The sequence below is a fragment of the Diorhabda carinulata genome, chromosome 1, assembly GCF_026250575.1.
Source record: "Diorhabda carinulata isolate Delta chromosome 1, icDioCari1.1, whole genome shotgun sequence".
NCBI classification, from domain to species: Eukaryota; Metazoa; Arthropoda; class Insecta; order Coleoptera; family Chrysomelidae; genus Diorhabda; species Diorhabda carinulata.
The window spans coordinates 22721977-22846019 of NC_079460.1; the positions used below are offsets into that span (position 1 = coordinate 22721977).

At 33.2% G+C, this 124043-nt stretch overlaps 11 protein-coding genes across 14 annotated transcripts; 6 read left to right on the forward strand and 5 right to left on the reverse strand.

Moving 5' to 3' along the window:
- Positions 1-4466: 4466 nt before the first annotated feature.
- Positions 4467-26282, reverse strand: LOC130894827 (short stature homeobox protein-like). The gene is made up of 5 exons (XM_057801834.1): positions 25796-26282; positions 15434-15666; positions 9426-9483; positions 5746-5960; positions 4467-4664 (listed from the first exon to the last, which is right to left on the reverse strand). Exons 1-5 carry the CDS (start codon positions 26280-26282, stop codon positions 4467-4469), a joined length of 1191 nt encoding a protein of 396 aa, XP_057657817.1.
- A 4390-nt stretch (positions 26283-30672) lies between these two features.
- On the forward strand, positions 30673-35607 carry LOC130903842 (cyclin-I-like). Its single transcript, XM_057816188.1, has 5 exons — positions 30673-30839; positions 30903-31289; positions 32411-32664; positions 33421-33637; positions 34365-35607. Exons 2-5 carry the CDS (start codon positions 31005-31007, stop codon positions 34587-34589), a joined length of 981 nt encoding a protein of 326 aa, XP_057672171.1. The 5' UTR covers positions 30673-30839; positions 30903-31004; the 3' UTR covers positions 34590-35607.
- A 2034-nt stretch (positions 35608-37641) lies between these two features.
- LOC130903775 (SEC23-interacting protein) lies at positions 37642-63151 on the reverse strand. 3 transcript variants are annotated; one of them, XM_057816087.1, is made up of 10 exons: positions 62757-63151; positions 45124-45546; positions 44580-45070; positions 44394-44523; positions 43983-44317; positions 42984-43548; positions 42756-42929; positions 40030-40224; positions 39621-39973; positions 37642-39568 (listed from the first exon to the last, which is right to left on the reverse strand). In XM_057816087.1, exons 1-10 carry the CDS (start codon positions 62896-62898, stop codon positions 39344-39346), a joined length of 3033 nt encoding a protein of 1010 aa, XP_057672070.1. In that variant the 5' UTR covers positions 62899-63151; the 3' UTR covers positions 37642-39343. The 3 variants fall into 3 exon arrangements, with proteins under 3 accessions (XP_057672070.1, XP_057672080.1, XP_057672059.1); XM_057816097.1 differs by having other exon boundaries at positions 43983-44308; positions 62757-63028; XM_057816076.1 differs by having other exon boundaries at positions 43983-44329; positions 62757-63028.
- Positions 52124-62608, forward strand: LOC130903794 (uncharacterized). The gene is made up of 9 exons (XM_057816127.1): positions 52124-52467; positions 54686-54936; positions 56145-56312; positions 56367-56496; positions 58440-58664; positions 60500-60742; positions 60801-61023; positions 61784-62229; positions 62332-62608. Exons 1-9 carry the CDS (start codon positions 52143-52145, stop codon positions 62481-62483), a joined length of 2163 nt encoding a protein of 720 aa, XP_057672110.1. The 5' UTR covers positions 52124-52142; the 3' UTR covers positions 62484-62608.
- A 95-nt stretch (positions 63152-63246) lies between the features above and the next one.
- Positions 63247-65318, forward strand: LOC130903815 (dual specificity mitogen-activated protein kinase kinase dSOR1). Its single transcript, XM_057816155.1, has 5 exons — positions 63247-63758; positions 63870-64324; positions 64407-64600; positions 64658-64987; positions 65037-65318. Exons 1-5 carry the CDS (start codon positions 63664-63666, stop codon positions 65127-65129), a joined length of 1167 nt encoding a protein of 388 aa, XP_057672138.1. The 5' UTR covers positions 63247-63663; the 3' UTR covers positions 65130-65318.
- A 2045-nt stretch (positions 65319-67363) lies between these two features.
- On the reverse strand, positions 67364-74176 carry LOC130903781 (cullin-4B). The gene is made up of 5 exons (XM_057816110.1): positions 73805-74176; positions 71313-72392; positions 70437-71242; positions 69626-69778; positions 67364-67979 (listed from the first exon to the last, which is right to left on the reverse strand). The coding sequence occupies exons 1-5, from the start codon at positions 73932-73934 to the stop codon at positions 67884-67886; spliced, it is 2265 nt and encodes a 754-aa protein (XP_057672093.1). The 5' UTR covers positions 73935-74176; the 3' UTR covers positions 67364-67883.
- A 1413-nt stretch (positions 74177-75589) lies between these two features.
- Positions 75590-79344, reverse strand: LOC130903857 (60S ribosomal protein L17). Its single transcript, XM_057816208.1, has 4 exons — positions 79241-79344; positions 78959-79049; positions 78619-78891; positions 75590-75815 (listed from the first exon to the last, which is right to left on the reverse strand). Exons 2-4 carry the CDS (start codon positions 79037-79039, stop codon positions 75615-75617), a joined length of 555 nt encoding a protein of 184 aa, XP_057672191.1. The 5' UTR covers positions 79040-79049; positions 79241-79344; the 3' UTR covers positions 75590-75614.
- Positions 79345-79581: 237 nt separating this feature from the next.
- LOC130903789 (tyrosine-protein kinase Shark) lies at positions 79582-84855 on the forward strand. The gene is made up of 11 exons (XM_057816116.1): positions 79582-79858; positions 79911-80048; positions 80149-80501; positions 80566-80812; positions 80875-81077; positions 81137-81277; positions 81349-81601; positions 82219-82503; positions 82985-83123; positions 83186-83345; positions 83655-84855. Exons 1-11 carry the CDS (start codon positions 79771-79773, stop codon positions 83850-83852), a joined length of 2205 nt encoding a protein of 734 aa, XP_057672099.1. The 5' UTR covers positions 79582-79770; the 3' UTR covers positions 83853-84855.
- A 2973-nt stretch (positions 84856-87828) lies between these two features.
- On the forward strand, positions 87829-92604 carry LOC130903801 (protein-serine O-palmitoleoyltransferase porcupine). Of its 2 annotated transcripts, XM_057816140.1 has the most exons (7): positions 87829-88035; positions 88099-88250; positions 88326-88575; positions 88631-88856; positions 88906-89242; positions 90962-91364; positions 91485-92604. In XM_057816140.1, exons 1-7 carry the CDS (start codon positions 88004-88006, stop codon positions 91546-91548), a joined length of 1464 nt encoding a protein of 487 aa, XP_057672123.1. In that variant the 5' UTR covers positions 87829-88003; the 3' UTR covers positions 91549-92604. The 2 variants fall into 2 exon arrangements, with proteins under 2 accessions (XP_057672123.1, XP_057672128.1); XM_057816145.1 differs by having other exon boundaries at positions 90962-92604.
- Positions 92605-93822: 1218 nt separating this feature from the next.
- LOC130903833 (testicular acid phosphatase homolog) lies at positions 93823-103239 on the forward strand. The gene is made up of 6 exons (XM_057816176.1): positions 93823-94116; positions 94169-94264; positions 97395-97634; positions 97705-98014; positions 102759-102952; positions 103074-103239. Exons 1-6 carry the CDS (start codon positions 94036-94038, stop codon positions 103218-103220), a joined length of 1068 nt encoding a protein of 355 aa, XP_057672159.1. The 5' UTR covers positions 93823-94035; the 3' UTR covers positions 103221-103239.
- Positions 103240-105684: 2445 nt separating this feature from the next.
- On the reverse strand, positions 105685-117860 carry LOC130890956 (IDLSRF-like peptide). Its single transcript, XM_057795420.1, has 3 exons — positions 117562-117860; positions 108210-108494; positions 105685-107428 (listed from the first exon to the last, which is right to left on the reverse strand). Exons 1-3 carry the CDS (start codon positions 117692-117694, stop codon positions 107235-107237), a joined length of 612 nt encoding a protein of 203 aa, XP_057651403.1. The 5' UTR covers positions 117695-117860; the 3' UTR covers positions 105685-107234.
- Positions 117861-124043: the final 6183 nt, after the last annotated feature.

Below are 124043 nucleotides of genomic sequence, written 5' to 3' on the forward strand. Positions count from 1 at the left end.
TTCCAGGTTACTGCAACTTTGTGATATAATTTAGATTCAACCATTTTCACTCCATTTATAATCGAAAATATTTAGAAATTGATAAAAATTGATACGAGGTCTGGCTATTAAATAACGAGACTGATTTCGAAAAAGGATTTTATTATAAAAATTATTCTACATTCGAATGCTCCTCCTCACCGCACATCTTTCCATACGTTTTTACCATTGAACGCAGCAGTGCTGGAAATCTTTTTTGGTGAGGGCCTTTAGGAGCTCTGCCGCTTCCATCGACTCAAATCGGGTCCCTTTCAAAGGAAATATTTTTCTAACCTTTCAAGAAAATCTGAGCAGACCCGTTGATGCAAGAGCTTTTGGTCAGGAGTCAGATTTATTGGTACCAGCTTTTTCATGTGTAATTCCTCGTGTAAAATTTTTCTAATCGTTTCTACAGCGTCGGCAATCATCCGAGGATCTGCACACACAATTTGGTTGATTTTGGTGACCGTTTCCGGAGTTGAAACAGTCACAGGACGACCTGGGCGTTGGTCATCTTCAGTGCTTTCTCGACCCTCACTAAAACGCTTACACCACTCAAAAACCCGCGCACGAAATAGAGAATTGTCCCCATAGGCCTCTTACAACAATTTATAGCACTCAGTAGGAGTTTTGCTCAATGTAACGAGAAATTTGAGATTGATACGTTTTCGGCACGAGAAAAAAACACATTCGCTTCAAACCGCTACTGCACAAATACTATAATAGGGAGGGAAACGTGTTTTGGAACGTGCATAGACAAGATATCTAGATACCCAACGCACTACTCGTTTTTTACCCCATCCGTCTAGGGCGCCCTCTAGGCGCCTCTAGGCGTATATCTTTATAAATAATTTATAATAAAATTACTTCCATCCCAATTCATCCACATGACGAAAGGTGCTTGTTTTTTATTTGGAATGCTATAGTTTATTTTGATTAATACTAAATAACAACGCATAAGCGTCATTAAGATTTACAAATATGTTATACATAAATAAATTTAAATCTATATGAATCTCAGAACATCGATAGGTTGTAAAAACTCTTTTAAATTATGCACATAACTTGAGGATCCTTTTGTTTCGTTGTTGGTTGCGGAAACTAAGTAAGTGCTTCACAGAAAGTATTTCATTACAGTAGTTGCATTTTGGTTAAGGATCCTTGCTGAGATAGCCTTGAGTTGCCTAGACGTAGTCGAATTAGCAGTACTTGGTCTTGGTGGTTTCTAGGTAACTAAACCTTTTCACTTCGTTTAATTTAATTGTCGTACTTTTTCACTGGTTTTCCCACGCACATTTTATTTGGAATTTTATATTCGCCCTCACTAATTATGTAAAGTTTCCATTATGTCTTTTTCTACGGTTTTTGTGGCGGTTTTTCTCTACCATGAGTACCTATATGGGATGGTATCCAAACTAGATAATGTTGTAGCTTTGTTCGGCAAATTAAGTTCTGATCTGATTTTAGAAATAATGGAATGGTCAGGGTAGGTGATTTGTATGGATTTTAGGGTATCGAGGAAATCCGAAAGAAGGATTAAGGCTTGATATAGTGCATACAGTTCTGCTGAATAAATAGAGCTTGAACAGTGTCGAGGTTGTTGTCACTAAAGTTATAGAACAAAGACTGCAATTTGTTCCTTGACGATTTTCGTAAAACAAACAATAATTTGAAGTTTAATATGCAATTAATTGACAATTAAATTTTTTGTTATACATTTAGAGACGAATGTATTTTTAATAATTCAGTTGTCTAAGATCGATATTGCACCTACTTTTTATAGTATTTGAAATGACAATGTTGTGTATTATTGGTTTACGATATATTAAATTATCGGACCCTCACTGCGTCACTACTAATTACGACTTGTACGTTCGCTGATTGGACGTAATTCGATTAGTGGCTTTGTTGCGGCAATGTAAACAAGGGTCAGGATCACTCATTCTTATGATTTAAATCTTTTTTATCGAATTTCATTTCATACCCATTGTTTTCGAGTGCTAGGCTGTTTTGTCGCGTTCATATCGGCTCGATGGCTTTATATTTCTAATCCGATTATACGATTTTAATTAATTTAGAACCCTGCATTGCTTTTTTTAGTTTAAATCGCATCCAGTCGATAAATGTGTTAAATGGGGTTTCTCTATATGTAATTTCTACGTCTTTAGTCATTAATCTTCATGTTTTTTTCTATTTAATATTAAATACTATGTATTTCTAATAATATATGAAAATAAAGTAAAAATACACATATGTATTTATTTTATCGGTTTATTTCAAATACGAACTTATGACTATTTCTTCCAATTCTAAACGTTTTTATTCTAATAAAAATAAAAAATGTATGCACAAAAACATAAATAACGAATTTTTACATATCACTGACAATTAAAAAAATATTCCAAAACTAACAAAGATGCAGGATACAAATATGTATGTAAAACACGAAAAAAAGTTTGCTAACAAATATTTTTAACTTTAATAAACTGAACTGAATGAATTTATGTATTCTCTGAGAAATTCTCTCATATCATTTGACTTAATAGAATAATAACAATAACTCATTTCATATTTAACAAAAGTACAGTTTATTATTTTTAAATTTCATTCTTCCCTCGTATCTTTGTTAGTTTGTGTACTGTACTTGTAACAAAAATTTTTATTCAAATGCAACATTCATTTTTCGTTTTTCTTGTAACACAGATCAACGGAGATAAGTAAACAAAGTTAATGTTAATTTATAAGTATCCCGTAAAGCATTCTATCAAATTGTGCAACTAGCAAATAGAACAAATAAATCCTATAAAAAATCTTGATTGAACTCGATAAAAGAAATATTTCATGCGGGATTAATTGAGCTACACAGCATTAATTTCTAGAAGAACACAGCATGAAGCTAAACGAACAAGTATTTACCTGCAAATATCTTGGTTCAATTTAAAAGACGGAATTTTGGATGCTAAAATCATTGGACTACACAATACTAATTTTTGATAGAGCCCAGCATCAAATTGAGCAAGCAGCCTCCTTCGAATATCATATCTCAACTCTATCGAAATATAGAAAATTTGGTGGTGGAATCGTGGGACTGATAGCTGTCACAACAAGTAGATACCACTCTTTAACAGAGGAATCGTTAACAAAAGATAACTCCCCAAGTACACAAAGAAGTGTTTTCAAAACCATTTAGCTTGACGCTGAATATCCTGCCGGCTGTGGTGAAATCCACTTTAGAAATGAAAGTATCAGTATCTCCATCAACGTTGAACACCTCGTATTCACCATTCAAAGCCCTTAACTTCGATTGTATGAGATTCGCAGACCAAAAATTCTCAAAATTCGCAGATAAAGCTAGATCTGATGGTAGAAGACTCTGAAAGAGGCAAAAAAACATGTGGATAGACATCATGAAGGCAGGCAAGGAAAGAAGAGTCTCTTTGATTAATGTTGTTGGTAGAAATAAATGACGAGCACTACGGCAGAGGGGGATGGATGAAGTATTTATTTTGATTTCATATTTTTTAAATAACAATGACAAATATAACCTGACAAGATAATGTTGCCAGTCTTTTAAACATCAATAGTGGTCCACGATATTTGAAACACGTTTAGAAGCGAATATCCATATTTGCATTTTAACGTTTAAGAGCAATTTTTGGGATATCTATAAACTTTTTTGAATAATAGAAAGCATGGGTTTAGTTTCGATCTATTTTGATGGCTGTTCACTGCCTTCAGGGAAACAATCTTCCGGTGTCATGGAAGCTGTAAATGTTGTTTTCGTGAGAAAAACTTCCAAATTAGTTCATTCAAGTCGTTAAATTTTATTTTTATTGTTTATAATTTTCACAAAAAAGTCTTTATTACTAGCTCGCTATTTTTATTTGATCGTTTATTCTGAACACACTACCACTACACCAACACTCACAATTACACTGTGTGACGCGCGTTTCGATTACCAAATTATCTTCTTCGGTTAAACAGTGTTCCTTCAGTCTCTGAAGATGATAACTTGGTTATCGAAACGCACGTCAATCAGTGTAATTGAGAGTGTTGGTGATAATCATTGACGTGCGTTTCAATAAGCAAGTTATCTTCTTTCAGAGACTGAAGGAACACTGTTTAACTGAAGAAAATAATTTGGTAATCGAAACGCGCGTCAGACAGTGTCATTGTGAGCGTTAGTGTATTCAGAGCGAATGTCACAACGGTTCCAGAAATTCCAGCTTAGTTGATCGGCTATAACTAAAAACTATGGAACAAACGTCTTTCTAACTAATTTTCTACAAAAATTTTTACAGTGAATATCGCAGAATATTTTTCTTTACATCTTTACAGCTTCTTTACAGTTTCATTTACAACGATATTTGAAGTTACATTTGAATTTTTATTTACCGAAAGTGAGATGGCAACAAAGTTAAATATTTATAAATAATTTAATAAAAAAATTAAAGAGGTTTTTCCCGCGATGACAATCCTAAGGCTTCCGTATGTTTTTTCGCTTTAAGCCTCAAATCGGCAATACTAGAGTTTTTGTGCGCCACTGCCAAGGCAGCGAATTCTAGAGGATATTGAGGATGACATAGTATACTCGCTGCTGCAGCTGCTGCTGAGCCACCTCCTACAGCTACAGCTGCGGCTGCGTACTAAAAATACAGTTTCATTAATAATAGTGTTTATTTGCCAGAAAAATAATCAACATTCGTTCATTTTTATTTTATTATAATTTGAATTTTATTGAATTTGAACAATCAAAAGGAGAGAAAACTTTGTTAGCCCATTTACATTTAAGAATATTTTAACTGTGATATAACTTTTCAATACTCAATAATACAAAATCTAATCACATAAAAACTAAATGTTGCGCATGGAATTATCTTTTGTTCTTATGTTTGGAATAAATCCAATTTTTAAATTATTATGTACTATATGAAAAAAAAAACTGAAATAGAGCGATTTATTTTTAAATGGACATTTTATAGTATGAAAATATTATCCCCCTAGCACCTCCTCTGAATTATAAGGGCCCCTTCGAAAATTTTGAATAAGAAAGGGGGTCGGGTGGTACTTTGTTGGAAAGGGATTTTAGTCATCTGATTAGCAATATAAAGTTTTTTTCAATTTGGTGCAATCATAACTGAGAAAAATCAATTAATAAGATGTGAAATTTTGATGTCTCTATCGCAAAACTTTACGTAGAATGAAGATAATAATGTCGCATAACATTTAGAATGTATTTTTCAATACAATTGAATTCAGCTTCAAAATGACCAACAGGCGATTTTGGAAGTCTTTAAGAAAGCTGTGGATTTCCCTTGACTGTGTTGACTCGCCAAATGACAGTTCTAACCGAGGACCCCTGCTTCAACTGGTGAGAGAAATTTCCGGCTGTGGTAAAGTAAACGACTCAGACATTGATGAGTGGATGGCACAAGACCCCGACACCCACGAGGAGCTTGTCTACGAGGACATAGCAGCGCTACGCAGGGCAGAGATCTATGTCTACACCTGCTGGCCTATTGTTTTTACATGACGAACCGTTCGCAAATTTAGTGGTATACTACAATGTTGTAAAATCTCAATAAATCGTATTTCTGTTCAAAAGGATGTTTTAGCACAAAAAACTGTACAAAATACGACATTTTCAAGGTCATCGTAACTGTGAGGGTTAAACGATACAATTATTACCCAATGATTTATTAATTGTATTTGAAAAAGTAGACTTACCTGCTGTGCTGCTGATATAAAAGCTGAATTGATCGCAGAGAAAGCAGTGCCTTGTTGGGAAAAAGGTGTTGTCGACAGCCTGTCGTAATTTGTTAATGCTACAGAATTCGATGTCAAGGAAATACCTCTTAGAGCAGGTACATTCATATAAGGTACCACTCTGCATGGTTCTAGTGGTGTACTTGAAGGTGGACTGTGGCTGTTTAATATTACACCTACAACAATTGATTATACCGCATTTAAAGACGTGATAGAAATTTAAATATATGTATTTATATGTGTAGTTCTTGGCCTCACATAGTATATAGAGTACGTTTGCGAAAATCTTTATGGACGCGTATGTGACAAATCTCAACAAGATTTACACAAAGTTTCAACCTTCTACTTCGACCCTTTTTATGATAGTAGAGCTCGGACAACCACTCAGTTAAGTTGTTTTGAAAACTCTCTCAAATTGAATTACGCGCTGTTAAAAAAAATTGACCAAAACCAACACAAATCATAAAACAGAATGGACCGTGTTTGCAATGACTTGTGTACATCATTTTCAACAATTAAAAATTGGTTTAAGTTGATTCGCTAGGGATGAGATTTTGAAAGTCCTAGAACATTTAAGAAGCCAATTTTTTGCACCATCAGAGGGCCTCGCGAAATGTACCTTGCCCACATTAAGTTAGGACTTGCGCCGCCACTGTTTCTTTTATTTGGTTGACGAAATGTGCAATATTTGAACATGGTATTCCTTGTCAACGTCCATTTATTGTTTTGTTGTGAATAGTCGAATTTGCTATCTAACTTGAACGCCATAACTTCTAATTTGACGTATGAAACCTGAAACGTTATAAAATCTGTGTTTTCTACGGCAAATAGATTCGTTGTTATTTAGAATTAAGTTGAAGGCGACGAATTTTTTCCTCAAACTTTCGTTACATACGTAAGCGCGTAATTCCATATATAACTCGTTACCTAGTCTGGTATAATCACACTGTAGATGGTAGAATCAATTAAATTGCAACCGTCTCCCATAACGTACATAAATCACTTTGACTAGTGGAAGCGGTAACTCGCATAAGCCCGTTAAAATATTTAGAAGATGAAATTTGTAACTGAAATTATACTTAACATCGCAAGAATCGACCCTCATAATTTCCAGGGCGACTATGAATATGTCATGACTTCATGCCCCACAACAAATCTGCGGTACATAATCGAATTTATATACAAGAGCACGCCAAAAAACTGCTAAGAGAAAGTTTTCAATCAAATAAAATAATTCCCCTAGGGAACAATTTTCCGGAGCTCAGTCATCCAAATACCGGGTCCGGGCGGAAGATGACTGGTCTGGGTACAAGTCCGGCGAGGGCCGGACCCCAGGGACCGGTAAATTACACTTACTGCCTACTGCTTTGCGCGTACATCAACACAACGCCGCAGTTCCTCTTCCTGTCTCTCTTTTTTGACTATTTGATTACCGACCGGATTTTTTATTCCAAAAATACCCAACATTTTATACAATTCATACTAATAATTCGATTTTTTCTCAATCAAAAATAAATTATAGGTTAAAAAACTCGCTTTTAGCAATAAACAAACTTTGAGAGTAGTAAGAAAATTATTGTCGCGTGAGATGCTTTCTATGACATTTTTTTAAATACTTTTCCGTTTCGTAACCAATAGATGTGAGTCCGATTCCCAGACCAGGGACTGTACAAATGATTTTTACGATTACTGGTAGGACTTCCCTTTTCACTATTTCTCTCTTTTCCCATTATCTTAATAAGCTCTCTTCTGTAAAATAGTCGGTAGTGTTTCTTGATGGGTCTCTTATGTAGGTGACCGAAATATACGTGAGCCATTTTTTTTCAACCTCCGATCGCTCCGTGCAGACGCTACGCTACGCGGGCGGACATTCAGGCGTCAGTCGGCGTTGTGCTACAGCCATTATTGATGGTCCCGCAAAGTGTGATTCTTTTTCTACTGGCTGAAGGCCATAGTGCTGCAGAAATTCATCGGAGAATGAGTCGTGTGTATAGGGAAAGTTTAAAGATGTGCATGAAGAAGGGGGCCAAGGAGTTGACAGAATGGTTAAAGAAAACCACAGATTCACCATCACTGCTTTGTCTACGGATTTTTCAAAAGTTTCGAGGTCTGTTCATTGGAGGCGAATTTCTTTGAAGATTGTATTGAAATACGTGTCCACAGATATGACAAATGACTCAATCTTTTCGGTGATTGTGTCGAAAAGTAAACGTGAGTGTACCAATCTTTTGGTAATAAAAAAAAACGGCCCTCGTAAATGCAGTACGTAACTATAGGATGGCTTAACTGCGCGTAACCAATAGATTTGGTTTCGATTCTTATTCCCAACCGAATTATTTAGAAAGTATCAACATTTAGGACTTCATGTCATTCGTTAGAATTTTTTACTAGTTTCACTTTAAAAACACAAAGTTAGTTTTAAAATATGAAATGTCACTCATATGTCAACTTCAATGTTGACGTCCGTCATGTCTTCCCTGTTTGAAAACACTAACGCACTCGCAAAAGTGTAAATGGCATCCAAGTGTTTGTTGATACATTATCATACATTATATTCGCTTATATTTTAGTCGATTTTCGTCATCCTTAGGTGCCCCTCAAACGATCAATATTGACAACGTCGATATTTTCGAATAAGCTGTATATATGTTTTTGTTACTGTTACTACGACACATGCTTCTGAGGGTTAACCAACAAAAAATCCTCAAAAACTTTTGACAGGTGTCAAACTATTAGTGAAGCCTGCATGAACAGCGACCAAATATTTATATAAAACTCTTAAAAAACGAAGAGAGTGAAACGTTTGATAGAGAAGTAGATAAACCGTATATTGGTAAGAGGTGAGAGCTCGTGATTGACACTGAGACACTGAGCACTTACCACAAACTTCCTTTGATCCGTGCTCAACATATTTTTAAATATATGAATTCCAAAAGCAAATGTAATGATAATAAATCAAATATTGCCAAATTCAGTCACGTAATTCGAAAGAATTTACTAGGTAATAATGAGGTAAGAAAAATCTCAGTTTGCAGTCACATAAGTAATAAATTAAATTTAAATTTAACTTAAGACGAATAATTAGGTTCTAAGAAATTCAGTTTAAATGTTATGTCTTAAACACGTCATTATTAATACACTGACATCTGCGATACAGACCGTCCCTGTCCACCAACCCCTCATCCGTAGATATACTGGCTTCGTCGAGCTTAGATTTGATAAAATTACATTTACAAATAGGGGTTAAGTTCCCGTTTATTCATTTCAAATATGGAATAAGCATGTTGACTGTTTATTCATGAGCTGTATGCCACGCAACTTTGCTCGTAGTATGATTGAATGGATTTGGTTAATGCCTCAGTTTTAAGTTTATCATTACCTAATTAATTGAAACAGCAAACTGTTCAAGAAAACTTGTAGCGATGATAATGTTGATTTATTTAGCGTTTATAATACAAAAGGTATAAATACTCGATTTTCGCGTGAGTTATGTTTGTACTTATTTGATGATTGCTTAGTAAAAGTATGTAAAACGCCCTCGTAAGTTCGATAGGGATCATGGAAATGGCAAATCCGATCTAAACATAAATTTTGTTTCTATTAAATCGGATAATGAGTAAAAAACAAAAACAATTACGTACCTTTCTGCATTTGATTCTCATGTTTTCTACATTTGGCTCTTCTATTTTGGAACCAAACCTGCAAGAAAAACAAATATTTCCTCACTGCTTATGACAGATAGTTAACAATCCATAATAATAGATAATGAAGAAGTAGGTACGGATTTTGGAATCGTTTATCGAGTTGTCAAGAAGGTAAGCGATGACCTTGAAAAAATGTATATACTTGCACACAGATATCACTCAGAATATACTGATATAGCCATAAAAAATTGAATCCGGAGTACCCCAAGGTACCATATTGAAAACTATACTGTATCTTAGCCAACCGCAAATCAAATTGCAATCCCCATCTTCGCAGACGACACAGCAATATCAGCGTATCTGCAGGTGTGCTTCCATACGGCTATAGAATATTCATGCTTCCCAAACCTTCCAAGAACTTCGTGGTTACATAATATAGCTGACATACCCACTTTTAAAGACTTCACAACAAAAATCTAATCAAATTCTACAATTATTGTCTGCCAAAGGTCAAAGCCGCCAATCGCGCAGGAGATATCCATGGCAGGGAGCAGGCTTCTACATGGTTCGTTAATCACATAATTTGGTTGTAAAATTTCAGATCCAATACCCCAACATCTCATTTATAACTGCCACACACAAATATGAAATATAATCAACGTCAGCCATGTTGCCTTCTTGAAAACTACAACACTGATCGATTTTTGAAACCATGTTCTTCAGCTGGTTTTCAGGGATAACTCAGCTGAAAGATTCTAGGGGCCACATCATCCAAAGATCGCTAGAGCACCAGCAAACAATAATTTTAGCCATATCTTTAGATGATTTGTAATTAGGTAACCAAAAACAGTAAATAGAGACATTTTTAATAATAATATTAGCGTCTCACAACAACCCAGAAAACTGCAAAGTGTTTAAGCAAAATAGAAGCACGTCTGAAGAAATGGAAAATAGAAGCCAACGAATTAAACTCTCCAAATATTACTTGACTCTATTTCTTTGAAAAACTTGATATAATGAATCAAGAAACAAATAAAACTCTTATCAATGCAAAAGCGAAGATATTTTGATTACCTTTTTGAATTGAATATTCTATCTGCGGATTTGAATAAAAAATTTCTGATTTAAGACAAATTGATTTATCAACATGGGTAAAGAAGGCAATGTCAGTGGGTTTGTCAGAAATATCAGTTAAAACTTCATTTAATATAAACTGAGGAATGATATTTAACAAAATGTGCAATAAAACTATGGCTAGCGTTTACGTCTTCATGTGCACCCAAATGTGTATTTAGTGCTGTAAATAAATTACTGGTGAAATAAAAGAAATGTAACACAACGTGAAGACTTGAGACTGAATAAATTGATGTTCGCAAAATGGTTCCCTAGGCCGGCCCTGTCCAACTACTATGTTTTTTTAAATTTTTAAATTTTAACCATTCGGCGAATTCGCGCGTCGCTTTTCGGGCTGCGTTTTTCACATTTTTGATAAATGGTTTGATGTTTATGTGTATATAATTTTTTTAGAAGAAGGCGGTTTATCTACAGTATTTCTTCTAAATAATTTCTAGGAAAGTCTATTCATTTATTTCTTTTTGTTCTAGAACTTTATTTGGGTATATAAATGATTTCTGTAAACGCAGTAATTTAAGTTTTATATAAATAGTCGTAGTGAAAATAAGGAATAAGTAAAAGTAAATTATTATAATTTAGTGTAGTGTATAGTGTTAAAATAAATTAAGAATGCAAGAGACAGTGTTTAATAACTCACCCCACAAATATAAAAGTATAAATAAACCCGAAAAACGTTACATTAATATAGAAAAATTTTTATTATAATTATTTGGAATTTGAATTCCAGTTTTTCATTTTATGTTTTGAAAATTTACTTACAACTAACTGCGTTTCTTTAACAATTACCTAATTATTTCTTCCTAAAACTTATTTTAATTTAAGTTTCTTTAGTAAGTAATTAATTTTTTTTTGTTTATTCCATAGAATTTTCGAAAGATTAAAGTGGGGCACGGCACAAAAATAAACACTTGTTAGACCTTTTGACTAGGTTTAATTGAATATTTATCCATCTAGTCAGAAACATAACATTACAGAGGAGATATTCATCCTACATGTCATAATGTCTCCAGTCATAGTACAGAGGGTGTCTCATAGGTAATGTCGGTTTTCATATGCGAAAAAACATTTATTAAGTTAAGTTAAACTTTTAAAAACTGTACGTTATTTGTCTTAGCCCCCCTTTTTGTATCTCGAGGGAAGAACCCAAAAAAGTGTATTTGTGTATCATTAATTTTCAGGAACATTGATTTTTTACTATCCTGTTGTACTGAAATGGCTCTGAAGCGAAATGGCACTAGTTCTCAGGATCAATATCATTAGAACAATCAATCTATAAAGTGTTTGTTGTACTGCAGAGTGACCGATTCATCGGATTCGAATCCGCAAGCGATCGAGAAGGATATCAATCACCCTTAATATACCCTTAGCGTCGTTAATCTAGTACTTAATTGATGGGTTTCCAGTAGCGGACCATAATATTCTAATATTCTAAGGTTAAATTAATTAGTTATAATCATTTCCAATTAAATATTTTCCATTACTCCACAATTAGTTTCTTTCAGATGAAATCTAGGAAAGACATTTTTCTTCAGAAAAAATGAGGAAGCTTATGGGCGTGGAACAAAAAAAACAATTACTCTAAGTTACTAAAGACGGTGAAGACCACCAGAAACCTTAGGTGAATGGAAAAATTCAAACTTAACCTATATACCCTACGGATGCTTAGCCTCTTGGAGGACTATTTATTCCACTGGGGTTCGTATAAGTAAGAAATAAGACAAGGAGTCATAAACAATGTGGAAGGTAGAGGGATGTAGGTATGCTGGTTTTTCCTGAAATCGTAAATAAAGAATATGTCGGATGGCGGAAAAATATTGTTTTGTTGAGGAAATTAATCGGAAAAGAAGAAAGAGGTCGTGTACTTATATTTTCAAGTGCGTCGTGGTTGCCACATAACCCGTCTTCCAGTGACGAAGTCGTGTTCGTCTATATGTGCGTGCGTGCATATATGTGAGTATGTGGGTTCACGTCAACCAGGTTTGATAAAGTATGAACCGAAACCGTTTCTCTGAATGCCGAAATTCTTGCTGCTGCTGTTGATATGGTTGGACATCACTGTAAATCACTGTACTCTTGTTTTTCCCACTATAGTCCTGAACGTTTTCGTTTCGGCAACCCGAAGCATGCTTTTCGTTTTATTTCTATTCCGTATGTCATGATTGGCCTGATACAAGTCTTATAGATCCTAACCTTGCTATCCATGTATTCGTTCGTGCATATTATCTGTCTTAAGCAGCCCGATATGGCAGTCGCTTTATTGATCTGGCTTCTTAGGTCCTTCACTGGATCATGATAACTCGGCAGGTCTATACCCAGGTATTAAAATTGTGAGACTTGTTTTGTCCTGAACTACCAGCTTACATCGTAAGGACTCTGTAGGTTATGCTTTTCGTTTTTTCTGTGGAAACAGTCATGTTCATCGCTTGGCTGACGTAGCAAAATTTGTGTAGTTGTCCCATTCGGTATCTCATATTAAGTGATAATACTTCCTTTATAATTCTGTTCATTAAGAGATTGAACAGTAATGGGCCGAGGCTGTAGCCTTGGCTGATGCCTCCTGGTGTTAGAATCTCTTCCGTATAAGTGTCTCCTGTCTCAATTTTGGTCGTGTTGTTCGTATTGAAACTGAGGATTGCTCTTACGATGGTGTCTGGCGTTTCTTTCAATATTAGTATATTTATGATGACGGAGAGGCGGCCTTGGTCTTGTCAAGCTTTGCCTAATAAATTATTACTGTTATTTTTTGTGAATTCTTCTTTTAAATTATTCCCTTATAGATCTGTGTTTATTATAGTATTGTTCATGACAACTATTTTATAAAACTGTCATTTTGTCAGCTAGAGTCGCCACTGTATGAATCCCCTTTCCTACACATCATACGTATTCATTAGGAAATTATCTGCTAATAGTTGAATTACTTGAGCTAAATCGTTTGGAAACTGGTAATATAAGAAAAACACTAATCCCACACCGATCAATGGCTAATGGTATACGCCGATTTCCGACCCTAAACTGACCATTTTACTTTATTAGTATTTATGTTACAACTTCGCAGGATTTATTGGAAAAAAATTTTGAATTGATTTTATGGCCAGATACGTTTTTACATTATCGGACTTTACTGGGGTTCGAGCAAATATCTCGTAATGGTAAATACTGGGAATTAACAATCATGAGACTGTTATGGCTGTCATAAATTTGAAACATCATATTCAGTGCTGGATTTACTAGCTCATAACAAATATGAAGATCTAGTTGATTCCAATTTGCTCTGTTGTTCTAAATTAAGATCACAGCAACCTTACCCTTTCAGTCACGTTGTGCTCTCTTACTGTCTTATTTGTACACTATAGTGGTTCATCCCTTATTCTAGCACGGTAAACACCCAACTTCTTTATTCTACATTTACAAAATTTGCATCAACCTTTTTATCGACTCAATTTTTTTAACAGTACAAGTTAAATATTAGTATCTTATCTACAGATATTTGTTTATGAATAATTTTAGCGTTAATATTGACAAGGATTAGTAGGCGTGAAATCAAATTTTTTCCGACACTTAACAGCTGTCATTAGCTGTCATTCGATGTATTAAAGTACTACTTTGATGAAAAATGTGCCTTTGCCCTAATTGAACATTCACTTTTACAGGTAAGGATGACGTTGATTGCGATCATAGAATGTGTTACTTATGATTGACCCTTGAGGTATACCATTTTGAAAATATGCTTAACAGTTGTTTTTGTTTGCTCTTGATTTCATTCTCTATGAGCGAATCCTGGGTCTTTTGAAGTTTTTATACAGTTTAGCTAGTTTGTTGTTTGTTTATAGAGTTGATAGAGACAGATAGATTTTTTTTTTATGCCAATGATTGAAGTTTGCTTATAATTATTAAATCGTGCCATCTGGAGGAGACTTTTCTTTAATAAAAAAGATTTCTTGTATCATAAAAGGATGGGTGTTTAATTTAGCACATTACGAGATGTTATAAAAGTCATATATTTCATATTTTACATTTTATTAATATAACTAAAGTAGGATGACATATTTACACTTGATATAGGTATTGACATCGTGAAAAAGGTTCCAAAATTCCTCTCCTTTTCCATTCCTACCTCCCTACTTCGCAGGATCTGCTCCTTTTGTTTTAGCCTCGGCTGCTGAACGATGTTGTCTTAGCTTTGTCATGATCAGAGGTTTACAAATAGGAGAGGTGAGACAATGAGTTTTTTGTTGATTTTATTATGTTGCTTATGTTGGCAACCTCTTTCAAATTGAGCTGAACTGCACGGTATTATGTAGCTTAGAAGCTCGTACAATTCACCATGTAACCGTCTATTGTTGTCATTCAGAACCTTCGTCGCTAGTCAAGCCATTATGACCACGTTTGAATTAAGTTGCCCAAAAAGTTTGATGCAGATTTAGTGTCTTAGTCCTCTTCAATTTATGTATTGCATTTGAGTGAAAATACTTAATTTTTTTGTTTTCAAAAAAATCGATTCACATATACGATTGTTAAATAGAAATTAAGCGTCCAAAATGGTAAAATTTTAGTGAGAATCTCTCAAAGAATGCGCACTACTTAGATTGATAAGTGTTGTTAACTTTCCAGACAACCCTTGTATATAAAAGAAATGATTTCATGCATTATAATACATATATAAGTTGATCCAATACTTTCATTCGGGATGGAAATAGTCTCCAATGATTACATAGATAGACAAATAATTACAGTTGAAGCTACAAAACTTGTCAATATCAATAATACCAATCCAAACTAATAAAGGAAACTTCTGTTCCAGCAGTGCTCAGTTACATTTATTTATCTGCTAGAAAGACCCAGATGTAAGGTTAAGTTCAAATATTACTTACTTGAACTCTAGCTTCGCTCAAACCAAGTCTTTGACTCAATTCTTCTCTCATGAAGGCATCAGGGTAATGAGTCTCATCAAACAACCTTTCTAATTCATTTAGCTGTTCTAACGTGAAGTTAGTCCGGGATCTTCGCTGTTTTGTAGTCGATTTTACGGAAGCGGAATGGTTGATGTTGGTATTTTCACGGGATAATAGTTCATCTATATTCTCGTCAGATTCATTCATAACAACTGAAAATATATAAACGGTTTTCAATATTATTAGCACAGAATAAAAAACAACAATAAATCTATTCCCGTTGGTAAACAATAATAAATGCGCAGTGTTTGCTATGGAAACGGAGGGTAAATGTTAGTTTACCTTCAGTCTCTGAAGACGATTATTCGGTTATCGAAACGCGCCTACTGTAGTGTCTATTGTGCCCACTTTCTTGCTGCGATACTGGAGAATCCTGTATTTACAGCTGATCTGTTTATCCCTCTCCTCTTAGAAAATTGAGAATATGGGATTAATGTAGCTGGCAGAGATCTTCGTCTTCTATTTCATACATCCCCAAATTCATTGTTCCGTAGTGACTCACACTTCGAGAGAATGTGGATAGAGGTATCGTCTTCTGTGCGATAAAATTTGCAGACTGCATTATCTGCTGTCTAGGTATCCATTGAGACAGGACTACTGTTAATATTCATAGGTCGATACACTCTCAGAAAAGTCTTTGCCTGTCTCAGGCCCTGTAGGTTGTCCCAGTAATTGGGTTCACCCCTATCTATATTGAACTGGTCACATCATTCCATTACACAAATTTTGAAAACATTTGGTGTGTTGCTTAGACTCTAAGAGTGTTTTGAAGCCCTATATTTGGGTACATGCTATAGAGTAGGTACATTTTTTTATTTGGAAATTCCATATTGGACAATTTTTATTTTTATTAAAAAAGAAGAAAATTTTGTGTACTAGTATTAATATATTTAGTTTGTATTTCTTACTTGACCCGTAGGTATTTGTAGTGAGTTTAATTTTTTGGATACCCTGTGCAAATAATTGTAAAGTAAATAATTTCGAGATTGTATTTATTTTTGTCTTTAGAAATCGTCGGAGTGAAATCAAGGCACGATAAATGAGCATTCCTATTTCTTTAAAGCGTAAACATGGAATGGGGACTGGAGAGTTAACAGGGAGATTGGAAAATAGGGAGGAGCAACCCGACATGATTTAAATTGCTAAAATGGGCGTTTTATGTTTTATATTCAATCAAATCTAACTAAACAAAGGGAAATTCAATTTATACTTTGTTTTCAATTTTTGCTGGAAAAAGTTTATTGCATTAAAGTGAGAATCATTGAGGGAACAATTTAACTTGTCAAAACAACGAGCAGTCATTGTTACGAACGTTATCAGATTATCATTGATTTCTGTCAAATTGATTTTCTCGTTCCAGATTTTGTTTTATTCGCAGTAGCATGTGATATCCCTTACAATTTAGTCTCTATGCCATATCTATCATTTCTAATTTTTCTTGAAATATTAGGGTGCTTTCTCGATAGACTGGGTCAAATTTTTACCTCATATACTCAACTATTTTTGCAGAATTAACGACTTTGTACCACACTTCCACATTTGCAATATGGAAAATTATAAAAAATCCTTTCAGGGGGTCACTTTAAATAAATGCTTAAAACCCCATTTAAGTTGTCTTCCCTAAACGGTGTAAATATTACTCTGTAAATGATTTTGGCGTTCTCAACTCTCAAAAACGTGCATTTTCGGACTTATATATAATATTTCTTTCTTATTGTCATCATTACGTTGTCCTCGTTTTGGTTATTCATTGATAATGATAACAATTCTGTTTTTATAATAAAATAGAGCTGACACAACATTACCACATAAATCAAAGGAAATATGTAACAATCGATAACTAGGTTAACAAATAATTTCAAAATTATTTTATTTATTAAATAAATTTATTCACAATCTGTTTTCACGTGGAAAAATAAGTAAATCGTAGGTCAATAAGAAAACTTGTGGAGTAGAACCCCCATAATTGTCTAGTATATGAAACCCACAAAATATGTATTAAAACTAGGTTAAAAATAGGTATATTAAACTTAACTAAAACTTCTAATCCTTATAAAATATGTTAATAACTGCTAGCGATATCATACGGGATGAATCTATTGAGTCTACGTCGTACAATAGGTTCTGACCCTGGCCAGTTGATTAAGATGATTGGGAAATCTTTCATTGTACTTTTCACTGGTCACTGGTCAATGATGTTTGACATTTTTAATGGTGAACGTACGTTGTTTACAGATACCTACTTGAAACATTCGTCTTGGTCAAAAATCGCAAACATTTTTGTACGATGATTCTCTATAACTTTCGACGTGGATTAAACCAACAGCAGTGTGCCGATCAACTCGCTTGGACTTTTGGTGATGAAGTACTCGAATTCAATCGTGGTCTCACTTCGCTGCAGGATGAATTTCGTGGGAGATCGTCCAAAATCGGCTGTTGTATCCGAAAACATCGATCTGATATTGCGAGATCGTCATTCAATATTGGTTGTCAAAAAGATTCGTTCGCGTTGGATACTGTTTAATTTGCAAAGAAATATTGAAAAAATTCAATCGCGGTGCTCCAAAAGACGTTTATAAGATCGTGACAGGCGACGAACTATGAATCGAAGCATATGGGACTTGAAAATGAAAAACAATCAACTGTATCAAATTTCTTTCTGTCTTTCAAATTCAAATAAAAATGTTCTCGCACTAAGCATTTCGAAGCAAAAGCCTGTTTTTTCGAAATAATAAATTACGTTTTTCTACACCGACAAATGGTTCAAACGTATACAAAAGTGTATTGATCTTGATGAAGAATATTTTGAAAAACAATAAAGCCTTATCCGATTAAAAATATTTGTTTTTATTTGCCTATTTGAAAACTTAAGTAGCAACTCTCGTATCTTTATTTGATTCAGATGCTGAGCCCCACAGCTGGATTCCATATGTCCAAATAGGTTTAAGAATTGTCTTATATACCAATAACTTATTCTCAATTGATAGTTGTGATTTTCCGCTGTTCTCCTTCCATTAAGAGATGGTCCCTACAAGAAAGTCTATCCAATTGGATTCAAAGATATTTGGCTTCCTTACTTTATGGAATTTTATGCTCGTTTATTGTAAAGAAGACACAGTTTTCTCGTCTGCTTGTGAAGGTCACGTGGATGGATTTAGTGTCGTTAACTTGAATTCGCCATATTCCTAACCATTGCTGTAGCCTGTCGAGATTTGCTTGAAGGATTTGTGAAGCAGTTTGAGGATATCAGTATGAAGTAGTGCCATCGGCATACATTGCACAAAGAATGATATCTGATGTGGGTATGTATATAGAAGATATAGTACCAGTAAAATTGACTTCATCAAAGGTCTGATTTACATCGAGGAATATCCCGGAGCAATACTTTTTGTCTTCCAGACCTTGTATGATTTTATTTGTTATTCTTTGTAGTTGCAAATGGTAGCATAGAATCCAATACTTAAGAATATATTTTTATTAAGAATGGATATTATTTTGGCTTTCAATAGCCTCTCCAACAGCTTGGCAAGTATTGAAAGTAAACTGATTGGTCAATAGAGAATAACTTATTCAGCTGGTTTTCTACTTTTAGATATGAGGAATATTTTAGCTTATTTCCACTGAAATGGATGGCTTGGTTAGGTAATTGTTGCAGAAATTTGGTAGTAAAAATTTTGTTTTTATAATAAAATATAGCTGACACAATATTACTACATGAATCAAAGAAAATAAATAACAATCAATAACTAGGTTATGATCTCGAATCAGAAGAAGACCAATACACTTTTCTTTAGGTAGTTACCAACAATAGTATTCTCGAGAGAATCAGTTCAAATGTGTTTATAGGTGTTGTGTACGAATTTTGAGTCACTCTAATAGCAAAATTTTTCCCATTAACGTTGCTATTTAAAAAAACATCCCACTTAAAGTAATATAGAAGAGGTAGCAGTATAAATCATTTAATTCAATCTTGTAGAAAGCATACAAAGATTCAAGATGCGTAAAAATCAGAATGACATACGACATCTATCAATATGGAAGTGCTCTACAATCTGAAACGCCGTTTCTGTCTGCCAAATTTGTATCCTCATTAAAGTAATAGAATTAAATTAATCTAGGTCTATTTCACTATAGCTTTATTACCCCAGGGAGAAAAGGCATTAAATTCCACTGTTGTCTGAGATAATTCCTCTCAAGGGAGGTTTTACCCACACCCCTTCTCACCCCCTACCTTTTTCCAGCGTTAATCCACACCTTCAGACACCCCAGATAAATCTTACAGTCAACAACATTATTTTGAATCGATTTAAGTATCTTAATATCATCACGATCTTTTTTATACATCGAAAAAAAAAATATTTATCAATTTTGTTCAAAATAATTCTATTGCAAGCGATCTATGACTTTCACAAGTCAAAAACATTTTTTGCTAATGTTCTATGATAAAAACAAGCAGAAAATACAAAATCAGTTAATTGAAAAATTCTCCAGTGTAGTTTAAAGCAGATTTGAGCAAAATCTTAAAAGGAATAATAATATGACACTGCCCATGTTATAAAGTGTGTAGAAACGTTTAATTACAGCGATTATTTCAATTGGTATGTTCCATATCTTCATATGTTGATAGTAACAAGTTCCATCTTGTTCTGGCTGCTTTAGGCCCTCCGTAATTTGAGCAGAGTCCGTGTACATCCCACACGTGGACAATTTCGTGAAACGTAGTTTACACTCCAGCAAGGCTCAACCTGTTTCGTATCGGTCGTTGTTTCTAAACACTTAAATTGTTTCAAGAGCAAATGGCAAAATTCATTTCTAAACTTAACCAAACCATTTTAAGTTTGACCAAAACCCTACAGCTGGTTTTGGTGAGATCTTTTGTAATTTGGATCTTAGAACACGATTAATATTAGATGTTGTTCAATAATAATGTAATAAATTTAAAAACATGCGTAAACATGTTAAAAGAGATTGGAAACTAACTTCGAGTTGACTAATGACAGATGAAAATATGCCAAACATGGATAAACCTGTTTGTCCATACAGGTGATTGATTATTGTACAGTACAGTTCCGTACTAATGAATTATTTGCAAAGAACAAGTTAAATTTTTAATAATGAACGAAAAAAAATAGGTTACAATTTGTATGTACTAATATGGTTACAAGTTTGATCTGTGGCTCTAAACTTGAAATAAGAATCAGAGTTTCTCAATCTCAACTTGATTAATAGGAACAACTGTAAACTTACAATGAGGTGAAGAAAGTTTATGAAGAAAGAAATTTCATCTTCATCATGATAAAGCAGTAGTCGCTTTTGATTTGCGATGTTTTAGGTTAAGTTGAAATTTCTTGAACCGTTGGTGACACTGTTTACTATCTCTACGCCAACACAGACAAGTATTTTTCTAATTCGCGTTTAAATAACCAAATTATGGTATTCAGAGACCGAAGACTTAATAGATTGGAAAATCTGTCTTAGAATTAATGTTCAAAGCTTCCTCAAATTTTTTATACCACAGTTTCTAGCGTGACATTAAGATATATTTCGAAAATCATTTTCAAATATGCCAATTGCTAGTCTTAGAAATTACAGTGTGAATAATAATATAACCTGTATATTGACAAAAGGTTAAGTAACTTTTTGTCAGTATAAATAAGATCCCAAAGAGAAGCCACTCGTAAAGAAAAGTGATTAATGGTAGGGTGTTAAGGAGAAAATAAATCCGGTATGAGAATAACTTACCCCATAGACAGCAATTAACTAATTATTCTCTCTTAAACATTTTGCGCAACTTCGTTAGAGGTAATTGAAAACATCTTAATGTCAAGGTACTCTAATTAAGAAAAGTAATTAATTATTTATTTAAAGACAAATGCCTTGCAGTCAAATTAACAGGTCATAAAAATAAAAGGAAGGGAGGGACTCAGGAGGGCTGGACCTACCAACTTGAATCCTTAATAGCTAGAGGCAAGGTTGTAGTTTTTAGAATGAGAATATTTTAGGGTAAGTTTTTGAAATAAGAAAGCTCTCACATTTCTTTATCCCCATTTGAAAAATGAATTGACAAACTTAAAAACCGATGCAAAAACCGACGCAAAAACATTTTTAACATACTGATTTCGATGTAGTGCTTTCATTATAGATTATAATAAGCAAGTCTTCCTATTCTTTGTTGACCTAACCCAAACTTTTGACAGAGTAAAGCTCAAAGACGTTATAAGCTTTTTATAGGAAAAATTAATTAACAAAAAAGTGATAAAAATAGTCCAGGAATTTGACAGAGTGACATTCTCCATTCCTTTTCAACCTCGTCCTAAGCCGCATAAAAAAGAAGTCGAAACTGCAGGAAGAGAATATACGATGGGAAACATAGATGATGCAGTGCTCATAGCAGAGGATAAAGATAATCTATAACGAATGCTTTTCAGATTAAACCAAATGGCATAATAGTTCAATATAAAGATATCTATCCCTAAGACAAAGTCTATGACAATAAGTAAAGACCCAGTATGCTACAAATTAGCGATAGACAATAAAATAATAGTCATGAACTTCAACTATGTAGAAACCATAACACCAAGTAATAGATTCAACAACGAGGCAGCTAACAAAGCCACCAGAATCTCCGGAAGTTTGCGCGACGTTATATAGCTCAAGGAATTCATGTCCATCTCAAACTAGGTGCGTATATACAAATTAACCTTAGCAGATGAAATAAAAACAAGATCTTCAGAGAGATGAGCAGAATCATGGACATCGATATCCCAAGATCGATAATAAAGTAACTGGAGAATACAGGGCAAGACATAAAATAAATGGAAGGAGAAGAAGAAGCTTTCTTTATGTAAAGTTAACAAGTATGTCTCCGTTTAATAGTCAAAGGGGTAATATGAAGTGTTTGTATGGATTATTTACTAAACCACTCCTCGTTCACAAAAAACTGATTCGAATTTAATTAATTTTATTTTATCTCTACTGGCATCACTTCACCAACGTTTCCCTGACGTTGAAATAAAAAAAGGAGTAAGACAAGTTTTATAAAATCCTGATGAAGGTGTCTTGGTTAATGTAAAAATTGTCAACGATGTATATTACGCTAATAATAGGTACTCTTGCAATAGTTATCAACCACGGAGGCTCAAAGACCGTCTTGTTATAGTCTGACAGAATTACCGACAAAAACTTTATAAAAAGATGGTCAACTAAGTCAACTAAGATACAAAATGTACCAGAGGAAGAAATCATGGTTAATAACGTACAAATATTGAAGGATATATTGAAAAATTCTTAGCCTACTATAGAACCAAACAAAATTTCAATGTCAAAATATTTTATTACACAACATAATCTCCTCTTAATTGGTTCCATTTATTACAGCGAACCTGGAACGTCTCTAGCCCTTAAAAAAAAACGTTTCTTCCTGCTCTGCAAACCAGACCTCCACAGCTTTTATTGCCTCTTCGTTGGAAGAAAATTTACGACCTTATAAACTTTTTGTCAGTGGAGGAAAGAGATGATAGTCGGACGGAGCCAAATCTGGTGAATAAGGGCGGTGTTCTAGTAATTCAAACCCTAAATCATGAATTTTTTGCATGGCAACATGAGATTTGTGTGCAGGGGCGTTGTCCTGCAAAAACAAAACACCTTTGGATAGCTTTTCGCGTCTTTTCTCTTTAATTTTTTCCCGTAGTAATGTCGAATAGTAATCTCCAGTTATTGTTCTACCTTTATCCAAGAAATCAATCATGATTACTTCATAGCAATCTCAAAAAACTGAAACAAGAACTTTTCCAGCAGATTTTTGGACACGAAACATCTTAGGTCTTGGAGAACCAGAGTGTCGCCATTCCATCGATTGTTGCTTTGTTTTTGGATCGTAGAAATGTACCCAAGTCTCAACCATAGTAACAATTCGGCTTAAGAAGTCTACATCGTTTTCAAATCGAGCACAGATCGAACGCTTCTGTTCAATATTCAAACATTTGGGGATTCATTTTGCAGCAATTTTTCTCATGTCCAAATTGACGTGAACTATATAATGAACGCGTTCGAATGAAATATTCAGTGCTTCAAATATCAGTTTTAGCCCAATTCGACGGTCTGTCATGAACTGCATCGATATTTTCGGGGACTGACACAGAAACTGGCCTTACCGATCGGTCATCATCTTCAATGGAGAATTTACCTCTTTTGAAGCTTGCAGTCCAATTTTTCACGGTCGCATACGAAGGACATTGATCACCAAGGGTATTAAGCATATCTTCGTAAATCTGCTTACCTCCTAACCCTTTTAAATACAGGTAGATAATTGATGATTGCTCCATACTCCAATTTTTCGATTTCCACAATTTCGGTGGAAATCTTTTTTCTTTTAATTTATTGCGTAGCTCTGGTTTACTTTTTAGACGTCAAACTTTACACTGACACTTCTAATAAGTTATTGTTCGTTGCTATGGTAACGTAATATTTTGTTAATGCGTGGAACTGATCTAGGCTAATTAGATACAATACATCCTCGTAGACCTAATAAAAGACCATAATAGACAACAAAAGAAATCCTAACGTGGAGAAACTAACAAGAGTAGCTGAAGCTAGAGCAAGTTTTACAAAACTCTTATGATCTTAACCTTGATCTCCATATGAGGATGGAAGGATGTTATGTCTCTCCAGTGCTCAAACGTTTCGAAGGTTTTGAGATGTGAGTTTATTTTGAGTAAAACACCAAGGTTCTTGAGCGCATAAACAAAACCTTAGAAGTAGTCAACACTATAAATCGACGTAAATTAGAATACTTTGGTCATGTGGTGCGTAACCCTGTAATCTTCTTCTCTTGATAATGCAAGGCAAAATGGGTTGGAGAAACATAGGTTGGCCCACAACATCGTGGTAAAAAAATCTTCGTCACTAGCTCGTGAAATCAATAACTCAGCATAGCAGTAAAAGAAGCAATGAGAGTCAAAACGATAGCCAACATGGGAGCCAACGGTCGATCACGCCACGCGAAGAAGAAGAAGAAGGTGACGCGTTCGTATTTATCACGACGTGACACACCTATTTAGATAATTCATTCTGTGATAATTTGAAAACAAAGAATCCACTGATTCTTATAGGCTAAGAAATTTTAGTTCATAAAAATTCTCTTTTCAAGGGAATCAAAAATTTTAGTTTTTAGGTTGCTTTTTTTCATTGAAGAAATTTGTGTCCAAAAAAAGTACAAGTATCACCTAATTCTATAATATGTTAACAAGCAGAAGATCAAATTCTGCAACTTAAAATTCCCTACGAAATCTATTTAATGGTATTGACCGTCATCAAACTTTTTGAAAGTTCAGTTCCATAAAACGCGTTGAAATCTCCAGAAAAACACACACCCAAATTGGTTTAGATGGAAGTGGAACTTCCAAAACGAGTAACAGATATTTACGCATTGTATAAAGTATCGACGGACTCAAAAAGGACGAGGTCATCAAGCCAAATGTTTTGGACGTAACTCAACGACCACAAAACGACAAGATTTTTTAATTGAAGCTTCTAGCTCTTGAATATAAGTTTCGTAAAACTCTGGTAATCACAAATCGGTAGTTTGAATATCATGAAAAGATGTTTGTTGTACCTATAAGTAGAATCGTATCGTGGAAAACGAAATTTTGGTCTTTCTCTAGCTTGTAGCGGCTTGGTCTGGTATAGAGTAATATTTCGGTAGGACGAGAGATAGAATCCTGTTATTGTCAGTGACGAATTCCGCTTTTATCTGGAGAAATGTAAAGTGACAGGTTCCACACTTCCATAGGAAGATCCATACTGTGAAGCCATATCTTATTCAGACTCTATTTTTCAGCAAAATAATGCTACAAGCCTCCAATTGATGATGGTCGGTCGCAAGATGTTGAATTTGCAGCATTCTTCTAACTCTAGCAATACTTTTTCTTGAAGTTGTGATGCTTGAAACATAGTACCGTATCTTGTTAAAACCGAATCTAGGCGCGTCAATGAATAAATAAAAATATACGGTATTTAAGTATTAAACTGAAAATCTAAGTACCTAAAATTGGATGTTTACCTACATATTATATTATTTAATGTAGTTAATCCAATGTAAATGAAGTTTTGTAGCTTGTATTGGATTGTTCTTTAAGGAAGATTTTGGTCAAAATGTTCCAATACAAGATTATAACTATAAGAAGTTTTTTAATATGAAAAAAATAGCGATGCTGTTTGTTAGATATTGGGTTTGTCAATTTTTTTAGGACTTATTGTTGTTAAAAAAAAAGAATTACTCACATATTTTATGTTCATTATCTTCACATACACTGTTATCCTTACTAAAATCATCTTTTTTCTCGTATTTTTTTTCACAACTTTTTTCTGCAATTGTTTCCTCGGTTTGTTTAATTTCTATATGGTTACAAGTACTGTGTGATTGTCCCGATAAGTTACTTTTGCACCACTTTGTCGATTTTTCCGATTCGCAGTTTTTCCCGGCGGTAACACTAGATATATCAGAATTGACTTTATCGGTACACTTTTCATGAAAAAAATTTCTCGAGGAGTTTAGCCGTAAATCGATGCCGACGGTGTTATTTTCGTTTTTTTCTATGTCCGAGATCAACCAATTTTTAGGCTTTTTCACATCATCACATATCATCTCTTTTTCAGTTTTTATAGGAGGGCTAACGGGAGAGTTTTTCACTTCGAACGACATGTGGGAATGTTCGGAATTATTGTTATTTTCGAAGGATTTGGAAACGAATTGCGTTAATTTCTCCATGATTATCTGAAGTATATTTTGGAAGAGTCATATGCAACTGGAATCACCATTTGGAATCGGGAACGGTGGTTGCCTTGGCAACTTCACAGGGTTACGAGGGATGCGGTTAAGGGTGTATCCGCCCTCAACTACCGATCGTCGAGATACTATTGGCGAATTTTTATTAAGGGGTGGCGCTTGGTATTAAATTTGTGTTTGTGTTATTCCCCCTTTTATTTATTATTAGGTGATTGCTCACTCTAAGTGGCTGAAGTTTTTACTACTTGTTTTTCGCGTTACTATAATTATGTAGATTTCCACTAAAACATGCGGTCGTTAAAGAATATTAAATATCATTGCATTTATATTATCGACTATAAATTTGAAGAGATATTAGAACTCACGAAAACAAATCATTACCCACATTCGAGGAAGTGTTACTTTGTAATATAATCATATTTTTATATCTTACGGAGAATAAAATTAGAAGATGCTATGAATTTTCCATGTCACAGTTATGAGGACGTTTTATTCCATTTATAGTACTAAACTTTGACGATAAATCATGGAAAAATAATGGTGAAAAGAAATATGCCTACAGCAACGAATTCGAATTGAAATACGAGGATGGTCACATACAGAAGTACCTGGTTTAACCTAGAGATGGCGGTAGTTGCTTTGGACAACAAATTTGGACATGAGAAAGCTCAAAGACAAAGATTTTCCAGCAATGAAAAGGTGATGTCTGTAGTTAATGGATATTTTGAAGAGCTTGACGAGTGTATCGAACTTATTAAATATTGCTGGAAAAAGTACGAGGATGTATTGATATCTAGTTAGCCTAAATAAGTTACCATAGCAACGAACAATAACTTATGAGGTGTCAGTTCCATGACATGATATTCCCTGCACACAAATCCCATGTTGCCATTCAAAAAATTCGTGATTTAGGGTTTGAATTACTAGAACACCCCTCTTATTCACCAGTTTAGCCTCCGTCCGACTATCATCTCTTTCCTCAACTGTAAAAAAGTTTAAAAGGTCGTAAATTTTTCTTAGGTAACGAGGATATAATAAAAGCTATGGAGCTCTAATTTGCAGACCAAGAAGAAACATTTTTTTTGAAAGATTTAGAGACGTTGCAGGTTCGCTGTAATAAATGTATCCAATTAAGAGGAGAATATGTTGAATAATAAAATATTTTGACATTGAAATTTTGTTTGGTTTTATAGTAGGCTAAGAATTTTTCAATATATCCTCGTATATAGAGCTAAAATGAGATTACGTTGAAAATATATATCTTAAATTTTTTTATCTGAAACGTTTGGGTTTTATTTGGTAGGCCAGGTACTTCTGAGACCATCCTAAGGAAGTACTTCGGCTACCGAATCCTATTATAACGATGATAAACTAGATTTTAGTGTTAAACACTTGAATTTTCAATTTTTTTATTCACTTTGATCTTGGACCTATACTCTAATTTATACTTCTGCTATGCCAACCACAAGGAAAACATAAATAGCAACGTTTGCCGATGTCATAGCAATTTTTTTAAGACAATCAAATCCTCAAATTGCATCAACAGCATACAGACCTATGGGATTCAACTCTAAAATACTGCAAATAGTTCTAACATTAAAATCCTCTAAGAGGTTCAAAATTACACCCCGTGAACGCCCGATGATACGTGCCGATTTCTATCTTTAAGAAACCTTTAAGTACCTTCGGTTAGAGATGAAGCCCAGAACAAAAATATAAGTTACAGTGCCAAAATAAGTGCCTACCCTAATATACTCGTGAAGAAACTAACTGAAGAAAACGTAAATGTTTATACCCAGTGCGCTCCATAAATTCTTAGCCTCATATAGTAAATAGAATGCGCTCGTAAAAATCCAGAATATACAGTGCCCATAATTGGGGATTAGAATGTTGTGAGCGATTTTGAAGCTTTCCCGCGAGTACCAAGAAAGTGTACTCCGATCAATTGTAATGGATGAGGAAATTATGGTCTTCTACAATAATCCACCGCCCGAAAAGATTCTATGGAGTGGCATCGAAAAAGAGAGCCCGTGCTACGGTCACGAAAAGCACCAAAAAAGTGAAGACTACAATATTTTGGGACAGTGAGGGTATCCTTTTGATTTACTTTAAGGCAGTTGCGTCAAGTAATTATCGAAAGAAGGCGAGGCAAAATCAGCCGAGGTTTGCCCTTGCTCCAGTCCACGCGCTGTACGAATGTGGCTTCACAGAGACTGAACACCCACCATATAGCTCTGATCTGGCCCCATCCGTCCTTTTTTTGTTCATAAAGCTGAAGGCCGAGTAAAGGTGTGGAAGATTTAACAACGACGATGAAATCACATAAACGGTTTTTTTATTTATTACCTTTCTTTCATGTAATACTAAGAACCATGAAAATTGAAAATAGATTTAATTGAAATAAAAAAAAAAACTGTCAATTGTAACTTAAAGTCCATGTTGTCATAAGAACTTATATAGGTTTGTGTAAAAAGAAGATCCTTAGATATTGAAGGATACTTCTCGATTGACGTCTTTAATTAATAGACCTCATTTTCCTATCATGTTACAAGGTATTGATTGAGAAAATCTCAAGGAAACAATTCGCACAATTTTGACGGCCGTTTGACATCATTTTACCGAAGTCACGTGTTGAAATTTAATGCAACTTTTACATGCTTGGCAACCCTCGACAAGTGTCCCCATACACGGTGCATGTAAGCAGATTTTTAGGCTAGGTTAGGTTAGGTTAGGTTAGGTTAAGCATGTAAGCAGATTGTTGGTCTTGGTTTTCTTGAGCTAGTCACCAATCTGAGCTTGGGATGCAAGCTTCAATGAATGCATTAGCTTCTAATCTCTCGGATACACAACACCTTATCCGTAATTTTTTGGCCACTTTGCCGTTCAAAAACTGATATTAATGAAGGTAATTGCGTACACCAATGACTTCGAGAAGAGTTGCTGATTACGCCCGGGCCCCACAGATTTCGCAGAGATATTAGAATAGACTCGATACTTCTGTAACAAACTTCGTATGATTAAAATATTTACAGACACAAGTTATTAAATCGACATTGACTTTTTTAAAAACATACGCAAACTGCGACCACTGACTTCGAAACATCTATAAGTAATGCCACAAAAGCTCCGTTATGAATTTTTGTAACAGATTCTATTCACAATCTCTGCAATCCAATTCCTAATCTAGCAGCCAGGGTATGTCAATGGAAGCAAAAACCGAGTTGGTTTCATCGGCGAAAGCTTCATCATAATGTAGACCAATGCCTGTTCATATACTGCAGATATGTATTGGCCAGCGCTTAGCCCGGACTCAAATCCTATCGAGAATTTATAAAATAAACTTAAGAGAAAAGTTCGGGCTAAAAATCCTGCATCAGCCATGAAATCAGTCCTAAAAACTGGTATTAGGACTCGAAGAGGGAACAATAAATATTCATAAATCAATTTCAAATAAATTATTATTCTGACGAAATTAAGCTTTTATTTTTTTTAATGTTAATTATAACCCTTTTTCATCGTTTAAGTTTCCTTTTCGTTTGATATTTTTTCTTTGTCAAAAAAATTACTTAATTGCCAATGCTAATAGCTTGGAGATGCTAAAATCAGAAAAAAATGAGACCCTTTACCGCGTGCATGCGATATTTTTGCTAACGAGTGTATTTATATGTAGCGCTGTTTATGTTTATTGAATTCTTCAGGTGTTCATTTCTGTTTTTTCTGCCACTATAGAAATATATAGATTGATGTGTATACTTTTTCTATTAAAAGAAAACATACGCGCTAGATTTCTTTACTTCTTTTTTAATTTCTCAGTAATCTCTTCTCACATGAGCTTTGTTTATATATATATATATATATATATATATATATATATATATATATATATATATATATATATATATATATATATATATATTTAGTTAGTTTGTTCATTTGAAAAAGGAACATTTTATAAAGCAGTTATGTGTAGCGCCCTCTCTGTTTTAATAAATAGAATATCTTTTGTTCTCTGTATAAATACCAGAGCCGACATCAATAATCTACATCTTAACTAACAGTCAAATTACTAATTATTCAAAATTATTTTTATCGTAAAATTAGAAAAATAACAACTAAAAAGTCTCGAATTTTTTTATAGATGTATATGTTACCCAGTTTTTACACCTGAAATGGTGGTTGCATATACTATTTTTAAGATAAATAAAGGTATGTTCACAACATCAATCCACGAATTATATCAATTATTTATAAATATCATTTTTTGTTATTTGATAAGTCATTATCAAATGTATGGATACGTTTGAATTAAAAACTTGTAAATAATTACATAATTGAAATTTTCAACATTAACGACATTAAAAATTGCCTGATTGCGTTTTGCGTATCTATGTTCTGTAAACAAGTTTTATATTTGACATTGTCAAAGTTTTTCTTTTACGTTAGAAGCTTCAAGGGAGAGTCGTTTCAATTTTTGGTTTGATTTTACATACATTATTTGCCTAATCAAACTAAAATAGTTATCTATTACAAAGCATCCGGGTAAGTGCTATACAATTATTGTGTTCAATACATTTATAATATGAGTATCATTCTTTGTTTTAGGTTTTAGGCCTTCTCCTACTTTTGCTGCAGCCGATTTTTTTATTAGAAGAAACGGTGGTATGGTAAAGTGTATATACTGATACAAGAAGTATAATTACATCTATGGACCGTGGTAGCAAAAGAAGGGGTCGGCCTTTACCGGGTGCTCATGATGATACTAACATCAAACCAATTTTATTCAACCTTGAAGAAGCTCTTGCTGTAGAATCTCTCTACAGACCCAACCTATTAGTTATTCAAAATGATATAAGGCCAGGAGAAGTTACACTTAAAGCTAGAGATAATGCTGTACGGCTTTTGAGATTTATGAAAGTTTGGTTTGATGTTCCAGAAAGAGCATTTTTCATTTCAGTTACTTATTTGGATCTCTTCCTCCAACGTACGAAGGTAAGATATCGAATAATTTTCTTATGGAAATTAATAATAAATTAATTGCAGTTCCTAGATAAAACTAATACTGCCTTCTATATGAAAGTTTGGATAGATTGAGTCTCTGATATGTAGACATAAATAGTGCAGATTGCTTTAGAACGTTTTTTTATCAGTAAATACAAAGTTATTCTCTATCAGTTTATATTTTATTTAAATTATAATGTACCTGTAATTAAGATAACTATATTTTCAAAGCTCAAGGCTGATGTAATAATTAGATAAATATTATGGTGAAGCTTTATTAGTCAATATTAACATTTGTTAGCACCTGTTATTTTTATTTTCTTACTGTACATCATTAATTTTAATAGTTAAATATAGGTCAAATCTTTCCGGTAATAATAGTTGATATTTTTCTTTTATTGCTTTATTTTTTGTCATTTGGTCCTATTTAGTAAATATTAATTTTATATCTTGATACAAATATTGTTTGTGAATTTCAATTTTACAGTCATTTGGTAATATAAAATTTATTTTGGTTGTTGTTATCAAACTTCTGATTTATCATGTCCCTCATATACTATCTCACTAATAGTTAATTTTCTTATATGATTTTAATATAAGCAATACTATAAACAAGACAACCAATGAATTATTTTCGTTGCAAGTACTAGATCAGATCTAGAAGAATGCAAATCATCTTAAGAATCATAAATATAAACTCCAATATTTTTTTTCATTTGTAAAATCAGGTAGTGACAGATTACAAAAATAATGTTGGAAAGCTCTAAAATATCATTATTCTAGGTTTTTATCTACTACATTTTCCCTAAACAAATATATTTAAATCAGAAAACAACTGATGAACAAATGGATCAAATATTCAAGATAAAACTGGAAGAACAAAAACAAAAATAAATTATGTATTCAAACTTCCAGAGCACTCCTTAATCACTGCAGAACTTTCTGCATTAAGAGCAGTGTTTGAAATGGTGCCTAAACTAATTTCATTATATTCACAGATAGTCAAAGCTCTCTAGAAAAAATTGAAATCACAACAATCAAATTATTATTTAATGATTTTATTGGCGTTTTTATTACTTTGAAATCATTTTTATGGAATCTTTCTCCTTTAGGTTCAAGAGAAATACCTAAAATGTGTCGCTTTTGCATGTTTCTACTTAGTAACAGTGACAGAAAGATTGAGTCTATCAATCTTAGATATAATGTCCATTGCCCAGAACAACTTTGGTAAAGATGATCTGAACCGAATGGCAGGAATCATTCAAACCAAGCTTGGTTTGCAAGGCTCCTCCACTGAAATTACAACTTGTGCAGATATTCTCAAAATCTATTTGCAATACTTCAGATGTACCACTCCAACTTTTACGTAAGTTATATAGTATATTTAAATACATTTATTTATAAATGCTAGTTCAGATTAGCACTAAAAGAGGTTCAATATTTTGGGGAAAATAGTTTGGAGGATAACAAAAATAAAGCTAATAAGGAGGAATCTTTGAAGTTGCAAGTAACTGAATGAAGGGTGATAAAAAAATGTGGAGAATTATAACCTCTTTATAAGGGATTACATCAAATTTTTGTTACCTTATTTACTCTGTTTTTAATACAATAAAGACCTAGCTCAATATTTATGGAAATTGGGTTTTGGCTAATTTTTCTGAAACTTAGCATGTCCTTCGAACCCCTTTTCTTATAGTACCCTTGGAATCTTTAGTGGTAGTTTTAGGCGAGGTTTTGGGGATTCGAGTCCATTGACACTTTTAATCAGATTGCTTGAACTATAATTGAGCCAAAACCAATTCTCTTTCTCCTTGAGCACCTTCGTTACCTCAGTGGTGGTAGTTTTTACGAGATAGGGGGGTTTATGACTTTGTGCCCATTGAGACTTGCAATCAGCTTGCTTCAGACGATCATTGTGCAGATTCAGAAAAATTTGCCGAAATCCTTTATGATTGAGCAGGTTCTTTTACCGAATTTTGATCACACTTTTTAGACAATCTGCTGAGAGCTTTACCAAATTTATTGGGGAACTAATCCCCCCTGATTAATTTCAGTACTATTTTTGTTTGTATTACATTTGCAGGCAATAAAATTTATTTAGAACTTTTAATATTTTTTATAGGGAAAAACTTAATGAAGATCATCTGATGAAAAAATTGGAAGTTTTAATGACAGACAGCAACTGTGCATTTTTCCGACCATCAGCTTTGGTATTTACTCTATTGAGATTAGAGGTAGACAAAAATTTCTCACATACCATCAACAATAGAAGTACCTCTCATTTAGAAGATATACTTTCTTTTGTTTCGGCTCTTAAAGAATTGCAAAAAAAGTCCAAAGTAAGTAAAAATATTAGTAATTCATTTGAGAATGTTTGTACACAACAGAAGAAATTGAAACTAGCCATGACAACTTTGAAGTCTGGTGTATGGTGATAGTTTAGCTTCCTTTTTCTTGTGTGATGATTTGTCTTGATTTTACATCTTCATTAATTGAAATTTCTTCTAAAACATAGATAAAATATTTGATATTGATTAAAATTAAAATAGAAATCTGTTTTTACAAGAAAAATTGAATTTTTTAGGTATCTTTTATTATTGATAGCTTTCTATCAATATGTGAACCAAGCATGTTTAAATCTTTATGATAAAATATATGTTTTTTATCGTATTAATGATCTTTTAATCTATTTTATAAATAATATGTTTGTCCTATGTAAACAGTGTCATCATGTCCTGGAGTAATTTTAGTTTTAGAAATTTTTTTCTGTTCTTTTTTCTTTTCAAGTTACTACCTTTTTTTAGATCTGATTTTACATGTTCTTTTTACCATAACTTCTGTCTTGTATTTATTGGAATCTGATGTTATTTTTCATGGTGATGACATTTTTTCTTTGGAAATAAATTTCCTTTGATGCTCACATTTTTTAACAGTATTACTTTATTACTACTTTTTTTAACACAATCAATTTAAATGCACACTTTCTCCAAAACACTTTCTAATGGTGATTCGTAGATACATCCTTTACTGTGTATCTTTAACAATATCCAATGCTTTATTTTTCAGTTAAGGACTCCAGAATTAGTGAAATGTTCCCAGCTGGCATCGAAAGTCCTCAAACAGTATGGAAAACCTCACCCTAATACAGCTCATATCAGGTGGACATGTATCCCAGACCAGTACAGAATGGGGCCCTTTTCCTCAAACTTGGGAAGTATCGAAGAAAAAACCACTGAACCAGTGAAAGAAAGAAATGTGTACCTATGTCAGACCAACATGTATCATACCTAAAATTTTGCCAAATAAATTTGAAACACTAAGCATATTCTCTTTAAATGTAAATGGGGTTTAGTTCGTACTGTTTGTGGCTTGTATGTTATTGCAAAGTAATTTAATTGAAAATCACACTTTATTGAGAAACATCCTTTGCATAAACGTACAGCTAGAATTATTTTTAAGGGGCAATTATCTGAAACCCTACCTTTCAGTCTTTCAATATCACTTTTTTTTTATTAAAAGTTAATATTCAATTGAACTTTTTGAGAAAGGTGGGGAATTTTGATAAAAACTGCAAGTATGATATCCATTTTTGAAGTCACATTTATCTAGAGATTCCTTATAATGCATTTAATTTTGACATATTTTTAAAATTTCAATAATAAGTCTAATTTAGACTTATAAGAAGGGTGCTTTTTTATTGTAAATTGTTATCATCTTGCAGTTTTACTTCGGTCTTAGTCTCTTAGCTTACTGTAACTAGAAATAGTTGAAAAAAAAAATAAATGTGGTGTGATTGTTGTAAATTTTATATGTTTTTATGTAAAGAGTTGATATATTTTTTAGATAAATTTAAATATATTAGGTAGGTCGCAATAGGCTATATTTTTGTTCAGGTACATATCACTTGCAAAAAATTTACCTTTTCTAATTGTCCAAAATGTGAAAATTTACTGAAATGTTTAATAATTGATTGCTGCTGAAGTGTACTAATACAATTATGTAATTAAATAAAAAAGATTGAAAAAATATAGTCCATTGCTAAAACAAAGAAAAAACTATTAAAAATTGAACACGCATCACAAAAAAAACTAAAACGAGAAAAACTTTAAAAAAACATATATAAAATGCAAAAGATGCAAAAAAAAATAAAAAATATTTTAAATTATAAAAAAATTAACCTTTGCATATTTTTCATTTTACACGTTTAGATAATAACGAATATGCTTACATGTTTCATTTAATTACTAGTCCACTTTGATTTGTTACCATTCAATGGCATTTGAATAACTACATTAAATTTTCTGTAACATTTGTAGTGTTTTTTTTCTACGAAAATCCACAATACTGCAAACATTGTTACCAAAATTCTCATTTCTGATCAAGAACATTATTTTTCAATAGTTACTTGGGGTTTATTCTGGCTCATTTAACCCTCGGTGCTACTAAACAAAGCCCTAATTAAACTAATTAAGAAATGCATGCAGTACATGTTCTCATAGACGACATGAAGACATCGTGTATGAAAAAGCCTCAAATTGGTTAGGGCAGACATTTCCAAGCACTCTAGTGCACAAAAAAAATACACCAGGACAGTTGACAGTAATTTGCAAGTACAATTAATTCTATATCTAAATAGGGAAATGGTTTATGAGCTTTGTCAACAAGGAAAAAACACCCGAATCGGCCGGATCCCAGGATACTCTCATCTTAAAAGGAAATGACAGCGGACGAGGTAAGAGAACAAGTAGCTAGACCAAATAAGGGTTTCAGAACATAGACACTTAAAACAAAGGCACGAATTTATAAAGCAACAATCACATTTATGCATCAAAAACGAAGCGACTCCTGAAGACCACAGAAATGAAAATTCTCGGGAAAATACTATTAGACCGTGAATGAAGCGAATACATCAGACTATTATATGACGAACCAGATGATGACAGATGATGGATAGGTGAAAATGGCAAGGAGTAATAAATCTCCAATTGGAACACGGAGGTGGAGTGGCAATCTAAAGCTAAGATGAGGAGATATCTGAGAAGGAACAAGTGTTAGACCTATTGTGGAAGAAAGAAGAAGAAGACTGCTTTGCAAACCTAGGAATGGAACCCCGTTCAGATGTGGTACACCCCATTAAAAGCAATATAATTTATGAGTGGCAATAAACTCTTTAAAAGTCAAATAGAATTTATGGTCCGTTCACAGAGCAAGACATAGTGTTAAATTTCCAAACAGTAAAAATATCAAAGTGCTTCAAACATTAAACTATAATCCTAGAACTGAGACAGTATTAGCAAATCTACGATGTAAATAGAACCAAACATGAATCATAAATGCATGCAGATTTATATTCTCACTAGAATTATTTATTATGCTTCCTTTTGCTCGTACTACTGGACTAAGGATTCCCAGTGACGACTAAAAAGCAACTATCTTCAACGAGGAAGCATTCTCCGCACTGTAAGTATAGAGACAACAATAATGTTTGTCAAAAAAAGGTAATTAATCAAGTATCCTTACATTAACCAAGTTGTGAAAGCAACTCTGTGCTTATCACGTGGAAATAGTGATTTTTCTACAAGTAACAGTATTTTAACTGAATCTAACATCGAAAAGGTGCTGAACTCATATTTACTACAAATTTAATGAGTTTAGCCCATAATATACACAAGATCATCCCATGAATACTCAATAGGATTCAAGTCCGGGCTATGCGCTGGCAAGTTCACAGCGAAAATTCAACTGCTGTAAATACAGCTGTACGGAACCTGCACTATGTGGACGAGCATTGATCTGTATTAAAATGAAATTTTCGCCGTTCAAAATGGCGTACAGAACGACGTGATTCTCTAAACTTTCATCTATGTATCGGTTTGCTGTTAATCCTCCCGCTCCACCGGACAATTTCAATAAAATCAACTCGGTTTTTGCTTACATTGAAATGCCCGCCCAAACCGTCCAGAAACCTCCTCCAAAATTCTTGTTTTCTTTTAGGCAACACCGCGCGAATCTTTTCCCAGGTCTTCTGTAGACTCGTTCTCTTCTATCGCTACCATGCAGGCACTCTCTGCTTTCGTCTGAGAAGAGAACGGAGTCCCAATGTTCCTAAAGGTGACCGCCTATCACTTCTAGTGACCATTTTCAGGTAGAATTATACAATTTCGCGATCAGTTTTTTTGCCAGTGACTTGTGACTGGTCGTTTTTTTGCTATCGAGTGTAGTTTTCTTTTGTTTTCTAGCAAATTTCATCTCTATAGGGATGTATTTAATCGCTGTGTGGTAACATCCTTTATTTGTCTAATTTTTTTTGAGTTTTTGGAGTGGGTATAATAAAAGAAACAACAAAAATATAAAAATCTATTTAACGTTTGACAAATAAAATAACACAACCCAATTTCAAAACATTAATAAACTATCAAATTAACAATAACACAAAACTCCTAAATTTATATCAACCCACAACATGGAATTATAAGGAGAATAAAAGATCTCACAGTAATTTCATAAAAAAATGTATTTTTGTTGTTTAAATCCTAATTTGAAAAAATTTTCATTATCGACATTAGATTAAGGTTAAACGGCATCCTCTTATGAATATTTTACTCCCAATCGAGGCTGCTTTTCAGCTCAATTATTAGAAAGAAAACTAACTCTATATCTTTGTTCACGGTATATAATTTAGACACATTCCTGGATGTGTGAAATGCGCATGCTTTGTTCAGAACATGTTCGTTAGAGGTTATTTCGTGGTAAATATCACAAGAATGAATGCACATGCGCCGGATTGAAAATTCTTACCCAAGTCCGAGGATACATTCGACGTATTCAGAACACGTTCGGAATTATAAATGTGTGCTCCGCGAACACAGAATTTTAAATCCCGAACAAGTTATATTAGCACTGCGAACGCACTATTTCAAAATGCGTATGAATCTGGTGCCAGGGCACGTTCGGGATATCTACCGCGAACAAAGCTTATAAAAATAAAATTATCGGGAGATCTTTTAAAATTCTGAAAAATATCTAACAAATACTTTTATAAAAAATACATTTCTGTGTAAAATCACAGTCTTGCAAGTTTTCCAAAACTGTTCGAATTTGTTTCAAAATACAAGTTATTGAAAACCATGTACCAAACAGAAAACCATGTACATGAGAACCTGAAGGAGAGCCCCGACCTCCCAAACCACGTTCCAAGTTAGAGAGTAGTGCCACCAATTCAAATATTTTCGAGCATTGATAACTGAAGATAATGAAGTGACAACAAGAGTTGCTGCGGGGAACAGATTATTTTGGGCAGTCCAGAGAGCTCTGAAGTTTAGAGGGCACTCACCAAGGTCAAGCTCGGAATTCACAAGACAATAATTCGTCGTAGTCACATGTGGATGCTAGACTAAACTGAGTGAGCGGATTTTGAACAGCTGGGAACGTAAAATTCTGACCCTGTTTGCGAGAATGGTGCGTGGAGGATCTGGAGAATGCTGCGCTGAGACAGATTTGGTGGCGTTCATCCGGGGGGCGCGTTTGAGATGGCTAAGACACGTGGAGATGATACTCACTCTGAACCATGTATTGGAGGAGGTTGAAGCGGACCTAACCCAGCTAGGGGTTGGAGGCACCATGCTCAGGACAGAAAGAAATGGCAGTCGATTGTTGAGAAAGCCCTGGTTCTCAAAGGACCTTAGCGCCGGTTAAATGACAATGTTTCAGGGAGCAACCCAATTCCCCCGGGAAAGTATCGACCTTTTAAGCCCCAAATAGGGTGTTCTGTTAATAAAAAATGGAGTTTATATTCTAGAGCAGTATTTAAAAATGGAACCGAGTTGATTCGAGTGAATGGATTATTTTATTCTTAATAGTGCAATAGTAGAAACGTTGAGGTAGTTAGTCGATTTTGACCTTTATTGGCTACCATATTATACCAATAGTACGTACGTTTACCTCGGTAGTTTTCTTCGTTTAATGTTAGATTGAAAATTGGTGTGCAATAAATACGGGGCGTATCTTTCGGCAAGTGGCTTATAAAACCACTCGAATAGCATGTATTAGGTTTTCCGGACGAAACCGGTAGTAGGTGGAGGTCGGAGAGGGTCATTCACAGTTATAGGTGTAGTAGGATCCATTCCTGTAGGTTGCTGATTGTTTTGCAATGATACAGATGGTTTTGGTACTACTCTACTACTTGTAGAGGAATGCATAGGTCTTTCTATCGTCATGGTTTGCTGTGGAATTTGGCTATCACTGGTAATATCCATAGAAGAATATATTTCCTGAAGAATTTTTAAATGAGAATTTATCAGAGGGAATATGGAACGAATTTACCTTTAACATGAGTAATATTGTGTCTTCAGACTCCCAATAGCAAACATGACTTTGTAAAGCGAATACATAGTCAATAATTTCAAATGGAGCTTCTTGAAGTACATAATCAATTCGTCTGCCACCATTTAAATTACCGATTGGAGTACTGGTGGATTCTAAAATAGTATCATTCTCAAGTTCAACTTTTTCTTCAATTTGTTCATTGAACACTTTGGAAACCTCTTCTTCCAAGCTTGGAGGAGTTTGTTTGTGGAACGTTGCTAAGTGATAGAATGTATTCCAAGTGTTTCGCATAGAATCTATAACTTTTTGTTTCAAGTCAGCTCCTACACGCACCATTGTTTCTTTTAATTCTACAAAATATATTGGTAATAAAAAAATAGATGTACCAGTGAAAAATACTAATTACCTAAATGTATTCTCTTGCGGCCTTTATGATGTGGAATTAATACTGGTTTTAAATTTGCAAACTCTGGTTTAATAAGAGACTCGATTCTGTATGCAATCGGATCGTAAGGATGGAAAATATTGAAAAAAGCTGGGCAAGTCGGCAACGAAAAACTTTCACCCAAAGTATCCAAACCTCTTACAATAACAAACATACCTTAAAAAGTAATTCAACATTTACTATTTACTGCCACTTCAACAAAATTTACAACAACACTGTTTGGTCCATCGAGCCTTCCATGAGTTTATATCTGGTTCAAAGGTAGTTGTGTTCAATTTGATATGATTCACATTCTCATTTAATTTTTTTGTCATATTACTTCATTAATAGTTTTTTAAATGTATTTCCATCAAGAGAAATTTTGGACTCGAGATCTTTGAAACTGAAATGATACTAAAGGTGGATTGATTGGAAAGACGTTTGGGTATTTCGTCCACTCTGCACCTATTTCTTTTTAACCAGTGCTACAAACGTTGGAATTTAACACCCACGTTAGAATAACTACATAATCAATGATTTCTATTTTATTTGCCCTTCGGGATATTTTTAGTAGCTTTTTATAAAGGTAGGTATAGGGGAGGAGTATCTCTTAACGGTAAAACGTAAACAGTAGTTCAAAAACTCTCCATAATGGCGCTAGTCTCAAGTTTATCCTGTTACTAATGCAGCGCCACCCTTATTTAACACATTTCAAAGACGTTTTTTTTATACATACATACTATTAATGTGCGTTACTTACTAGAGAAGGACCCTTTAGTAATTATTCTGAAATGCTGAAGTGTCTAGGGAATATTCTTCTTCTTCTTCAACCGGCGCTGCGGTCATTTGAGAACCAGGGCCTACTCAACAAATAACTGCCGATCCTTTCTGTCCTGAGCATGATGCTTCCAACGTCGAACCCCTAGCTGAATCAGGTCCGCCTCAACGTCCTCCAACCAGTGAAGTAGCGTTCTTCCTCTCAGTTGCCGTTCTCCAGGAGCTCTATACATTGCTCTGCGCGGGTATCGATCAGAATGAATCCTCTCCATGTGTCCCATCCCCCTCAGACGCGCCCCCCGGATGAATGCCACCAAATCTGTCTCAGGTCATTATTCCTCCAGATCCTCCACGCACCATTCTCACAAACAGGGGCAGAATTTTACGTTCCCAGCAAAATCCGCTCACTCGTCGTTATAGTCCATGTCTCTTATCCGTATGTGACTACAACGAATCATTGTCTTGTAAATTGCGAGCTTTGACCTTGGTGAGAGCTCTCTGGACTGCCCAAAATCATCTGTTCCCCGCAACAAGTCTTGTTATCACGTCATTATCTTCAGTTATCAAGGCTCCTAAATATTTGAATTGGTGGCACCACTCTCTAACTTCATTGATTTCGAGTCCTCTTGCTTCAGCTGCTTGTTAGAACTACTCACCGGTCCTGAAAGAGCCGAAGTGGTTCGTGTTATTATGTCAACATCATCCGCATAGGCGAGGTACTGTGGTGTGAGCCTATTGCAAATAGTTCCTCCGGTATTCGTTCGAATGCTCCTTGCGGCACCTTCCAGTAAGTAATTGAACCCCACCAGGTCCTCATACAGCTGGTTTCTGATGATATTGTCATACGCCTGGCGGAAGTCAATAAAGAGGTAGTGAAGATCGACATTGTACTCGTAGGTTTTCTCTAGGGTCTGCACTCTGCACCTACACCTAGAAGATATTTTGACCAAGACTCTACATCTTATTGTTCTGCTTCTAAAATACGTAGACTGTCCTCAAAGGAGGCTATTTTTCTGGGGATTTTGTGTCCCAAGTTGTTAGTACTCCCGTTCATATGGAGAGGAGGATTCTATGACTTGCTCACAGAATCTGCAGTTGGTATTTTGCCATGGCTATAGTGTTCAGATCGTATTGGACAGGACATTAACCTGTCAGAAGACTTAATAGCATTTCACGACAAGTTCCTCAGATTTCTTACATGATATGGTTATGAATCTTTAGGATTGTCTTAAGTGTGGAGTGTTTTTATTACTCATCCTTTCAGTTTGGTAATGATATGGCATCTCATGAGGCCCCAGTAGGACTGTGGTCCCAAGTATGGAGTCGTTGTCCTTATTTGGGAAGACTCTGATGGCCTGGTAGCTACATTAGATAACCAAAGTAACGTTTCAGTAACATCCAGTACAGGAGATTCCTTCAAATTAATAAATTACAATTGAATACTCAGCTTGCAAAGGGATCATCTTTAAAGTACTCAAAGCAATAACAAGATCAAATTAACTATAAACTTTGTGAAGATACTTCTAGTTTAACGAGAAGTAATGCTTGAATTAAGTGTATCCTTATTGAAAATTACCCCCAATGATATCTTAACCTATTTGATAAGGTCATTCGAATCTTCATGGGTTCATAATTGAATTGTGGGTAGTCAAGACCTTCTGATAGACCCATCATGACTCAATTTAAACTACCAAAGGTTCTTTTGGAAAGCTAATAAACTAGACCGATGACATGGTCTGTAGTAGTAATATGGAGATGGTATCTTAAATGACCGTCCCCAGTGAAAAGAACAGTCACCAGTTGAATTTTGAACCTGTTTTAATCATCGTATGCTGTCTCCATATTGCATTAGAAAGACCAAACAATGAGTTGTATATTTTGGTGTAATGCTAGTCGATTATGATAAAAGGAAAATAAATGAAAATTTCTACCTATGGGTGATCCCAAAGCGAAAAAATTCTTTGGTTCAAAATTAAGATGAGGATAATGTATCTGCGGTTGACCGGTTCCTATAGCTCCCATCATGTAACTTATCCTCTTACTCATTTTTCTTTGTAGAGGAGCTGGCTTGGTCGTACCTGGGCTACTAGATAGTATTTCTTCTTCTATATAACAAAAATAAGTGAATATATTTTTTACTAATCAAACGAAATACTTACTATCTTCACATTCAGTTTCTGAAGAAGGAAGTTGATGACATAACAAATCGAAAAGTATGAGACTTCCTAAACTGTGGCCACCTAGAGATACCCCGCCAGTAAAATTGGGATTTCTTTGTTTAAACAGATCATATAATCTATTCAATTCCGTACCTACAGTAGAGACAATTGTCTGACAGTACACAGGACTAGTATAAAACAAGATATCCAATAAAGTATCATTAGTAAATTTTCTCAACTTCGATAAACTCTTGAGAGTAATACTCTTCAGTTGTTCGTCTATTCCTGTTTCCTCTGAATGTAACCTATCATACCAACTAACAGGCAAAACTTCGACCCTATTAACTTTTCCTTGATCACATGAGGATCTATAGTGAGACTGGACTAGCTGAAGAGATATATGTCGAAATTCGTCCACAACTTCTTCTACTGAGCGGAATTTCAAGTCACAAACAGAGCCAATACCATGTACTATGAATAGAATATGGTCTACTTGAGCTGGTTCCCCGTCATCTATATCAAATTCGTCCATTCCTCGTTTAACCACCCTAGGCCGGGATTGATTCTAAAAAAAAAATATTGTATGTTTGATAAGCACTTATATACGCTCGCAAGCAAAAAATCAACTCAGGCGACACCCCTACAATCGCAAGTCATACAAAATTGTATTCTGTGTGAAGGTGGATTACACATAATTAGTTCTATAAAAATTACCATACGTCCGTCTACGATTTGCCAGAGAACATGTTAATTGGACTGACGAACAATGGAGCACCGTTCTCTTCGCAGACGAAAGCAGAGTGTGCCTGAATGGTAGTGATAGAAGAGAACAAGTCTACAGAAGATCTTTTTGCAGAGTTTTTCTGAAAGGTAGTGACCTAGAGAAAGATTCGCTCATTGTTGTATAAAAGAAAACGTGAGTTTTGGAGGAGGTTTCTGGATGGTTTGAGCAGGAATTTGAATGGAAGCAAAAACAGAGAGTATTTAAGTGAAACTTACAGTTGTTTGACTCCAGGAGTCAGGAGTTTGGGAAGGTGAAAAAAGAACCATAACATCTGGTCCGTGGAAAACAATTGATTCTCCTCGAGACAACTCAATCGTCCTATGCCAATTATTAGTCTCAAAAGCAGACCTATATTCTTCTTCTAGCATTGTAGAAATATTCTCTTCATATGGAATAAGTTTACCGTCAGTGCTGTTCTTGTGGAACCAGGAGCATCGTCTAACTTCGTTGGGAGTTCCTTTCCAATATACTGGATGTCGTTGTCTTCTTAAAATATTCACGTCATAACGTCCACCATCTGTTGCTATTACTTTATCTGGATCTAAGTCATCTGAAAATAGAGCTAGATGGAAAGACATGTTGTGAAAATATTCCTAAATCATGAAATTTCATTTTTATCTGCTTACTTGAAGTGAATGCTTGTTCTAGACACAAAGAATCTACCATTGAAAAGGGTTGCCAATTTTTTTTACCTTCCACTTCTTTTTGAAAAAACCAATGGTGGTAAACAGGTCTATAAACCTGATTAATCACGGGCTGGAAGAAAATAAACCTAATTCCAAGACCTTCGATTGGGGTTATGTCATACTTACATTAACACTATTTCCATTACCAACAGTTGTTACTGTTTTGGATGAAGAAGTCTGTTCCATATGGGATTTTTTAGAAAATTCGTTCGTTGGAATGGCGTCCATAACTGGTGTGTTCTGTATTATGTTGTGAGAACTTCCAGAGAAAAAGGAAAACTGAGCTGGTTGAACTGGTACAGGTATTAATGGTTCAGAAATATTAAACGAAGCCTGTAAGTTAGGAGGTGGCGGGGATATAGGTTTGAAGTAGTTTGGTAAATTCTGAATAGCAGGCTCGATACTACTGATAGAAGAAACTGAGTTTACTGGAGAAGGAGCTGACGGTACAAAATAGTTTTGGGGGATTGGATGAGAAGATACTGGTAGAGGAGGTAAATTTGGTGGTGGTAGATTCTGAGGAATATTCTGCGGGGGTACAGGATCGTTTGACAGGCCTGGTATCTGAGCATATGCTGGTCGTTTTAGACCGGGTCTTCTGAAAACATTTACTGGGCCTAAAAATGCAATAAATCATGATATATTATGGTTTTATTAAGTATACTACTACCTGTAGTGGTTGGAGGTTTTTGTTGAACGAACTCGGAAGTATTTGTGGAAAATAAAGGTACAGGCTCAGAATTACAGGTACCCTGATTAATTAATTCTTCAATTCCCGCGGGAGCGGGCACTGTAACTTCCTCTTTCTTCGAATTATTATTCGAACCTCCAATATTCAATATGTTAGAAAAAGAGGAAAACACTGATGAAGTATGATTCGTGTTTTGATTCAAATGGGGTTGTAAAGTTGAAATATCAGGAAGTTCTTGAGAATAGTTCACGTTAGGAGATGGTCGTACTTCAGATATATTTTGGTTGTATACAATGGGCTGAGGATTTGAATAAGTAAATTCGCCTGATATAGGTTCTACTGGTTGATTATTCACTCCCTCGGATGATTTTGAATCTGGTAATAATTCCCTCAAAAGTTGCTCTTGAACGAAAATATTACGTACATTTATTTATGATATATAAAAGATACACAACATATTTCATGATTAAACGTAAATATTTTTAATACTAGGGAATAAAATAATCATACGATCGCAATGCTGATTTCTTAACCTCAACTTTGTTATTCGAAAAAAAAAACAAGTTGTCAACTCTCAAATTAAGCTTGAGGTTTGAAGGTTGAATGGCCGTTTGAACACTAATAATTTATTTACGATGTGAAAACTACAACACTATAAAAAACTAACAGAGCAGTTTTGGTATTTTATTGGTATTTTATTTTATTTATATTTTATGTATAATATTTGATGAGAGGGAAGCTCACACGATTGTATTTCAAGTTGTACGAGGTTGATACCAGAAGTACATGTCTCAACAAAGAACACAAAAATTTTGGAAACCACCCTTTAGTTCCATACACTTCCCAGCGATGTCCAATAAGTTCGATACCCTTATATAACCATTAACACCTGTTCATTGTTGGAAAACCACCCGAGGGGCTAAATCTGGCGAATAGGGTGTATGAGGTACAAATTCAAACTTTAATTCATTAATTTTGGTCATTGCAATAACTGATGTCTGAGCTGGTGCATTATCTTGATAAAACAAGACTTTTTTCTTAGCTAAATGCCGTCGGTTTTGTTTGATTTCTTCGCTCAAACGTTGCAATAAGTTCATATAATAATATAATATAATAATAATATAATACTCGATAGTTTTTCTTTTTTCAAGATAATCAATGAGAATTATCTCAAGTGCATCTCAAAAAACCGACGCCATGCAGATGAAACGGTTTTTGCCTTTTCAGTCCATTGTTTTGATTATTTTGTTTCGGGTGTGAAGTGATGGACCCACGTTGCATCCATGGTTATGAAATAGCGCAAAAATTCGGCTTTATTCCTACGAAACGTTGCCAAATACTCTAGATCAGCTTTTATATTGGTCGGGTTAAGGCTTTTCAATTAAAAGTATTCACTGAAATCTTTCACCATTGATGGCTGCCAAATAAATACTAAACAACGTGGCGTCTCCAAACTTGAAACTTTAATTATATAGATTGTGTACTTTCTAATACAGTGATATTCTTCAAGAAAATATTGCCATCTCTAGGTTAGACCAGGTACTTCTGGGACCATCCTCGTATTTCAATTCAAATCGTTGGAGTACGCAATTTTCTTTTCTTATTTTTTATTAAAGTTTATTACTATAAATCGAATAAAATGTCCTCATAACTGTGAAATGAAAGTACTTTTGGTACCATCCTCGTATAATAAAAGAAAAGTATATGTTAATGTGCAAACTTTGCCTATACACGTTGAAATACGATAATTTTTTAATACAGATTCAACTCGCAATCAAATTTTTTGTGTAAACAAATGACATAAAATATTTACTTTTGTAAAAATAAGAAAAAAGAATACTTATATTCCAGGTTGATTTATATAAAAGTATACACTGCCAACCAAAAGTTTAGAAACGCTTCGTTTATGTATAAAACAACAGGATGAAATGTTCACAATTATTTTTAGTTTACACACTTTTCAACAAGAAAATATTGCGACTCCGTTATTTTCGTATGTGTCCGTATAAACAATGTTTCGCAATCTCTTATGTCGATTCAAAAGGGCAACGTTCAAACGGTGAGCGTCGAGTGATGCCTTTTTGGTGCACTCACGTTTATATTTTTATTTAGTATGAAGTCGAACTGCGTAGTTGTTTTCTTTTGAAGTCGATGCTTGATTTTTCCCAGAATGTATCAAACGTTTCCGCTGACATTCTTAAAAACTGAAAAAATCTTATTGGATCACTGCTCATGAACGCCTTGTATTTTTTGCTTTTCTTTGAAATTAGCCTTCGCAGTCGTGTACTTTCTATAAGTAATAATCGTTAGGATACCAAATTCATTCATCCTTTTGGTTCGAAAGCTAGAAAATAACTAAAACGATGCTTAACCAATATGGACAGGATAACGCGCGCGATGACATTACAAAAGCGGCCTCGCTCGACGCTCAACGCTTGAGCATCACCAATGTGAACGTATACTTAGACTTTTCCCATTCTAGCACTGAATAACTCTCATAACCTCTCTTATGAAACCTTAGAATTATCACCTTTTTGTTAAATTAATAAAAGAGAAACTGCAAATTCACACTACCGATTAAAAGTTGTTGCCCACTCCATAATCCATTCATTAAATTTCAAACTAAGTACACTACTATTTCTTCGGTGTTTATGATTGTAGTTTAGTTCCTGTTAACCCTAGCAAGAACTTGCTGTGCTTTATACTTGTTAGACCAAGACATCTTTTTGTGAAGCTCTCGCAAATTCAGACTTGTATGTTTTAAAATGGGTAAAATCAAGGAACTATCGGTTAAAACTCGCGTAATAATCGCAATAGTCTTCATAGTGTATGCAAAAATAACTGTACCATTGCTGCCGAATTAAAAATACCTCGACCAAAGCATGAAAAAATATGCATTCACAACCGATGAAGATAAACGATAAATAAATGAAGATATTGTATTGATCAGTAAACGCGATAGACGACTCCAGATATAGCAGCTAGACCAATGAATCCTTCTACAGTGAGAAGGGATTGAGAAAATTTGGCGTTTTTGGGAGGTTGGCAATGAAGAAACCTCTTTTAAGACGTCAAAATAAACTTAAGAGGTGGCAGTGGGTTGAAGAACATAAAAATTGGACCCATGAAGAGTAGGAGAGAGTTTTGTGGAGAAGAGTCAAAGTTTGAGGTTTTAGGTTGAAAAAAAGTTTTTGTGCGCAGGTTAAAGAAAAAACCGGATGTTAAATCCACGTGTAATCCCGACTGCAAAATACGGCGGAGGATCGATGATGGTTCAAGGATGTTTTGGAGGAAGATACAAATGGATTTTAAAGAAAGAAGGCTATTAAAAATGTAGTACGTTCTGACCAGCGCCATATTGGCAGAAAATTTGTCTTTCAGTATGACAACGATCTCAAGCGTTCCTCGAAGCTGTGCAGAGAGTATTTAAAAGGATTGGGAAGGAAAAATGTGCTGAAAGTAATGATTTGGCCGTCACAGTCGCCCGACCTCAGCCCGATTGAGTTATTGTGGAACAAATTGGACAGGGAATGCAGTGTCCTACTTCCACTGCACATCTTTGGAATATCCTGGACGCATGAAGAGTGGAAAAGAGTTTTATGGAGTGATGAGTTAAAGTTTGAGGTTTTTGAGTGGGTAGGTCAAAGGAAGAACGGATGTTACATCCATGTGATGTTCTGTTACAAATAATTCCAAAACAATTACATAATGTAAGTTTATTATTTAATTAATCTAAAACACTCGATATGTGTGAGTAATAGATCAACTTTTACATCTAAAGAAAAAAAATAAACTTGAGAAGACTTAAAATGTTGTTTTGATTATTCGGAACTACACAATATAATTTTTTTGTACAAAAAAATGATGTAACTTCGAATAGATGCTCAAATTAATAAAAAAATATAAAATATTTGATGATTTTTGTATTGGTAATTCAAAATTGGCCGAACAAATTTTACTAAATAACTAATTTTTATTTTACACTTTTATACATTTATTTACGATATATATACAAGAAAAAAAAGTGAAAAAGATAACGTTAGTGAAATTTTTTCATTATCTTAAATTATATGGGATTCCCTTCAGAAATTTTATCATTTTGTATAAACATTGCTAAAAAATTTGCACATTTAATTTTCATAAAGAAATGATTAATTGTAAAATACTGAGGCACTATAAAAATAATGGAGCTCAAGTCACGATATTAGAAAATTTGTTCTATTCAATTAACATTCAAACTATTTGAATGTATATTATGTAGGAACAATATCAACAAAATAGATTTACTGGAATCTACAAGAAAAAATACATTTTTTAAAGTCATTAATTTTTTAAGAAATGAGTTAAAAATTTTTACTATAAACTGAAAATTAATTACATTCTCATGTATATATGTTATTCAAAGTATGAATATCAAAATCGTTTTTTTTTTCATTTTTTGTGTATCACGTAAACTATAGGGTGTGCAAAAACGTTTGACCGGTAGTGTATGTATTTCCAAGCACTTATGACCAATATTGATAAGAACTTGTTTTTCAAAATCAGTTTTTGCTTTTAAATGAACAAATGCGATAATTAGTGAAACGAAAATATACCAAGATAAGGTGAATGTTTGCAAGGTGTGACATCCGCTTACAAATATTGATTTTCAAGATTAAGTTAAGTAGTTATAAATAAGAAAAATCATTATTAATTCCAACTTTAAGTTGAAGTTTCCTATACGTCGAAATCACATCCATGAACAAAAGATATTAAATTAGTTACATGTCGGTACTTACAAGTTTTAATTTGTCGCACTCATAAACAAGCGCTCGTTTACAATAATATTCAATGACAGCTCGATATCAATTTTTTTCCATTTTCAGAAGAATTTTCACAATGACTCATTTATATATTAATACTGACATCTTCAGTTCATACTTCTGTTTTGTTTAGCAAATTTTTGTTCTAAAGCCGCGTCCCCACTGGACAAACATTGTTTGCCAAACATTTGTCGAAAATTTCGACAAACTTTTTTGATTGACAAACAATGTTCGCCGGTGTTTTTGGTGTGGACACTATCCCAACAAATATTTCATGTATGGAAGGAAAGGGGGCCGCCATTTTTGTTTGTCTAGAATGTTCCCTTGTTTTAGGGTATTTTGAAGTGGTTTTCCGGTGTAATTTTTGTATTTGTATTTTTTTATTGAAAATATTCAGTGGAAAAGTGTATGTGTGGTTTTGTCGCAAAATGAGTAAAGAGTTTTGGAGCCAGGAGAATTTGATAAGGTTAATTAACGTTTACGAACCTAACCTAAAAGATTTAAGTGTAAATAATGTCGCCGAGATTGAAAGAAGGGTTTAAACTCTTCTAGTACAATATAGACGAGAGAAAAAGTTACTAGTAACAAATTGTAAGTCCGGGCCACAGAAAAACAGAAGCCTTGGTAGGGATTACTCATTTTAATTTTTTGTCTAATTGTCCAATTGGAATTTGGGTGTTAAAGGTGTCTTTACGTACTCTTTCAAACAGTTAACAATTGCGGTGTAAACCTCCGGAACAATTTAACAATTTTTGAAATGCTTTGTTTGGATACCTTAAATAAATACATTAACGATTGATAGGAATCACCAGAAGCCAAAAACCTGAGTGTTATAGCCAGACGATCTTGAACGCTGATTGCTTGGCGAAAATTAGTATTGTGTTTACTTATCACCGGTCCTATCATCGATATAAACAATTCAAAATCCCCATTTGACTTTCTAGTAAAATTTGTAAACAAACACCCGGCTGTCAAATCATTTCAGAAATTATCACCACTATATTCATAACGCAGTAAAAACAATTGTCTCTGCCACCATCGACGAGAACGAGATTCTTCCATTAAAATATAAGCTGCTGCAATCCAGTCCAAATGACAGCGGGGGTTTAATCACCCATTCTTCGACAAAACCTAACTGACTAATGTTTCATATCGAATCGCAATTGTTTGTTGAAATAATGAATGTTTGTTAAAAATGCACTTTAATCAACGTGTTTCACAAACTTGTTTTCCCATTGTTTGTTCAATGGAGACGCACCTTAAGGATTCGGGATTTGCCAAATATTAAAACGATAATACGAGCCCCGTCCCACTTCAGTTGGCCCACTTAGAAAAATTCGAAATTATAAAACTTTATTTCAAAATGCCAAAAAGTAGCTGTTAGTAAAATGTTTTAAACTTTTAGTTTTACGTCTAAAATAGGTTTTGGATGAATATCGTCAAACATTTCGAATGATATTTAAAATGATGGAAATAGATAGGTCTTGTTGATAATAAAATGCCTTAAAATGGTTCTCAGACAACAATATTCTACTTTTAGAGTGGGTTTCAAGTAGTCCAGATTTATCACCAATAGAAACACACTTTGGCGTGAAATGAAAAAGCAGTTACGTGCAAATCCAGCTAGAACTGTCATGAAATTAAAAGAAAGACTACAAGAAATTTGGGATGATTTTACTCCCGAATACTGCCAGAATTTAATAAACACCATGCCTCAAAGAATTATGGCTGTTATTAAAAATGAAGGTAACTTTTAAAAGTATGTTTAATATTTAAGCTTTTCTGATTACATTTGGTACCTAAAATGAATATAGAAAATATAAAGTGCTCAAAACGAAACAATTTGCCGGTTTTTAATGGCTGAAAAAGCAAAAATTAGTAATTTTTTTCAATTGGGTCAACTGAAATGGGACGGGGCTCGTATGTATAAAGGGTCTACAAATTATGTGGTTAAACAAATCCATTATGACGTGGCTATATTCTTAACCATCACGGTTTCCGAATAACTGACCCAAATTTGATCGGTAATAATGAAACATGTCACTGAAAAAATTGTTATCATTAAAGTGATTTTAGTCATTTTTTCACTTTAAAAAAATTGAACAATATCCTGCCTTACCCACAGATTTGTCACCGTGGCTTACAAAAAGTATATACACCACTTATCAATTGCCAGTTGTAGCACGATCAGTGAAAATGTTCGTGATAATTCTGCTTTTTGCTATACCGGGTGTTCTTACAATTCAAAACTTTTTCGCGACTCAAACTTTTTTCACAAGCGATACTATAGACACTTTTTCTAGTTCTTCGGGTATACTAGAACGAATTGAAAATAATCCTAATCGAAATGACTCTATACGAAGGTTTTTGAAAAGTTATAATTCGTTGCGGCCCGTTGGTGTTTTAATAGACGACACTGAAGAAAGCAACAACGCTGCCAGGGATTTTATCAAAAATCTTTTCAGCATTACTCCGAATGCGAAGCAAATAACATTTTTTATTTTAAAATTTAACAGTTCAGGTATGTAAATTTTGCATCTTTTTTATTTGAACATGTCGTACTTGTTAAGACTTGTCTCTAGTTCTATGAAGAGTACAACTGCTTGACTTAATGACAGCAAATATTTATAATCGGATATAGTTGTATTGTTTTTCAAAATATTCTCCATTGATATCAATAGATTTTTGCTGCGTTTGAACTAATTGTATTTCTTCTGTTTCGATTGAGGTACCTCCAAAATATTATGTGATTTGAACGCATCATTTATAAAGAGTGATTTTTTTGCTGGTATCTTTTTGGCAACACTGCTTTTGACAGATCATGCGTGAATCGTGTCTTGTGTCATTGTCAAACTTGTTCAGTTTGGTCTATAATTTAATCATCAACTTACGAACGAACAAAGCTTGCAAATTATTGAATTTTACCATCAAAATTCATGCCTGGTTAAGAGAGTGCACGCGTACTTCTTCCAATTTATGTGCAGTTTGGTAGGCCTATTGAGGGAACTATTCGGAAGCTTATGACTAAAATTCGAACCCAGTTTACACTATTGGACATTAAACTACTAACACGCAAACGTACAGTGAGGACCGAAGAAAATATTGCGGCTGTGTTACTGAAGACCGTAAAATGTCGATTCGCCACAGTTCTCAGTAATTGGGCCTCTGTTACTCCAAATTTTGCAAAAGGATTTGGGTGTAGAACCTTATAAGATACGGCTGGTGCGAGAATTGAAGCCACACGATCTCCCACAACGTCCAATATTTGGTGAATGGATGCTGGCAAAATTGAATGGAGATCCACTTTTGTGTTCAACGACGAAGCTCATTTCTGGTTGAATGGATACGTCAACAAGCAAAATTGCCGCATCTGGAGTGAAGACTCGCCAGAAGCATTGCAAGAGCTACCAATGTATCCCGAAAAAGTCACTGTTTGGTGTGGATTATGGGCCGGTGGCATCATCTTCAAAAGCGACGATGGCCGGAACTGTGAATGGCGAGTGCTAACGTGTGGGGATTGACGATTTTTTTTTTCCAAAATGGAAGAAATGGAAACAATGGCTAAATTGAGAGCCACCTTCGGTGAACAGTTGATCTCACGTTTGGACCGCCTAGATCGTGTGATTTAACGCCTTTGGACTATTTCTTGTGGGGCCATGTTAAGGCTAATGTCTACATGGATAAACTAGCAACGATTGATGCACTGGAAGCCAATTTTGAAGCATTTATTCGTGAAATATCGGCCGATATATTAGAGAGAGTGTGCCAAAATTGGACCTTGCGCATGGGCTATCTAAAGCGGAGCCAACATTTGCAACAAATCATTTTCAAACATTAAATTATACTGATCGTTCTATCGATTCCAATAAAGATTTCATTAATTTTTTCAAATTTTTTTGTGGTTTTTTCAAAATCAAATCCTATCCCATATCAATGATTAGAATAAGAAGAAATCATTGTTTTGACTGATCAAATTGGGATCACAGAATATGATCAGTTCTTACCAATTAACTAATAACCACCTTATCCCCACCCATCTCTTGTTGATGGCTTCAAAGTGGGAGCCGAAACGTCGAGAATTTTCAAAATTCCAATGCGATTCAGCCCGTAAATCTAGTTCTTTTGTATATATATGTATATGACATCATAGAGATGACATTATCGCTAAAATTTGTAAGTAGAAATGTTGGTGTTGTAATATATTATTTGAAAGATCTTTTTCATACCTAAATTAAGTGTTCGAATTGTTAACCAGCTGTGAAAGACGTGCCATGAGCTCTTTTCGAACCTTCTCTATAACTTCCGGAGTTATTTGGCCAACTTCAATACGTATCCTTTCTTTGAGTACAACGTTCTCTATTTTGGTCAAACTTATCGATACTCAGCTACGATAATATAACCATACTTTTTCGAAGAAACCATAACAGGTCCTCGATATTTGGAATGTCTTCAAAACTTTTTGATCACCAAGGTGAACCGGTTGTTTCCAAACAGAAATGTTTTATGGCTACAGTACGATGGTGTTTCAAAATTGGTAGCTAGGTCAAAAAGGAACAATAAAATGGCCGCCTAGGTCACTTAATTTGACTAATCTTGATGTATTTTTATGAGGATACTTGAAAAGTAAAATGTACCTCAAAATATCATTGAACTCAAAGAAAGGGTACGTGTTGAGGTAGCAACAAATAATTCCAGTTATAGAGAAGGTTCGAGAAGAAAAACCCTTCGAATTTTTTAAGGTACCACAGCTTTAAATGATATAAGAGGAACTGAAACCGATAAACTTTTCAATGCATTGACTCATAAAACGAGGACTGGATATTTCGAACTAGGAAACATACAAGCAAACGGAGCTGTTGGTTTTTATGCAATTTTACAAGCCGCTACAGTTCTTCCCACAGAGAGCGCCATTCTCATGTTTATTGATAGAAAACTGAGTGATGAGGATTTAGCTGGACATACAGCTATAGTCAAGAAGAAGAATATTAAGGTTAGTAAGTAGACATTTTCTACTTCTATTTAGATATAGATTTCTTTTAGGATCTTTAATCGCTAGACAGAATTTGACAATGTAAAATGGTTTGAAATTATTCTTCGTCTAATGGAAGATTTCTGTCGTCTCAACTAACTTTTCAGATAATTTTCGTTCCCTCTAGTATCATATAATTCATAGTTCATAGATGTGGGCGGCTGTGAAATCTCCAGATAGGCCCGTCGTACCCCACTTGACGTCACCAAAGTTCGATGTCCTTTTAGGCGCTTTGGCTTGAACCCTTGGATGTCGTTAGGCAGGCTGTGGGGTTTGCCCAGGTGTTCAAACCGCGCTCATGCGAGTGCAGGGCACTCACTGATAATGTAGTTTGCAGTTTCGTCCTCCTCCAGGCACCAGCGGCACTCCGTATCATCCGTGATGCCCATGGTGTGAAGGTGACGTCCTAGATGTCAGTATCCGGTCACTAGTCTGATTTTGAGCCTATTTAGCTGGAGCAATCTATCAGTCTATATGGGCCTTCGCTTGGCTGCATCCATCTCTGCCGAGCCCGTCTTGCGAGAAGGCTGTTGAGAGCCCTTTTGGCCACACCAAGGATGGGTTCTAGGTCCATTGGTGGGTTCGCCGATCCCAGTCTAGGGAGTCATTGCCTCTGGTATCATATAGCGGGCAACTGGAATGGTGTGAATGCTCAAACAGTGAGCACGTCTTTTGAAAGCATTGTCACTATAATGTTACCGATCTTACATCTTTTGAATAACTGGAATAATGTGGATTGCTGAATTGGAATAATGTGAACAAGGATGTAATACTGTGGATTGTTTTTGTACCTAAATCTGTATACGAGGAGATACCCAAAAGTAACCGGAATAGCATTGCCATGGGTGGAGCTTTTGTAGTACTGATTTCTGCCGCTAGGGCCTGCCTAGCGCAACTCGTGGCCAGTTCGGTGCCGCGCGGGCCGTTGAGCTGCCACGTTCTGTTTATCACTAGTGACCGTTTTTGCTAGTGCTGTTTCACTGCTGCTCCGTTTTTTATGATGGAAAATTGAAGTGAACAACGTGCCGCTGTGAAATTTTGTTTTCTACTCGGTAAAAACGCTGCTAAAACTGTTTTAAAGTTGAAAACTACTTACAAAGATGATGCTATGGGAAAAACGTGATACGATAATTATTTACATCTAGTTAAAAAAATTGAGTTGTTTTTAGGTGTATGTAGTGTGGGGTGGTATTTATCCCACAAAAACTAATGAAGAAAAACTCCTGAAGGAACTTTGTAGCTACTCCGGTGGATTATTTTTAATCAACGAGAATAAAGATTTATCAAAATATAATTATAGGAATTTTATAAGCAATTATAAGCGCGACTTGTACACGGTAAGCCATATAATTAATTAAATTTTATGATTAATAATATCTTTAAATTTGTAGTCACTTATATTTAGTAAGTCCAATATAACTGATGAAATGAAGTTTAGTTTCCCCATAGATTCAGAAGTAAATTACATACATATAATAATAACTCCCTCGGATATTCAAGGAACATTGACAACTCCAAAAGGTAAGCTATAATACGGGGGTTATAGCAAAAGTAAGGTTCCCATATTTTTTACAATTTACAAAACATTCTTTATATTAATTAATTTATACATCGTTAGAAAGCATTTCAACATATTTATTCGACACGCTTTTAGAGACGGTGTATTCACAAGTCAAAAAAGTCTCCCGCCAATCCGTTGAGAAAGCATGTGACCTCAACGCTCTCGGTTAAAAATTTCACAATATGAACCCCATATACCGAAATTTGTCGTAAAGTTAGTACACTCTGTATGTACGGAAATATTTCTGCACACGTGTGAAATTTACTGTTTTCTAAGGATGAGAATCGTATAAAATCAATCGTTTATAATCGCGGGCAAAATATGAGAATAAAAGAATTACAATATGAGGATGGTCTCAGAAGTACCTGGCCTGACCTAGAGATAGCGGTAGTTGTTTGAAAAATACTACTGTATTAGAAAGTACATAACCTATACAGCATATGTTTCAGTTTGAACACGCCACGTTGTTTGGTATATGTTTAGCAGCCATCAATAGTGAAAGTTTTCAGTAAATTTTTAAACATGGAAAAACTTGGTCATCGTTAATACAAAACGTTTATTTTAAAGGTTTTAGCCCAACCAATATAAAAGCTGAACTAGATTCTACTCAGGGTGTTACTGCTTCTTCGATATCAACAGTAAAATATTGGGTAACAGAGTTCAAACGAGGCCTGTGAAGACCAGCATCGCAGTGGCTGACCAAATGAGGTGACGACTTCAGAAATTCGGAAGAAAATTCACAAAGCGGAACTGAGTGATCGTTGACAGAAAGTGCGTGAGCTAGCAGACATGGTAGGCATTTCAAAAAGTGCGATACATCACATATCAACTGAAAATTTGGACTTTAGAAAGCTGTGCCCAAGATGGGTACCGTGTTTGCTCACAATGTAACACAAACAGAAGAAGATGTTTTCTATCGAGTGTTTAGCAATGTTTTATAGAAATATAGCTGAATTTTTGCGCGGTTTCATAACCATGGACTAAACGTGAGTCCATCACTTCCCACCCTAAACAAAAGAACAATCAAAACAATGTACTGAAAAGGGAAAACCGGCTCCAAAGAAGGCAAAGACCGTTCCATCTGCAGGCAAGGTCATGGCGTCGGTTTTTTGGGATGCACGTGCTATAATTTTCATTGCCTTTCTTAGAAAAGAAAAAAACTATCAACGGCGAGTATTATGCGAAGTTATTGCAACGTTTAAGCGAAAAAATAAAGCAAAATGGCTGCATTTGGCTAAGAAGAAAGTGTTAATTCATCAAGACAATGCACCAGCTCACACATCCGTTATTGCAATGGCCAAATTAATGAATAAAAGTTCGAATTTTTACTTCATGCACTCTATTCACCAGATTTAGCCCCCTCACATGAAAAAATGGGTCGGTAGTCAAAGATTTTCGAACAATGGATAAATGATGTCGCAGTTAATGGCTATTTTGAGGAACTTGACGATTCTTATTATGAAAAGGGTATCGAACTCATTAACATTGCTGGGAAAAGTGTACGGAGCTACATAGCTAGGTACTTCTGGGACTATCCTCGTATTAACCACTTAACATCGCAATATTGCCACATATCTAGTAAAAAATTATCACTGGAGGAAATTTAACCATTCGGGAATTTCCCAAAACTGATTTTTGAAAATTAATTTCAGAAAATTTTCGAAAAAACAGATTTTTTGAAAAAAAATTTACAGTATACTTCTTGATTAGAATCCAATTGTCGACATTTTAGCATTGATATTTCAATTAATCTCTCGTTAACATTATTATCTAACATAACTGCTGCTTCAATTTTTATCATCGACAAACCCTCGTAGTAACACACAAATTCGCCATCTATATAGACATTACCTTACCTTTTAAATATAAAATTCTATATTCAATGCACGACTATGGATTTTAGGAGAACATGTGGAATTAACTGACAGCAACGGTATTGCGTCGTATGGAATTGGATCATTCGGATTTACTGAACGAGGTCAACGAGAAGTTTTCCTGGATACGACGAACCGCGTCGGCTTATGGAATATCCACATCAAAGCGCCGACGACACCTAATACTTGTAGCCTAAAAATTTTCGTACGCACCAAACTTACTGCGCAGGCGTATTTCGTTAAAGGAAATGCAGGTGAGGAACAATAACGTTGAACAACTTTGAAATTAACTTGTATAAGACAAAGGTTGTACAGGATTATTCATTATTATTGACCTAAATATGAATATATTTGAAAAATAAATAGCTTGAAAACTCCTTTCACAACCACATGGAGATATGTACTGAATGTAGCCCCCAGTATGCTCACAGAAAATTTGCTCGAACGCAAAAGTGATTGCCGAAGCAAAAACCTATTTTGATGCCCAAAAATAAACCCGTCTTTGAGGAAAGTATCGAAAATCAACTACAGAAAAAATTGTACCATATGCTATGTTGCCAAGTGTAAATAATTGGAAATATGTCTGACAAAAGTTTTCCTTATATCACTTTTCAAGTACTTACTTAGATTACTCAATACAGATTGATATAAAATTATTTTAAACTTAAAACATGTATATGTTTTGATCAACAAATAAAACACAAATAATTTAAATATAGTTGAAGGTACTGCAGATTATATTAACTTCCGGATATCGTTTGATATTGCTAAAATAATCAACATAGTGTATAAATTTATCTAAATTTGTTAGTTCAATTACCAGCCCTGATATTATTATTTATCGATTGTTATAAATAGTTTAACTCAAATGGAAAACATACAATCTACTCACCACTGAAGATTATAACCTATTAGTAACAAAAAAGTTCATATTTATCACTGTTCAACGAAGTTTTTGTATCCCCGGCGAATAGTATGTTTATAGACTTCGTATAATGCGTCATACAACGTCATGCAGCGTTGTATTTATCTATTTTGATTGAAAAATATGCAAAAAAAAATTTAATCGCGTTAATTTCGAATTACGAGAGAATCCATTCGAACATAACCTCAAAAGTATTCGAATAAATAATATCATTCTAGTGTCTTATTTTTTTATTTAGACAAACTTTGAAAATGGAAAATCGAAAGAACCATCCATGTAGATTTATAAGGTATATAATTATTATAATAGTCTAGTCCACCACTGGTTTTGACCTTGTGTTTCCTATTTATCCGCAAGAGAGAACATGACAAATTTATATTAAATTAAAATGATGTAACTAACTATGGATTGGACGTAAATACTATTTATATTTATTTATAAAAGTTCAAAATGCTTACTATTTCGATATCTTAATTAATGAATATTTGATATTCAATTTGTTAATGAAGGAACAAACAAAATTTTAAAATTAAATAACTTATATAATAGTGTAGTTATTAGTATCCAAATTTTGATGCTTTAATATGACTGAATTTCATAACCAACAAAAATATAGAAGGTTAGAGGTCATTGGTTTCAAGTGCAATGTCTGAATACGGGGTTTGACTCATAAGTTAAAGTCGATGCAGAATAAATTTTTACTATTTTTTTTTATGGCTATGAGGTACGTCACGATCATGATTGTGAGAGGTCATACTATTTCTAAGAAACACTACTAAGTATTTAGAATATTGAATGCCTGCCGCAGATTTAGACATTTAGCCAAATGGAACGAGGGTGGTTAGAATATAAACTGGAATTTTGCTATAAAAAGTTTTATTATTAAGTTCAGAGCCGAAATTTTTTACAGTTTGTCTAGATAGTCTCCATCATATTTTACACACTTTGGACACCGTTCCGAAAGTCACTGAGTAAAATTTCCGTTTTTAAAAAGAACTTCGAAAAAATTAACACCTTAACTGGCGCAGTCAGTAGTATATCAAAACTTAAGTGGTAGCAATATTAAATTTGGAAATATTACATCATTAAATCCTAGTTTTTCGTATAAAATTTCATTGTTAATTTAAAACTAAGGTATTTATAATAATAGTTTTTTCATTTCAGGTACTTCAAGAAACAGAACTAAAGTGTTGAAATTAGACTTGACAGGTCATTTGGGTACAATACACAATATAAGTCTTCTGAATACTAATGGTAATTTGTTGTCAAACAAACTTCTATACAAAGTTTCAAAAGACAGTTCAAATAAAAGCAAAAATGATAGAGGAAATAAGGAAGTAGATATAGAGCTTATTGACGTTCCCCAAACCTCATTTCAAGTGAAAGTAGAGGGGACAGACGGCAGAGGTTGGAAACAGTCATAGATTGATTCATATAGTGATAAAGATAGGGATTTAATTTTTAGGAAATCACTTTTCTCGGCTCACTTACGTAAATGATAACAATAGTAACATCTTACCAAGGGAGATTTTAGCCATTGATGTTGGAGAAGGTTCTGAGTTGATAGTAACTAGTGGTGGAAAATCTGTAATATTGTTTGAAGTCACCAACCTAGGAAATGTAGCTGCTGATGCTATCTTTTATTGCAAAGATGATCAGTCTACATTAGAAAGTATGCAACCATACAGGTACTTTAATTATTAAGCTGCAAATATACAGTACTAGTCAAAAGTTTTTCCCTATACAATAATCCATTTATTAAATTTCAAAATAACAACTTTCTTCTTCATATTCTCAAGCGAAGGTTGAAAGGGTGTTTTAGAAACCAAAATGAAATACTTTGACGTACTGTGGAGTACAAAGTGATAAAAAATGCATCCACCAGGAGCTTTGGTGATAGAAAAAATGTTCGGGGCGGCCTCGAAAATTCACACGTAAGTATTGATCAGTAAACGTGAAGAAAGTGAGATCAATGAATCTAGGGATCTACCTTTGAGAAATTTTGCAGTGAAAAGGAGATTGAGAGAAGCTGACCTTGTTAGAATGGTGGCAGTAAAGAAACCTCTTTCAAGACATCAAAATGAAATTAAGAAGTTGCAGTGGGTTGAAGAACATTGGACCCATGAAGATTAGGAGAGAGTTTTATGGAGTGAAGAGTCAAAATTCAAGGTTTTTGGTTAAAAAAAAAGTTTTTGTACGCAGGTTAAAGAAAAAAACGGATATTAGATCCACGTGTAATCCCGACTGCAAAATACAGCGGAGGATCGATGATGGTTTGGGGATGTTTTCGAGGAAGGTACAAATTGAATGGATTTTAAAGAAAGAAGACTATAAAAAATATTTGATCAGTAAAAATTTGAGGTTTTTGAGTTTAAAAGAAGAAGGGAGAAAACTTTTGACCAGTGGTATATGTATTTGAGAAAATGCTTGATTTGATATAATTTATAGGAAAATTATTAGTCCAGAAGAAACAATAATAGTAACTGTGACATTAGCCAGCAAATATACGACGTACCAAAATTTAGTTACTTTCAGAGCAGATGTAGGGTCTAAATATGTAGAAAAAAAAGTCCAAATTGATGTTGGATCTAAATCAAACAATGATAATACAATCCCTTCTTTAGATTATACTTATCTCAGTGATTGCTCCAAAGTTATTTTTTCAAATTGTGATCAAGGTACTTGGACAATTGAAGCCAAAGCTAGAGATCAAGAATCAGGTTTGATGCAATTTACATCACAACCAAAAGGAATATATGTTCAGAATGGGTTTTTAACAGGAACAAAGGAAGAAGTTACAGGAACTTACAGTGATTCCTGCTGTAATGCAGCCTTACAGCTTATTGCAATAGACAGAGCTAACAACAAAAAAACAGTATCAATTAATGCATACAGTACGTAGAAATTGACTAGTTAATTAAATCTGGCAATAATTGATAATATACGCAATTATAAATCTAAATGACAGTTTCAAATATATTTATTTTCCTTTTTAGAAGCAGTATGGGGACCTGGACAAATATCTGCTGTAGTATTGGGAATATTATTATTTATCCTGTTGATAATATTAGTTATCTATTTAATCCTAAGATATATCAAGAAGAAAAAAGCATACAATCTGCCTACTTACAGAGGAAGTGGGATGTAATAAAACTCCTTAAGATACTAACAAAATGGCAGTTTAAACTTTTTAGTATTCATTTTATTTCAAATGCAATGTATGTTCACATTCTGTACTAAATGATAAGAAAGTAATATAATTCATTATTTTTACATATTGTGTATCATTTATAAACGGAAGCAACAGTTACATATTTTTCCTTTTTACTAGAGAAACAATAAAATCTATCTGTTCTTCTGTTAATGATTATGACAATTATTCATATTAAATAATCAAAGTGAAATTAAGGAGGAAACTTACCTGGAGTGAGGTTAAGAGTGGGAAGAGGAGGTTTTTCCTTAGCTGGTAATAATATAGCGTTTTGAGAAAAATCCTCAAAAGTTCCTCCTGTCACAGATACATTAAACAAAGGATTTTTCATTTTTTTCGTTGGATCATTCATTTTTGAATACTAGAATTATTGGGTTTATATCATCCAGATGTTACACACTGATTAATAACAAACAAAAAGACATTAAATGAAAGGTGCGTTCAATATTATAAAACTGAACTCTTAAAAAAGCGTTCGTTTGACTAATGAGATTAGATTAAAGCATTTTATAATGAATCAATATTTTATAAATGTTATTTAATTGAAAATAGTTGGTTTTGAGAAATTATATTAATTACTTTCAACATTGTTGAAAATTGTTAATTCAACAATATGGGAGTATTTTTTAAGAAAGCTGTCAAATGATCTTGATCTGATTTATGTGATCAAATCTTCTCGATTATTTAAACTTTGGAGTTTGTTCAACTTTTAACAAATAACTACTAACTTAGTAATAAATACTGATATCGTTCCCATAAAGTGACCGTGAAATGATTGAAAATCATAATATTCTATTAAATGCATCTACACAAATGACTTATGATTCCATATTCTGTTTCTTTTTTGTAAATATCTGCTCCGAGAGATAGAAAATGCAGTTACTCCATGATAAGAGTGACAGCGTAGTCACTCCCAATTTTGATTAGATTGTGTAAATAGATAAATATAAACTAGTTCTGAAAAAAAATCAATTATCTGCTAGTGATAAAAACATTAATATAGAATTTTTGAGGAGAACGCAATTTTCAATATAATAAATACTGTAATTGAAATTCTAACCAACAAAAATCAAATTCAACAATCAACTTATATAGGAATGTGAAATAAATATTTACAATGTCGAAAAATAAATTAAACTTAACACTACCTCCTGGTGCTATAGACCAAACACCAACAGTAACACCGACATCTTCATTTCAGGAAACGCCCGTGTAAGTGTCGGCTTTCCATCTCAATTCTATTTCCAACATAATTATTTGTAGATTATATATTATGTAGTCCTCGTTAACGGCTGCCCAGATTTAATATGACGTTAATTTCAGAGCAAATAATTTGGTCCGAGGAAATAGCATTGAAAACTTGACTGCTCGTTTAGAAGAATTAGATTCAACACTTGAGATGGATGATACTCAACGTAAAAGAATAGAGGTGTTCCTATGCCAAAAAGAAAAAATTGGTGGTGAATTTTCAGATGATGATTTTGAAAAACTAGGGGAGCTTGGATCGGGAAATGGTGGGGTAGTTACTAAAGTTCGCCACAAAGGTAGTGGGTTGATAATGGCAAGAAAATTGATACATTTAGAAGTGAAACCAGCTATTAAAAAGCAAATAATCCGTGAATTGAGAGTATTACACAAATGCAATTTTGCACATATCGTTGGTTTTTATGGAGCATTCTATAGTGATGGAGAAATAAGTATTTGTATGGAATACATGGATGCAGGATCATTAGACTTGATTTTAAAGAAAGCTAGTAGAATTCCAGAGAATATATTGGGTATGAAAATTTATTATAAAGTAAATGTATAAATTATTTATGATAAATAGATAAGGTATTACAATACCTCTTGATTTTTCAGGTAAGATTACATTTGCAGTACTTAAGGGACTTAGTTATTTAAGGGATAAACATGCTATTATGCATAGAGACGTCAAACCCAGTAATATATTAATAAACAGTTCTGGTGAAATAAAAATCTGTGATTTTGGTGTCTCTGGCCAACTTATCGATTCAATGGCTAACTCCTTTGTTGGAACTAGAAGTTACATGTCTGTAAGATGATTATTTTTTATAATTTTCTATACATATTTAATTTGTAATTTATTCTAGCCAGAAAGACTGCAAGGAACTCATTATTCTGTACAAAGTGATATTTGGTCTCTAGGTCTATCATTAGTAGAAATGGCTATTGGAATGTACCCAATTCCTCCTCCAGATGCTAAAACATTAGCCTCAATTTTTGGACCTCACAATGATAATGAGTCACCTGATCACACCAAAGGACCTAGACCTATGGCTATATTTGAACTCTTGGATTACATCGTTAATGAACCTCCTCCTAAACTACCATCTGGAATATTTACAGATGATTTTAAAGATTTTGTCGATAGGTGTCTGAGGAAAAATCCTGATGAGAGAGCTGATCTCAAAACGTTGATGGTAAGTTGGTGAAAAATTTAAAGATTTTTCTGTATATTTAATTTTCCAGAATCACCCTTGGATCAAAAAAGCAGAATCAGAAGATGTAGATATCGCAGGATGGGTATGCAAAACTATGGAAATTCAACCTCCAACCAAATAAAAATATATATTAGATACTCATTTACAAAATATCATTTTAAAATGTATAAAATTTATCAGTCTCGTTCTAGTTGTTGAATATTGTTAAGTATCATAGATTAATAATATTCAAGTGATAAATCCAATAAGTCAGTGTATTAGAATATTATTTTTTAAAAACAAAAATATCAAAATATAAGATTTAGAATAACTTTGAGTTTTTTCGGCACTTTCCTGAATTATGTTAATGAGTTTCACCAAATTGAAAATTTTCTTGGCTACACTTCCCTGTATAATGAATCAATGAATTTACCTCTATAAAATTAACACATTTTTAATTTCAGCCAGTATTGTAGGAAATATTTAATAAAAAATGTACAAAAGGAATTTGAAATGAAACCTTGCAGTCTGATTCAATTTCTGCTCAGAATTACAATGAGTCCAAAAGATAAAAAACTCATGTTCCAATTGTGAAGCAGTTTTATTAAACTTGTTAAATGATTAATAAATTGAAATTAGACAACATGACTGCTACAGCGAAATTTTTGCAAAATGCAAACGTTAGGAAAAAATGTTCTCCCTCGAAAGGAGTGAAGGGTTCAAATTTTGATATAATATGTATACTAGGACACTTTAATTGTTGCTAAATAAGCAAAATCTGGATTCATTCATTCAGCTACTGTGGGTCTTTTTAGTCTAAAATATCTTCAGCAAACTGTAGTTGTGGTAGAATCTTGAACCAAACAGCTACATGAACTAGAAAGTAGCCAAACATTTAAAATCACTAACGTCACGCTTTCCAATACTATGGGAGATTTAGAATTACTTTTAGTGCAGCTGTTGGGCATGATCTCATGACCCTGATTGTACATATGTAAGCCAGTATTTGTACCTTCGAGAAATTGTTCCTTATTGTATTCAAACTAGTTCTATTACCCCAAACCACTGCCCCATATGTGATGATCCAGAGTAGGTTCTTTGGGTTACAACCCCAATTCCTCCACACCATCAGAGTTATCTCCTTTTAATGTTTTTTCCAGATGTTTACCAAATAATGACTTTCCCGTCTAGCTTGATAGGTTTTTTCTTCCTAGTGAAGGAAATTAGTTGGGTCTTATGCGGTTTGACATTTAGTCTCACTGATTGGCTTGTTGTGTAGTTGAGTCCTCTTTGAACTATGTCACAGATGACTGCTCTCGTCTACATAAGGGTTCGTATACTGCTAGCTCCACATAAGTGGGTATGCAATTCCCGATTGTGGTCATCCCGTTTGCAGTGATTTAAATGGTGTCTTGCCCTACTTTCATTTCTGCTGTTCTAGTAGATGGTAGTTGTGCCAATTATCTGGAGGTTGTCGTATCGCTCCTCTCGCATCTAATGCTCTTTTGGCAGCGTCGTTTGGAGTAATGACAAAGGCGCCTTCTAATTATAGTAATAGTTAAGCCGACTTTCATCTCAATTTAGTAATGAAAAAAATAGCTTTCTCATGGTCAAATGTTCATGCACAGTGCCTTCTGATATTTTTAGAGCCTCAGCTATCTTAAGCAATTTCAATTTACGATTAGATATAAATAACCAATTTGTGGACTTTTTTGATGTTTTTTAGCATTAATTGGACGACCTGAACGTTTACCATCATCGGTGTCTATGCTTTTCGATGGAGAAAAGTCCTGATAACACTTTTGAAACCATTGCTAAACTTGTTTGATATTTTTTTTCATCAAGAAGCGATGATAAATTAAGACACGAAATTGTTTTCAAAATAACGAAAGTAGCTTCACTTAAATGGCTGTCGCTTTCTTCTGATTAATTGAAAAGTCATTAAATTTGACACAGTCTTTTGAAAGTTGGTATTTCATAAACGTCATATGTATTTGACAGCGGCAGCGCCATCTGTGTGTCAGTCACACGACTTATTGGGCGATGTAATATTTTATCGTTTTTCCTCTTCTGGCATGATGCTTGTTTAATCAGCTTCTTCGTTTAATACTTTCTTCCATGTATTTAATATTCATTAGGTTTTGATCTAAGTTTATTTTCTGTATCTTTAATTACTTATATCTCATTTTTTTCTTCCCAACGCTTTTATGCTACAGAATTTTTTGTTGTTATTATCTTTATATATTGTTTGTTCAGTTTCTTCACCGAATTCTTTCCAACATTTCTGTTTCTTTTTTCTCTTATTTTATTTACTCTTTGAAATTCAAATGTTGAAAGATATTTTTATAAATGTTAAAAGTAAATGAAAAGACTCTGTGATATAAATTCAAGTATATTTTAATAAATAATCTGTAACAAAACCATATGTTTGAGTGTACAAAGAAAATATATAAAATTTAATAACAATTGTCGTACCTTCCAAATGTTCAGCCTAAACAAAACCCAGCAGTGTAGATTTACTATAGATAGGGTATCGGTTAGAAAAGTAAAATGTAGACTTTTTATTATGGGCACAATCAACTCCGACAATTACTTTTCGATCATAATTTAAATTCATGCTAATTTCGTGTTTGACAATAAAGATATTTTTGTTATAGTACTAATAGCTTGGATGCAATCTTTATGTCAAACTTGTCAATAGTTGACTGGTTTTGATGCAGTTTTCCTAATTAAAATATTATAATAATTAAAATTTCATTATTTTCAGGACACATAAAATAAATTAAACTAAATCATTATGTACATTAGGTATAGAAAAACTCCAGAACTTTAACTGGACTAGATATTTTTTATCCGAAATCTTGGAGATATTGATAGGACAATATGAACTTGCTACTTAAGCGACGTAATTGTATTGATTGGGGTTGTCTTTATCACGTTCCATATAATCTCTATCGATTAGGGACTCAATGCGTTTTTTCAAATCTGCAGGCTGGAAAATAACAAATCACATTATATTTCATATATACAGCGCTTCTCCAAAGTTCTCCCATCTTTTGAAAGTCACAATTTAAACCCATTAAATCTGGAGTTCCACAAGGGCCAATAATTTCACCGCAGACTTCCCAATCTCCAATCACATTTGCGGACGACACACTAATAACCTAAAGTAACATCCGCAAATATACAAGAACATATATTCGAAGAAGAAAAAGAATGGCTCAAAAGGTGGAGAATAAATATCAAAGAAAACAAAACGCCAAATTAAACTTAAACAAATAAACTTTGAAATGAGACAATATGAAATATTATTGTACAAGACAGTCAACATTACAATCTGGATTTACGGATCAATAGCAGTCATACAAAGGGCGCAGTCTACGATTTTGCGAGCATTATCGATTCTCCTTAGTATGTTTCAAACCAAATCATACACAAAAACCTTCCATTTACAACAGTGCAAGAAACAATACAATGAAGAAGTCAAATGCATTACCAAAGGCTGGAATCACCCGCTAAACACTTACCATTGATGGAAGGAAGAGAAGATCGAAGACTAAAGATAAATTGGTCAATAGACCTAAAATGAGCATTAGCGCGATAATTGTTTGCGGGTGACTTCACTTTAACGGTCAATGTAAATACCTATTATTGGCAATAAAAACGGCGTTTTACTTGGATTCAAGCAAGATGAACGTTGACAGAGCTCTGTATTTCTGAATCGCGTTAATTAATGGAATTTCTCGTTAGTGTGGCCCGAGAGTTACAGAAGAGAAGTCTCATCGGAACATGTACGAGTTTTTTTTTCATTGTAGCCTCCAACTCAATAAAATAACCTATAGAATTGTAAATTCTAATTGTTATTGAAAAAATATATAAAAAAAATTAGTGTTTATTTATTTTAACTACCAAAAACATCGTAAATCCAAAAAAAATTAGTATGGTCAATTTATTGAAGAAAAATAGTAAACCAAAACAATGATCAGTGCGTGATCAGCACATGAACATCCCGGGCGAAACGCGGCACGTCCAAATCAGTGACACCATAATATAGGACGAATAAAGAGCCGCGTTGGAAGGGCGAGCGCCGCATCGCTAAAGAAGCCGTTAGATCAGATGTATTACAGGGACGGCATCGTATTGCAGTGAGATTGTTAATATTTGTCTGTTGCGTAATTTTCTTAAATATGTCTGACACGGAGACAGATGATGAAGTTGTTGACATTAGCTATACTCCCCCTAAGGGGGGAAATAAAAAGTTTCATTTTAACGCTATCAAAAAACAAATGATTATGAATATTTATAAAAATAAAAGACAAGAAAATGATGAAAATATTGATACGTGTTTACATTGTATATTTTTGTAATAAGAATCATGCATAATTATTTTCATTATTAATCTGCTGTATGAAACAGCAAATTATTTCTTAGGTGCGAAGTACGGTCCTGTTACATGCTCGACTTTGGTATTTCCAATTCTGATCACGTGCACTTTACGTCAATATGTTTTAGTTTACTATTTTTCTTCGATCAATAGACTTTAGTAGAGAAACTTACAATAAGTCTTAAAAATGACGATTCAAAAGAAAATAGAAGGGTGTGGACTTTTAATAAGCACTGTATGTGATGAATCCTTACCTTTACTGGAAATTTAAGTTGTAAATACAACTCGCTGATAAGCAAATTGTGACCAAGTGTTTTCCTCATCTTCATAATACGCACAATTGCAGCGTCAATTTGATACTGTCTGTCTTGAAATACTCTCTCTTCGGTAGCTTTCTGTTCTTCAGTCTGCAACCATTAAAAATGATACCACAATTGTTAAAACAATTAAAATTTTGGAACTTCGATATCAAAACGAACGATGCGCGTCAGTGCTCAAACGTAAGCTTCAAGCATTTTTTTGGCATTATAAAAAATACTTACATCACAATTGTTTGTCAAAAAGGTTCTTTATTAAGTGTCCTTTGCAATAGATAGAGAGATTTAGAAAAATTTTGGGGTGTCGACAAAACGAAATACACAATTTTTGGTTATTTGTTTTTCAATTAAGTGAATTGTAGAAGTAATAAATATTTTTTTTTTGTTTTTCGGTTTTGTCTTCTGTTCAGAATCATGAAATATGTAGTTTAATAGTTTTTTATCCACTTAATCTTCAATTTTCGGGAGTAAAATTACGTAGCCTCTAATAATGTCATTATTGTCAACATTTTTTTGCAAAATTTCAGTTTATTTTGTAAAAAAATATTCGTAGTAAAAATCCAACACAAAGGTCATAATCCAACATGTTTAAAGCAGATAAAAACACAGAAATATTTGAATCACTAACAGATAAACACCTTAGTTTGATTAAAGGTCTGTATTTGTGATTTATAAAGTTCAAATTCACTAAACTATGAACCTTGATAATATCGCTTGAATTAAAATTAGTAAATGTACTGGTACTTACAGTTTCCTTCATTTGAATTTGATTAATTTTAATTCGGAACAACTTATTAGTAAACTCGTTATTAAATCTAAATTTATCGCAGTCGTCAATGTCTCTTCCTTTGGGAAGTTTATTGAGAACTCTAGCTTTACCACAGGCTAAGGACTGAAGGGTTCGTCGCAGTTCTCCATCTTCTATATTAGTAGCTGCTTTAATGTATTCAAAAGTAACTTCATCGTATTTATTAAACAATAAAATAACCAATGTTTGAAATAAGGAAACAACTAATTCCTTTGGTCCTGTTTTAAATGTGGCTCTCAATACACAATGGCCCAGAGTGGGTTGCCACTGGAGTTTTCTTCCACTATGCTTGCTGAGATAGAAATCCTTAAAAATATCCTGAAATCGCACCATCTGATCAGGTAGGGTGACATCCAAAGCTTGATAAGTCGGCCAATAGCCCATTGTGAGAATGCTCACTGTCATATCTATAGGTGCTAGATTTCGAGTATTAACATTTAAATGTTGTTTAAAGGCCACATTTATATCTTTACTAAGTTCCATATCTTTAAACATTCCCTCCAATTTGGAAGTGAATCCTCCACCACATTCTTGTTTCAGTTTACTAAGCATACTTTTTTCAGCATCTACACTCGCGGATTTTCCTACAAGGAGTCTTTTCGCTAAATCTTTCTTGTAAAAGGCTTCAAATACATCTTTGCCATGAATAAAGCGAAAAAGCACCATTATTTTATCAAGAAGTCTTTCTAATTCTTCTTCAGTTGCTTCTTTATTCCCAGCACGCAACTTAGAATCTACAAATTTTGCTAAAAGAAAATAATAGAAATATGTTAAAAGAGACTATAAATCTTGAAAAAAAAATGAATTTGTGCATACCAATTAATTCTGCTGGTTTGTTGGTTCTTTGATTTACAAAATGTTCAAAGGCCTCTTTGAGAGAATTTCCGAATTTCTCGTTTTTATTAAAGCATGTAATGACTATGTTATCCATAGAATCTTTAAAATCTAAAAGTTCTTGAACCATTGTTTTATCTTTCTCGGGATCAATTACAATAGTTTTCCCCCTCTTTTTAATATATCCGTTAAAAGATGTACACAACTCGACAAGTCCATTCTTAACACGGCTTAATAATTGGTATAATAAAGTCAAATCACTTGTTCTATTTTCATTTAATAATTGTTCCAGTCCTTTTTGGAGTACATTAGTAACATGTTCACTAAGTAATTGTTTTTCTACTGTATGTATTAGCTGATATTTGGTGCCGGAATCCAAATAATGTAGTACTCGCTCATTTTCTTCTTGGATTCTTTTATCTACGTGCGCTAAGTAGTCTGGAACCTCCAATTCTTGCATGAGCCTTTGTCCTTCAGCTGCATACAGACGTTCCGTAGATTGTAAAAATTTCTGTTCAAAAGCCTTATCATATATTTGTAAATCAGTCAACATCCTCAAAAGGGATTTGAGGAGAGTTCTGTCAACTTTATCACCATTTCTTTCCTTCTCTATCAACATTAATAAGCCTTCCACAACTCTAGTTTGCACTAAAGTGTTCAAAATAATATATTTACTAAATAACTCAAGTCCCATATCCCAAATAGACAAGATATTCGGATTCTGAAGAACGTACGTTCTATCCAAGTAAAGAAATATACTTCTAATCATTATCATTTGATTACAGTGGGCCAACCAAGTTTCATTCATCTTCTTTAAGAACAGAAATCTATCCATTGATTCAGCTAGGAATTGCTCTATATTATGAGATACATGATTTTCAGTTAGATTATATAACCGGGTATACAACGTCGGGGCCATTTTATGATTGCACATATTTTCTACTGCTTGGTATAATTCTTCCAGAGAATACTGATTAGGTTTGGACTGCTGGATAGCTAAGACAGCACTTTTGAGTTTTTCCCATGTCTGCTCGCGATAATCATCTGGAAGTTTTGGTTCACCTAAAAAAAAAATAACTTTCCTATGATTGTATCAAATATTGAAAATATTAGATCATATAATTACATCATATATTCAATTTACAAGTATACTTTCTTATTATGTTGGTACTATTTACAAATAATGAGTAATATTAAAATTTAAGAACCAGTCTCACTAATTAATGAATCACTTTACGAAAAGTTTTTGCTGTATTTTTTTGTTACATATCATAAGTTACTTTAATATTTGATGTTAGTTACAAAAATCATAAAGTTCATCAAAACTTTAAATGTAGTTTGGATTAATATATTCATAACATGTCCATCATAACATAATAAAAAAAATAAGATACAAATTCCTTTAACATTTTATTGACATAACAGAATAACTTACAGAGTTGTATTACAAATTTGAGCTAGCATGTATTTTTTCCTAACCACAATTTGAAGGAAAAGGATGGATGTATGGATTCGGTCAAAATAGACATAAGGGATGGGTAGACCACCAATAATCCGCACAGCTAAAATGAATAAAGACTTCAAGTACATTATTATATTTATCAAATGTCTCCATCTCTTAAATGAGCAATAAAAATATTATTTAAAGTGAAAAACCATTTTTTAATGTCTTCATCTAGTAAATTTTATCACAAGAATAGATAAAATAAACATTGTAGTTCATAAAATTACAAAAACTTGCATACACACATCATGTGGACCTACAAGCTTCTATTTTTTTATATCCAATTGCTTTAATTATCATAAATTCAGTTGGATGGTTTAGTTAGATACCTAAATCCTGTCTTCAGAAACTAAATTCGGCAAATACATTCTCAATATTTAATCTTTCATGCAGTATATACCTGACAGCCATAAGATCTAGTCTACCTAAATATCAATAAAAAATTTCAATTGAAATTCTTTATTTTTTGTGAAAGAAAAAATTATATTATCATGAAATAAGTTTCAAGAAATATTTCCTATAATGACATAAACTAAATGAAATTATAAATTTTGATTTAATTATATTCTTCATCTTGTTTATATACTATTTATTATCTTATATACTTTAATTTTATTTCAAATGCCATTTTTCATAACCATAAATAAATTACACCACAACAGAAAATATTAATAGTATATTTTTAGGAAAATATTCTCTTGGGATATTGTTCAATCTAAAAGTAATCAGTTTTTTAAAATAACTAAGGCGATTTTTATTAAAGAATGAAAAAAATCTGCATGTAATGCATTTTTGTGTAGTTATGTCAACAAGTGATAAAGTTTAAGGACAACGATCAACAAATTCTTTAGTTATATTTATAATAATGTAAAACTAGAATCACAATTTTTTCCTTTACATTATAATCATTCACTTTGGTAGTAATAGATTGTTTTTATAAAACCAACTTCAGAATATGAAATACACTTACTCTTGAGGTTCTTGATTATTAATTTCTTCGCAGTAGGCTTAATGTTAATGAGGTTCATATTTCTAATTCCATTCTGAGGAATATTAGAAAAATTTGGTCTTCGGGCACTATTAACTGTATTTTCACTCATTTTTCAGTTGCCTTCAACCTACAATCATTCAAGGGTACTTTCTGGAACTTGAAAACAATTCTCTTTCAAGATATATCCATAACATTAATCAGCTAATTAAAATCAAAAGTTTTTGGTATATTAACGACAAGTACACTATTTTTAACTCAACATGCATATGTTTTTGTAATCTACTGAGGAAAAGTACATCAAAATTTTTGGAGATGTCCAGCGACTATTATTGCCAACATTCAACTACAAACAACTCTAAGATAACCATAGATAAATTAGGTTTGTTTATTTGCACTTATGCTCCACTTTATGAAATAAATAGTGAGGTATTTTGGTTAAAAAATTTAAAAAATGAGCTAGACAATAGAAAAAAAGAAATATTTCTATATTTAATCAAGTTTGATTGTATAAGTTGATGCTTGAGATGAATAGTACCGATACCAATGAATTATTTTAGTTATTTCCAATTTTAATATAAGTCGGGTAAGGCATTTTTATTTCTTTATTAAGCTTATAATTGGATTTTGAGCTTGTTTAATAAAAAAAGTTTAGTTTAACATTTAAATGACTGAAGCTTCTGTCAAATTTTTATAGAAGCTTCAAATAACAAAACATACATACTTTTAGGGTATGTTCTGTGACTCAAATTAAATGATTAAATAATGTGTATTACCTAAATTGTTTGAATTATCATTATTTGGATTAAAAATTTAAAGAAAATATCTATTTATTATATTCCGATAAATATCTTAAGACAATTTACATCCGAAAATTAGTATTTCGAAACTTTTCATCGACTTCTTTAAAAAACGCACGCCGTAACAATATCATACATTGTTTTTGACAATATATAATTGACAGTGTCAGCAAAATTAACATTAAGCTATACTTTTTTGGTTTATACAGTAAATTAAGGATAATTAGACATTCCCTTTTAGTCATACAAATGTGGTAAGCTCCTGACACCACAGAACATACCCTGAGATGGAATGTTCTGTGTCTGACACTATCAGTGTACCATCGTATAAAGGACATTATTGACTTTCAGAGAATAAAATACTACGGCGGAAATCGCCGCAATAATGCGAATATAATTTTCATAATTAAAGAACAATCATATAAACAAAATAATACCACGAATACAGACTGATCTAAGGTATTCTGTGCTCATAACCTCATTTTGATGCAGTAGTGGTTTATTAGGGCATTAAAAAAAAATCATTTTTACCACTTTTTTAATAATATTCAAAACATGACGAGATCTCATCACCTTTTTGAAAAATTATTCTTTTATAAACACCAGCAAATGTTAAGATATATCTCTATCTACTTGGAAGTTTTAACACCCACTTAGCATAACTACAAAATTCGATGATTTCCGTTTTATTTTTTCTTTAGTGTTTGTACAAATACGTAGTAGCTTTTTATAATGGAGGGTATAAGGGTGGAGTATCTCTTTGGGGTAAAAGGTAAATAGCAGTTCAAAAACTTGCTAGAATGGCGCTAGTGTGAAGTTTACCCTGTTGCTAATGTATCGCCACCTTTATTTAATACGTTCCTCTCGCTACCCTCCATACTTTTCATGTGCATTACTTACCAGGGACAGGTCCTAGTCTGAAATTCTGAAGTGTCAAGGGAATATGTGGAAATAAAATAAAATCAACTATAGTTTTAGCAATTGTATATTGTTTAATGTGCTACAGCAGCTGTAGCTTTAGATCTTTTGGTTTTATCCACAGCAGCCTTCTTTTTGGAAGTCTTCTTAGGTGTTTCAGGGGTGGATTCACCTTCAGTTAACCAAAGTTCTATATGACATGGTGATGACATATACGGATTGATCCTACCGTGGGCTCTGTAGGTACGGCGTCTTAAACATGCAGCCCTGTTTACCTAAAGTATATGGATAAAAATAGAATAGGATTATTATCATTTCAGATGAGCAGCTTTTCATATTCATTAATCATAAGGTAGATCAGCATATTTCTCAATTTTGCTGTATTACCCTACAGCTCAAGAGTCAATTAATAGGTGGGAAAAACATACAAAAAAGTTAATAATTAAACTAAGTTGAAAAGTATAAATAAACAGTAATGCACTAAGATCAAATTTTAACAACATAATGTAGTTTAGAATTTAAAACAGTGAACCCAATATACTTCAAGAGCTAACCATAAAACAGCATCGATTTGGTACACGACGTTTGAGTTCTTAAGCCGCTAGATAAAAGTCAATTTATCACCAAACGGTATTTCTGGATGTTCGTTCTAGACGCAAATGAAAATAGCAGCCTGTTTTCCACGACAAGAAATATGTCGAAAAAACTGATGAGGTACAAGCGTGAAAGTTTCTTTATAGTACTGTAGGAACCTCAACTTAGCGCGGTGCAATAGTGCCAGAAATGTATCCAGTTGGAAAACCCCCATCAGAAGTGACTTAAAAGTTTTGGAAATTCCACACTGAAAAACCGACAAGGTACATGAATAAAACTTTTTTTGGAGACCTGAACTAAGAGCAGTGCAGTAATGTTAGAATTTGGGCTGACCCAGAAACACAGGGAAAAGTGGATAGAAGAGACGTCTTTTGGAAAACTTGATATTATTAAATGAGGAAAATAGAATTTACTAACAATTTGCATAATAATAAGAAAAAATTAAGTGAGGAAAAAATGTTGGAAGATCATAACAAAACTCAAAAGAGAAATGAATTTTCAACTACATTCTATTTTAAAAAATTAATTTAATTGGCTAAATTTTTTTGGATCACTTTAAAATGATTAGCTCCATACAATTTGCTGAATGTACATTAAAATTCTAATTTGAACCTTCTATTCACCATATTTATTATTTTTCTAAATGCTATAACAGAACAGGTGTAGTAGCCAAAATTTTATTAAAACCTAACATTAAAAACAATAGTAATGATTTTAGGCATACAATTAGTTTTTGTCGAATATTTCAAGAAAAAAAATTGTTTTGCGCGCAAGGGGCCATGGAAAATGGGAACCGAGAACCGCCGGAAAAACTCTAAAAATTGGTATTTCGTCAATAACATGGAAGGGATTGATAATTTTGATACAATGTATAGGTACAAGTATTTAGAGAATGGAAATTCTCACTAAAAAGGTATCAAAAAATAATCAATTTTGGAAATACGCGTCCCTGTTGTTTATCAGTAATGGTGCATGCTCCAATTAATTAGGCTGTAAATTACATGGATTCGTGATTTGAGTAAAGTAAGATCAGATTCTCTTGATAATTGTTATAAAGTTGATTTGTCAATTATACACATTTGAGATTTGTGAATTATTTATTCATGACTAATAGTATTCCAAAAAACTGCAGCATAATCTTTCATTATCTATAGTTTCACATTGAAATAAATTTCTTAAAAGTGAGAGAAAAGATGAAATTATGTAAAACAAGTGGAGTTTTAAGAAAAGAATAAGAAAAGGAAAAAATTACTAGTACAAACAAGAATGACTGAATATGTATTATAGTCCGGGAGCCAGCAACAGAAATACACGACTAAGTTTAGAAAAAAAAGAAATTTAGTCATTTCCTCCCGACTAAAAAATCGTGAAACTGTAACTATCCCAATATCTCGAGGAAATAAAATAATCACCTGACTAAACTATACTGTATTATACGTCTGTTAGAGCCTCGAACATGAAAAAAAAATTATATTTTCAATGATCTCTCAAATGAAAATTTTATTGATGGTAGCTTATGTGTAGATATGAATAAATATATGTCAGCTTGCTCTCAATGGAAAAACCGTCGACGGACCAGGTTTTCCTCGACTCACTGCTAGCTAATTTTTTTTATATATCACAGCAGTATATTAACAATCAGCTTACAAATTTTCAGCTGGGAGGAAATGACTGACTTTCTTTTTTTTTTCGTTGTGCTTGGGAAGCTACTGCCGCTTATCCCACCCACCGAGCCGCAGCTGACGTTCTCTAGGTTTTATTACATAACTTTCTGTTGCATATCACCAATTAGCTTTTGGCAGGAAATAATGAAACAAATTTTCACCTGGCTCCCGGACTATTAATTTATTAAATGATTGTAAGTAATCACCTGAAGTACATCATTTTTATTCAATTATTCAAAGCGATCCTCACAGATTTCCCTATCGAGTCGATCATTGTGAAAAATCATCAGTTAGGATTTCAAAATAAAACTGGCTTAACATTATGAAGAAAAAGATGAAGGTCACTGCGACAAGGAGCAGGTTCTAAAATACCTAATTCTCACATTGATGAAGCTATAGTCAATAAGATAAGACTTACTAGCCTTATCAGAAGAATTTCCATGTGTTTTGGAAAATGTTCAGAAACTGCTTATATACCAAAAATCATTTCTATTGGTTTTAGTGTCAGGTTAAAATCCTTGGTTCCTAGACTATAATTTGTTAAATTATTAAAAATGACACAATGTTTATTTTATTTGAAAAGCAGCTTTACTGTATATTTTTTTATTTTAAACATTTAAAATTTGGATCAATTGATTCAAATGGCAGAGAAATATAACTGATTTGATAATCACAACAATTTCATATATACATAAATAAGCCTATAACTTAAGGAGAAACATAAGTTCGATTGGTGTCCTTTTAAAGTGCTCAATCTTTATATACTTCACAAAAGGTGCACTCTTATCGATTTCCATGTGATAATAAAGGTTTTACTAACCTGGATGTGTTCTACTACAAGTCTATCAACATCAAGTCCACTGTAATCTGCGTTACTTTCGGCGTTTCTCAAGAGTTGCAAAAGAAACTCCGCAGATTTTTTGGGCCATCTACCTTGTGTGGTCCCAAATTGTTTAGCCTGAGCACATCGACCTACACCACCATTAAACCTCCTAAAGGGAATGCACTCCTTTTGAACAACAACATTTTTTAAATAGGCTACTGCCCGTTTGAGGGGCATTTTTCTAATTGCGTTAGCAGTCTCACATGTGTTCTAAAAAAATAGATTTATAAGGTTATTTTTGGTGATCACAAAATAAATATTGCGGAAATAATTTTACCTTAAAATGAACCCTCAAGTTCGATCCTCTGGCTTTGCAGGATTTTGCAGCATTTTCGGGTTCACGAGCGTACCGGCCCATATTTTTAGATCTGAAAACAAAATTGTTACTACTACAGCAGCAATTGAGGATATTTACTTTATTTTAATCACAAATGTACAAAATATAACACACAATAGATAAAACACGTCTAAAACTTTAACTAATTGCTTGTATCTATTAGTTTTTTCACAGGATGTTCGAAATTTTTGGTGATTTTTAAAGATGTTATATTTGTCATACCTTACAATACTAGATATTAACAAGAAAGAACATTTAATTTGAGTAGGCAACCTATTTGACACGAGTTTTACTAATAACGCATGCGTGCGTCAAAAAAGGTGCCCTCTTCAAGAAAGAATGTACATTTATTAAATTCTAATGCATAGATAAATAACTAAAAGTCTTACGCATATATTTATTGCCAGCATTGCTAATTCCAATGAAAAATACATTTACTTGTATTTAATAAATATTTGAATTCAATAAGAAGATTTTAATCAAATAAAACATCATTAAAATGAATTTTGCATTCCCAACTTTCTAATTCATAAGTTGTTTTGGAGTGTTATTAGAGACGATAAAAGAATTTAAAAATATCCACAAAAAGTTGACAGTAATGATGACAATAATGACTGTTAACTGAATAATTGTGTCACTTCTGTTTTGTTTTGTGATGGTATGGTACAAAAGATACAAGTAATGCGAGTTTATATATTTGAAATAATGAAAACTAGTGATTAACACATGGAAATTGAACCTGATATATAAATATGAATAAACCAACGAAAACAGATGAGGATATTCACTGGTTTCATGGTAAACTGACTAGAGAGGAAGCTGAAAACCTTTTATGTCAAGGTAACAATGAATCAAATTATAAGTCATATATTCATTCCATGTATTATTTTAGATGGCAGGAAGGACGGGTTATTTATTGTTCGGGATAGTAACTCCTCGTCTGGAGATTATGTTTTATCAGTTTATCATAATAACCAAGTTAGCCATTTCCAAATACGAAGACATGCAGAAGATGCGTTTTTTTCTATAGGTGAGCTATTGTTTTCATTCATTATGATAAATATTTATAAATATCTTTTTCAAAGTTTTAAAATTTTAATTAATAAATCATGGATTTACTTCTTTGTTAGATGAATATCTGAAATTCCACGGTTTGGAAGTCCTTATTGACTACTATTTTATGACCCCAAATAAACTCCCTGAAAATCTAGTCTTAACTGATTATATTAGAAAAGATCCTCCTCCACCTGATTCTCGAAGACACGGTCGTACAAATTTACTTCATAGAGCTACAGATCAAGGGAACTATACAGTGGTCTCTGAACTATTAAAAACAGATTATCCTCATGATGCAAAAAATCAAGATGGGCAGACAGCAGTGCATTTAGCAAGTATAAGTGGACAAAATGATATTTTATTGAAACTTATTGAAAAAGGATATAGTGTCAATTTAAGAGATTCTGCAGGATACACTCCTTTGCATGTAAGACAAATTTTTTTATTCCTAATAATACATAATTTTTCTGTATATTTATTTTCTATTTCAGTATGCTTGTCAAAATAACTTTCCATCAACTGTAAGACTTCTCGTTCAAACAGGAAATGCCAATGTTCAAGCTAGGAACACAGAAACTGGTGCGGTACCTCTACATGAGGCTGCTAGCAGAGGTCACAAGGAAGTAGTAATGGAATTATTGTCTTTAAATGCCCCTTCTAGACCTAGGAATAAAAATAATATGACGCCTGAACAATTAGCTCTCATGAACAACCATTTTGACTGTGCTGACATTTTAAGTAAATAATCTTGTTTATTTACCTGGTACAAAAATTGTGTTTAACTATATTTATATTTTTAGAAAATTATAAATATTCTCCCAAGAGGACAGACAGAAGTGAGTGGTACCATGGAACATTAGACAGACAAGAAGCAGAAATGATAATTAAGATGTGCAGTACAAAAAGTGGTACCTATTTAGTTAGATTTAGTGATAGAAATAAAGAAGACGTATTGACTTTATTAAATGATGATGGATTTTACAATTACATTATCCACAATAAAGTAAATAAAACCTGTGATATTTGTATTTTTATATATTTATTCTATTTATTAATATTCAGGATGGATATTTGTTTATTGATGATGGACCATATTTGGACTCTTTGGAGCACATTGTTGAACATTATAGTTTAATGCCTGATGGGTTACCAACAGTATTACAATTTCCTGTTCGCCCTAAACCAAAACCACCTGTACCTGAAGTAAGTATTCGCAAGATTTTAAGTCATGATAGTAAATTTTAATTTTTACTGTTCATTGTATTTATTTTCAGTTCTCCACAATGCCTAAGCCAAACAAGAAGAAAAATTGCCTCAAAGTACCGCCAAAACCTGTTCATAAACCTGATGAACCTCATAATAAACTTTTTCCTAGTCAATTTGCAAATATTTCATTTACAAGTGATTTCATAACAACGAATACCTATAACAATAACTACTGTGAAAACGAAAATGAGTACATCCCTGCAGAGCAATTGACAAAAGGGACTCTTATTGGAGAAGGAGAATTTGCTTCAGTGTATGAAGGTATTTATAGAAATTTAACTGTCTTAAAATTTGATCTACTAAATTTTCTCATCACTCTTTAGCTCCTTTCTTTCTCAAAGATTTTTTGCATGTAAGTAATTTTTTGGTAGTTTTGATGCTGTTTTCCAATAGCAATTTTTGAGTTAATCCACTCCTATTTTTTTATACCCCAGTTTATTTAACAATCTGTTAAAATTATGTGACATGTGGGGAGGATTTCCAGTGAAAACCTCATTTTTGAAAACTAACTAATTAATGTAAAATTTTATATGTTTAGAATCTGATTGATTTGAAACACTTCAATCTGTATTGAGTACTTATGAACTATATCACTCATATATCTTTGTATTATCCAATAATTTTTGAAAATAACGTTCTAAATCAAACAAAGAAACGCCTATCAAGGCATAATATATCTCGAAACTGATTTTTGATCTTCTAAGCTCCAAATTGATGGCCAAATGTGTGGCAATTCATGAATTTAGTTGGTTGTACATTTTTCTGCACTTTATTTCTATCACCAGAACATACTACTTCTCATATTTACATTATCTGGTCCTTCGAGCCGGATTGGACTCATGGAAAGCTTAATATTACTTATTCGTATTTTATTTAAGGTACTTACTTGAATAAAAGTGGTGATTTGGTAAAAGTTGCAATAAAAATTCTCCACAATGAACAAATGGAAATAAATCGAGGAGCGTTTTTAAGTGAAGCTCAGGTCATGGTAAAACTAAACCATCACTGCATTGTGAAACTAATAGGTTTATCATTAGGACCTCCACTATTGATGGTACAAGAACTAGTTCCCCTCGGTTCAATATTGCAATATGTTGACGTTAATAAAGATAAAATTAATCCAAATTTCGAATTTAAAATTTGGGCTGCTCAAATAGCTTGCGGTAAGTAACTTTTACAATATTCACTCCAACAAATATGTTAATATCTTCTTGAAAACATTCAACATGTATCCTCTGTATTTCATGCTCCAGGATAATTAATGTGAGTTAGGTAAGCATTATGTGAAGAGAGAAGTATTATTTTTAAGTATTTTCTATAACTGCTCGAAATTACACTGGTCCTTCGAGCCGGATATGAAAGTTCGAAAGGCAAGGCAGTGTAATTGAGAATGGAAGCAAACAGTTTTTTCCAGCTTAGTGAAATGTAGTATGTATTTTTAACACTCACTATTATATTATCTGGTCCTTCGAGCCTTCTATAGAATCATATCTGGCTCAAAGGACCATACAATTTGTCTAGTGTTAATATCACCAATGATTCCAATTACTCCACTATAGAATATTCAAAAGACCATATAATGTAATTGTGAGTGTTGGTATATTGGTGGTATACAGTATGTTATAATATATATATTTTTTTAAGGAATGGAATATTTGGAAGAAAATAGATTTGTTCATAGAGATTTAGCTGCGAGAAATATTTTGCTTGCCAGTCAGATGCAAGCTAAAATAAGTGATTTTGGACTTTCTCGCGCCCTAGGAACAGGTCATGAATATTACAGGTATGTATTTAATCATTCAATGTTTCATCTCAGTTTTGATTAAATATTTTATTTACTTCTAGTGCTTTACAAGGGGGAAAATGGCCTCTTAAATGGTACGCTCCAGAATCGTATAATTACGGTCAATTTTCGCATAAAAGTGACGTTTGGAGCTTTGGTGTTACGATTTGGGAAATGTACTCATTTGGGGCTTCTCCTTATGGTGACATGAAGGGATCTGAGGTAAGGATAACAGTCGATGTGTAGTTTAATATATATATATATATATATATATATATATATGTATATATATATATATATATATATATATACATATATATATATATACATATGTATATACATATATATATATATATATATATATATATATATATATATATATATATATATATATATATATATATATATATATATATATATATATATATATATATATATATATATATATATATATATATATATTGTTAATTAAAATTTATTTAATTCTTGATATATTAGTATCTGAGGATTGATTGTGAGTATTAATTGCAGGCAATAACGTTAATAGAAGCTGGGGTGAGATTAGAAAAGCCGAAAGAATGTCCTGATGACGTGTACAAAATGATACTGAGGTGCTGGGAATACAAAGCAAAAGATCGACCAAGCTTCAATGAATTAGTTACTTTTTTTACATCCGATACTCATTACATGAATGTTAGAGAATTATTACCAAAAGCAAATCTCGCATAATCTTCATTCTGTGCCAATTTTTCTATCTCTTTAATGATAGTTACTGATATTTTATAGAGGGTTTAGTAGGTACGCTCGGAATTTTTTTTAATAGTGCAATAAAAAAGTATTCCTACATTTTAAAATCCCATTTTAACCAATTTCAAATACTTGTTATGTTTTAATTAGTTTTTAAATATCACTAGGAAATAACCAATTCCAATATCAATTTACACTTTGTTGTTAGTAGTAGTAACTGTCAAAAGTTTAGATAAAATTAGGACTAATTAATTATTTTTGCAAATAAGTATCTTTTATAGGCTTTTTATTGTTCACAGTATATTTTGTTGTATCTAGATTTTATATTTGTCTTCCCAGTAACAACCCTAATTGTTACTGAATTCCCCACAAGTTGCCCTATTCTAGCGTGAGGTCTCTTGAATTTCAAATGTGAGTTTAGTGGGTGGCGAGTGGTATTTTGTGAATATATTACAATACTTGAGATGCATTAACACAATTTTTATGTCAAAGGAATTAATTTTCACATTTGTTTTTAATTATTGTTTAAGTGGTCTAAAACGATAGTCTTAATTTGATTTGTTAACTTTAATTAGATTAATTCTTAAGGTGCAATTCGTGACACTATTATACCCACGACTAATACCATTTTATTATTATTATGTAATTTGCTAAAACAAATTTGGAGAGTGAAAGCCATGTTATTTCAATTGGAAAAATAGTAATTTTTTTCAAGAAATTCGAGCTTTTAACAATTTTACTTACCTTGCCATTATGGAAAGTCACTTGATTTATGATGACGGTTAATTTTATTACAGTAGGATTTTGATATATAAAATATAGTTGTGATCAGTTCTCACTAGATGGAACATGTTTGTAATTAGTCAACTGATAAATTATTATGAAACAAAGAAAAAGAGGTATTGGCATTGCGTGTCATTTCATAATAAAATATATTCAGTGTTAAGTGACATTATTCATTTTTATAATATAATTTTTATGTAAATATATATTGTTATATTTTTCGAATCATATTTTAATCTAATTGTAACTACAATATTGTTATTGTTCATTGCAAATTATTGAAACTGAGGCTTGAATTTGATTAATTAAATACATAATATGTATGATATTTAAGCCTTCCTACACTTAAGTTTTAAAAATTCAATAGTTGATTTGTCCCGTGGATTAGTTCCTCCAATTTTCTCTTATCCACTATCAGGGTCACAGCTTTTGTCTTCGTTCACCCTTTGCCTGCGAGATTTGGTTGATGGTCTTCCTCTGTGCTTCTTCTATGTCTTCTTGTCTCCCAAATTTTCTTTGTATTTCAATCTTCATCCGTCTCAGGTGGTCTGTACCATTTAAATTCATTCTAGTATCTGTTTGACGTTTAACCAGTCGCTTTTATTTTCGTTGACATTTTGTCTGAAATATTTGGTTGATGGTGAGCTTTCTCTATGTCTTCTTGTTTCCCAAACTTTCTTTCAATCTTCATCTGTCTTAGGTATCTGTACCATTTAAATTCATTCTAGTATAAGTTTGACGATAAATCTCGTCGCTTTGTTATAGTCGATTTGTCCCGTGGATTAGTTCCCCCAATTTTCTCTTATCCACTGTCAGGGTCACCCCTTTTGTCTTCGTTAACCCTTTGCCTGCGAGATTTGGTTGATGGTCTTCCTCTGAGCTTTTTCTATGTCTTCTTGTCTCCCAAACTTTCTTTGTCTTTCAGTCTTTATCTGTCATAGGTGTCTGTACCGTTTAAATTCATTCTGGTATCGGTTTGAGGTTTAAACTTTTCCTTTTATATATTATATTTTGTTTTTTAGAATATTATTTCGAATACTTGTACTTTACTTTCAAGCCTCTTAGTATCCAGCTTTCACCACCGAAAGTTAGGAGTTATACACTGCCATTGTTATCTCTTTCTTATGTACTCCTGATATTGTGGTATATATAAGCTGTATTCTTCATTCTAATAGTTCTGTTTCTTCATTTCTTTGGAATCCATTTTTACCCCTAATTATTTGAAGTCGTTAAATTGTTCTAGTTCCAACTAATATTAACGACCCCATTGGTTTTATTTTTACCATTATCGTTTTTTCCGATTAATTTTTATTTAATTCTTCATTTCATATTTGAATATTTTTGGTAAGGTCTTTCAGGTTTCAGAGGTTCCTGTGTTCAACATAAAATTTTCTTCTTTTATATGCTTACTTTATCACGTCATTAATTACAATTTTGATTATATTAATGACTCATAAAGTTTTGTTGTTACAATAGTGACATTTTCTCATAAAATAATTGCAGTGGACATAATTTTTAACATTTAACTTTTAGAATCATTGGTGATATTTGTATTGAATTCAATGTTTACTACTATCATTATACAAATACTCATAAATACGTTGTCTGGTCCTTCGAGACGGATATTTATATCCGTCTCGAAGGACCAGACGGTGTATCAACGAGTTGTAGCCAATAGTGTTTCGACTCTTTTACAAACACGTTATAAATAAATATATTTTTCATCTAACGTTAAATGTTAGACAATAATTGGATTTTTATATATATATATATATATATATATATATATATATATATATATATATATATATTTGAAGTAACCATTCCATACTTCATTCCAAACTGCAGAATTTTATATTTTTAACGTAACCCTTGAAACGTTCAATGCATGTGCTCAAATGTTTATTAAATTTTGACATTTTGTATATTTATATTTTTATGTATTTATTTATTAATGTTAGCAAATGCCTTTATACAAAGATATATATTTATTTAAGAAAGTGTGTCATATGTGCAATATTTAATAAAATTATATTATAACTTTCCCTTTTCTTTTATTTACCTTTCAATCTAAAGCAGATAATTCGAGTCTATGGGAAGAATTATCAAATTGTTCTTCTTCCTAAAATAAAAAAAAACGGATATTTCAGTCCTAAGAGTGCACGAGGCCCCAGCAGGGCTACGTGAGCGCCATCTGTTGAGCAATTACGACAACAAGGGGTTGGTCAGGTTATTGAAGCACTTCGAGGTGCGAGGACATACCGGAGCATTGCTAGTGATTATTTTTTTATTAAGTATGGTTTGTCTGAGGGGATATAGTGAGAAATTGACTCATTATGACCGTAAGCGCTTTCAGAGGAGATTTCAGGAGTGTGGTTGTGACCCGTTTTAGCTGCGGTACGAAGGTATGGAGAAAAATAAGGACCAGTGGCCACGCGTTACCGAATTAGACAGACCTTTACGACTAAAGAACCTATGAAGAATTACAAGAGTTTACAAGCTCACAATTTCCTCACCTGTAACCTTGTATTTCCTCCTCGTGTGAAAAAAAATATTTATATTCATATTTTGTATCGGTGTCACTATCATATGAATCATCAGATCCCCCATTTATATCAATATGTTCATCTATGTCTTGTTGATGTAATTCTTTTGATACCAATTTGTAACTTACTTCCCCGAAAGGAGACTTCCTAACGAAGTGGTATAGGCCTCAGTTGAAGTATATGAATAACTGGTATTTAGACGTTAAAAGTGAATTAAAAAAAAAAGTGGAAAAGCTGGAAACACCTTATGAATAAAATGAATAAAAATTAAGCAAACTATACCCGGAAACAATTCTCCAAATTAATAATTCTTGCTAAGAACAATAAAAAAAATTTCAGCAACAAATAAATTTATTAATAAAACCGCATCAACTACATATCCAAAAGAGCATAATGAATAAAAGCAGTTACGAATTAAAAACAACTCAGATTTTTATATATTAAAGATAAGAATTGGATATCCGGGATGGTTGCAGCCCTCAACTGAATTCCCAATTTTTGAAGTTAAGTTGAATTTGTTCGTGTTGCATCGTTTGACTCGTTTGGGTGTGGTTGAACTCCCAACCTGTCAATAAGTTCGCAAGTGAAGTCAATAAAAATTATATGCAACGGAATATTAGACAGAATTTATATACGAATGTTTATATTGTTACGTAGGCGTAATAGTAAACAGGTCCGAGGTAACGCCATTCCCACACCAGCGAAGGCCATGATGTAAAGAATTAGCGCCATAATCACGATTGAAAACATTGTTTTAAACAGAAATGTTTACATTTATAAAAATTAATTCAAATCTATTAAGTCATGTCTATTTCTGTATACCAAAACCATGAGGAGTAAGTATACTGATAGATTTATTTAAGCCTAACGTATAATTAATAGTTTATTGGGATTTGTAGTTCATTAGATCCATTATATCAACATGAATATTTTGAAGAAACAAGTCAAGAAGTATGGGAATATTGTGTTATTCCCTCCTCTGTCAGTATATTTCATATCATATACAAAATACTCGTAGTTAATCTATCATTTGGAATCGTAATTTCTACAAGTAAGTGTTGTTATAATGTATTTAACAACACCTACTAATTTTGCTACAGTTATCAAATATTTGATTTTTTTTCAGTAAATGTTCCGAAAACAGTATTGCATGTATATTTTGCAGCTAGTGGAATTTATTTGATTAGTAATCTCGAATCAAATGTAGGAAAGTATCTTATTTTAATATTTTTTACATCATCATATATTATTTTAAAAATCGGTAGCTACATACAAGAGCAATATAATCCAACCCAAAAGAATAATGTTCACAAAATTCAATACTTCAGTACATCTAAGTTAGTGAAGTACACTCTTATTATTATTTTAGTTTTATGGTAAGATTTAATTCGTTTGTGAAGGTACACATATTTTATAGTTTTGTACTTTTAGCCAGTATTTTTTATTGAAATCTGAAACATGGATGGAGATTAGGGGGGTTATAATGATTTTTAGTATGAAATTAATCTCGCTTGCTGAAGATGTCGAAAGTGGTGTTATAAAATATCCGTCTCATTTAAAATATTATGCTTACATATTTTGTGGTGCAAACGTTATGTTTGGTCCTTGGATACCTTTTCAAGAGTACGAAGCAATGTTTTACCAACCTACAAAAAAGGTAAAGTCGTTTGTGTTATTTGTTATAAATATAAAATATATTTTTGTAGAACATATGGTGGGTTTTTGGAATAGCAAGGGCTTTATTGATATCAATGTTCTTTCTCATGCTCTCTAATTGTTGGTCAATGTATTTTATTCCCGAAGACTCGAATCAGTGGTTGAAAAGTTATAGAGAGGCTTTTTCATTCAGAGCTAGTCATTATTTCATCAGTTTTTTATCGGAGGCATCTATGTTAGCAGCTGGTTACAAGAATACTAAAATTTGGCATGAACCGAAGAAATGGCACTTTGAAATAGCAGATCCTTTGAAAATCGAGTTTCCCTCTGCCTTAGCCGTAGTTGTGACTACATGGAACAAACCGATGCATGATTTCTTGAAAAAATGTAAGTTTTAATTCATTTTCCTCTCAACTCTTAAATCTTGATGTTCCTTCAAGCTGATTATAAACCTATGAAAGGCTCTAAAGAACCGACAGTGTAATTGTAAGTATTTCTGTAGTAGTCTTGGTGAATAGTAATGTTTCCAGTATTAATATCACCAGTGGCTTAACTTTGATAAACTTATGTTTATGTTTAAAATGTATATTTCTCATTTGAGTTACTATTAACATGTTTATGACATTGTGACCCACCAGTGGGACCTACACAGCCAATTGCCATAACTAACTTGGCTCACCAGGAGGTTACAATATTGTGAATTTGTGATTGTTCATTCTAATGAGAATTATACATTTCAGATACTGTCTCAAAACTATAGCAGCCAGGGTAGTCCTGCTTCCAAACTTATGGTATCTGGTATTCACTGTGATGGAATTTGGACGTGCGATACTCAATCGACACCACAGGAACACAGTAATCTCAATATGCTCAGATACCAGAGCTGCCATACAAGCCATAATAGTCCCAATAGTGGGCTCCAAGTTAATCCTGGAGTGCAAGAGAGTCTTGAACGAATTGATGAGTGATGTTTAGAGATAGTTTTTGTCGTCTTCAGTTTTCACAAGTCTCCTCGCAACCTACTTTCCTCTAGATCGCGCAATCCCAAATCCTTTTGCCACTATCAGCTGTAATGAGAACGTCCTCGGCTCTCCATATTCTTTTGGTTCCTTCTACCCATATACCTAATCCAACAGTTGCTCCTGTTGAGGCTGATGCCGTTTCTTTTGCTATGATGTATAAATAATCCTTTGGGACTCAAAGAAGCTTCCTCAGTTCCAAATTGGGATAAAAATGTGCTATCCATGTACCATGACGTGTATTCTCCCAATCCCTAAAAAGAAAATCTTATGTTGACTTAAGTTGATTCCCATCATTCCTAAAGTCCTCGTATTCATCTCCATGCCTGGTTTATTTTACTCTGGATTGGTGCTTATATAAAAAGTAAGATAGTAAGCGGTTTTCTTTAGATAATGAAATTATGGTGTGGTGTAAATCAGTGGTTTGATGATGAAATCTTTTTTTTTTACAAGAAAGAGGAAAATAAAAGAACATGGATAGGAGAAAAATTTAGACCTTAATGAATATTATATTTAGGTGAAAAGGATTTAGAGGCTGAGCAAGAGGATCAATCCTCATAACAGACTAAAAACAAATTATAATTATCAATAATAGTGTATAACATCTGACTAATGACTTTCAACCAGAGATGGTCATCTAAGACACTACTCTACTGTCATTTGAGAGTGCCCAGCACTCACATGAACGCAGTTCAAGGCAAGTCCCGCAGTTAGCCTAATGACATCAAAAGATTCAAGTCAAAGCGCCTGATTGGCTTCTGAAAGTACATCGGCTTTTGGTCCCATCGCGATGGGCCTATCAAATCCTATGTGATTAACGGTCCTTGGCCATTTACTACACTACTATGAACATATTGGAGTTTATCTAATTTGGAATTTTTGATGATATCCATGCTTATATAACTAACAATAAAACTGTCTACTCTTTCTGGTCTTTTATAAGTTCCTATCCGACTCGAAGGACCAGAATAATAAAATGTGAGCATAACTTAATTGTTTCATATTTTCTCAAATTTAATAGTATTTGATGAATATTATGAATAGAACATTAATCTGTAGGTTTGTTTGATATTTTTAATATTTTCAGATGTGTACCGATCATGGTTGCCGCTAGGAAAATTTTATGGCATATTAGCAACGTTCGTCATATCTTCATTTCTTCATGGATTCGAATTCAAAGTATCCGTTGTATTAATATTGATAGGAATATTTTCTTACTTACAATTCACCACTAGGGATTATTTTGCTAAAGCGTTCAGCTGTTGTATCAGAGTATACCCATGTAAAAACATATGCAGTCATAGGTTCAAAAGAAACAGTATCGCGTCTTGGATTTGTAGGTTGGCTTTTTCATTTACTACCATTTTGCATCTTGTTTATTTGGGGATGTTGATGGATCCCAGTACTGATGAGACCGGTATATTAGAAAAGTGGAAAAATTTATATTTTGTCAGCTTTTGGATAATGCTTATCAACATTTTAGTTATTATGTAAGAATATTTTTTTAATTTAACCTGTTTTTGAGTTATTGCATGTGATATTTCTAGCGTAGATTTTATATTTTAAATAAATAACTTTTACATTAATATATGATTTTTTCTTCTCTTCAGGCACCACTCGAATACGAGATGGAGATGCCTGAGGATATTGATCTTGAACTTCTGTAGGTTGTAGTGTTCGGTGCCTTGGTAGCTGATTCCATAGGCTTCCACTTCTTCAAGGAAATGAGTCCCGATCAATTGACGTTCTTGGCGTTTGCAGGCGAACTCTGTGTTCATGAGCCACGTCTGCCTGTCGAGTAGGTCTTGCAAACACTGCTCTAGAAGGGATTATACTGGACATTTCGGAAGTAGTAGTATCGGTAAAAAAGAATCAGTTCAGCAACCTTTCTTGTATGCTCTAATTTGTCCAAGATTCTGGTCAACTCTGGATCACCTATAAGTCGAATTGCTCTCTTATGTATTGAGTCGAGCACCTATAGGTATGCTTGGGAGCCGAGCATAAAAAGTGCGAGCAAAGATGGACGAATCTGAGCCTTGTAGAGGATTATGAGCTATTGCGGAGTGACTTAAAGAGTGCTACGACTTATATTTGATGAATGAATTTAAGAATATCAACCAACCAGATTAATGCACTATTTCCCTCAGCTATTTCCATTAGAATTAAATTGAGAAAAAAAAGTAGCAACTGGTCTGGCATATTTACATAAATATATATTCTCTTTACAAATTTAAATAGAAACATAAAAGTTTAAGTAGGTCTTTTGATACTAAACTAAATTAACATTAAAATAGCGGAAACCGCACGACTATATCTTTTTTCTATTCCGAGGTATCTTAAGAAATCATGTAAAATATATGAAACAACGCCCTCTAGCATTCACGTTGCTGATTGAATTGATTAAATTTTATATATTTTATATTCCCTGACAACAATTTTCAAACAATATCAAGTGATTAAAAATCGGCTAAGCAGAACCGGACTTATAGGAATTTTACCATAAGAAGGTTTCCACTCTCCCCCACCTGCCATTTAAAGAGATATTTGTTGAATAATTCGATTATAGTATATAAAGTACTACTTAATAGGGTAAATTTAAAAAAATTTCCCTTTTTTAATTCTATATTGCCAAGTAGGCCTCTAGTGGTGGATCTAAAATTTTGAAAATAATTTCCAGGAATTTTTGTTATAATTTTTTCTCTTAAGCTGTAATATATTCCGTTCCTGAGATTTGAGTTTCTTAGTTGCCTACCCGATACACATTTAATAACATCTAATTTATTCTCAATACACTGTTTGGTTATTTATCACTGTCCTGATGTATTCACTATCACTATGACATCAAATCGTTTACTAACTACAGCTGTTAGACATCCGCTCTATATATTATAATCACTTTCTAGAACCTCCGAGTCTTTAAAATTTCTATATTGCCGTATACAAACAAAAAGACATTTTGCGAAATTGTCTACATATAAAAAAACAGTCACAAAAAGTAAATAGGAATATCCGGCGCATAAACTGTTTGGCTCACTAGTCACGGTCCTGATGTATTCACTATCACTATGACATCAAATAGTTTCCTAACTACGGCTGCTGGACACTCGCTTTATACAAGGTGGCACAAAAAGAACGCATGAATTTCAAACCAGTATAATTCGCTTTATTTTGATTACATACAAAATGGACTCACATGAATACAAGGTGGAGATTATCCAATTTATGACTTTGTTAATTGTAATATCGATATGCACTGTTCGTAGTGAACTGATCACTTCTAGAAGATTACTTCAGACAGATGGTGTTCTTCCGCGTTGATACACATCAAGTCTTTCTTCGAAGTTTTCCATTACTTTTAACAATCAGGATGCGCTGCAGCGAGCGTCGAGACAAGTTCAGAGTTGTGGAGCGGCGAGGATTTTGAAGATCCGACGCCCTAACTCTGTCGACATTTTGTGGAGTTCGCGCCGTGCAGGAACGACTTCTGCTTCATAACTGATCCAGTTGTGGAAAAGAAAAGCTGTTGAACTGTAATAACTGATTCATTACTTTTGAACAAATGTTCAACAGCGATAACGCTATGCGCCACGGTCCACTGCGTCATTATTACTAAAACTGGACGCCCTAACCTACAAAACAACCAGCCCCCGCTTCGCTCCTCCCACTCTCACTATTTAACTCAAATTCATACGTGCTTTTAGTTCCACCCATTATATTATAATCGCCTTCTAGAACCACTGGATCCTTAAAATTTCTATATTGACGTATACAAACAAAAATGTCATAAAAAGTAGACAGAATTATCCGGCGCACCGTCAATATTTTGATTCGATAACATATTAGAACAGGACCGTCTCCACGGTCTATAATATAAATATGAAATGTCCTTGACACTGCCACACGATCAATGGATTCCAAAACATGCATCAAATAAACATTCATACAAACATTGTAAATGAATTATTTTTTCAAAAATTTATTTTTTAATTTTGGCCAAAAATATTAATAATAATAAAAATAACATTAGTAAATAATTTTGGGACGTCTATGCGTTGTGTTTGTTGCTACGCCATTGACTAATTTAGATAAATGTCAATCTCTTATAATTCTTACAATAATTAACAAATATTTCACCATTTATTGTGACGATAGATTAATAAAATGGAAGTGTTGTGGTTTATTATTCCATTATTATTTATAAAACACGTGATCGGTAATTCGTCATTGAAACAAGTACATATTGTAAGTAGGTCAACTTTTACTGCTTCTCAAAATATTAAATTATGGATTTTAGGCGTTTAGACATGGTGAAAGGGCACCTTCTTCTACATTTACGAATGATCCATACATCAATTATTCTTGGCCAAATGGATGGGGGGAACTGACTAATGTAAGATAATCGAAAGTTTTTGAACAATTTCATTTTAAAGATAGATCAAAACTAAAAATGTACAATTATTCAAATAAACTAGCAAAACAATTAACATAAAACTTTAGATACAAATTGAAAATAGATATCCAAATATAGATAAAAAAAGCTCCCATCTCCATCCCGTTTTGCTTCAGAAAATATCCTCTTTAAGTTACCTCCTGCTAGTTTTTCAAAATTATCATCAATATTTAGTGGCGTGCCCATAATTTTGGCCTGGGGGGCGGTGGGTTCAGGACATAAGTCCACGGAACCTCCGGGGAGACTGGGGGGTCAAAATTGCTTTTAAATGGTATTGTTTTGGCCCTTCAGTAGCTGTGAATTTATATTGCAAGATATATATATTTTTTATTTGTTGTATAGAATATTGTATTTTTTGGCATTTGGCGGGTCCGGTTCTGTTCGTCCTCCCTGTCATCACGCCACTGCTAATCTTTGAAATTATGTTTAGAGTTAGTCAAGGTTGATGAAGAGATATTTGTTAAAATAAGATATCCACGTTGTTTGATTCTCAACTTTGTTTGCTACTTTAAAGCAGTTCTGTTTTGTTTAGGACTTTAGTTCTATGATTCTGTTAAAAGAGATTCTGTTAAAGATTTTGATTTTGGAAGTATTTGGAAGTATATCAGAAAAAATTCATTGCACAGTTTTCTCGTTCGAAGACTGAGATATTGTGTGAGCTAGAGAAAAAATAAAATCATATTACGCAAGGCACTTCGTGCCACGAACGGATCTGTAAAACATTTTTTGGAATCTCCTGAAAAGAATAGAAAAAACTCATGAAATAATTTTTTGTTAAATTTGGAAATACTATAAGTTAGAAAATAAATCAAAGGTGTAGATCTTTTTTAATTTTTTTATACTATTAATATTTACTTGGTTTGGGTGGCTAGAGATTAGGGGATGATAATTATAGTATTAAAAATCATATATATTTAAAAAATAATTAATTTCAACTTCATACAATTTTTTTTGCTTAATTTTTTATACCTAGAACAATTTAAAATATTATTTTTAACCAATATTCTCAATGGAAAAAGAATTTTTTGACTATTTTTCAAAATATGCAATAAAATACTAAAAAAAATTCCATTGAGCATGGGGGTTAAAAATAAAATTGTGAATTTTCACAATGTTGCAAACAATTTTCTGAAATTAAAATTCATAATTTTTGGGGGGTTGTGGTTTTTTACAGCTGTAAATACCATCCCCTAAGCATTAGCTACCCGAGCTCTGAAAATATCATTTTATAACGAACGAATTTTATGTTAAAATAAAAGATCTACAACTTCGATTCCAGGGTTTTTTTGTTTCCAAATGTTATGAAAAAGTCAGTTTATTAATTTTTTTCACCCCTATCTGAGGATGATTCCAAAAGTTTGCTGGGGGAGCACTTTAAAGTAACGTAGGAACTTACCTAAACTTCGCTTTTGAGGACCTAAAAAGTAATCAAAAAGCAATAATCCCTAACAAAAAAGAAATTATCAACTTTGACAATTTTTACTTTTTCGCACTTCTTCATACATTTTTAGAGTCGTTTTGCTAAATTTCTTTACTTTACTTTTCGGAACGTTGATTCGGGTTAACCCGATGGAGATCTAGCCGTTAGGAATGTCATCCGGATCACGTTCACTGTTGTTCGGTAGACGTACTTTAGAACACATTTAACATGTTTACTGCCGAAGCAATTTTTACAATTTTATTTAATCGCATTGTATCAATAAAAATACTGATTTAAATACAAAGTTATCATCGAAAGGTGTAGAAAATGGCTTTTTAGAAAAAAATTCTATTTTTTAGTTGAATTATGAAACAATAATGTCATCGGGGGACTAAATTATGAGTTATTTCGTAGTTGACAGCTGATGTGTTGCACAACTAATAGTATTCAACTATTTGTACTGTTAAAGTACAAAAAAGACACTTTGTAATCGTTCGTAAACAAAATGCATCACAACAAATTAAAAATAAACGTTTTCTTTTGGAAACTACTTGATAATAAAACAGTCAACCTCACATACACAATCCAGAAATACGAAATTTTCCAACATTGACTTCTTCAATATTGACTTTCCTTGTACTATATCTGTTCATATTTTTTTTAGTTAGTTTCACTATAGATTGTTGATCGGTTAGATCACAGCCGGTTTTACTCGGCACTCTTGATGTGATGGAGTAAATTTCAATAGTCCAATAATGATCAGTATCCAGCCAGTCACTTGACTAGGCTTTTTGATTTTTAAAATTTTTATACAGTAGCATGATTTTAGTATCAAATGAAAGCTTGAACTTTTTAGTAAGTTGCATAACCTCTGATCTTTAGAAATTGTGGCAGCCCACTTTGAATTCGGTCAATCCGAGTGTATATTATAAGAAACACCATAAGAACGTTATTATCTCAATTCATATATGTCCCATTCAATTTTCTCAACTTTTTCTTTATATTTTGAATATTTAAGAAGTAAATTAATTGTTTTCGCAATCAACTTTTCCAATTATCACGTACGTTATTAAAATATGATCAAAACGTTGAAAATATAGTTAAAACAGAGAAATGCATTGGAGAAAAATAAATTTTTAAAATAATTATTTTCCTAAAAATTTAATCTAATACAGGTAAGCGCGTAAATTGCAAACTTTCACTTTCCTTTCTTCGAATACAGGTAAGCGCATCTTACTAAAAAGGTGGTACCTAACCAAACCTGGTTTGGTATGTGCTAGAATTTATTTCAGGTAGATTTTAACGAATAGCAATTTTGTTTGATCCTAGAATCGTGCTTTAACTAATAAGCTAAGCAACTGTACAAAAATTTAAAAAATAAAAAAAAATTTGCCTAATCAAGTAACTGGTTGGGGACTAAGACAAGTTTGTTCCAAATTGCTAATCTGGACCGTACTTGGAACGGTTATCGGAAGCGTTTATATATATTTTCTGCACAATCTCGTTTTTATAAAACATCAAAACGGTTTTTGTCGAGACTAATTTGGCAACGACCTCAATATCATCCAAAATACAAACTTTCTCATTCGCCACCGAAAAGAACATGTTTACCAGTTTATTTATTATTTAGTGGTATGTCTCTATTTCTAGAGAGGTAAACTGCAGTTATATTTGTTAGGGGAAATTATAAGACGTGAATATGAGGAATTTATTCCCAAGCTGTACTGGTACAAAGATGTAAATATCACTAGTAGCTATTACGTTAGATGTCAAATGAGTGGGCAGCTATTTACTGCTGGATTGTATCCACCAGTTGGTGATCTAATTTGGAACCCGGATTTATTATGGCAACCTATACCTTTAACTTACCTACCTAGATCAAGGGATACCGTAAGTCGTTTTCATTAAATAGTATCTATTAAAATCTAATAATTATTTGATTTAAAATTTTACCCTTAAGAATATAGTTATGAAAGCTCCCTGTGATAAATACGATAAAATATTCAAAGAGATACGACAAACACCAGGTATTGTGGAAATAGAAAATAAATATCAATATTTAAAAGATTATTTAACGAAACATACCGGCCAGAATATCACGAATATTGAAGACATTGAATCTGTTTATAATACATTAGAAATTGAACAGTTACATAATTTCACATTACCAAATTGGGTTAATAATTCCATGATGGCTACTATGAAAATATTAGGAGCTAGAAATTTAGCTCTTTATTCTGAAACCCAGTTTATGAAGAAAGTAAAAGGAGGTAAGTCGGACGAATTTTTTTTATTTTATTAGCAATCAAAACATATACAGTTCCTCAAGCTAATGGGATGGCTTCAGAATATATAAGCTCTACTATGGCGCGATGAGATCTTCTCCAGCGACAAGTCTTCTTTACCAGTTTTTTAGATCTGCCAATTTCTTTTTAGTCTTCTGCTGTTTTGTGGTTGCAGTAACGTGCTTTCATGCACTGGCAGAACTAGTTCAGGGAGTGTACACTAAAGTGTTATTTGTAGCAGAGCCAACGCTACTGTTGCTGTTCTTGGTAGCAGTGCAAGAGAACTGGTTCACCCAGTTCACTGTACTGCTTGCCCTGGGTTTAGAGTCAGTTCAGCCAGTGCAGTGCAATAAGTCTGTATGTAGGGTTAGGTTTGGCCATAGACATAGTAAATTACCGTCTATGGGCTCGACACATATCATGGTGTATCAGCTATCATACGAAGTAGTTCGACTGTATTTATTTGCACAACCCATATATCCAGATAAGTTCGATTATAGGGTTATAGAGGAGGGCACTGATGTTTTCTTAGGGTGAAGATAACTTGGTCGGATTTCGTTTCGTTTGTTTTGATTTTACTTTTGTTGAACCACGTTTGGATGTCATTTAAATGTGTCTACAGCATCCTGGAAGCTTCAACTGGATTTTAGTTGCTTGTTAATATAACTGTGTCGACGGCGAAGGTGCCCATAGTGGTTTTATGATTTTCTGGTAGTACTACATATAATAATGGCCCCAAGATGTTTCCCTGTGGTACACCTGCTATTATCAAAAGTGGTTTCATTAATTTTTGTTTCATACTCTCCATCGCTTAGGTAAGATTTTAATAGTTGGAAGTATGCAGTTGGAAGACAGTTTTTGATTTTACATAATAAGCCTGGGTGCCAAACCTTGTTGAATGCCAAGCTAACGTCTAAAAACACTTATGTGCAGTATTTTTTTTCTTCTAGTGCTTGATTTATTATGTGGCTTATCCTGTGGATTTGTTGTATAGTTGAATCTTCCTTCCTTAATTCAAACTGGTGTAGTGATGTCCGTTCCTCATGTGAGCTCATTCACAAGGCGTGTTTTAGTGAACGTTCCTCAATCTTTACTACTGAAATTTGTGGCCATTTTAATATTGCGCCTTCTAACTGCAGATCGATAATTTATGGTTTCATTGGTAGACAATGTCAAGAAAATTTATTATTTGTAAAAATAAGAAACCTGTATCCCAACATAGATGCTCTGATGCAGAATCGCGTTGAAGAATTGACCCATACAAATTAGTGATCATTGCCCTGTTTAGGGATCATTATTATTTCAGCAGATTTGGTCAGTAATTCAGACATGAAATATCATTAAATATGCGGGTGATAAGTATTTTATCTTTCTTTGGTAATTCCTTTGTCATTTTTGGGGTTATTTTATCTACGCCAGGAGCCGATGAATTTAAATGAGAAATATTTATAACAGTTGTTTCGGGGAGGTTGTGAATGTTGTCATGAATATTCAAAATGAAAATTCTCTTGGGGATCTACCGAGCGGATCTCTAAAGTTTTTGTTAATTAACAAACTTTATGTTTTCACCACATACTCTAATTATTTTATGCATCGTTTCGGTTTTTATTAAACTTGATTATAAAAATTTTTGTTTTCATGTACATAATGGTGCTTAATCATATTTTCTTAAGTTCCAATACAATTTCAGATCTCTTTCAAAATATATCAATAAACAATCAGTATGTTGTTGATGTCGATTTCCTGGTGTCGAGGGTCTTAATTTTTGGGGATTTCTCATCCAGTTTTAGAATAAACTTAGTCTTCTTCTTCCTCTTTCAATAGAACCAGGTCCTATTTAATCCTGTACGTTTGGCCCTCTTCCTAGATCTCCCTGAAAAGCTGAACTCCAGCTCTCGTACCACCCCTTTGGTGGGCTGCTTACAGGTCTGCCTGTGTTCGGTCTCTGAGTTTTAGCCCATCTGTCTTCTGGCATTCTTTCTACGTGATCCCTCCAGAATCTTTTTCGTGCCCTGACCCGTCTCACCACATCCTGTACGCCCAGTTCTTCTCTTACGTCATCAATCCTTATTCGGTCCCTGAGAGTGATTTCTTTGATAGTTCGCAGTATTTTCATCTCCGTGCTTCTCATTATTCTTTTTGTTGTTGATATCTCGGCTCTGGTTTCTGAAGCATATGTGAGAATAGGTCTCACACACGTTTCATAGATTCTGGTCTTGCTCTGTGAGTTTATCGCTTTGTTTCTCCACACTATATCTCTCAGACAGCCTCCGACTTTTGATGCTTTCATTGCTTGTGTTCGTGCCTCCTCTGTCAATTTTCTTTCACTAAATATATTCACTGCCAGGTAATTGAATCTTGATACCTGCTGTATTATTCCGCTATCGACTGCCAATTTGCATCTAATAGGATTTTTTGATATTTTCGGCAGAAATTTTCATCTTATATAGTAGACGTTGTAAGTCGTCTTCATTTTCTGCAACGGCAATACCATCGTCTGCATAAAACAATATCTTTAAGGAGCGGTGATCCATTATGTATCCTGCATTGACTTTGTTGACTTCCTCGATAATTTGATCCATTATGATGTTGAATAGGGTTGGACTAAGACTGTCTTTCTGCCGAACATCAGTATTTATTTGAACTTTTTCAGAGAGACCTACCTTAGTTTTAATTCCTGTTCTGGTTCCGGTATAAAGTTCTTTGATGACTCGTTGGTACTTATAGTCACATGTTGTTTTTCTCAAGACTCCTAAACACGTCTCCCAGGCGTATTCTATCAAATGTTTTGGTGAAGTCAACAAAATAGACAAACATGGGTTTATTGAATTCTATCGACTTTTCCACCAACTGACGAACTATGAATATTGCGTCCACTATTAGACCTGAATCCTTGTTGCTCTTCGGAAGTTAGTTGTTTAACCATATTCAAATCCAACGCAATTTCAAATCTGTTCTAAACAAGTAAAATACAAACAAATGGGTTTGTATTCCACTACAAGCAGTGAATAATAGCATATGGGTGATTCCGTTCTAACTGTGATTTTTTGTATTCAAAATTTCAAGATTTTAAAATTTAACTTTTCTAACTTTTTTATGCATATTATTCATCTATTTTACTGTAAAAATAAAACTCTAAGAGGAATTTACTACAACTTCAAAGTATCACGAGCAAGACACAAATGTCGGATTTTGAGTTCCACGGTACTGACTCATTTATCCACGGTACTGACATGGTAACTTAAGATATTAAACAACAAGTGCATCAATTTTCCTCAGTTTGATCATAAACATTAGAATTTATAAGGTAATTAGTTTAAATCATTTGTTACGACAAAAAAAATTAATAATTTATCGGTAAATTCTAGGAATGGACATGACACGGTACTGACATTCAAGTGATGTATGGTAACTTAAGATATTAAACAACAAGTGCATCAATTTTCCTCAGTTTGATCATAAACATTAGAATTTATAAGGTAATTAGTTTAAATCATTTGTTACGACAAAAAAAATTAATAATTTATCGGTAAATTCTAGGAATGGACATGACACGGTACTGACATTCAAGTGATGTAGTATAAGTTTTCTTTAAGTGGCAAGTTATATTGTATAAAAATAATGTTTAAATATCTTAAGAATTATTCAATTAACACAAAATTTTTATTAATTGATTATTAATTAATGACTAGTACAAAAAAACAATACAGGACATTGAATATCACAGTTAGAACGGAATCACCCATATGCTGATGATCTAAATTTACTAACAAAAATTAAGCAGAAAATTGGAAAAATTCTGTAGCCTTGAAGAGGTAGCAAGAAAATTTTGACTCAGAATAAACCACCTCTCCCAGGTTATAGAATTTTTCCAATTTTCTGTTTGTTAGTAAACTTAGATCATCAGCATCAATCCCATTTGTTTATATTTAACTGCTTTAAAACAGATCTAAAATTGCGTTGGATTTGAATATGGTTATACACCAAGTTTACTCTAAAACTGGATCAGAAATTCCTTATTGCGGTTCAAAAAAAGACATTTAGTACTAGGAGAACTAGATTTAACATCCACTGTTTATTGAAATATTTCGAAATTGTATTGTAACTTTGATTCAGAATGAACCAAAGAAACTGACTTCATTGAGATGCTGTTGAAAAATCATATATAAAAAGAAAGAATTATCATCGAAGAATAGTAAAGAAGTAGAAATAAATAAACAAAAAAAATCATGGGTGGTAATGAAGCAGTTAAAACATTAAACAACATATAAAAAAAGATAATTAAGTCATCCAAAGGAGGAAGAAAAAAGCTGGAAATTTGGGAGAAGAAAATACCGGAGAGTAAAAAATAAAAACAAATGAAGAATAAAATGTATCATGAGCTGAAGAATCTTGATAAATACGAGTCAGTAACAAACTATTTAAGAGTACAAAAGGTGAGATGGATAATGCATAAAAAAGGATGCAAGAAAAAAATGAGGCAGAAGAGTGAAATGGTTTTTATGACGATCTTAAAGAAAATTTGGCATGTGATCCATTTTCTATGGATAAAAGATCTTTTTCCATAAAACTCTCAATATATATTAAATCTGGATTATGTGGTTGTCTGCTACATTCCCTCAATGTTGATACATCTCGATCCTCTAACATTTTTTCACTGGATTACATGTACAAATGTGTCCTTGAAGATTTGAATAATCTCAATGATTATATCGTGATGTATTTTTAGGAATGTTTTTAAACAATGCTATTAAGTGTATGGAAAATCGTTTGAAAGGGAGTGATGACACTTTGTTATACCTATACTCAGTACATGATCTAACATTAGTTCATATTTTAAGAAGTCTCGAGTTGGTAGATAGCATTAAACCTGATTTTGGGGCGACCCTTGTATTTGAATTATACGAAAATGGAGAAATAAAGGTAGATAATTCAATTTTGAACGATCCTACAAATTTATTAATATTTTCAAATGTTTCTGATAATTTTTTTTATATACCAAACATTACATATATGTAAATTATGAATGTTCTACTTTTTTTAGGTTAAATACAGAAATTTTTGGAGTGATAAACCAACGGTATGGGCCATACCGAACTGTGATTCTCCATGTGTGCTAAATGATTTTAAAAATTCTCTAATGAATGTTCTATGTTTTGACTATACCAAAGAATGTGAATTAAATAGTTAATATAGTCCATTGTATTTTACGAAGTTTTTCCTTGTCCTATTTTTATGTTCAACGTTTTAGTTTCCCAATCAAATTTCCTGGGCCATTTATCTTTGGTTATATCGTTTTTTACGTCTCTAAAGGCCGCTTGACATGATGCAATATTACGTGTAATGCATGAGCATGCGCATGAATGGTTTCATGCAAGATCACGCACTTGCAACATCATAGTTTCGGTGCCATTTTTATAACGTCTAAGCTGCAGTTTTAGGGAGAAATCTAGTTACTTTTGGCCCAATCTGTCCATCAGGCTCCAAAAGTGAAACAGCAGCAGATATAATTATTGACAGTGGTCCAATGACCACTTTTTCACATCGTTACTTACTTACTTAGTTTTGTTATCATCATTGTTAAACCGGTCACAAAATAGTGAATCAAATTTTAGGTTAGGTACTCATACATTGAATTTTTATTAGTTGCAGTCATGATACAATGGGTTCCAGAGGGTCAGAATGTCAACCGGACTTACTATTTGTCATTTTTGGCAACTCTGCGAAACGAGTTCGTACAAAACGGCCCGATTTTGCACCAGGACAACGCACCTGCTCATAACGCGCTGTGAAGCAGTATTTGGCCAGTAAGCGCACTGCAGTGCTCGAACAGCCGCCGTACTCATCAGATTTGGCACCGTGCGACTTTTTGTTTTGTTTCTGAAGATAAAATGTGCTTTGAAAGCACATTTGAGTTGATGGAGGCGGTAAAGCGAAAAAACGACAGAGCTCCTAAAGGCTCTCAGCAAAGAAGACTTCCAGCACTGCTTCGATCAATGGAAAAAACGTATACAAAGGTGTGTGGCGAGGGGAGGGGAGTATATTGAAGGGGAGCATTTGAATGTAGAATAATTTTTATAATAAAACCCCTTTTTCTTAACCAGTTTCGTTATTTGATAGCCAGACCTCGTACACTCATTAACAAATTAGATAAAAAGTGGTAAGTACTAGGAGTTAGGAAATTACTATTCAGAAAACAAATCATCATAAAATGTATCTTCAGCGTTACTGTTATAAACACTTGGTGAAGAATTAATTAGCTGCAATTAATTAATCTGGGGTGACTCTAGACTTCTAAAATATCCTGGAAAGTTTGGAGCATAGCTGTTAGACATATGCTTGTATTTTAACAAAATTCTCATGATCTCCATTTTGCCATCCAGTTTATAGTCTGGATGAATTTGGGTTAACTTTTTCTGCCTTTATTCATCCTCTCGTCCATCCCTTGCATTAACTTTGTAATAATTTTATCCTCTTCCTATGCTTTTTTGGTCCCATATTACGTAACGATTTTGAATGTCACTTTAAAATAACTCCCAATGATACCAGTGAGCACTCACGTCCTCTCACAGTAGTGTCATAGAGAAAAAAAACTTGGCAACTTGTTGTGTAAATTTCGTTTTTAGCGCCATTGCGAGCTGTTATTACTACTGTTTTAAAACAAGATTTATCTCAGACCTTTATTATTAAAATGAAACACCATATGATATAAATACTTAATAATCATAATGAGTAATGATATTAAAAGCAAGGTTGAAAGGCTTTGGGATTAAGATCGACTGTCATCTCTCTTTATTAACTATAGTTTATTTCAGAAAGGTATAGAGTAATAAAATGGGGAATTTCGAAGAGTTCGGCTCAATTCCGGTGTCCGCCACATACGTAGGTCTTGAAATATTATTTAGGAATAACTTAGGTAGTAGATTATACATTTACGTTTTGCGTTTAACAGATTCCGTTTAACCTTCTATTAGTGCCTCTGCCTAATTTTTTTTTCTTTTTACGAGTATCCTACCGGGACGCCTTTGGACTGTTTTCAGTGTTTGTGAATGAATAACAATAGGCTAAACCCATATATTGACCCCAACCCGGGTGGTACTACCTGCACTTGATAAAAAGAAAAAGAATTTTAGAATGAAATCAATACCAAACTATGAAAGTGGATTAAATATACTCTGTGTCACTCTGTGGTCCCTTTGCATACCTAATGAGTTTTTATTACTCTACATTTTTCTGAAATAAACTATAACTGGGGTCAATGTGGTAGGAGAAATTGCGGAGGTCAACATATAAAGTTTCTATGGCATAATTCGTGTCTCGTTACGGACTGAAGTGACGCGAAAGTACAAAATGGCGTATATATAATACGGTGCCGACAATATTCATTTTCTCTCACGTTCGAAACACTTTATCTATGCTGCGCATGCTTGACAATGCGCAGGACCGAGCTGGAACTTCGGAGGTTAGAGAAATTGTTGCCATTTCGTATGCTTATAGAAAGTGTTACATATAGGGTGCGCGCAATGAATTCGATGCGCGTGCGCGGCTTGATAAAGACGCTCGTATGACAAGGCCCTTAGTTCGTCACTGCCTACAAAAGATTAATTTTAATGTTCCTTTATCTGAAAATTTGGTAGGTTTAAAAGTCTGTACAATTATTTTTCTTAATGTATTTATTAAGTTAGAAATTCCATTTCACAATAAATAAATACGTAATGTGTAACGATAAAAATATTTGATATGTATTTTATTTATATAATAATTGATAGACCAGCCTTTATTTTAAAACATTTTCAAAACGGGAGGTATATCATTCAAATTATCGTTTCATCGCGCACCAAACACAAAACATCTGCACTACCATTCGAAAAAATATATTTATAAATGTTTTCTATATATATAAATTTTTATCTATACATAGCAGATGTCCCGAACCGGGCTTTCGACAAATTTTACCGATAAGAATGCGAAAGTTACGACGGTAAATATATTTCTTAGTGACAAAAATTGAAAAGGATTCAAGTCTAAACATTCGATTTTGGTAAATATTTGTCGAAGGACGAGGAAGAGACAGACAATATATAACATATTGACTATATTTTTCGCGTCTTGCGGATGTGATTGTGCTTGTTAATCAACGATGACGTTTCACACACTCTAAATATTTTTGATGGTAAAGTGTCAGGTCGTTATCTATAAATAGAGTCGTGCTCACGGCATCGATGGTAATATATATTTACAAAAATCACAATATCGGCCTTGCGGGATCCCATAGGTTGCAGGACGAATGCGCATTAGGCCCTACAAAGCGCTCCCCGGCAACCCAGCGTTGCCGCTAATTAAAATAACTAAAATCCCCTACCGGAGAAGAAAATATTAACGTGAACTAGCACTTTGTTACCCTGCACTAATCGCAACAAAGTTTTAGGGTAACGTCAAGGTTTTTTAGCTCAAGTTATAGGATTTTAGTGCTATCAACCGGCCAGCCGGTGCATTATAAATTTCAAAATTACAATATCCTTAAATATTATTCTTAAAAACTACATCTAGTGTCACGATAATTGCTTTTTGAGCAAGAAGCACCAAAAAAGACGTTCTTTATAAGCGCATTCCTCAAAAAAATAAATTGGCACAAATATAGAAATAATCTACTAGACATTTTGAAAGTATTATATGAAAATACTACTTTTGCCATTGGATTGTAATCGATTCGGAAAGTGTTTGGAACCAAATAACCAAAAAAACGCATTTTTGGTGTACCTTCCTCTGGAGATAAACTCGTTGAAAAACACTCAGATGTCTAAATAACATTAATAAAAACTGTTAAATATTGTGATCACACATTGCCTTATATTAACAATACACTTAGCTATGATATGTGCCGTTGTCAAAGACCTTTTGGTTGCTTTGATATGTATTTCATAAGTCTGTAAAATTGTAGATTGGCTGTTGATGAGTGCCGGCAGCCTTTCGAGACAGCAAAAAAAGACTGTTCAGCAAAGTCTAACATAATTAAAGCTAATTAGTAGTTGTTAACTTAAAATTGGTTGAGAAAGTGGGGGACGGATAGATAGTGGACTCTGCTGCTAAAAGTTAAACAGGCAGATAGACAAAATCAATAAGGAAGATAGGAATAAAAATTTTTACTCAACGGTAAATGAGGTTGGGGGTGAGCGAAGAATACAGCAGCAGGGTCAAATATGGTTCAGTCTAAAAATCCAGTATTCACCAATTTTTCTAGGAAAAATTTCACGTCTCCCAGCTCTGAATCTTTTATACCCAATGATTTCAACATTCCCAAATCTCCATTTTCTACCGCTATAAAAACTGAACGTAAGTGTTCTAAATCTGATCGCATCAAATGTAAGGCTGCTCCGAAATCTTCAATCGTTTGTGACTCTGAAACAAATCGGAATTATACCAAAATAAATAAACTCGATCTCATTTTGAAATTAATATTTTTCCAACTACAATTTCCCTACTAAACAATCTTTTTGATTCGAAATTGAGGGTTCTTATACACAATATTAGTTGCTTGACAATGGTATAATTTTTTTCTTTTTAACATACCTCAAATTACTGGTTACTGTAAATATGATACTTTTTATAATCATAAATGCCAAATATAACACCGAATATCTGTATCGTGATGGATAATGCATCTTCCTAGATTCTAAAAAATACTATACAAGGGTAAATTTGTGAAAAACACTACTAAATATTTTCAATTTAGTTCTGTATACGTAAAAATTACAAAAAGTGATTCGAACCCTGGACTTCCAGTTTGAAGGCATGGAGCATTAACAACACTGAGCTATCAGTGTTTGTTGTATATCTGTTTCTCAACGTACCATGGTTTTTGACGCAATTTATTTTGACATAGTATTTGAAACAAAATAAATTTGACTCAACCCTGTCAACATTATTGTTCATATATTTACATTTCTTAGTGTTTTAATATTTTATATCACTGTGTCTTATAAGAGAAATATATATATCTATTTTTACTGAAATAAAAATAAAATAATTGCTTCCGGGAATCATGGTTAGTGCACTTTGTCAATATGTCACCTTTCATCGATTGTACTACGTTCCATGTATGGGATATGAGGAATCATATCTCAACCGACTAGCTAGGCAACAAACAACGCTTCCACACATTCCATAAAAATATGCTTACCTGATAATGCTATTGCTACTTTATCAACTCCTCCAAGTGGTTTAAGAGCGTCTCGAGCTTTACTTCCAAACAATTTTTCTAAATAATTTGGCCCATGGCTTTGTAGGAGGGACTTTAGAAAACTTCCTGTTTCTTCTACAGGAGGTCTTTTTGCTGCTGTACACAGTCGTGAATCTTCATCGTATCCGTCCGGACAATCCGGCGCGCCATCACATAAATATTGGATGGAAATGCAATTCCCATCCCCAGGACATTTGAAAGGTTCATACGGATGACAGGCGTCACCTGGGAAAATTTAAGATATAAAATTCGTCAATAGAATGATGATTTGATCGCGGTAGTTAATTTGAACACAATCTGAATAAATTGTGAATTTTTTAAATGCGTATGATTTGTTCAGAATATGTTCTGAACGTTCAAACTAGCTAGGAGAATAAACTGTATATAATATTCACTTTACTGAATAATTAAGATTTATTCTTGATATATGTAAATACAAAGTCAACTAACAAGATTTTTGATTACATGTATGTAGAAAAACACTAGGTTAGAGATTGGTGGTAAATATCACAAAAATTGTAAGTCGAACGAATGTACACGGATCGTATTAAAAAGGATACAGCGAACGTATTCTGAACTCGTTTAGAATTAGTTATTATTGATCCACGAACACAGAATTTTTAATCCCGAATGAGCGTTATTCGCACCGCGAACGCAAAATTTCAAACTGCGCATGAATCTGATGACAGAACTAAGTCAACTGTACTCAGTACAGAATTTCGAGGTTATGTTTCGACACAAACAAAATACGTCATCTTAGTAACTGGATCGATGAGAATAAACCAATCAGGAGTGGTCAATACATACGAACAAGTTTTGTTTTTGACGTCTCTGCGTGTCCTGATCGTTTAGCTTATTTAATAGATTCGCTTTTCATTATTCTGTTTGATGGTATCAGTATGTTTGCAACTTCCAATCAATTAATTAATCTCTAGTTTGTTAAGGGACAGTTATTCGAATAAAAATTTTAAAATAAATTAACGATTGTAATTTAAATTACATATCATTATCTTGGTAATTAAAAAATGATAGTAGGCTGTTTCTATTTCCAACATTTCGTGTTTATCAGCTATAACACTTTTGATCGTTGAGGTTAATTAGACCAATAGCATGCTCCGGATACGACAGTAGAATGGAGGAAGTTATAAAACGTCAAAATTATACTCGCTTTAGTTATTATTTATGGTATGATTATTTCGCGAATGAGGATAAAATTGTAAATAATCTATTCGATTAAGAATTTTGTAGGAATCGATTGATTCAGGCCCGGACTGAGACCATTTGGGGTCTTCAGCTAAAACATGTAAAGGGGCCCTCTATTTTAGGGTCTAGGGCGCTATGGAATACCCCAATGGGTGTCCAGGAAAACTAATTGAAAATTAGGTGTTTGGAAACTCTTTTTTGGAAATTATAAAGAAGCAAAAAGTCAGCTAGGTTTTTATACGTCTTTTGTTGACTTTAATATTTATTAAAATAAAAAAATTACAGTATGTTTGAGATACTACATCACCACAATACACTTGCAGTAGAAATGCCAACATCAAAGTATTGATAAATTATGTCAAAATGATTTTTGTAATGAAAATAATGACAAACGGATTATAGGATCTTTCTAAAAGATCCTGTGTATTTAACAGTTCATAATATTATACTATAATAGAAGGGGTTTAATTGAGATAATTCGAAATTTTCCTTCCCTAGCCCTAAACAGCTTCTTTCTAAGCATCAACATTTTCAGAGGAGTGAAAGCATTTTTTCCGCTTCTTGGGTTGGATACCAATCGTCACTGCATCCGTAGTTCTCAGTTCCTGTATTGTTAAGCAAACTACGGCAGCTCTATAAACGGTCGTTTTCAATTTTATACATTTTACCAACTCTATTCAGGGCTTCTGTGGGAGATGTTTCGAGTTTAAACATAGACTCAAAGCTTGTGGTGCTCCTACTAAGAACTATCTTGTAAAACGTCTTTGATTGCGTAAAATCTTTCTCCGATATTAAAATATATAATTTTGTAATGTTGAGCTATTGAAATTGTGTCAGCTACATCTTTTGAGTTTTCAGCAGGCATCAATTTTTTCTTTGAAATTCTTTCTCTTAAAATTCAAATCTACCTCGATGTCATTTTCGTCCAGTTTAAGATCAACTGCACTTGCGTACAACATTTCAAAATGCGCATAATTTGCTGGAGCAGTCTTTGTACCAAGTTCCAACCTAAAGCAAATGGTTTTACTATGCAAGTGCTTAGAAACAGGGGAAGTGACCAAATCTAGTAAAACAAAGAACATAAACAAGTTTTCATTGGACCATTGACTTATCGAGTTTCTAACTGTGAACCGAAATTTGCTATCAAAACTTTCATTATAAATTTCTTCAAAAATCGAAATAAAATTAAAAAATTTAACTGAATTTACAATGATTAAACATTCTTCATTAAAAATTGAGTAAAGAACTTATGTTTGCTTAACCACCTAGTTGCTCCTATTTTTTGAAATGTCTACAACTTGTAATGAGCTGAAACATTACTCCAAAATCACAAAAAATTAATTTTCATCTGAAATTAGATAAATAAAAAATGATTTGGATTCCAATTAGAAACAAAAGTTTATATCAAATTAAAAATTACCTTTTTGCTGCTTAAATTACTTTATTTAATAGAAACTCCAGTTACTAGGTCTATGATACAAACAAGTGTGAAAATTACATCGACGCAGTTTCATTATTTTTTTGACGTTTGCTGTTTTATAATTCCATCGTTAAAAATTTATCTTTTGCTATAAAACTGTCGAATGATGCCTGTTTACGTGGAGTATTGATTAATGTAATGTTGAATATGCTTGATAAGGTTAAAAGCCCTAAATATGAGGTTAGTCTGTTTTAATTGAACCATTAGGGAAACCTCGATGTGAGTCTAATTAGGCACATCGTTTCTAAATTCAAATTAGTATTGTTATAAATATCATAAATTATTTCGAAATCTTCAATTTCAACTATTAATGAAGTTTTATTTTGTGATAAAACTATAGTCAAAGCACAAAAAATCAAATTTATCGAATATCACTTCACCTAAAATCTTGCGTAAAGTTTTAGTTTTCTATTTTGGTATTTAATTTAGAAAAATTAACTACTATTTGTTCGAGTAGATCATAGATTAATTGAAGACTAGTGGTACGAAGATGGTTTCAGAAGTAGCTGGTCTAACAAAAAAGATTTTGGAAAATAATATATTTATCCTCCAACATTTTAGCTCCTCAGACTTTTCCCAGCGATGTTCCTTAAGTTCGATACTTTTTTCATGATAAGAATAATCAAAATAGCCATTAACTGCCGACATAATCTCTTCATTGCTGGAAAACAATCCGAGGGGGCCTAAATCTGGCGAATAGGGTGTATGAGTTACCAATTAAAACTTTAATTCATCAATTTTTGCCATTGCAATAACGGATGTGTGAGCTGGTGCTTGGGTTGATGGAACAACATCTTCTTCTTAACCAAATGTGACTGTTTTCTTGGACCCACGTTGCATCCATGGTTATGAAACGGCGCAAAAATTCGGCAACGGAATGGTGGATCATACACAATATTTCAACCATCCGCAAAAATTTTGAAATTATTTTATGTCAATATGCATGAATTTAAAACTTCAAAAATCAAAATCTGAAGAAAATGATTTGTTACTTGTTTTCGATAATTCATGAATAAAGAATTTAAAAAAATTATTTTGCTGAAGGAAATTATTTATTGTTTGAAATTTATTATTTGTTTAATGATATCTTTTTATTTATTTAAAAATATTTAATTATTTTACCATAATTGTTATTTTATAAAATTTTTTAAGGAGGGAATTTCTAGTAATTGTGAGGTATTTAGGGGTTTTTGATTGGAGCTTTAGGGACATAAATTTTTGAGAGTTGGGAACACTGGGCAAAATTTGTTAGGTTAGGCAATGATACCACCTAACCTAACCTAACCAAAGCTCACCATGTCAAAATAAATAACAATTATCTATAGCTTTTAGCGACTTATCAATATTTTTTCAATAAAAGTGATTATTTTTCAAATTGCGGGTGATTTATTCAGTTTATCTATTTATTTTGACTTTCTAGTCTATTATATTATACTATAATGTTTAGATTAGGCCGTACTTTTATTCTAGAGTGTGCGTATTTATATCAGGATCAACTAGTTTAGCATAGACTAAACTGGTTTATCCTATCGGGCTTCCGATAAATTAGTTTGGAATAGGCTATACTAGTTAATTCTATCGCGTATAGGAAGAACTATTTTGGCCTAGGCAAAACTAGTTTGTTGAGATGTTGATGTCCATGATTCCGTCCATCTTTTTGGAAATCTTCCTAAAGGTCGTCGTGTCCCTGGTTTACCGTCTCGTGCGATCTTTGCTAATCTTTTTCTGGTCATCCTGTCCACGTGTTCGTTCCAAGTTCTTCTACGATTACGTCCCTATCTGATTATGTCTTCCACCTCACGTCCGTGTCTTATGTCTGCGTTTCTCTTTCTACTTCTTAGTGTGTATCCGCATATGTTTCTGGGTATTTTCATTTAGTTTTTGGTTATTTTGTTGTTCGTTCTTGTTTCTATAGCAGATGTCAATATGGGTCTAACGCAGGTTTTGTGTATTTTAACTTTTGCCCTTTTGTTTAAAGTAGGTAGTCAAATGACATAACCTGTTCTTTGGTTAGGTTAGTGTCGTTTTTTTTTTCGTTCTGTTACTTTTATTTCTAATTTTAAGCACCAAAAATATTTTTTTACATTTATATAAATTAAAAAATTTCTCAAAATAGGGCCAGGCTTCAGGTTAGATTTTGTGATGAAATAGGATCAAGATTTATCCCTAATTTTACAATTTAAGATGTAGAGTTTCAGTTTGAAGCCTAATTTAGTGACACAATTCATGTCCTTTGGGTTAAATTTTTGAGCATTTTTAAGGAAACTTGATAATTTTTTTTTATTTCGTAAGGGAAATGTAAAATCACAAGGCATCACAAATATTACCGATTTGAGTGAAAATTTTGGAAAAATATAGACTGAGTACGAAAGGAATTTTTCGCATATTTATACACGATTCAAAATGGCCGAAAATAGAATGGGAAATTGAGTAAAATCATTGAAAACATAAAGATCATGTTCAAAAGAACGACATTGATTTCAACTGATTTTACGTCTACGATGTTTGAATTGATCAATTTTTAATTTCGAATACTTAAATATTATAGTTATACGAAAACTTTATAATTTCCTATTGGCTTTTACGACATTCCAACATAACGTGACTACTACAGACGCATTTTATCGACTAAACTTTGAATAAAAGTGAATATGTAAAAAATTTATGCGTAATATGGTTAAACCTATTAATAAATGGAACTTTTACCCCACTTTCTCCCCAACTGTTCGCTACATCATTTATACAGGAGCTTAAAATGGTTGATGATTAAATAATACAAGACAAAATATAAAATTTTTAATTATAATACACAATTAAAAGTGAACTTTACATCCTAATAGTTAACCAACATTAATATTCACAGCCATTGTTCAAGGTTTCTTCTTTTTTTATCTCCGGTCTCGTGGATTAAAGCATTAAGTGGACTAACGCGTTTACTAATATAATGAAATAAAAAAGAAGATAACTAATGACATTCTGTGTTTGACGTTATCGTTTATTAAGATTGATATAATTTTTGAACTCAAATTGCTATCATACGTAAATAAATCAAAAATGATTCCAATTTCTCAACTTCAACAAGAACAGTTAATACAACTTAGAAATCAAATCACAAGATATAGAAAGAATTCTGGTACGATAAAATATATCGCCGATTACAGTTTACTGGAAATTCATGAACATAGATTAGAGAAACTAAAGAAGAAATTGGAATGCCATATGGAACAAACTAATTGGAAATACAAGGAATTGAAATTTGATTAAACGAAGATTTCTATTTATATCGATGATGATAAATCTAATGACATGTGTTCATTTGTAAAATTTTGATAATAAATTCATTCCACAAATTTTTAAAGACTATATAAGTTGCTGTTATTAGGGACTAGTGTGCATCATTATAAATTTTATTTTTATTTATTCTTCTTAATGTATTTCTTAATTTTTTTTCTCAGATTTATAGATACAATATAACAGTTTTCAAACCAGATTTTGACAATTCTCCAAGGGAATAAATTACTACATTCTTATCTATATCTAGGATGAGATGAATATTGAATTTTGAATTCATGGTCATCACAATGTTGTTTCAATTTTCACTTCCAATCTTATTATAATGTATTGTTATAAATTACATAACTACATAATCCAAAACAACAGATCACCACCATCCATACCAATCCTGATAGCATTCTGGAGTGGGTTGGAAGCAATCTGATTGAGTTTTATGCTGCAAAGACCCAGGATGATGTTTTTACAAAGAAGGCTGGAACAGCAGCTCAGGATTTGGTCCTGTCTGGACATAAAATATCATCATCACCGCAAATTCGCTTGTTGGGTGTTGAGGTTGAAAGCAATATGCCTTGGCATAGTTATGTGGCCCAATTAGCTAAGGTAGCTTAAAAAAACTATTTACTCCACAACAGCTTCTAATCCTCTACAAGGCCTAAATTCGTCCATCTTATATATTTATATACGCTACATATTTAAGCATATCAATAAAGCTATGCTTTATGAACTATTTTTATTAAACAAACCTGGTATACGAAACGTTTATTATATTCTCATATTAAATAGTAGGTTTAGTATGAATATCAACATTAGAAACTAATTAGCTAATCTAAAAAGACGTAATACGACATTCTCAGTAATAATCTCGTTATAACCTCTCTTTGTGATAAAAGTAGAGAAAAATAAAGTTACATACATAAAAAGCTCGTATTACATAAAATATGACGTAAGAATCTTTCTCTTCCGTGGCGTATATTGAAAGCTGTTCGAAAATTGTATTTATAGCTTTCATTGCCACTTCCACCTTTATTTGCACCTCCGAACTATTACATTGTAGATATTCGACATTATGCAATCAAAGGAAGTGCGCATTTATAGATTAAAAAGCTGCTGTAAAGCTAATTGAGAAAGGCGCAACGTTTTTAACATTTTTTTTTCTTGCATGAAATATGTAAAAGAGACTTTAGATGTTTTTTAAACACAACCAAGGGAAAAACGGATCAGAAATTAACTAACACGTTTTTTTTTGGTGCAGAGGCAATTCAAAAATTATTTGAGTTTTCGTTATTTAATTTCGTGTTAATTTTTTAAAATATGGTTCGGAATTGAAGTGGTGTTCGTAGGAAATATAAAAAATTTACATTTATTATTTAGATAGTGTGTTTAGACATCATAAAAGAAAAAATTGATGAATATACAAGATATACCGAGACTTATTAACGACTGTAAAGGGAAAATACGAAATTTCGATGTTTCTTAGAAAGGTTAACAATAATAATACTTTACCTACCTGCATATCAATTGGGAAAGAACAATAAAAGTTGAATTTTAAGATGGTATTGAGAAAAACCAAATTATGAAATCAAAAAAAAATTCAAATTGAAAGAGGCAAATTTGGTTTCTTCAGTAACAATAAAATATATTATAATAATAATAATATTATAAAGATACATTCAGCAGCCCGAATATTCAAAGAGCAATTAAATTTGTTTATGAAATATTAAATAACCTGCAAAATCATATACAAATTTAAATAATTAAATGAACAGTTACAGTACAAGGTCAAATACAAACTTATACCTGTTACAAAACAGAACTAACATAAGTTTCAATAATCCTGTTCATTTCGCATCCAAAATCTTCAATAGTTTAAATAATGAAATTAAAATTAATAGTTCTTATCAAATATTCATTAGAAAATGTAGAAACTTCTTAAATATGTAGTAGTTATGTTATAAAGTGCATAATGCGACAACTTGTAATTAAGTATCTCTGACGTTCCTGTGACGGATTATTACTACATACATCGTCTGCATTTGTCAGTAATTGCGTTGTCTTTGTTTTTAGTCTCCCTCTTCTATTCAAACCGATATTGCGTACTATTCATTCTAATACTATATTGAACAGCGTAATGGATAAAGGATCTCCCTGTTTTACTCCTGTGTTGGTCTGGAAACATTTTGTTTTGCCTTAACCTTCGTTTTTGTATGTTCTAGTGTCATTTTGGTGAGCTTGTTGCTGTAGATCGTTCATAATGCAGTAAAAATAATTTCTGTTCAGAGCATCGCAAGATTTTTGAAAATCTATGAAGACTCAGTAAATTGGCGGATCGTATTCATACCCTATTCTTTGCTGCAGAGTGAAAATGTGCTCTGTGACTGATCTGAACTCGTATTAGTAGTCTCCGAACAAGTTATCTCCATATATTCTCAAACTTTTATCTATTTTCTTAACCCCTATTTTGTAGGCTGTATCTGTAGTTTCTGCATTCATCTTTTTTTTGTTTCCTTTCTTGTGTATTGGTTCAATGATTGCCATTATCCACGCTGATATTCTATTTTGGTTCTATTTCGTCTTATCCAAAGGATTTAACGTTTTTAGTTAAGTAATTGCGACTGTTATTTAAATCTAGAGGTCAGAGCTTCAAAGCACTGATTTAATATTTAAACAATTGTTAATACTTTCATAAAGTGTTTATATTATATTCGAAACTTAACCTAAATAATGATATATATTTTAATTTCATTTCCTTGTACGAGGTGTGTTATTCATTGTCTGACTACTTAATATAGGAAACTAATTCTGGAGTTTAAACCATATTATAACTGAAGAAATTCACTATTTGCAGCATAAAATGACGAAAAAAAAAAACAATAAATTCGATTAGTTTCATTAATTTGAATCATATTGAAAAGTTTTCATTGATGATATCAATATCTATTTCTCAATTATCGTTTAAATAAATAATATTATATAAAAAATATCACTACTAAATAGTTATGATATCTAAAACACACAATAAGTTTCATGTTTGTATTACATACAATTCAATTGTTAAGAGAAAAAACGTAAATTATAGTTTTAATAACACTCCTGTATAGTTTTACACAATTAGTAATTAGTGTTTTTATGTCGCAGCCCATAAATTAGAATAGTTATAATTAAATGGCGTTGAAAAAAAAAGTGACAACACGCAAGAAATATAATAAAAACATAAATATTTTAGACTATTGATCGTGTAAGGTGACTGCGACAACTGTTGATACGATTACCAACAAGTTGCAGCGTAAGCAAATATACAAATATCAAGTTTCTTACCTCTTTTGGAGCTGATATGTCCGTAGAGACGGCTGAGGTCTATTGCCATAACGGAGTGTGGTATGGCAGCACACATGACCACGAACACGGCGACCAGCAAAAGGGGATGAGCCGTTCGCGCCTCCCGGACCATAGCTAGGGTACAATGAAGGGAGCAGCTCAGAGAAAAGCCGCCCTTCTCTGCTCTAATACTTATACACGGCAGCCGTGAGCCGATCACGACCGAGACCGACCTGTTAAGGGGCGCTTCGTTGTTGGGGTTGCAGCGACGCGCTCTATCATCGGATGGAGATAGACGCCAACACGCAGGTATAGTAACAGTGTACGGGGATGTTCTACTCAAATAAATATTCCTCACAATCTCAAATAATAAATAAAAAATTTCTTTTAGAAATTGTTTTCGATTTCAAGGTTATGGATGGGGTGAATGAAGATGTGTTTCATCAAAATCAATAAAACTTAAAAATGCTAAAAAATATAAATGACCATTCCTAACCTATACCATAAATTATTTCTCATGCAACATAGAATACTGGACTTTCCTCATCTTTGGGAATCTAGACTTGATAATAATAAACTACGATCTAGTTGTCCAGTCCAGAAACTGAATGATATACGAGGATGTATTGATATCTAGTTAGCCTAGACCAGTTCCATGCATAAACAAAATATTGCGTTACCATAGCAACGAACAATAACTTATTAGAAGTGTCAGTGCAAAGCTTGACGTCAAAAAAGTAAACCAGAGCTACGCAATAAATTAAAAGAAAAAAGATGTTTGAATATTGACCAAAAGCGTACATGGGTAGAAACATCGCGTTCGATCTGTGCTCGATTTGAAAACTATGTAGACTTCTTAAACTGAATTGTTACTATGGATAAGACTTGGGTACATTTCTACGAACCAGAAACAAAGGAACAATCGATGGAATGGCGACACTCTGGTTCTCCAAGACCTGAGAAGTTTCGTGTCCAAAAATCTGCTGAAAAAGCTTTTGCTTCAGTTTTTTGGGAATGTCATGGAGTAATCATGATTGATTTTTTGGATCAGAGTAGAACAATAGCTGGAAATTAATATTCGACATTACTGACCACTCTACGGGAAAAAATTAAAGAGAAAAGACGCGGAAAGCTATCCAAAGCTGTTTTGTTTTTTCAGGAAACACCCCTGCAAACAAATCTCATATTTCCATGCAAGAAAATCGTGATTTAGGGTTTGAATTACTAGAACATCCCCCTTATTCACCAGATTTGGCTCCTTCCGTGGAGGTCTGGTTTGCAGAGCAAGAAGAAACATTTTTTGAAAGATCTAGAGACGTTGCAGGTTCGCTGTAATAAATGTATCCAATTAAGAGGAGAATATGTTGAATAATAAAATATTTTGAGATTGAAATTTTGTTTAGTTCTAAGGTAGGCTAAGAATTTTTCAATATATCCTCGTAATCGGGTCATAGCTATCGGATAGGATCGTTTCAATTCTAGTAAACTAGTGACAAGAAACATGATGAATAGAACCACACTCCAAGCTCTTATGTACAATTTTGTGAGAGGAACAGAAAGGCTGGAGAACCAAAAGGCAAACAAGCCACTTACGTTCACTACAAAGTTTATACTGTTTTATACTGGCACTACCTACCTCGTACTTGGTCAAACACCAGACAACAAGAAAGGACTGTTTGAATATTTATTTTCCGGAAACGTTTCTGTAACTGTATGTGTAGTCGTTTTTAATTACACTATCAAACCTTCTATTTCTTTTTTAATTTGAATTTAACCTAAGAGGTTATGAGCCCAGATTTACGCGAACTGTAGGAGTTGAGTACATGAACGTGCCTTAATCATGTGTGTTTGTGAACTGGTGTGTGACAGTGTGATAGTTGATCATGAACACGTCAGGATCATCTGATTTCAAGGCTACTATTGAGAAACTGGAGGATCAAAGAAACTAGTCGCGTTGGAAAAGACAAATCACCTTACTGCTAACACATCAAAAACTTTTGGATGTCGTAAATGGTGCGTTGACAGTGACTGCTGATGTTTCCAATAAAGATGAATTCGAAACCAAGGACACGCTTTCTGGGCTCTTTTTGGTGAATACGCTGAATGCTACCAATGAGGAACTAACGTCTTCTTGTGAAACGGCCAAGGGTATTTGGACCAAGTTGAATTCTATGTATGAGCTGAGTTCAAGTCAAAGATTAGATAGGCTTCTGTAATCTTTCTTTTCTTATGGAATGGAATTGTTAATAATGTGATTTCAATGAGCTTAATGTCGAATTGAGGCTACAGCATGTTGAACTATCCATATTAATATTATTGGAGCGGATTATGTCAACTCTTCCTCCTCCTTATTTTGAATTTAAAAGTGTTTCTATTCAAGATAGAGCCCTCAATAGCCTAACTGAACGTTTCGAACGCGGTTGACTGGAAGGGAAAAAAGTCATGAATGAGCAGATCAAGGAGAAACACGTTTCAAGTCATCTTCACCTTGCCGATATGTTCAAGAAGAATCTTCCTGTCTCCTATGGCATATTTAGTAAATTCACTTGCAGATACTTTTTCATATGTAACCAAAATATTGCATACGTCCGCAATTCTGATGAAGGTTTATTCTTGTCTTTAATGAACTTTTGGTATCATCAATATGTACTTATATTTGGTTTGTAAGCTGTAATTATTACTAAACGAATTTACAATTGAAAAAGATTATTTGTAATTCCGATATTATTCAAATAACATCCTTTGTTTTATTCGCTTCCAACATTACGTCTATTTTAGTTGTCAATCTTCAACCATTATTTAAAATACTATTATATTCAGTCAATGTGACCAAGATGAAAACTTTAATAGGATGGCTTCACGGTAGATGTAATCTGAGATGTTCCCGAAAAAATATGGTAAACCACCACCCCTTGTCATTTCGACAGGGCCTTATACTCTCTCCCTTGTTCTATGAGAGATTCAGGGAGATCTTCTCGTCTTGTTGAAGTCATCACCGGTGGCTATACATTCTTAACGTCGTAATGTGTGTGTGTTTCGCTATCTCGTGTAAACCCTCTCAAATTTTCTTCGGCAAGAAAAGATCTAATCCGAGTGGTCCTTCGCCTTCTTTATAACAATCGACACTTGTACGGAGTTACTGGGTCCTCTTATGTGTAGACTCAAGTTTTGTTTTTTGTGTTAGCTTAACCTATTGGTACAGTTGTCTCCTCGGTCCCCCGTGTTTTCTGCAGTCTTCACTTCATGAGTTCCTTGTTGTGTTTTTAGCTTCTCGAATAGCTTTTCTGCCCTGGTGTATATCACGTCCAGTACTTTTTGTATAATTCCTCGCTTCTCATTTTCCAGTTGACATTCAACGCTTGTTTCAAAGTTATATTTTGTTATGTCTATACTTTCTTCCTGTTCGTTTTGCACGTGTCCCCATGATATAGAGGCATACGTGGTTTGCAAGTATAATCAAATATATTAAATACTTATTTTGAAATAATATATCCTTGATTACAGAAATATTGATATGTTGCGCTATTATTTACATTTATTTTGAGTGTTAAATTAATAACGTAGACTGGGCTTGATACACCCCGTATTCTGGATACTAGTAAACATGAATGAAACGAAGCAAAAAGTTTAACAAGTCTTTATGGTTCTATATATCTAGGTATTTCAAGAGCTGTATTAAGGCGGAGTATGAGAGAGAAACTAAATGGAGGATAGTGTATGCTGGCTACAAATGTAGGTCAACTGAGAATGCGTATTTATATATACAGCATTGGAAAAAAATTCACGGATTATAAACAACTTAATGATCTACCACCGTAGAACTTAGCACGTAGACATAAATTATAATAAACTCAACTTCTACACCGCTCTTTGAGAACCCCACTTAAGGGAATCGGAATCGATTAGTATGAAAACAAAACTTGAGGAACTGCTTCAAAATACTAACGAATCTGTCTTCTTCAAACTTTGATGGGTGTATGTGACTATTGATCATCTGGTTATAGGTATGTTTGAAAAATTGCTGAGCTTCAAACAATTCACTGGTCGACAAAAAAAATTTTTTTGTTGTAACACAAGAATGAATAGAATGTTGTGATAAAATGGACCTGTACAAATACGAAAATATGAAAAAAATAATTGTAACACGTAAGGTTTTTATGTTTCACATTTATAGAACCATATTAATTGGTTAAATATTTAATATAATATAAAAAATAAAATTTTACGTTTTTTAAATCGTATATATTGACAATATTTGTAGTTTACATCTAATAAGCATGCCTCACATCTATTAAAAACAAAAAATTTAAAAAGAAATCACTTTAAATATCAATTAGTTCCACTTTTTCCTTTTATGAGAGTTTGCACTTCTCTTTTTAAAAACCAAGTGTAATCACCCATCATGGCGGAATCTCATCTCCTTGATACCGAATTTCCATTGTTCTAATATCTTGGTGGAACCTTTCAGCATGCTCATCACTGACAGCTCTCAAATCTTCGAGAAAAAATGTCAAATGGGAATGGAGGAGATGACATTCAAGCATCAAGGGATTTTTAGGCGTCTAAAAGTTCGTCAACTAACTGTTGGTAGTTTGGATCCATATTTTTGCCCAAAAATCCCTTCACTACATCAACAAATGCCTTCCATGCTCTAAGTTCCTGTTTGGTGAACTTTTTTGCAAAATTGTCATTGTCCAGCGATTTGTGGCCCAATAAAAATACTTTCCTTTAATTTGGCATCACACAACTGGGGAAAGACTTCTCTAAGGTATTTGAATCCATCACCCTCTTTATCCATAGCCTTTACAAAGTTTTTTATCAATCCAAGTTTAATGTGAAGGGGGTGTAGAAAGATATTTTTGGAATCTTCAAAGGGTATAAACTCAAAATTTTGAGATCCCGGTTAAAACTCACTTCTTGCTTGCCAATTTGTTTAACATAGTGTTGGTCTACTACCCGATTGTCCCATAGACAAAGAAAACAGCAATGTTTAGTAAACCCTCCCCGAAGTCCCATTAAAATTCTAATCACCTCACCCCACATATCTGCCACTTATGCTTGTAGTTAATTTTGTCTACATAAGTTTCTTTCATCTTCAAAGAATGAGCAACTGGTATAAGCGGTTTAAAATTTCCATTGTGTAATAACACTGCTTTTGAACTATATTTAGACATGTCAATAAATAGGCGAACTCACTGGGATTTTGCTCAATGCTCAAGTTCCTTCATTAGACCATCAATATCCATACACGCACACAACGAATTTTCCATACTGTAAAATGCAGAAAATGTAGTATTTCTTTTTCTAAACGTCGTAATTTTTGTCTCTTTGGCTAAAAAGTTCGATTCCTTAAGACGGGAAGCAAGAAGTTCAGACTGTTGCTTTGATGACCCCAAATCACGTGCTAAATCTTTCAACTCATTTTGAATTGGTACTTAATGTAAAAATAGGGTCAGTGCATTGTTCTTCGGAGTTTTCTGATGATACGTTCTCTCCAGTATCTTCTTAAACAATATTTTGCGGATCTAAAGGCGCAATCGGTACTGGAGAATCTTCGTTATGGGGAAAAGGTCGTATAGCAGATGGCAAATTTGGATAGTACATCTTGTGCTTTCCTTTTTTAGAATAACCGTCTTTGTTAGACGAAAATAGCAGTCGTCAAAATGGTTAGTAGGTTCCCGCCATACCATTGGAATTGCAAAAGGCATTTTTTTTCTTCCCATTCATCCAAGGCACCAAGGACATGCTACAAGTAACACAGCACACGTGGGGGACCCACTGCTTGTCTTGGTTTCCAATTTAAGTACCAAAATATTTGAAATGGGCTTTTTTCACATTTTTGGTAAATGAACAGAGAAACACGTACTATGAAATTCAACAGAATACTAATTTTTAATGTTATTTTCATGTATATTATTCTAAATAATACAGTTCAGGTATTTTTTCCGCCAAAAAATTTTCCGATATTAACCGTCCCTTTATAAAATTACCTACCTGCTAATGTAAACAGAGATAATTAAGCTATTGAAAAGTGGTACGTGTTAGGGCTTAATAAATCTTTTTTCTATTATTGGAGGGGTATTTCCATTTCCAAAATAAAGGGCTCGTCTGTGAATATACGAATAATATTTATACAAAATATCATAGAAACATTATAATTTTCACTTAGTGTACGGGTTTCCAAGTCATTAAATTTATATTTGTATATTTCTTTATACATATTTGTTATTAAAACGCTGTTTAACTCATTCCCAAACATAAATAAAATTATAAATCGCCAAAGCTTGCGAGTAGACAACCTTGGATCGTCCCGCATATACTTGTTTACTTATTTCACGCTCTCTTAGTTTTTCCTGCACCGTGGCCGCCCAGTTTGTTTTTTATTAATTTTCCTGTCGGATGCTTCGAAGTTTTTAACACATGACTTTATTAAATTCACACTTGAACAATGATTAATATTTTGTAATTTCCCTTGAAACGAC

Bases quoted from the DNA above. Each gene is read 5' to 3' on its own strand.
- LOC130894827 (XM_057801834.1), bottom strand. From the start codon at position 26,282: ATGGAGAAATTAACGCAATTCGTTTCCAAATCCTTCGAAAATAACAAT. The intron at 15,667-25,795 runs GTGAGTAATTCT...ATATATTTTCAG, and splicing joins AGATAATGAACATAAAATAT to TTGTTATGAATGAATCTGAC. The intron at 5,961-9,425 runs GTACGTAATTGT...CAATTGTTGTAG, and splicing joins TGAGAATCAAATGCAGAAAG to GTGTAATATTAAACAGCCAC.
- LOC130903842 (XM_057816188.1), top strand. From the start codon at position 31,005: ATGGACCGTGGTAGCAAAAGAAGGGGTCGGCCTTTACCGGGTGCTCAT. The intron at 31,290-32,410 runs GTAAGATATCGA...TTTCTCCTTTAG, and splicing joins TCTTCCTCCAACGTACGAAG to GTTCAAGAGAAATACCTAAA. The intron at 32,665-33,420 runs GTAAGTTATATA...TATTTTTTATAG, and splicing joins TGTACCACTCCAACTTTTAC to GGAAAAACTTAATGAAGATC.
- LOC130903794 (XM_057816127.1), top strand. From the start codon at position 52,143: ATGTTCGTGATAATTCTGCTTTTTGCTATACCGGGTGTTCTTACAATT. The intron at 52,468-54,685 runs GTATGTAAATTT...GAATTTTTTAAG, and splicing joins TTTAAAATTTAACAGTTCAG to GTACCACAGCTTTAAATGAT. The intron at 56,313-56,366 runs GTAAGCCATATA...TTAAATTTGTAG, and splicing joins ATAAGCGCGACTTGTACACG to TCACTTATATTTAGTAAGTC.
- LOC130903775 (XM_057816076.1), bottom strand. From the start codon at position 62,898: ATGAATGATCCAACGAAAAAAATGAAAAATCCTTTGTTTAATGTATCT. The intron at 45,071-45,123 runs GTAGTAGTATAC...TTGCATTTTTAG, and splicing joins AAAACCTCCAACCACTACAG to GCCCAGTAAATGTTTTCAGA. The intron at 39,974-40,029 runs GTAATTAGTATT...TATATTTTGTAG, and splicing joins CCGCAAGAGAATACATTTAG to AATTAAAAGAAACAATGGTG.
- LOC130903815 (XM_057816155.1), top strand. From the start codon at position 63,664: ATGTCGAAAAATAAATTAAACTTAACACTACCTCCTGGTGCTATAGAC. The intron at 64,601-64,657 runs GTAAGATGATTA...AATTTATTCTAG, and splicing joins GAACTAGAAGTTACATGTCT to CCAGAAAGACTGCAAGGAAC. The intron at 64,988-65,036 runs GTAAGTTGGTGA...TTAATTTTCCAG, and splicing joins CTGATCTCAAAACGTTGATG to AATCACCCTTGGATCAAAAA.
- LOC130903781 (XM_057816110.1), bottom strand. From the start codon at position 73,934: ATGAGTGAAAATACAGTTAATAGTGCCCGAAGACCAAATTTTTCTAAT. The intron at 72,393-73,804 runs GTAAGTGTATTT...TTTTTTTTTTAG, and splicing joins AATAATCAAGAACCTCAAGA to GTGAACCAAAACTTCCAGAT. The intron at 67,980-69,625 runs GTAAGGATTCAT...GTTATTTTCCAG, and splicing joins AACTTAAATTTCCAGTAAAG to CCTGCAGATTTGAAAAAACG.
- LOC130903857 (XM_057816208.1), bottom strand. From the start codon at position 79,039: ATGGGCCGGTACGCTCGTGAACCCGAAAATGCTGCAAAATCCTGCAAA. The intron at 78,892-78,958 runs GTAAAATTATTT...CTATTTTTTTAG, and splicing joins ACTTGAGGGTTCATTTTAAG to AACACATGTGAGACTGCTAA. The intron at 75,816-78,618 runs GTTAGTAAAACC...CATATACTTTAG, and splicing joins TTGTAGTAGAACACATCCAG to GTAAACAGGGCTGCATGTTT.
- LOC130903789 (XM_057816116.1), top strand. From the start codon at position 79,771: ATGAATAAACCAACGAAAACAGATGAGGATATTCACTGGTTTCATGGT. The intron at 79,859-79,910 runs GTAACAATGAAT...GTATTATTTTAG, and splicing joins TGAAAACCTTTTATGTCAAG to ATGGCAGGAAGGACGGGTTA. The intron at 80,049-80,148 runs GTGAGCTATTGT...CTTCTTTGTTAG, and splicing joins AGATGCGTTTTTTTCTATAG to ATGAATATCTGAAATTCCAC.
- LOC130903801 (XM_057816140.1), top strand. From the start codon at position 88,004: ATGTCTATTTCTGTATACCAAAACCATGAGGA. The intron at 88,036-88,098 runs GTAAGTATACTG...TGGGATTTGTAG, and splicing joins GTATACCAAAACCATGAGGA to TTCATTAGATCCATTATATC. The intron at 89,243-90,961 runs GTAAGTTTTAAT...TAATATTTTCAG, and splicing joins GCATGATTTCTTGAAAAAAT to ATGTGTACCGATCATGGTTG.
- LOC130903833 (XM_057816176.1), top strand. From the start codon at position 94,036: ATGGAAGTGTTGTGGTTTATTATTCCATTATTATTTATAAAACACGTG. The intron at 94,265-97,394 runs GTAAGATAATCG...CTCTATTTCTAG, and splicing joins GATGGGGGGAACTGACTAAT to AGAGGTAAACTGCAGTTATA. The intron at 97,635-97,704 runs GTAAGTCGTTTT...TTTACCCTTAAG, and splicing joins TACCTAGATCAAGGGATACC to AATATAGTTATGAAAGCTCC.
- LOC130890956 (XM_057795420.1), bottom strand. From the start codon at position 117,694: ATGGTCCGGGAGGCGCGAACGGCTCATCCCCTTTTGCTGGTCGCCGTG. The intron at 108,495-117,561 runs GTAAGAAACTTG...AAATTTTCCCAG, and splicing joins ACATATCAGCTCCAAAAGAG to GTGACGCCTGTCATCCGTAT. The intron at 107,429-108,209 runs GTAAGCATATTT...GATTTGTTTCAG, and splicing joins AGTAGCAATAGCATTATCAG to AGTCACAAACGATTGAAGAT.